General features: G+C 35.8%; 7 protein-coding genes and 2 long non-coding RNA genes across 9 annotated transcripts; 5 read left to right on the forward strand and 4 right to left on the reverse strand.

Annotated features, from left to right (window-relative positions):
* Positions 1-19573: 19573 nt before the first annotated feature.
* Positions 19574-20858, reverse strand: LOC137001514 (uncharacterized). Its single transcript, XM_067360527.1, has 3 exons — positions 20816-20858; positions 20386-20732; positions 19574-19912 (listed from the first exon to the last, which is right to left on the reverse strand). The coding sequence occupies exons 1-3, from the start codon at positions 20856-20858 to the stop codon at positions 19574-19576; spliced, it is 729 nt and encodes a 242-aa protein (XP_067216628.1).
* A 6435-nt stretch (positions 20859-27293) lies between these two features.
* Positions 27294-29347, forward strand: LOC137001462 (uncharacterized). Its single transcript, XM_067360336.1, has one exon. The coding sequence runs from the start codon at positions 28394-28396 to the stop codon at positions 29195-29197; it is 804 nt and encodes a 267-aa protein (XP_067216437.1). The 5' UTR covers positions 27294-28393; the 3' UTR covers positions 29198-29347.
* A 21683-nt stretch (positions 29348-51030) lies between these two features.
* Positions 51031-54214, reverse strand: LOC137001515 (uncharacterized). The gene has a single exon (XM_067360538.1). The coding sequence runs from the start codon at positions 54212-54214 to the stop codon at positions 52199-52201; it is 2016 nt and encodes a 671-aa protein (XP_067216639.1). The 3' UTR covers positions 51031-52198.
* Positions 54215-67410: 13196 nt separating this feature from the next.
* On the forward strand, positions 67411-69231 carry LOC137001370 (uncharacterized). The gene is made up of 3 exons (XR_010891404.1): positions 67411-67567; positions 67655-67827; positions 68504-69231. It is a non-coding gene; the product is annotated as an uncharacterized lncRNA (long non-coding RNA).
* Positions 69232-71243: 2012 nt separating this feature from the next.
* Positions 71244-73383, reverse strand: LOC137001369 (uncharacterized). The gene is made up of 4 exons (XR_010891403.1): positions 73130-73383; positions 72783-72981; positions 72567-72701; positions 71244-72494 (listed from the first exon to the last, which is right to left on the reverse strand). It is a non-coding gene; the product is annotated as an uncharacterized lncRNA (long non-coding RNA).
* A 7529-nt stretch (positions 73384-80912) lies between these two features.
* On the forward strand, positions 80913-84419 carry LOC137001368 (uncharacterized). The gene is made up of 2 exons (XM_067360073.1): positions 80913-83199; positions 83692-84419. The coding sequence occupies exons 1-2, from the start codon at positions 83100-83102 to the stop codon at positions 84240-84242; spliced, it is 651 nt and encodes a 216-aa protein (XP_067216174.1). The 5' UTR covers positions 80913-83099; the 3' UTR covers positions 84243-84419.
* A 292-nt stretch (positions 84420-84711) lies between these two features.
* Positions 84712-86307, reverse strand: LOC137001516 (putative nuclease HARBI1). The gene is made up of 2 exons (XM_067360539.1): positions 86302-86307; positions 84712-85469 (listed from the first exon to the last, which is right to left on the reverse strand). Exons 1-2 carry the CDS (start codon positions 86305-86307, stop codon positions 84825-84827), a joined length of 651 nt encoding a protein of 216 aa, XP_067216640.1. The 3' UTR covers positions 84712-84824.
* Positions 86308-87443: 1136 nt separating this feature from the next.
* On the forward strand, positions 87444-99532 carry LOC137001438 (uncharacterized). Its single transcript, XM_067360277.1, has 6 exons — positions 87444-88367; positions 92735-92941; positions 93036-93357; positions 93433-93577; positions 94370-94446; positions 94678-99532. Exons 1-6 carry the CDS (start codon positions 88203-88205, stop codon positions 94965-94967), a joined length of 1206 nt encoding a protein of 401 aa, XP_067216378.1. The 5' UTR covers positions 87444-88202; the 3' UTR covers positions 94968-99532.
* Positions 99533-111454: 11922 nt separating this feature from the next.
* LOC105675654 (uncharacterized) lies at positions 111455-112190 on the forward strand. The gene has a single exon (XM_067360540.1). It carries the CDS (start codon positions 111459-111461, stop codon positions 112188-112190), a length of 732 nt encoding a protein of 243 aa, XP_067216641.1. The 5' UTR covers positions 111455-111458.
* The last annotated feature ends 9363 nt before the right edge of the window (positions 112191-121553 follow it).

Here is a 121553-nt window from a genome sequence, read left to right on the forward strand (position 1 = left end):
TGTGAAACATAATTCTTCTCCCGAGTAACCGTATATCGGTCGATAGGTGTTTGATAGATCTAGTATAAACTACTGCGGGATAAACAATTCTCATAACAGACATCATAGCGATTCCTTCGTAAATACTCGAGGGTATCTTACACTCATTTACAAACTACTGTGGGATAAACAAATCTCATAAGAGATATCATAGCGACTCTATATAATGAGTTTGGCACCCGTGAATATTCCTCTTACGAGGTTGTTTTACTCTTATTCATAAACTACTGCGGCATAAACAATTCTCGTAACAGATATCATAAGATACGTATGACACACGTGAATACTTCTCTCACAAGAATGCCTTAATAATAATAATAATAATATTATAACGGGGGGGCGTTCCTCTTTCGAAGCACCGCCCGCGGCACCCAGACATTGTCCATTGTGCCTCCCCTCATAAGCTTACTCATGAGAGACCTGTTTTTCTCCAAAAGAGAATCAGATCCCTCACCGACAGCTTCCTGATCTGCTCGGGCCCAAGTAGTGCTGGCCCAGCATCTTGTGTCTCAACCCTGCCTGTGCAGGACAGTCGCTGAGCACATGAAGGCTTGTTTCCTCGTCGTCTCCACATGCCCTGCACTTGGATGTATCGCTACGCCCAAGCTTGTACATGTGGTAGTTTAAGGTGCCATGACCCGTCAGTATGTGTACCGCTGTCCTGGCATCTCTCCTACTCAGAGCCCTTACGCTCCAAGCCAGTTCCCTATTAGGAGTATCTCCCATCAGAGCTCTAGCCTGTCTGCATTTGGACTCAGATTCCACTCTCCAGTGTCTTAGATGTTCTCTGCGGAGCCATTCTTTGATCCTCCCCGTTCCTAGACAAAAGGGGATTCCCAGAGCCGGTCCCGGTCCTACCATCGTTATTTTTGAACCCGCTTTTGCCAGCTGGTCCGCACATTCATTACCCTGGATGCCCGAGTGACCCGGCACCCAGGTAACGGTGACTTCTCTCTCTCCCTCACCAGTTCGTTCAGAACGCCTCTGCACTCCTGAACCAATCGCGACGTTATTGTCGGAGCCCTCAGCGCCTTGATGGCTGCCTGGCTGTCCGTACAAATTCTGATGTGCTCTCCCGCTTCTACCCTACTCCGCACGGTCTGAGCACAGCTTAGGATAGCCACAATCTCCGCTTGGAATACCGTGGCATAACTGTCGAGAGAAATGCTCTCCTTCCATCCCTCTCGATTGCCAAAAAAGCCGGCCCCGGAGCCCGTGTCCGTCTTGGAGCCGTCCGTATACCAGACATCCCCTCCACGCACTTAAGCCCCTAAGTTTCCACCTTCCTTTTCCCACTCCTCTGGCCTCGGTATATGCACTTTGAAGCGCTTATTAGAAACCTGAATAATAGGTATTCTGTCCTGTCACATTTCGAATATCGGATCCAACAGAACGTCTTCCGGCAGCCTCGTATGCCGGGCTCCCTTCTTCCATTTTAGTTTGCATCTTAGACGGTATGTCGCCACTGCTGCCGCAGCCACCACCACCTGGTGAAACGGTTCGATGCCGAACATTACGCCCATTTTTTTTTTTTTTTTTTTTTTTTTGGTGAGGCGGGAGAAATTCTTTATGGATACCCACGAGTCTCGGGGGAGAGCCCGTGGGTTATGTGGGAGTCCCCCAGGGAAGGTGTCCCTGAGGTATACCCACTGAAACCCCCGCCGGTAGCCTTCCTAACCCAAAATGAGAGGGGGTAAGGCATCGCCAGCGGCATTTATCTCACCCCCACTCGAGTTTGGCCATTTGGTTTAGCCTCATTTTAGGGGGGGAAAGGTTTTCTCCCCCCTCATAATCCTTTCTTTTTTTTTTTTTTTTTTTTTTTACTGGGGGAACCGGGCTACCTCGTTCTCCCCTGCCTTTCCTGGTTTATATATAAAGGGGCCGGGACTACCGTGAGCCCCCGCTCACGATTGGCCCCCGCTGAAAAAAGAGGGATAATTTCCTCTCCGCCCAGCCTCTCTCTTAAGTGGAGGGTATCCCCGAAGAGGGGGGATACCGTCCCAGGGGTCTCTCAGATCAGATGGTGGCGGCGGTGGATGTTTGTTCACCGTCGCTGTCTAAGAGACCCCTACTCCCGTCACGCCCTACGGTAGGCTGGTGTACGGCGACGAGGGATGATTCTCCTACGCCGCATTGCGGTCGGGGGAATTCCCCCGCCGCCGTTGCCTCCCGTTCTTCTTCTCTGGGAAGGGGGGAGAGGTGGGGAGGGTGTTGGAGTACTATCCACCTCCTCCGCCTCCCCTCTCCTGATACGTTCCGCCTCTTCTTTCCGCGACATTACAATGCCGCAGAAATCGGAAGCGGCCTTCCATTTTTCCTCTCCTTCCAGCATTGATTTGACCAATGCCGGAAGGGAGAGGTCCTGTCCAACCACTGCGGTCAGAGCCCGGCGCTCCTCCGTCCACGCCTCACATTCCATGAGGGTGTGCTGCGCCGAGTCCCGACCGGCCGCACAATGGTAGCACCCCGTCGTATGCTCCCTACCAATCTTGCACAGGTAGTCGGTAAACAACCGTGCCCGGTGAGCACCTGTGTTAGGTGGAACTCAAGTCCTCGTCCTCTCCTGTCTACCCATTCCGGTAGACAAGGCTGGATGGCGTGGGTAGTCCATCTGCCCGTCGCAGAATCCGCAATGGCTTCCTGCCACTGGGAGACGGCTCTGCGACGGGCTTCCCTCTTTATTCTTTACACGGCCCCTGGTCTTAAACGGACACTCCCGGTGCGATCGGGGTCCCTCGTACGCCGATAAACCTCGGTGTACGAGTTCGCTAGGAACTCGACCGGGAGGAGGCCCGCCAGGGCCGTGGCCGCCACGAACGACGTCGTGCAGTAGGACCGAATGATCCTGATGGCCAGCCGGCGTTGTTGGCGATGAATCATCGCCTTGATTCGCCGACTGACCGAGACTTTTTCGGCCCATACCGGTGCCCCGTAAACGAACACCGACTGCACGACGTTCGCGTACAGATGCCGAACCTTCACGTTCGGCCCACCCACGTTGGGCAGGAGACGGCCTAACGCGGCCGCCATCCTGTCCGCTTTGGGGATGATTTGAGCAAAATGTTGCTCGAATCCTCAAAGCCCATCCAGGGTAAGGCCCAGATATTTCATCTTGGTTCCCACCAGGACTCGGACTTCCTCCACCTACATTTGGATGGGGGGAGGACGCCCCATGGCCCTGCTGTAAAAATACAGGGCCTCCGTCTTGTGCGGGGCGACCTCAAGTCCCATGGCTCTGATGGAGCACACGACCGCTCGGGTTGCAAAATTTGCCGCGTTCCGAGCCTCTTTCCAGTTCTCCCCCCGGGCCACTATCAGTGTATTGTCTGCGTAGCACAACAGACAACAGTCCAGGGGGAACGCCGTGCGGAGCACTCTATCATACGCGAGGTTCCACAGCAGGGGCCCAGAACCGACCTCTGCGGAATCCCGCAGTGCACTTGCCTTCTGCTTACCCGCTCCAGCTGATCTCGGTGCTGGAGCGTCCTGCCGCGGAAGTAGTCCCAGACCACATCCCGTAAGTATTGGGGGAGACCATGGTGTTCTATGGCCACCCCCACCCAGTCCCAGGGGAGGGAGTTAAACGCGTTGACGATGTCTAATGACACCGCCAACGCCACCTCTCCCTCCCCTACAATTTGGCCTGAGAGGGCCTTCAGGTGCAAAATTGCATCTGTTGTTGATCGGCTCTCCCGGAACCCAAACTGTTTTTTGTTTAGGTCGGGACCGTTCCGCGACAGGTGCTGGACGATTCGGCCAGCAATTATTCTCTCGAACAGCTTGCTGACCTCGTCCAGCAGGCAAATCGACCTGTAAGCAGAAGGCTGCTCCGCCGGCTTCCCCTCTTTGTGGATCAAAACCAAGTTGGCTTTTTTCCACTCCGAGGGGAAGGTGCCCGTCCTGAGGCAGGTGTTGTATAACCTTCTCAGGCGGGCTTCCACTCCGCCAAAGGCCAAGGCCCAGTCTCGACCGGGAATCCCATCAGGACCGGGGGCTTTGCCAGCCGCCCCCAGTCTCTTTGCTGCCTCGGAAAGCTCCCTTCTCGAGATTTTCAGGTCCTCGGACCAGGGGGAAGGGTTTCTCCTCACGGGGATGTTCACATTTTTTATGGGGAAGAGGGTCTCCACCACCTGACCAAGGAATTCTGGATCGAGCGTCTCCGAGATGAGGGGCGCCGCCGGTCTTAACCTGTTTAAGACTATTCGGTAAGGATGCCCCCACGGGTCCTGGTCGAGTTCCGCTATCAATTCCTCCCAGGCCTTGGCCTTGGCCCTGCTGATGGCAGACCGCAGTGAGTACCTTGCGGCTGGTTACACACCGCGCGCCATAGCAGTGCTGTCGTCGTTTCCACCCGCCCTTCGTCGGGCCCTGAGGAGATCGCGTCGAGCCGAGTTGGCTGTTCTGCGGAGTTCCGCGATCACCTCGCTCCACCAGTAGGCCGCCCGACGAGGGGCGGGTCTCGATCGGGGCATGGCCACGTCACATGCCCGTGTCACCATGCCCACAATCGCGGCGGCCTCCTCTTCGGCTTCGACGTGGTCGGGCGGATCCGACTACGTCTCCACCAAGACCGCCGCCTCCAATTTGTCCTGGTCTAGTTTGGCCAGGACCCACCTGCATGGGGATCTGTTTCCCCTCCGCAGGCGACGGAGCAGCACTTCCCGGGGGGTGGCTGTCAGGACCATCTCTATGATCTGGAGGTCCGACAGGGACTCTCTGTCCGTCACCCGCCAGGACGTCACCAACCGCGCAGCCCGCGGGGAGGCCCACGTCAGATCGACTATGGACTCCCCACGGGGATGCACGTACGTGCTTTTGGACCCCTAGTTTAACAGCTGGAGGTCCAGCTCCGCCGCCCAATCCATCACGTTTTCACCCCTTCTACCGGTGCGCCGGGAACCCCACGCCATGTTCCAGGCGTTGAAGTCCCTGGCCACCAGCACGGGGTGGGGGAGGCATCGGCGAATGTCTGCTCCCATCTCCCGCAAGAGCTGTAAAAACTCGGGGTGAGACATGCTGGGAGGGGCATAGACCCCCACTACCCTTAGGGCACCCTACCGCGCGATGACGAATCCCTTCCGCTTCTCCAATAAGGATATAGGGGGGAGCGCGGGGATTGCCTTCAAATGATGACGGCGGAGCCATCAGCGGCCGCGACCCAATTGGGATTTGAGCTGGGCATGCCGTATGGCTCCGCCACCACGCCTAACCCTGCATCACGCCCGCACAGGTTTGCGAGGAAAAGATCCTGGGCCTGTCGGGCGTGATTCAAATTGGCCTGCAGGAGTCTCGTGGACATTGTCAAGTCCGCGGAACCTGTTACTCCTGCAGGCCAACCTCCATCGTGTCGTCTATCGCGACACTCGGCGACGGCTCGCACTCCATATCAGGGGAGGGACAAGGTTCCTCCCGATTAGGCTGAATCGCAGCTGCCTTCCTCTTTTTTGGTTGGGGGAGAGGTGCCTGGGCAGTCCCCCCCTTAACTTTTTTCCCCTCGTTTTTCGGGGCCTTGCACGCCGGGCCTCTTAACCGGTGGGAGGCCAGGCGACTGGCTGCACTGCATATAGCGCAGTGGGCCGGTGCCGTGCACGCTCTCGCCTTGTGCCCCTCGGTGCCACAGCGGTAGCAGCATTTGCTGCGGTCTATGTTGCCCGAGGGGTATTTGGCTTGCACATGCTCCTTCTCCAGGCATCTGTGGCACTGGAGGGGGCGTGCATCCAGTGGTTCCACTTTGAAGTGGAACCACCTTATCTGGAGACGGCCGACTTTCCCAATTTTTGTAGCCGCTTCCAGGGGGCAACGGACCCACGCGGTCCTAATGCCCCTTACCGTAGTTTTGATATCCTCCACCTTTATTTCGGTGAGGGGACATCCTCCCTGCTCTGCCACCGCCCGGGCAAAGTCATCGGGTGTGGCTGAGGGATCCGCGCTGCTGACCCTGATCTCCCCCATCTTCTGGGGGCGGGCGACTCGAATTTCCGGCCTGTCGGCGAACAGGTCGGTCATTATCTTGGCCAACCTGTCCGCCTGTTCCTTCCTCTCGGGGCTGGACACCTCCACCAACATGGCCCCGGTTTGGGCCAAGCGGGACTTGGGTGGCTCCGTGATCCCCAGGTCTTTGAGGAGGATTTCCTCCTGTGCCCTCCTCATCACCGCGGCGTATTCACCTACTGGGCAGGTGTTCATGACCGCCGCTGTGCGGGGAGCCTTCCTCTTCTTTCCTCCTTTCTTCCCCGCTTCCTGAGAGGGGGTTGGAGGAGAGGGTTTGGGAGCCGGGCTGCTTCCTTTCTGATTTGGGAGGGGTCTTCTTACCCCTCCTCTTGACCACCTCGGAGAAGAGTGGCTCCTCTCGTCGGGGTACGACGGCAGAGGAGGCCACGGGAGTGGTCTCATCACCTCCAGGGGGGGTTAAGGGACTCGGCTTCTTGCCAGAGTCCCTTTTCTTCCCTGCAGGGGGAGGGGAAGGGCCGGCAGTGGGCTGTTTCTGAGCGACGGACTGCGCCGGCACCTTCTTCTTCCCCTTCTTTCCCTTTCCCTTCTTGGAGTCCCCGGCGGGAGGAGTCACCCTTTTAACGGAGGGTGGACCCGATTCGCTAGGGGGCTTGGGAGAGGGGGGGTTAGGCGAGGAGGGAAGCCTCCTATTCACCATCTCCTCAATTACATTGAGGAGGGGCCCCATCATCCTCTTTTGGACTTCGTTGGCAATATTACCAACAAAGTCTTCGTCCCCTGGAATCCGGTGATCGCTCGTGATCACCGGTTTCTGTGGACGGTCCTCCAATACTTTACGGATCCCCAGTATCGGGGGCCTTACGGCGGGGTGACGCTCCAGTTCTTCTCTGGAGAGGGGGGGGGACAATTTCGGGAGAGGGTACCGGGGGGGGGCTCCCCTCCAGTTTTTTCATGTCCTCGTCCTCCTCCATTTTCTCCTCCTCTTCCATAAGCCCAGATCTGGCTTTGGTGACAATGGGAGATGGAGGGGGAGAAGTTCTCCGCATCTCCGCGATTTCGTTGCGGAGGTCGCGTAGTTCCTCCTCAAGGCGGAGGTTTGCCTCCAGAAGGGCCTCCACTTGTACGCCAACAGGGGAGGAGGTTCTCCCGGCCGTGGAGTCGTAATGGCCCTTCTGGGTACGGGACGCCAACACCATGGCTCCCGCCTCTACCGTAGAGGCAGCGGTGTACAGGAGTTTCTGTAGTGTACTCTGTAACCCGCTGCCTCTACTTGCCACACACATTATAGACTTCACCTGTTTATTGAGGATATGTAAGACCTCTTAAACAGGTGAGTCCGCAAATTGCTCCGCCCGGAGCTTCATCTCCGCCTTGTGTATGCGGAGTCTTCTCGTCGTCTGATCGACGTTAACCCTTTTCATAATGGAAAGGGCCAGTTCCTTGTTCTGCTCCTTTTTTTTTAGTAGAGCCCTCTCCCGCATTTTCTGGTGTGCTGCCCCTCCTGTTCGGCCGATTTTGCCGGGCGACCCTGCTTCCTTTTGATCGGGGGCAAGGATCCGGAACGTCCATCTCCTCGTCCCCTGAGGAGAGTTGGTGGCGCATCTCCACCGTCCTCTTCCTCACCCTTCTCCCGACAAGGGAATCACTTCCCCCTCGGTTGGGGCCGGAGTGGGTCGAGACCACCGAAATGTCGGACGTTTCCGCATCATCTCCGGACTCTCGCCCACTTCCGGACTCAATCAAGGTGTCCTCCGTATTGGAGGAGTCCCTGACCCGCGGAGGCCCCCGGAAGGGGAGTTCAGGGACGCAATTCCGCCTCCGAACTCCGCCCGAGGAACTCCCGGGAAGGGGTGAATTCCCGGTTCCCTCCCTGTCGGCTCCGCTTCTCAGCCTCAAAAAAGGAGGAGAGGGGGTAGCCTCCATTCCCTCCAAATGCCCAGGCTAGGCGATTCCGGTTTGCGCCGTGGCGCGTGTGCGCTGCGAATCCTCGCAGCTCTTCCCCGACTCGAAAAATGTAAAACAATGTATTTTTGGTTTGAAATCCACAACCCATCACGGCTCCGCCGACCGGGCATGCCCCGTTACCCCCGAGTTTCCCCGGAGAGTCGGCATATGGCGCTAGCATCGGGATAGGCATCCGGTGCACGGGCCTCCGGCCCTTTACTCCTCCCTGGCAGATATGATTCCAACCAGGGGCTTTCAGGGGTCCCACACCTCCGACTGTGTGAACACCGTGATGGGCGCCGCCCCACGGACGGATGGGGCGGAGGGTTGTAGCAACCCAACCAACCGCCTTGCCTGCCGTGGCAACCAGCGTCGATACTCCTCGTCCGCGTACTCTGGGACCGGTAGAGCCACCGGGACGCGCTCCGAGAGTGCACGGACCTCGCTACTCGACCCCGACCTCAGAATACGTCTGAGCGGCTCGACCAGCTACCAAGCCAGGCCGGAAACCGCGAGCTATGCTCCCGGAAACCGCCCTAGCCTCCACCGCCGTCCGACTCGGCCTTGGATAACTTCCGAGCGGCTCGGTACGGCCCGGCCGTACGAGCCCGGTGAATTCCGAGACATCGACGGCCCGTCGCTCTTCTTTACGCTCGCGTACGCAGGGACCACGTCCCCGTGCCATTTGAGCGGAGAGAAAGAGCCACCCTTGTTGACGCCGCTTCCTCCTATGCCAGACCGCATCCGTTTCTCACCCAAGACCGGGAGAGAAAGGATCGGCCCCAGACACAAGAGGACCGGCACCCACATCCCTTCCCTTTAGTCGGGGCCACCGAAGTGATCCCACCAGAGACCCGTCTCGCCGGAGCAGCAGCCCCGGCCAGGACAGGCCTCAACCATGGGGGGAGCATCCCCCTGGCCAGCCGCCCCACTGGGCTAACGAGCCTGGCCGCCCGTGCACGGAGGGGAGATAAAAATCTCCCACTAAATTCCCCCATAGGAGGAACTGTGCACTCTTGGCACCGCAGAAACACCTTTTCAGGTATTCCCCTGGTGAGCCCTCTCACCACGACAAGGTGGCGCACAACGAGAGGGTGATATCCCCCTCCACTGTAATCCGATACCTTCCCCTCTCCCCCGCACTTTCTTCGTTACCCTTTCCACCGATACCCCCTCCCCTTGTTACCCCCTCCACTGTAACCTGATACCCCTCTTTCCCTCTTTACCCGTACACCCCTTCAGATCCCATGGGCCAGAACCCGTGTTGTATAATTACTTATAATAAAAAATTATGCACTTTGGAATATGTAAACAGTAAAAAGTAACATTTTTATCCAATTTTAATAAAAAAGTCCTGCGCGCAGAGAAAATATTAGGATATAATTAGAAATAAGAATAAAGATTTAATATTAGGAACAATATATACGATAAAATAAAAATAAAATTTTTTAAACTGTTTTAATATATATAGCCAATAGAGCAAGAGCTGGATCGATTTGCTCAAAAATTCCTTTTATTTATAAATTTCTACAGACGTTTCGGCCAAGGTACGTGGCCATCTTCAGTGTAATACAAATTATAAAATTTAGTACATGATTAGAGAAGCGTTGGTACTATTTTTTGACTAAGGAAACGCATCTTCTGATAAACGTGTAGTACAATGTGGTTAGTAAAGTTATATACGTGTGAAGCCACGGACCGTCTAACTTAATGGTTCGTCACTACTGTGTAAAAGCAATTAAATCGATCCAGCTCTTGCTCTATTGGCTATATATATTAAAACAATTTTTAATTTAATTAAGGAAGAGCAATAACCAATTATTATTTGTATTATTAAAACTGTTGTTTAGTAAATATTTGAACAATTTCGTCCAGAGACAAATATAAAATACTTAGTATATAAAGTCGGAATAATAACATAATAAATAAAAGACAAAATCAGCTGAGTAATAAAAATTAATATTTCATGAAGTGAAAAAATCAATAACGTTTATCAGATTAGTACGTATGCATGTATGGGTACGTGCTCTCTTTACCGCTCATGCATACCCATACATGCATACGTACTAATCTGTTAAACGTTATTGATTTTTTTACTTCATGTGTTTGCGCTTTCGCTCTCTCATTACACGTTAACAAAATTTCGGAATACTCCGAAGCCTTCCCGTGCCTTTGCGGGACCTGCGCGAAGCATTTGAGAGGCCTCTTCTTCCGGCCCGATACTCGCGCTCCGGTGGATTGAGCAGCTGGGCGACGAGGATCAGGGCCGGGGGAGAAAGCTCCTGTTCGCGCGAGTGCAGGCGCTCGCTCTCTCGTTCTCGAGCTTTCGAGCAATACACGCGTTGTGTACATGGGGTTCTGCATTTCGTCAGTTTGTTTGATCATTGATTAAAATTGTGTTTCTTTACAAAGAGAGCATCTTTATTTCCCAAAGTTTCCAAACGGTAATGATAGCCTATACCGCACTCTGTCTAACTCTTGCGAATGGACTTCAAGTCGAGAAAAAATCCGTGACCGAGTCGGATAGCGAATATTTTGGTCCTTCGAGACGGATATATTGCTGTTGATTGGGCATTGCGGCTTACGCCCACGGAAAATTCGGGACTTTTACTAACCCTCGCGTGGAATCTTGCCACGTGGTGTGCCGTGCCACGGCACTTCCAGCGAGATCACGCGCTTGCTCTCAAGTTTACGCGCTTAGTGATTAGTGAGTAAGTGCAGTGGACTTTGTAACAGGATCTTTTCAATCTCGGAACGACCTAGTGAAGAACCACTCCCAAAAGGGGTAATTACGCAGGTGCGTAAAGAGTAAAAACCATGAGTGAGTAGTGCTCTCTCACGCACCTGTTGTTCAATAGACGGCACATACCGGCGCGCGCCGCTTGCCTGCTGCGACACGGCCGTGTACTCGCGCTCTATCGCTCGCTCTGCATCTGTGCTTTCGGTCTTGCTTGCGCACGCACGCTCGGACACGCGCTCTCTGCTACGTGAACGCGCCGTGTCACTCACTCCATAGCCGATATTTCGCCTTCTCTCGTGCTTTGCTCGCGCAACCGCGTGCTCCTTGCTACGTGTTTGCCAGCCATTCTGTGCCTTTCAAGCAATATACGCTCAAGCCGTCTCTTCGCTCCCTTTTTCTGCCTCTATTTTTCTCGCTCCATAAATGTCCGCTTCAGCTGTGCTGCTTTAACTTTGCCTTATATCTCGTGTCGAGACATTTAACTAAATTAAGTTTCAACCATCAAGTGTTATGCCCCTTTTTGAGGGTACGTGTTCGGGATCTGCCGCTAAGGAGTTAGGCCGGGGATTCGGAATTTATTAGACTGTTTTTTTGTTGAATAAATAACGTAGTTTCCATATATTTCTTGGTTGCTTGATTTTTTTTCCTTTTTAACAATTAAACTAAGTTTCGTTCCAGGAATCTTTATCTTAGTTTAGTTTTTACGGAGCCTCAGATTACACTTATTTGTTAGCTATTTGTTACAATCCGCGATCTTTTTGATTCATGTCCCGACGGACATCCGTCCGTCCCGTTTGGTTGTTAATTTTTGACTCGCCGCACAGTGTAATATTTTCGCAATCTAGATGGACAAAATTCAAAAGTCATAAAATCATAAAACTATGAAAAAAATCACATTTTTAAGGTGAATATATTATATTTGAAGTCTTCATAATTACTTTTTCATGAAAATTAGAAAAACATAATAACTCAATTTGAAACTTCCGTTCCTCGGATTGCAAAAAAAAAACACTTATGGATATGCGTCATTTATCTTAATTTTATTAATCGGTAGCATTGTTATATGGTATTATAAGCAACGCGGTACAGCGCCGCCGATTGAGCGACACTGCGTTCCCTTCCAGCGGTCCTCGTGACCATGCGCAAGTTATCTAATGCGCTGCGTCTAGCGTCCTAGGCGTAGGAATATCTTTGATTAGGGCCAATCAGGATGAGCTGATGCAATGGGCGATACTTGAGTGTGTCAGGGCATGCGTATCGATCATTGCCGTCTGAGTAGTCCTTGTGACAACACGTGCGATTGATTGTGAGAACTTTGCGCCACGTCCGTCGTGTTTTCGGCAACCAATCATGCCTCGCTATATGTATGCGAGTGTTATCGATATTAATAAATATCGTTATATTGTTATTGTGTTTGCCCTTTCCATATCGTTCTGCCTTTTGATCCTGACAGATCCTCGATAAATATCTTTGAGTGGACGTTTACGTAATTACCGGTATCACCGTTGCTATTTGATAATAGTGTCAGCCGTGGATGTACGTGCCGTACCCATCGGTGGTGCATCGTACGTATCGCGTGATTACTTAAAGTACGCTTACAGTATTATTGTGTTCTTATATTTGTCAAGATACACTTTCTTTATTTATTAACCTTCCATGGCCTTTAAAAATTATAAACTAACTAACTTATAGTTTCAACCTCTATTTTTTTATTATAAATAAACTTATAACATATCACTCCGCGTTATTCCGTGACGCAACAAATTTTATATTGAACCTAGTCCCTCAAACTGTACAAAACGCCAAAAATATCTTGCGCAAATTTGCGAGTTCAAGTAATATAAATTATTATAGCACAAATAATAATGTATTGGATTCAGTACAAGAACCATTCCAATGCTACGAAATATTCATTACAAACATTTTATTGATTTGTGCAACAAATTTTACGTGTTTGCAACAAAAAAACAGAAACAAAAAACAAAAAACAAAAAAAAATACAAAAAGCAAAAATAACAAAAAACGGAATATACTTCTCTCGTGCGGCAGGTTGTGATATTTGCCGCTAGGAGTCGAACTTTCTCGTTTACGGAAGGTAGTACTTCTGTAATAAATACGTGTTGCTTCGTTTGGAGCTTTTTAAGCTCTCATTCTTCACAGAGTTCTATACTGTCGGTTCGCAATGTCTTTTCAAATTTCTCGTAAGGAGATTTTTGACGTATGGTTCAACAATTCGGGAAATAATAGACCTAATACTGTATTAGCGTTTGTTTTGCAAAAATTTGATAATTTTTCATTGCTAGATGAAGCTTTAAAGGACGTAAAAACATCTATTAAAAACTTTTGTCAAAAAATTGACCAGAGGTGGTCAAAATTGAGCAGACATCGAGAACGATTGCTTAAAGCGAATTTTTACTGGCTCAAAAAAAAATTTTACTTTTCGTGATATTGTCACTCAAGTGCAACCTAGTACTTTGCAATGTAGTTTAGACAATAAACGTGGTAGGCCTAAAACAAGTTTTTCTGATTATACTTCAAAAGCTAAGAAACAAAAGGTAAAAGGCTTATTGGAATCAAGTTGCGAAAAATTAGCTGTGGCTACAGCAATTAAACTACGAAAAGAGGGTAAAAAAGATTCTGCTTTGATTGTGACCAAACTCTGCACTGGTTCCTCAATAACAGGAACTGAAATATAATTTAAAAAAGCACGTCAGTCTGCTCATTACAATGCGAAAAAATTGTCTCCGAGTCAAGCGCTAGGCGCTAATAGCTGATGTCAATTTCTCTACAAATCAGTACAATATTATATGACAATAAGCCCAAGTTATCGGTAGTAAATTATATCCAGTGTATTATAAAGTAAAAACAGCTAAAAAAGCATGCTATCCATCTAATATTGTCAATACAGAAATTTCAGCAAAAATACCACTTCAGTTTCTTATCAATCATACAATCTCACAATTGTGTGAAGTTTTAGAAGAAGTTCTGGAGACTGTATCTTTATCGCAAAGAAGTAATCTCCACATAATTATAAAGTGGGGTTGTGATGGAGCTCAGCAAAATAGGTACAGACAAAAATTTTCGCAAGAAGATTACATGGATGAAAGTATGTTTAGTATTAGTATGGTACCTTTGCAAATATACACTGTTTATAGCGAGAATAAAAAATTATTTGGCATAATCCGTCACCGTCTTCAACAAGGTATTGTCGTCCCATCAAATTCGTTTTTGCCAAAGAATCAATAAATCTGATAAATGCGGAAATTACAAACATCAAAAGGCAAATAGAAAATCTTTTGCCAACAAAAGTATGCGTAAAGGATACGAAATTGCATATGAAGCCTATATTAATATTTTGTATGATAGGCGGCAAAGTGTGCAATGCTGTGTCATTGTGCATGTCAACACAAACGTGTTACTTGTGTAGGGCAAAACCAAGTGAGATTAACAATTTGAGTATAATAAAAAAGGAAATAGTAAATAAAGATTTTCTTTTATTTGGACTATCACCTCTTCATGCATGGATACGCTTTATGGAATGCATATTGCTTATTTCTTACAGGCTTGATATAAAATTAGGGCAAGCTCGTGGCACAGCAAACAAAAATTAAGTTGCTGAAAAAAAAAAAATTATACAGGATTCAAAACGCAGTTAGGCCTTTTGGTAGATGTGCTGAATCAGCATTCGGGAAACGCAAATGATGGTAATACGGCTCGAAAATTTTTTTGAAATGCAGAAGTATCAGCCGAAATAACAGAAATTAACGTAGAGCTGATAAAACATTTTTACGTTATATTACAATGCTTAAGTTCCGGATTTCAAATTAATCTAAACAAATTTAGCAAATACGCGAATAATACGCGAAAATTGTACGTAAAAGATTATAATTGGTACCCAATGTCCATTACTATCCACAAAATTCTCGACCATGGAAGGAATATTATTGCAACGTGCATTCTTCCCATTGAAAATTTTTCCAAAGAAGCGCAAGAGGCACGAAATAAACATCATAGACAATACAGAAAATTTTTCACAAGAAAAACATGAAGAATAGACACAAATAGGGACTTATTGAACAGACTGCTCGTTACCTCTGATCCGCTTATTACGAGTTTATGTGCTTCCTTAAAAACAAAACGCGAAAATATTAGTTTAAAAGTACTGAATTTATTATCTGAACCACAACATGATATACACATATCAGAAAATGATGAAAACAGCAGTGATTCTGAATAGTCACACCCACACACACACACACGCACGCGCGCGCGCACGCACGCACGCACGCACGCACCCACAGCAGAAAAGGTTTGGAGCAGTGCTGCAAGATCGAGCATCCTGCAACAGAGCAACATGAGGGGAACGGCCCCCACCATGCGGGCACTATACAAGCGAGAATCGCACGTCACGCGTCCGTGTGCGCACGCGTCAGCGTAGCATGCTATATTTTGTCACTTCCCCAGCCCGCGAAAAATGCTAAGAAGCCAAGCGTTTTTAATCGAGTAAGGCGAATCGCTTGAATAATAAAGATTCCGTCTTCTAGACCTGTATCTTGCAACTTGTTTTTTTTTCTTTTTTCGCATTTCTTTCTAACGCACAATCTAATGCACAATCGAGTAAATAATTAAATAAATTTTTTTTCTAAACAGTATTATTTTATATTCATTAAAAATATACGCATAAGTTAAATTATTAACTGTTGAAAAAGATATTGATTTGCTATGACTTGTCAATAGAAAAATAAAATATAATTTTACAAATTTTCAACAAAATGCAACTTTAACATATGCCAAGATTATTAATAAATATAAAATAATACTTTTTTGTCGAAAACATTATTTAATAATTTGATTGATTACTGTGAGAAACTCATGTGCAAAAAAAGTTGCGAAAAGCAATTTTCAAACACAATATCTTCAACATTTTAACTAATCGCTTTACCCATTTAGCCACGCTTACTACTTGACATTTTCCTCTTTAAACTTAAAAGAAAGATATATTAATAATTTATTAGTAGTTAATAGTTGCCTTCCACGCCACCCATGAGGTGCCACTAATAGCGCGCTAGATTTTTTTAAAGTGGATCTTTGCCTGTAGCCCTATTATACCACATATTATTGCAAAATACCACAAAAAATATATTACTATATAAATATTATGTATATTACAATATAAAAACTATATGTATATTATAAACATATACATATATATTAGTATCATATATTAATATCATATTCACGTATAAATAATAGATGTGTATGGTACGCACGCGCGCGCGCGCACGCACATATCTATTACTTATACTTGTGGTCTGACATTATAATGCCAGACATGAGGTTTAAATGTTTAAAATATCATGTCTGTAATAGACATGATTTCCTAAACATTCAAAAGTGTGGTCTGACATATAGAAATGCCAGACATGATTTTGTAAACATTTAAAAGTGTAGTCTGATATACATGATACCAGACATGATGTTTAAATGTTTAAAATATCATGTCTGTAACAGACATGATTTCCTAAACATTTATAAGTGTGGCCTGATATACATGATACCAGACATGATGTTTAAATGTTTAAAATATCATGTCTGTAACAGACATGATTTCCTAAAAGTGCGGTCTGATATACATGATACCAGACATGATGTTTAAAATATCATGTCTGTAATAAACATGATTTCCTAAACATTTAAAAGTGTGGTCTGACATATAGAAATGCCAGACATGATGTTTAAATGTTTAAAATATCATGTCTATAATAGACATGATTTCCTAAACATTTAAAAGTGTGGTCTGATATACATGATACCAGACATGATGTTCAAATGTATAAGATATTATGCCTGATGTCACAGGCATGATATTCTATACATCTGAAAGTGAACAAAGCAAATATTAGCAATGAGCAATGCAATAATAAATTTTATTTTAAACATTATTATTGCATATCATTAGACGAAGAGGGACCAGCAATTTCATTAATATCTGCAGCATATAGTGTTAGACGACTTTTATCTTTTTTAGGATATGCAGAATACAATTTGTCCGCGGACATTAGAGACAAATGCTTTTCTTTAATTTCTATGTCTACAGCTGTTTCCCCTCTCGCTTTCAATGCTGACTTAAGCACGCATGTAGCATTGACACTGACAGATGAAAGTGGATTTCGTTTTTTCGTTTTTATATCTGGCAGCAAGGAAAAGATTCTTTCTGAATCGGCATTAGAATTTGGTAGCGATCTTATAGCATTCAAAAGACATATTAAATTTGGATATTGATGAGTGCGTTGGAAAATTTGTTTCCACATGTCATCAAAATTCAACATTGATAGAATATTTTTTTCTGCTTCTGTAAAGCTTTGATGTAAAGCAAACCATTCTTTTCTTAAGGGGATCCTAAAGTCGTCCTGTATTATCGACCGAATTTGTAATATTTCCTGCACACTAATCTTTTTTTTGGTTCTATAGAATTAGATATCCTTTTCCAGGATTAAAGTATACACATTAATACAATCTGCAAGGTATACCTTATAAGCAAAGAAAGAAAAAAAATTTATAATGTATATTTCGATTTACTAAATTCTTAATTTAATATAAAATTATGCAGTTTGTACATACAAAACAGGGCTTGCAGATACTAGATGATACAGAAGAATCACATAAAACCTTCAGAATTGAGTTTAGGAATGTAATATAAAAGATTAGTGTGCACGAAAATTTATAGATAGTTGTGGAGGTTAGATGGATGCAAATGAAGATAATAGGATAAAACAGAGCAAAAAATCAGTTCAGGGATATAACTATAGAGGCGTCATACTATATTTTTTTCTGTTTTATCTCGTTTTTACTGATTCCTGATTTCTTTTATAATTAATTTTTTTTCTTTTTTCGCTTAAAATTTATACTTTGCAGATTGTATTAATATATATACTTTATTCTTGGAAAAGGATATATAATTTTGTATTACCAAAAAAAAGATTACTGTGTTAGAAGTTTTGTTGATGACACAGTCGGAGTACACTTATTCTTTCGCATTTTTTCCATTTTTTCGCTCTCCCTTACTTACTTTTTTTCCATCTCAATAATATTTTAAAATTATAAAAAACAATACAGGCAGTAATAAATTGTCAATACGTGTGCAAAAATAATATAATGATATATCTTATGATCTCGAAAGATAAAAAGAGAAGAAAGAAAGAAAGGAGGACGAAAGAGAAAAAGAGAGAGAGAGAGAGAGAGAGAGAAGGAGAAAGAAAAAGAGAGAGAGAGAGAATAAAAAAATTGTTACAACTCTTGCTATTACAAAGGATGGTAATAGAAAGGATAGGAATAAAATTTATTTTTTGGTAGTACGATTGTTTTTATTCTTTTTATAACCATAATTTTTATAAATTCACTTATTCTAATAATAAAATTAATTGTGATATTTATTTAGATAATTTATTAATATAAGTCCAAATTTATAAATTACAAAATCATAAGTATCGTACATGTATTATGTATTAGAATACAGCAATATACATCATATATACATCATATGCGACTTACAATATCAAATTATAAAACAAAACCAGAAAATAAAATCGCGACTGAAAACTAAAACTATAATGAATCGTACTTATATAATAAAATACACCAGTAATATAAGTCATATCAATATCATATGAAATATACCATCGACAAAAGCAGGCAAATGTGAAAAAAATACCGGAAATAAAATTGTTATCACAAAAACTACAAAAGAATTTGCACTAAAGTGTAGAAAATGAAACTGCTAAAAACTATAACTATAATACATAATAAAAATCGTACTTATAAACTAAAGCTAGAATTTTATTGAGGCAACATGTAGCATGCGACTCTCACTCTCTAACTCGTGCAGAGAATAGATGACTTAAAAAATAGACAACAGTAAACGATATGCTACATGTTGTCTAGTGTTGTCTCTATGGAATTTTAACTGAAATACACCAGAAATAATCAAACCAGAAAAATGTGAAAAGATAGATAAGCGCAAATTAAATTATTGTTTTGAAAATTAAAACTACTAAATAAACTGCGCTTATAAACTAAGTAAAAAACACAAATCACTGTTTTTACTGCGAATACAAAAACCTTTATAAAAATAAATTATACTTATTACACTGCACTATTATGTATATCACATTTTACAAAAAAAAAATCTTGGACACAGTAAATTGTGGAAAAAGCACAATGTGAAAAGCAAATTAAAAACCAAAAAGAAAAGTATTACAAAATTTTTAACAAGACTGCGGCAAATTGAAGAAAAAAAAGCAGATCTATTTTAAACTAACATAAATGCACATAAACCGTGCAAAAACCGCAATTGTGAAAACCAAACTGAAAACCAAAAATTTAAATAAAAGTATTTCACATTTTTTTACAAGATTGCAGCAAATTAAAAGAAAACGCTACTTTACTTTACAATAACATGAATGCACATGAATTATGCAAAAACCGCAATTGTGAAAACCAAACTAAAAACCAAAAATTTAAATAAAAGTATTTCACATTTCTTTACAAGATTGCAGCAAATTAAAAGAAAACGCTACTTTACTTTACAATAACACAAATGCACATGAATTATGCAAAAACCGCTAATTAAATTGTGAAAACCAAACTAAGAACCAAAAATTTAAATAAGAATATTTCACATTTCTTTACAAGACTGCAACAAATTGAAAGAAAACGCTACCCTACTTTACAATAACATGCACATGAATTGTGCAAAAACCGCAAGATTAGTTGTGAAAAATTGTGAAAAATAAAGAAACACATAGCAAAATACCAACATCTGGATATGTTGGTATCAATCTATATGCCACCACTCATATATCATTTTGCAGCAAAGTCATACCTTTTTTCATAATACTTTTATCTATAATACGGATATGGAGAATAAGAGGGATATGAATTTGGAATATAAGATGACTGATTGTGAGTCGATGGTGATATATATATAGGTGGTGGCATATAGATTGGTACCGGACATATCACTTGTGGCGATGGTGCGTAGGGTTGCGGCGTAGGTGCGTAGGGTTGCGGCGCAGGTGCGTAGGATAGCGGCGTCGGTGCGTACGTCTGCGGTGACGGTACGTAGGTCTTCGGCGATGGTGCGTTGGATTGCGGCGAGGGTGCGATGGATTGCGGCCTTGATTTCTTCCACAGCTTCCTCCACTCTCTATTTACGGCACGCAGCACTGCACCATTAATCTGCTAAAAAAAAATATTTTTATTACATCCAAAATACAGATAGAGAAGTTGTTTTGAATGAAAAGAAAAAAGAAGAGAATGATAGAAAGCACGAGATAAAGAAAGCGACTGAGTATGACAGTGAATGAGACAAAGAAAGAAAAAGCAGAGGGTGAGAGGAAACATGATAAAGAAAGCGACCGAATGTGAGAGTGTATGAGAAAAAGAAAGAAAAAGCAGAGGATGAGAGAAAGCGCGATAGAGAAAGCGACCGAGTCTGAGAATGAGAGAGAGAGAGAGAGAGAGAGAGAGAGAGAGAGAGAGAGAGAGAGAGAGAGAGAGAGAGAGAGAGAGAGAGAGAGAGAGAGAGAGAGAGAGAGAGAGAGAGAGAGAGAGAGAGAGAGAGAGAGAAATCATACATTCCATACATGTTTGAATAACAAAAATACTTACTTTTTCAATATCTGTCTCCCTCCTCCATCTTCTTGTTGGACCCGGTGCTGCACCAGGTCTGGATCTAGTGCGGCGACGTGTGCAGGAACTACCGCAGCGGATGGTAGACCTGGTGCGGCGGCGACGGCAGGCTGTGTACCTGGTGCGGCGGCGACGGGCGCTAGACCTGGTGCGGCGGCGACGGCGGGCTGTGCACTTGGTGCGGCGGCGACGGGCGCTACACCTGGTGCGGCGGCGACGGCGGGCTGTGCACCTGGTGCGGCGGCGACGGGCGGTAGACCTGCTGCGGCGGAAATGAGCGGTGGACCTGCCGCAGCAGCGGCGCCACGGACTGAACGTGATGCTGCAGGTCCTGCCGCAGCACCATTTCTAGACGGCTCGCTTCTTCCTATAAAAAAATAATAGAGATAAATAATGCTATAATTCCGTTATTTTATTGTTTAATTATTAGTACATAATGAAATCACTTACGTCTTCTACCTCGCGCCGTTGCTTGTGCCCACGAGCCTTCCATTATCGCACTGCACCGTCACTGACCGTCACGCGACTGCGACCAACGTGCCACTACCGACTGCCGACTACCCATTGTTGCAAACAAGCAACGATCAATTTACGCGGCTTCACACGTGATCGTCATGTGCACGCATACATTTGACAACACCGTACGCTCGGCATTCGACTTTGCTTGGCTATGAGAATTCTTGATAGGCTATAGAATATATATATATATCTTCTGTCTTGCTTCCACTCCGTTGACAACAGTATATTATATTTATATATGCATCACAAATTACACGTAGCAAGCGTGGCTAAGCGAACAAGGCTAATGACCAGAATATTAGAGGTCCCATGTACGAAACCATGCTTTTTTCATTTTTTTTATCTTTTTCCATATTTCTTTCCAACAGTGCACAATGAAATTAATTATTGCACAATGTTTTTGTATCAAAAAATGAAATATACTTTATTATTAAAAATATTTGCACTTATAAAACTAATAATTGTAAAAAGAAAGTTAATTCGAAAAAGAAGTTTTACTTTAATATTGTTATTTTCAATATTAAACAAAAAATTATTTTACAATAATGCATTATTCATCTTTGGATGATATCAAATTATTATGATATATTACTGCAATTTTATTAATCATTGCTTGTAGAATCTTTTTCTAAATGAGAATCTTTATACACATTTGGATGTTTATCGTTATAGCATCGAAACTCAATCGTAATTTGATTCCAATAATAAATATCAGCAACATATACGTGCAAAGATTCACTTCGAAAAAGAATCGGAAAGCGATAATTAATATAATTGTAGTAATGTGTCATTGTAATTTAATGTTATCAAAGATAAACTAGCATTTTTTTATAATTTTTTATTTTTATATTGAGAATAGCAATATAAAAGTAAAACTATCTTTTTAGAATTACTGGTTATATAAATGCAAATAGTTTTAATAATGTAGTATATTTCATTTTTGCCACAAAACCATTGTCTAATAATTAATTTAATTGTACACTGCTGCAAAGAAATATGAAGAAAGAAAAAAAATATGTAAAGCATAGTACGTGAGACCTCTAATATTGTAATCATTAGCTTTGTTTGCTTGCTACAACATATTTGTGCATATATACACATGCTCTTGTTATTCATATAACATCGTTGCGGATCTAACATCTATAACATATCGGATAACAATCTAAGGATCACACGATTGTCCGCGATTTCATGTCTTGTCTAATATCACTTTTGCTTACTAACACTTGAAAGCAACGCTCTCAACGCACAATTTAGCTACCGCAAAATTTCTGCATGTAACCGCGAAATATAATATGTAGAATGATCTCGCATTGATGACAGTTCTTATTAGAGAATAATATGTCTTCTTGTTAAATAGATGAAATAAATGTATCATATTATAAATATATTTTATTTTCTCTCCAATGTTATTATCGTTTTTACATCATTTCTTTGACTTTGCATATATGTACATATAATAGAGCACGTAGAATAAAAATAAGCATAATTTGAATATAAATAATCGATCGAGCCTGTCGTTATTGATATTAGATAATCTCGGCTCTTCTCAGCTTGCGATGTCGCTTATAAACATCTGATCGCACTTTTGTGCCTTGCACGTAATTTGATGCGAAACACATCCATGTCTCCTGATACGGAATGATCTTGTATTGAGAACACTTATTGTTAGACAATTTTACATTGATAGTATATGCATATGTAATATATTTTACAAGAGGCATCTCCTTTTTCGCATCTTATAAGTATTTGTACAGATGCCGCAAATTGATAGTACGAAGCATTTACATTAATTATATATAAATGTATATATATATATATATATATATATATATATATATATATATATATATATATATGTATATATGTATAATTAATGAATACATTATTAATGTGAATGCTTCGTATTATTAATTTGCGGCATCTGTAAAAATATTTAGAAGATGCAAAACCCAGGGAGAAACACAAGATCAAGAGACACGGTAGTGTCTCGCGCCAAGTTCACGCGCAGCGCAAGACCGACCGTGTATCTTTACGCGAGCCCGAAAGTTGAGACGAGCCGAGATTATCGGATCTCAATAACGGCTGGGCCGATTGAGTTGGTAATAGGCTCAATCGAAAGCGCATACCCAAATTACATAAGAAAAATATGCTTGTTTTTGCTCTGTGTGCTTTATAAATCAAGATATATGCATCCAAAGTCGAGAAATCTAAAAAATCATCATTTTTCTCGGATGTCACGCTAAAATGTAACGCATGTCTTATTGGTCAGCGTCGTCAGCACGCAACCAATCAGAACGCACTCAACTCAGATTTCTAATATGGCGGCGCTCAGACCTGTCAGCTCGCAGCTTTGATGATATTAATTAACGTTGATATAATTAATATCGGTCGTAAAATGTATATATAACGTGTTGTGGAGACGAATAAAGATAGTGTATATAAAAATAATAGTATTATTTATGAAAAAAATTTTTTTCGATCTTAAAGTGCAGAAGTGTAGCAAGACATGTTGACAACACTCTCAGTATTCTGTGATTAGTGGACAGAACAGAACAGAAAGTGTACTTTGTGCACATGGTGAAATCTGCAGGTAAGTAAGCAGGTATGAATATTTCACAACTGTAAAACTAATAATATATTTGTCTGTGTAAGCGCTGTCACAAGTATCTCTGCCCTTACTGGTTTTGCCAGAGCAGTGTCATCATCAGTGTCATCAGTGTCATCAGTGTCATCAGTGGCTATTATTTTTTTTCGATATGCCAAATCTAAGCACTGTCACGAATATCTTAGCCCTTGCTGGTTTTGCGAGAGTACGCCAAATTTTCAATCAAGATCTTATCTAGCTAGCTGGAGATTAATTGCAAATAATGTGTTATATATGTTGGTGCTTTACATCTGATGTGGACTAATAATAATGCGAAGGAACGTGAATTTATTTAAGCGACAATATGTTGCGCATGCAATAATAAATAAACAATGGTGCTTTACATCTGACGTGGATTTGGTACTTTACATCTGACGTGGACTAATAATAATGCGAAGGAACGTGAATTTAAGCGACAATATGTTGCACATGCAATAATAAATATAAATATAAACAAGCTACGATAAATTTTGTAGATCTGCAAATAGCAGTCATCAAGTACAACAGTAAGTTATATAATATATAAAATTTATATATATAATTTTGATGTATAATATTTCTTATTTCTTATGATTATGTAGAGAGTTCTCCAGCACATTTACGCGTCTGTCATTATTTAGTGGATGAAGCAACATCTGAAATGGACACTGAACTTAAAATATTTACATCTGACGTGGACTAATAATAATAATGCGAAGGTTTAAGCGACAATATGTTGCGCATGCAATAATAAATAATGGTGCTTTATTGGTGCTTTACATCTGACGTGGACTAATAATAATGCGAAGGAACGTGAATTTAAGCGACAATATGTTGCGCATGCAATAATAAATAAACCATATCATAAATATAAACAAGCTACGATAAATTTTGTAGATCTGCAAATAGCAATCATCAAGTACAACAGTAAGTTATATAATATATAAAATTTATATATATAATTTTGATGTATAATATTTCTTATTTCTTATGATTATGTAGAGAGTTCTCCAGCACATTTACGCGTCTGTCATTATTTAGTGGATGAAGCAACATCTGAAATGGACACTGAACTTAAAATATTTACATCTGACGTGGACTAATAATAATAATGCGAAGGTTTAAGCGACAATATGTTGCGCATGCAATAATAAATAATGGTGCTTTATTGGTGCTTTACATCTGACGTGGACTAATAATAATGCGAAGGAACGTGAATTTAAGCGACAATATGTTGCGCATGCAATAATAAATAAACCATATCATAAATATAAACAAGCTACGATAAATTTTGTAGATCTGCAAATAGCAATCATCAAGTACAACAGTAAGTTATATAATATATAAAATTTATATATATAATTTTGATGTATAATATTTCTTATTTCTTATGATTATGTAGAGAGTTCTCCAGCACATTTACGCGTCTGTCATCATTTAGTGGATGAAGCAACATCTGAAATGGACACTAAACTTAAAATATTTATACATCTGACGTGGACTAATAAATAATAATAATGCGAAGGTTTAAGCGACAATATGTTGCGCATGCAATAATAAATAAACAATATCATAAATATAAACAAGCTACGATAAATTTTGTAGATCTGCAAATAGCAGTCATCAAGTACAACAGTAAGTTATATAATATATAAAATTTATATATATAATTTTGATGTATAATATTTCTTATTTCTTATGATTATGTAGAGAGTTCTCCAGCACATTTACGCGTCTGTCATCATTTAGTGGATGAAGCAACATCTGAAATGGACACTGAACTTAAAATATTTACATCTGACGTGGACTAATAATAATAATGCGAAGGTTTAAGCGACAATATGTTGCGCATGCAATAATAAATAATGGTGCTTTATTGGTGCTTTACATCTGACGTGGACTAATAATAATGCGAAGGAACGTGAATTTAGGCGACAATATGTTGCGCATGCAATAATAAATAAACAATACCATAAATATAAACAAGCTGCGATAAATTTTGTAGATCTGCAAATAGCAGTTATCAAGTATAACAGTAAGTTATAATTTAATAAACGAAGTTGGAACATTCGACGCAGCTTATATGAAACTAATTATTATTTTAAGTAAAAAATGTAATAACAGATATAAATAATTTTATTAAGTAAACAATGTAATAACAAACGCGAGACACTACCGTGTCTCTTGATATCATATAGTAATAAGAACCTTGTGTACATAGAAAATTTATTATAATTTTATTAAGTAAACAATGTAATAACAGACGCGAGACACTACCGTGTCTCTTGATATCATATAGTAATAAGAACCTTATGTACATAGAAAAAAAATTTATTAAATAGATTCTTTGAGATAAAGTTGTTGTTAGCTCTTTCCATGCTTTTTCTACTTGTTCCAGTGTATTTTTATATTATATATATTATGAGTCCACAAAGTGCATATGACAACATTAGCTTCTTTATCCGTTCTGTATTACTCGGTTGTATTGAAGACAATTTTGTTGTAAACATTCTGTCCAAATTTCTAATTATTCGGATAAAAATTGGCCGAGATATGAGAGCGCCCAGTTACGAAAACGTGGTTTCGAGAAAAACGCGTTTAAAGTTTTACAACTAATTGGTTCATATAAAACAATAAAATTTTGTAACGAACCAAAGTGCGTCCAATCTGGGTGCATATAAAGTGCCTTCTGAAGCAATAGAACTCAAGCACGTAGACAACAAAAGAATACCGGTAAAACTCCCTACAGACAGATCAAGGGGACTGCCGAATCTTTTCAGGTAGCGCGCGGCCGGTTCTACTAGCGGCATCTGACCAAGTTCTACTCTATGACATATTTACTATAGTTCCGTTACGAATTTCACCATAATATTATAGGGACATATTTTTAAGACTCCAAACATCACAAAAATACAAAAAAAAAAATCGATTTTTTGAAACCGTCACCGTGGTGTTCCCCCTTAAACTGTATGACACAACATTACGGACCTGCAACATGGTTTCTAACATTAAGTCCCGCTGAATGGTTATGGGAAGAGTTAGGTGAATATATTCGTGAAGTAAATGGATGGTGCGATTCTTCGGCATGCACCAGTGTACTTGTTGCTAGAGATCCTGTGTCAACATCGAGATTTCTCGATAATACGTTTCGTGCGATGCTTGACTTTATTTGTTCCAAAGATCATCCGATCGGAGAAGTCACTCATTATTTTTAGCGACGAGAATACCAAGGTAGAGGCATACAACATTTTCATTTATTAATTTGGATAAAAAATGCTCCAATTCTTGGTGAATCTTCTATTGAAGAAGTTTCCAAATTTATTTTACAATATATAAGCTGTAAAATGCCAGATAAAAATATTTCACCATTATTGTACAGACGTGTTAATACGCATCAACGACACAAACATAATGATTACTGTCTCCGTTCTAAAAAAGTTGGACGTAAAGTTGTTCGGAGATGTCGTTTTGGATTTCCTCGTCCTGTTACTGAGACGTTAAGTATAAGAGATGTCACAACTGCCATAGCAGGTAGAAAGCAATTAAAACATAGAAGCAGGCTTTATGATCTTCCGCGAACTGAAGATGAAAGTAATATAAATGATTATAATCCTGTTCTTCTTACTGCATGGGAAGGAAATATGGATATACAATTTATTGGCGAAAAGTCGTCACTGCTTACCTGGTACATTACTAAATATATGAATAAAGCGGGAAAATGTGAGTTTTCTGATACTATTATTAATACTAAAAATAATACGAATAAATCATTGATGAGCTATCTTTGGAGTATTGCCTTGTGATTCACGAGTAATAGAGAATGTGGAGCTCTTGAAGCTGCTGATACATTACTGGGTATTGCTTTATATGGAACTAATCTAAATACAACTATTAGATGGTTAGATGTTAATCGAATAAGATGTAGAAAATTGAAAACTCGTAAAGAGATTGAAGTACTTGATGATCAATCGACAGATATATTTTGTGAATCTTTGATAGATAACCACTATCCACAGAGACCAAAAGAATTAGAATGTATGTCTCTTTATGAGTTTGCAAAATGGTATGATATTACAAAAATCAAACCACAAAATAAGTTTGTTGAATTCTATAAATTTAAAAATAGATATCTTAGACGACGACAGCGTGGATATCTTATTAATCATTATAGATATAATGTTAATACACAACCGGAAAAGTATTTCTTTGCGTTATTACTTCTGTTCGAACCGTGGAGAGAATTAGAAGAGCTTAGAAATGGATGTGATACTTATGCAGAATCATTTCACAAGGTAAAACTACATTTAACAGAAGCATTACAATATCACGAAAAACTAGAAGAATTGCAAAAAGCATTTGAAAATGCTAAAGAGTTAGTGCAGCAACATTTAGATGAAGTACAAAAACATGAGTCGCAAGATGATCCTGACAATCCAATAGGTGTTCAAAATATAGAAGCTGGTGAAGCGATGCAAGATTTTAAGGATCTCGGTGATAAAAATATTAAAGATATTGATGTATCAGAAATGATTGCGAAATTAAATATAGATCAAAAAAGAGTATTCGATAGAGTTATTACTATTATAGGGTCAGATAAATCAATATTGCGATTATATGTTAGTGGAGAAGGTGGTACTGGAAAAAGTTATTTAATTAAAACTGTTAAGTGCTGAATAAAACAAAATCTCAAAAAAGATACTGCTGTAGCAGCACCTACTGGCATAGCAGCGTTTAATATAGACGGTTTGACAGTTCATAGATTGCTTCAATTACCTGTTGAACATGGTAATACTCCTAAATATAAACGATTGTCTGATCATGTGTTAAAACTTTTACGAGCGGAACTTAAAGATGTTATTCTTTTTATAATCGATGAAGTATCAATGATATTTAATTTGACTTTAATGTACATACATCTTCGATTGTCTGAAATATTTGATTCAAGTGATTGTGATGATGGCTGGTTTGGTAAAAGGCATATTCTTTTGTTTGGAGATTTGCTTCAATTGCCTCCTGTACATGAAGATTCTGTCTTTAAAGATTTGTCAAATGAAAAAGTTAACAAATATATCGGTTGCCTACAGACTGTAAATTTGTGGACTACATTATTTGATTACGATGAGTTGACAATTAATATGCGCCAGCAAGAAGATGAGTCTTATCGTGAATTATTGTCAAGAATTCGTATTGGTTTATTAACAAAGTCTGATTATGAAATTTTGGAAAATAGGAAAATATCTTTTACAGAAGATTCCTTCAAATCTAGATTAAATGAATTATGTGATTTTATTAACAATTTGCCATCAGATACCGTTTGTTTATTGCCCACTTGTCACATGTGTGACGTTTTGAATGCTGCAATGTTAAGTCGTATTGCTTCGAAAGAAATATTATTAATTGCTGAAGATACAATCAAATGTATTCCATATATAAAAAAGAAAATATTAAAAGTGTTGGAAAATAATGATGATGATAATTCTAAAACAGCTGGGCTTTCGAAACAAATTGTTATAAAAATTGGGGCAAAAGTTATGATAAGGCGTAATATTGATGCTAGTTTCGGTCTTGTTAATGGTACAATTGCTAAAGTCATTTCAGTTGTACAAGATATTTCTAACGGTTATATAGAAAAAATTAAGCTTCTTTTGCCATCAGGTTTAGAATATTTAATTGAAAGAGTAAATTAAACGTCAAAGTAAATTAAATGTCAAATTTGCGGTGATGGAGAAAGCATATGTTATTCGAAAACAATTTCCATTGTGTCTAAGTTACGGAATTACTGTTCATAAAAGCCAAGGCCTGAGTTTGCAGAATGCTATTATGGACATAGGTAATTCTGTATTTAGTCACGGCCAAGTTTATGTTGCATTGTCACGAGTAACATCTTCAGATGGATTGCATTTGATCAATTTTGACCTTTCATCTATAGAAGCTAGTGAAGAAGCTATTGTTGAATATAATCGATTAAAACGAATACACAAATCCAAAACAGATATAATTTCTGTTTCAAAAGAAAAGTATCATAAAATAAAAGATATTTTATGGATACAACCCAAAATAATTAGTTCTGTTCAAGAATCACATACAAAAGTTCGAAAAAATATTACTTGGGTCACGCATGGTTTTCAAAATATAGATAAGGGTTCGTGTTATGCAAATGCAGTATTGCAATGCTTTTTACATTTAAATATTATTAGAAAACTAATATTTGAGTATGATAAATTAAGTATTTTAGGTATTTTAATAAATCAATATGAAAACAAACTGCCTAACTTGAATACATATGTAATACGACAAAGTTTAGGAGAATTTTTCTCCAAAAATGTTAAACGAGATGCATGTGAATTTCTTATAGCTCTTTGCACGAAATACGATTATATAAAAAATTTAGTTGAGCATCAAGTCACTTCCATTAAACAATGTAAAAATTGTCATAATACGACGACTATTGTTAATAAAAATATCCTTCTTTCAATTCCTGTTAATAAACGGAAGAAAAAAAGTTTTGATCTTAATGAATTATTAAATGTTACATTTTCTCATTGGTGTCAATTACACAACGAATCATGTGAAAATTGTACAGGAAATGACATATTATGTAAAAGTGAATTAATATTAACCGGAGATATAATTGTCATGCATTTAATAGCAATTCAAGACGGTATATCAACAAAAACAGATAAGTTTACTTTACGTGCTGTCCCAACAACTAAAATAAATATTGCTGGACAATTCTACAAAGTTATGAGTGCTATATTCCATCATGGATCATGTATCGAAAATGGTCATTACACAAGTATATGTAGAGAAGAAATGTCTAATACTTGGATTGAAGCTGACGATGCGCAAATTAGAAAAAGACAATGGCCTAGAGGCGCTAAAGATATCTGTATCATTTTCTTACAGAAAATTGATAAGTAATTGGTGGTATTATTTGATCATATCTTTTGATAATAAATAGTAAAAAGAATTGTCATATATAATCAAATATTTTATTAAAATATGTTCACTAATGACGAAAATCTTTATAGATAATCAAATATATGTAAAAAATAAGAAAATAAAGAAAGTTAAGCCAATGACGCTTAAATTATACAAATACAATGGCCTAGAAACGATTTGTTTGATATTTACATAATTATATATAACTTTGTATTATTACAACATTAATCAAAGAGGACCGTTTTATATGACGGGGGTGGTGGTGGGACTCTTTAGCAAAATCTAATTAATTATTTCACAATTGTTATTTCACTCTGAAATATCAATATAAAGTTTATATATTTAGTAATATTTTTACTGAAAAAAAGAAATGATATCCATCAATCAACAAATTACCTTTTTAAAAAAAGGTAAAAAAAAGGCGCCAAGTACACGCAAACCTTCCAAAAAAAAGTTATTGTATACACGCAAACCTTCCAAAAAAAGTTGTTGTATATATAAACACGCAAACCTTACAAAAAAGTTGTATATTTTATATCAACAAATTACCTTTTTAAAAAAAGGTAAAGAAAAGGCGCCAAGTACACGCAAATCTTCCAAAAAAAAATTGTATACACGCAAACATCCCAAAAAAAGTTGTTGTATATTTAAACCTTCCAAAAAAAGTTGTTGTATATATAAACCTCCCAAAAAAAGTTGTTGTATATATAAACACGCAAACCTTACAAAAAAGTTGTTGTATATTTTAACCTTCCAAAAAAAGTTGTTGTATATATAAACCTTTCAAAAAAAAACTGTCGTATATATTATTTTAACCTTCCAAAAAAAGTTGTTGTATATATAAACCTTTCAAAAAAAAACTGTCGTATATATTAATCTTCCAAAAATAAATGTCGTATATATATTAACAAACCTTCCAAAAAAAAGTTGTTTATATAAACACGCAAATCTTCCAAAAAAAGTTGTTGTATATATAACCTTTCAAAAAAAGCTGTCGTATATATTAACCTTCCAAAAAATTTATCTTCCACAAAAAAATGTATATATATTATTAACAAATAACAAACCTTTCAAAAAAAGTTGTTGTATATATAACCAAATAAAAATTTGCTACATATTCTGCCTATAAAAGAGGTGATATCAGAAAATGACGCCAAGTTTAAATAAAAAACCTTTCAAAAAAACTTGTATGTATATATTTAAAAAAAAGTTGTATATACCAAATAAAAATTCGCTATATATTCTGCCTATAAAAGAGGTGATATCAGAAAATGACGCCAAGTTTAAATAAAAAACCTTTCAAAAAAACTTGTATGTATATATATTACGAAAAAGGATTATATTTATTGCGCTTATTGCGTTTACAGCTTTTTAACCAATAAGCATCGATAAGATTGTATTTAGTTATTTTTGCATCTTTATCTAGTTATTTATTTAAAAATTATAATCATATCTACAATTAGTTAATTTTTTTTCAAGTATACATTTTAAAATAATTGCATCTGTATCTAGTTACTTTTGCTTCTATATCTAATTATTTAAATTTAAAAATGATATTTGTGTTTATATCTATCTAGTTAATTTTTCTTAAGTATACTTTTTAAAATAATTGCATCTGTATCTAGTTATTTTTTTTATATCTGTATCTAGTTAAATAAAATAAATTTTTAAATAAAAGTATTTAATTCAAAAATAAAAAAATTTTTCAAATTTAATTAAAATAAAAAAATATTACAAAATTTCGCAAAAAACTTGGCGCTGCTGTACTGAACTACATGTTAAATACATCTTAAAATATTATAGAGAATGAAAATGAGCAATAATTTTACAATTTACATGATTAAGTGTTATAATGACTCAAACTGACCAGAGCGGCAAACGGCGACGCGATAGCCAATTAAACTCTTGTTCTTACGGTATTCTTACGGTAAAATTGTAAGTTGATTGACTATAGCATCGCCACTTGCCGCTTCGTCGCTCTAGTCTGTTTGAGCCGAAATTTGTTTGCATCGCTTGCTCTAACATGCTCCTACTCGCTCTAATACTCCAAACTAAACTATAGTATTACGTCACATATACTATAGATTAAAGTATGTTGGAATGATAAGGAGCATGTTAAAGGGCTTGTTCGTTTTAGCTGCACTGGGGCAGCTCTGGGTCTGCTCTAAACAAGATAATACAGGACAAACTATTTATCTGTCCTGTATTTTCCTGTGTAGAGCAGACCCTAAGCAGCCCCAGTGTAGCTAAAACAAACAAGCCCAAAGTATTGCGATGCGAATCTTATGTAAGTTAATAGTTCAGTACAGCAGCGCCAAGTTTTTTGCGAAATTTTGTAATATTTTTTTATTTTGATTAAATTTGAAAAATTTTTTTATTTTTGAATTAAATACTTTTATTTAAAAAATTATTTTATTTAACTAGATACAGATATAAAAAAAATAACTAGATACAGAAGCAATTATTTTAAAAAGTATACTTAAGAAAAATTAACTAGATAGATATAAACACAAATATCATTTTTAAATTTAAATAATTAGATATAGAAGCAAAAGTAACTAGATACAGATGCAATTATTTTAAAATGTATACTTGAAAAAAAATTAACTAATTGTAGATATGATTATAATTTTTAAATAAATAACTAGATAAAGATGCAAAAATAACTAAATACAATCTTATCGATGCTTATTGGTTAAAAAGCTGTAAACGCAATAAGCGCAATAAATATAATCCTTTTTCATAATATATATACATACAAGTTTTTTTGAAAGGTTTTTTATTTAAACTTGGCGTCATTTTCTGATATCACCTCTTTTATAGGCAGAATATATAGCGAATTTTTATTTGGTATATACAACTTTTTTTAAAATATATACATACAAGTTTTTTTGAAAGGTTTTTTATTTAAACTTGGCGTCATTTTCTGATATCACCTCTTTTATAGGCAGAATATGTAGCAAATTTTTATTTGGTTATATATACAACAACTTTTTTTGAAAGGTTTGTTATTTGTTAATAATATATATACATTTTTTTGTGGAAGATAAATTTTTTGGAAGATTAATATATACGACAGCTTTTTTTGAAAGGTTATATATACAACAACTTTTTTTGGAAGATTTGCGTGTTTATATAAACAACTTTTTTTTGGAAGGTTTGTTAATATATATACGACATTTATTTTTGGAAGATTAATTTTTTTGGAAGGTTAATATATACGACAGTTTTTTTTTGAAAGTTGGATATACGTCTATTAGATGTCGGAGCCATCTAGTCTAAAATAATGTCTAGAAATATCTAAATTAGATGCCATGTAATTTTGTGTCATTTATTTCCTTATACAAAATTAAAACTTAATATTTACACAATAGCAATGTATTGTTTATAAAACACTGTTTGAATTATAAATTATCTTTCGACATCTAATAGATGTCTAATAGACTTCTAACAATAAGTAAATATATTAATGTGTAGGCTTTATTTGGAAACGATGTACACTTTATAAGAGTTTCAAGACGACTACTGCTAGCTCTCGCTGAGTTCGCCCTTTTATACGTTTGTTACAAAGGCTCATATCGTTAAAGAAATGCCGCTGCTGTTTTCGGTCGGCGGCGCGACTTTGATTCGGCGCAGCTTTGATTCCAATATCAATGAACGCCGAACTATAACATTACGCAGTTATATAAAAACATTAGTGTGATCGGTATGATCTGAGAGGTCGGATACTTTAGATCCTACAACTCGTCCATCCTGACAGATTGACTGTCTCAGTCAATAATACGGCGCATATATTAGTTACGCTAACTTAACGTTCTTAATTATAAAAATAATAATAAAAATAAAATCCAATACATAGTCATATACATATACATACTGAAATCAAACAATATAAAAATAATACGTTTACGCTTTTATTCGTGTATCCAAGGTTTCATGCGGTCGGCGGACACTACACCGTCATAGGGTATTTGAGTAATTTGAAATCCGGGGATATCACGTACAATATAGCGATCGGACCCCAAACTTTTATGTATCATATACGGCCCTTTATATTTCGGGATAAGTTTCTTATTTACTCCTGCTGTAGTATCTACGTTCGCAATTACGACGTAATCGCCTTCGCTATAAGTTGTTGCTTTTTTGTGAGCGCGATCGAATAACTTTTCATTCGCAATTTGACTCGCTACTATTTTTTGTGTAGCTTCTTCTCGTAACGCCGATAAATCTCGATTATAGTCACATAAAATTGAGCGTAAAGGATCATTGACTTCTCCTAATTGTTCTATACCAAATAATAACTGACTGGGAGTGTTTCCAGTTGATCTACATATAGTGTTATTAAAGGAAAATTCTGCCAAATGAATCGCGTGATCCCATTTGTTAGGATTGTCGCTCAATTTAGCAAGCATCGGCGTTAGAAATCTGTTCATTCTTTCTGCTTGCCCATTGGCTCGAGGTGTACCGACGGCTATCAAAACGTGTTCTACATATTGTTCTTTTAAAAAATCTTTGAATTCGCTAGACGTAAATGCACTGCCGCGATCGCTTACAATACGTCGCGGTTTGCTATAAGATCGGAAATAGTCTTTTAAATGTTTTATAGATTCACTAGTTGTAGTTGATTTGCATGGATAAAGACGTATGAATTTCGTAAACGCGTCTATGATTAAAAATATATGTTTATAGCCTTTGCCTGTTTTTTCGAGAGGCCCGTAATGATCAATGTGATAAGTTTGAAAAGGTATGTTACCTTTCGGAATGCTATGTAGGTATCCTTCTGGCTTTCCGCTAGGCGGAGAGAATTCAATACATTTTAAGCAGTTTTCTAAATACTTTTTTACTTTCTCCCGCATATTTGGGAACCAATATACTTTGTTGATATTAGCAATTACTTTACTGAATCCGACATGACCGAGGTCATCGTGACATGTGCGTATAACATTGTTCTCCATCGTTTGCGGTACGTAAAATAATAACTTTCGTTTATTGACTTTCCGATATACGAGGCCGTCTCGAAGTTCGTACGTCTTATCCTCGCTTTTTTCTAGTTTATTTCTGATTTTGCATATTTCAGTATCTTGGTCCTGTTTAATAGAAAGAACGCGTTCAAATGTGTTGCCTTCTAAAATTAGAATATTATTACAGCGGCTGAGTGCATCTACATGCGCCATGCGTTTATTAGATCGATGTACTATCTCGTAATCATACTGTTGCAAAAACATTGCCCATCGTGCAATTCGCGGATTAACAGTTTGTTTGCTTTACGTGAGACGAAAGCTATCACAATCGGTGATTATTTTAAATTTAATTCCCGATAGGTATACATGAAAACGTCTTATTGCATATACGGCAGCCAGACATTCCAGCTCAAAGCTGTGATATTTAGATTCTGCCAGTGATGTTTTATGACTGAAGTACGACACTGGTTTAAATTGTCCTTCGGTTTGTTTTTGCAACAATACTGCGCCAAAACCGTTTATACTCGCGTCACAATGTAATTCCGTGTCTGCTTTAGGACTATAAATCGCTAAAATCGGTGGGTTAGCTAAATAGACCTTTAATGTATCGAACGCATTGTTTTCCTCGATTCCAAATTTAAAATCGACACCCTTTTTTAACAAATCATACAACGGTTTCGCAGTAATGGAAAATTTTGCTATAAATCTCCGGAAGTAGCTTGCTAAACCTATGAATCGCTGTACGTCTTTCGTACTCCGGGGTATTGGGTAATTAATAATTGAGTCGACATTCGCAGAGCTCGGCTGAATACCATTCTCGTCGATTGAGTATCCAAGGTATGTTATTTTACTGTATAAGAAATAACACTTATCTAATCGGAATCTGAGATTATGGTGTTGAGCTTTTTCGAATACTTCGCGCAAAATAATGAGATGTTCGTCAATCTTTTCTGTGGCAATCATTATATCGTCCATATAAATCAGTACTTTATTTTGTGTAATCATCGATCGAAATATATTATAAATATACCTTTGGAATACTCTTGGAGCATTCGTGAGACCAAAGGGCATTTTTAAGTATTCATACTGCCCCATAGGTGTTATAAACGAAGTATATTTAACCGAAGATTCGGCTATCTTAACGTGATGAAATCCGTTTTTCAAATCAAGGCAACTATAAACTTTTTTTCCTTTTAACTGATCTAAATGATCCTCTATTATTGGCGTTGGAAAATTATCCTTGATTGTAATCTTGTTTATTTCGCGATAATCGACACATAACCTCAGATTGCCGTCTTTCTTACGGACTAATACGATAGGACTCGCGTACGGGGAAGTACTTTCTCGAATTATTTTTTCTTTAATTAAGTCCTCTAAAATAATATTTAGTTTTACTTTGTCTGCATACGCCAGTCGTCGAGCACGGAAGCTAATAGGTTGCTCGTGTTTTAGACAAATAACCATTTCCGGTTCGACGGATAATACTACTGGTTTTTCTTTCGATAAATATACAGTGTTATACATATTTTTTAGAGTTTTAGTTGTATTATGCGAAACATTCGGATTAATATTCAAGTCCGGTTCATCAGGTGATTGCCTGTCGTAATCTATATGTATTATTTGCTTATCGAAATTATTTTCTTCCTGTGTAGCGTCAGATACTTTTCGCGAAACTTTAATTGTTTTCCCAAATTCTATATTTATCGTGGGGTCTGCAATAAAATCTCTCCCCAACAACGCTATACTACTCATTGTTTTACTTGGTACTACAAAAAATTTAATACCGATATCAATATTGTCAATTTTCACACGCTTTTCGAAAATACCAAGAATTTCTATCTGCGAGCCATTAATACCGGTAAATTGATAATCACTTTTTTCAACGGGAATACGATAAGCAATTGGCGCGTAATCGGACTTGATTAGGCTAATAGGTGATCCGGTATCGATCATTGCCTCAAAAGAATATTGGTGCTTATTACCTTCGTCGTCAGGAATCGTATAATATACAGATACCGTATAAGGTTCTATTCCAGCAATCGGTTGGATTAAATTCGCCTCGGTCAGCTGTGCGCTCTGCTTCTCCACCGAACGGCCAGATCGTTGATCCGTTGATTTTTCGGCTGTCGCTCGTGGTTTTTTGCAGTCCGATGCACGATGTCCTGGCTCCTTGCAGTTGAAACACTTAATAATCTTCTTCTGCGTAGGACTCGTTACAGCTTGCTCGGTTGTGGCCGTCTTATCTTCCTTTGCGCTCTTCTGCTGATTTTTATCATAGGTATTCCGTTCGAACTTCAAGGTGCTTCGGAGAGTGATACTCTCGAATGCTTTCAGCATGTCTGACACGTTTACAAACTGTTGTAAGCGCGCTTGATCTCTCAATCGCGGATCAGGTACACCGTCGACAATATAATCAATAACTTCGTCGTTATCAATGGGAACCTGATTTGCCAAAATTATCTTTTCATGACAATAATCACTGAAGGATTCGCTGGATTGCCATACTCGTTTCTCGAAATTCCTTCTCAAAGTCAACTTGTTCGGTCGCTGATCGAACATTTGTTTCATTTTCTCGAGCAGATCTGTCACGGCTAATGTTATATGCTCGGGTTTCGAGTGAAACCAATTCAGCGCTCTGCCCTTTAACTTCGAACTTATTAATATTTTAATGTCTTTATCACCGAGATCGTAAGTGTCCCGCAACAGTTCGACCTGCTGACGCCATTTGAAGTACTCGTTTCCAGAACCATTAAATTCACTTAGCAAGTCTTTCAGTCCTCTGATATTGCTGCTGGTATTTTCACTTACGGTTGGGCTTCTAGCGACGGTCGCCGATGTACGATCTCTTATTTCGGCTTCACGTCTCATCAGATCTAGTTCACGTTGAAGAAGATCTCTCTCTCGCCGGACGAGTTCGAGTTCACGACTTGCTGCGTCGTTTGTTACCTGCAGTGTGTTCTGGAATTCTCCACCCACTGCGTCTTCTTCTTCCTCATTAATTGCGTTAGTCTCTTGATTTTGTATTTGTTCCCACACGTCAGGAGCCTTCTCTTGAAGTCGCAGAATCAAATCTGCTTTATTGCCTGATGAAGGAAGGTTTTTTGCTCGAAGAAGCTCCTTCAACTGTGCAACGTTATATCCGGACGAACTTCCTGTGCTCGCCATACTTAACGAATTTTCTCCCGTACAACTACGGAAATCGACGGTATCAACAGTCACCTCCTTTCGTACACTACGAAAAATTGCTACCACGCACGGCACATATTTTACGCAAGTACTCGTGACACGACTCGTTTCGTATCACGCACCACGGTGGACTGTATCGTAACGCGTCGAATCGATTATTCGTAACTCACGGTTTCGGATCACGACTTCTAACACGGCTTCGAATCACGGCTAATCCCACTTCTGAAGTTTGTAGGCTTTATTTGGAAACGATGTACACTTTATAAGAGTTTCAAGACGACTACTGCTAGCTCTCGCTGAGTTCGCCTTTTTATACGTTTGTTACAAAGGCTCATATCGTTAAAGAAATGCCGCTGCTGTTTTCGGTCGGCGGCGCGACTTTGATTCGGCGCAGCTTTGATTCCAATATCAATGAACGCCGAACTATAACATTACGCAGTTATATAAAAACATTAGTGTGATCGGTATGATCTGAGAGGTCGGATACTTTAGATCCTACAAATGCAATATAGCCTCATCAGGATAAAAACACAAAAATTTTGTGGTTAAAAAAATAATCTCATAAAATGTATTTTTAGTCTAATATTAATATTTACTTTGTATTTGCGCGAATCAATTTCTGTCGGTCATGATTTTGGAGATTATAAAATTAATAATGATGTCTACATATATGGTCGATAGCTATACCTGCAAAAAGAAAGAGATAGCATTATGTCTGTCCTCTTTTACCCGAGGCTGTCAGCAGCATATATAACTATAATCGATTATAAATTGTTCTTTAATATTATATTATATTAATATTATATATATATATATATATATATATATATATATATAATATTTTTACGGAAAAATTGTTTTAGTAATTTTGATTTTTGCGGGTGCTATATTGACCAATCAATATCGATCATTTATATGATTGGTTACGTTGCCTTTCATACCGCTCAGGCTCAACAAGAATGAAGAGCTTGGTTTCCGCGAAGCGCACATGCACGCATATATTTATAGTATACATATAATATATATATGTAATATGCTTTTTAAAACTTAATTAAGGAAAAAGGAAGGAAGAAAAACAGAAGAACAAGAGAAAAAGAGAGATCTAGCTCAATATTTATTTACATTATCACTTGTTTTTGTTTATAAGTTTTTTATTGTATAATTTTTAAACTTTGTTAATTTTTTTCCTTATTCCTATTTTTTTTATTTTGTGAATGATATTTTTTAATTCGTACGTGTGTTAATTTTTTCAGGTACACTTTTGTTGAAATTTGAGGAAAGTGATCTAAGTGAAGCATTGAAATCCCTCAGGTCATGGTTGCGAAATGCCAATGTAGAAGAGGTTAAACAAAAACAAATTTTATGATTGTTTTTAACTGATTTAAAATCTTTATTAATAACATATTTTTTTATTAGTTTATTAATAATATAGTTTATTAATAATATAGTTTTTTATTTGTTTATTTTAATAATATATTTGCTTTATTAATAACTATTTTTGTTTTATTTGTATTCTTTAAACCAGTAAAGTTTTTATATTTTTAAATACTTTGTCGACAAATTAGATAAAAATTTTTAACTAAGATTATCAAAAATGTATATTATTTTTTTAAGAATATACTTATATACTATGTACAAATTATATAAAAAATGTATATTATTTTTTTAAAAATGTACTTATGTACTACATATAAATAAATCTGACATTACATTACACGAGGCTATAATTTTGACAGTTCATTAACATATATTAACAATCCGTTGGGTTAAGCCCATATCAGACTACGTATTAAAGATTGAAGATTGGAATTTAATTAATCAGGACAGAAAACTAAAATTTCTTAGTTCTGTTTAGTCAAATTTCAATTTTAATTGTTAATGCATGGTTTGATACGAGCTTTATATAAGCTTTATATAAGGCGTCTAATCAACATTTATAAGACATCTACAAGACGTCTAGTAGATGTGTCTAATAGAAACCATTTCGACGTCTACCGAGATGCAAAAATCAACTTATTTTAGATCTATCGAATAGACGTCAACTAGACATCTATTCAACTTTACGTTTCTCCCTGGGAAATAAGATGCCTCTTGTACAATATATTACATATGCATATACTATCAATGGAAAACCGTCTAACAATAAGTGTTGTCAATGCAAGATCATTCCGTATTTTACATTACGCGGCTGTATGCGGAAATTTTGCGTTGTGTAAGTAGTGCAGTGTGAGCGTCGTTGCAAATGTCAATTATATGTAATTATACATGTCTCTTGACACACACACACACACGCGCGCGCGCGCGACGCGTGTGTGTGTATGTATGTATGTATATGTATATCAGAAGACACGGTTGTGTTTCGCGTCAAATCACGCGCAACGCACAAAAGTGCGATCATATGTTCACACGCGACATCGCGAGCTGAAAAAAGCCGAGATTATCCGATATGAATAACGACAGGCTCGATCGATTGTTTATATTCAAATTATTATTTATTACTTATTTTTATTCTACGTGCTCTATTATATGTACATATATGCAAAGTCAAATTAATGATCTAAAAACGATAATAAAATGATTCAAGAAAAGAAGATATATTTATAATATGATACATTTATTTCATATATTTCACAAGGCATATTATTTTTGACTTCTTGTTTACTCTTATTGAAACATAGAAAATTTTTAGCTAAACATAGCGTCTCAGTAATGGGGAACCTTGTGGAGCTAGGCACATACCTGAATTAAAAAACAGCTGATAACAGAGTGTAAAGAACTGTTGTGATTCTTATACTGTTTGACAGTGAATATAACCTTTTATACTCAGTGAGTTTAAATATTAAATAAAAGTGTTATATAATAAAAGAATTATGTAATACTATATTATTATATTATTATAATAATATTATTATATAAAAAAATTAATACAATTTTAAATAATTTAAAATTAATTAAAATATGTGTGTATATATAGTGAGTGTTTATATGATCTGTGTTCACACACAATCATATATTTCTTACTAATAATAAAACGTTGCTTGTTGTATTGTATTATTACTGTTTCTGTGATCTGTGAAACATGGGAAAGAAGTACAGCAGCAAGCAATTGCCTCTTACTCGCAGAAGATTTTCAATGAAAGGTGGATGGATAAAAAGGTTTGTTCTATTCTTTATCATTCTTTTACATTGCATGATCTTATTCCTAACATTGATTATAAAGTGATATAATAGTATTAATAATTTGATATGTACATGTAGCATTTTGTCATGATATACGTCAAATAATAAATATTGTGTTAAAGTTAACACTTTCTTATTTTATGTTATTGCACGCAGAATAATAAAAAAAAATTGAAAAAATGTTAGTTTTAAAATATGTTGAAGAATGAAGCACATTTAAAGATAAGAAATCTACTAACTTGATAATGTTTTTACATCAGCTATAAGATCATGCAGAGTGCATAATAAGTTGTTTATATTTTAAAAATTTAATATAAAATAATGTAACATTATAGTAATAGTGACATATGAGCCACGTTTTTCAAAATGGTATGTTTCTTTACAAAATGACATGAAGGTAAGGAAACATAAATATTCTCCTGTTATTATTATATTAAAAAATCATTACACAATCTTTATTAAAGTACTCAATGAAAAGAAAACAGCAATTAAATGAAATTGCCGTTTTTTTGAAAAGTGATTACTGCATTTATCAACAAACAATTTTTTTACTAAGAAACTAACAATAATGTAATAAAATTAAAGTACAACTTTTTCAATAATATAAAATACATTTCTTACCATGTCTACATGTTTTAAAACAATAAATGTGCAAAACATTGAATCTCTTGTAACAACATATGTACTGATACTATTTTTAAAAAATGGCTTATATGTACAACTTATATTTTCAGGATGTATATTTTACGTTGCTATTACAAGCTAAACATACCAAAAAAAACTGTAAAAGTACGTTTTTCATATTCTTGTGTATTATCTACCATTATAATTAACACCGTTTTGAATTTGAATTAGACATCGTCAATTTTTATAAGAATTGCAATTTGTAATACATTTTTTTGCAAATAATATTTTCTGAAATAACAAGTCTTATAATAGCAATGCAATATAATAATTTAATAATGTAAAACAAGCAGCCTAGCTGGATTGTAGTGCTATAAATGTATGAATAAAAAAATGAGTTTATAGTTAACTCTCCACTAATATTTTGGCAATATTTTTTTTGTGCATAACTTGATAATTACTCAAACTGTTTTTCAAAAGTAACCCTTTTTAAATGGGAAGAAATTTATTTCCACAACACATCATTTGTAAGTGTACTTCAAGATATTTTATAAATTAACACATTTTTTTTAAAAACATAAAGAACGATTCTGATAATTTTAACATTGGAACCATCACAAACTAATTGAGAGATATTTTTATTCACGAACAAATTATTGCATTGTTAGATTTGTGTTACAATAAATAAAGAATTTGTGTTGTATTTTTAATATTGATGCATTTAATTTCATTCTTTTCATTATTGAGTATCAAGTAATACAAAGGGCTGAAGAGAGCCAAGAATATGATCAAAATATCAGTGGAAAGAAAAATTAATTAATATTTTTATAACAATTTAACACATATAAAGGAATGGCTCAAATGATAACAATCAATTAATATAATAGAAAGGCATAGAGAGCCGTCGCGGGATGTTAGTGCAAAATTATAATTTTTCTTAAAGAAATTAATTTGTTAGTCTACGTGAGACAGTTAAATTTGTACACCGATCTCTGGTTCGAGATACTTAAAGTGTACGAAAATTTTAGTACATTGTTCTCACATATGGAGAATCAGTATATACTGATAGGAATTATTAGAAAGAAGGGAATAGAGAAAAAATATCAGGGCGCGAGTGGCTAAGCCGGGAATTGAACCCGGGTCTTCCGCTTGCCGGGCGAATGTTCTACCACTAAACTACTCAGACCCCACGCTTCTAACATTTATTTCTCTTAGTTTAGGAAATCAACAAATCTGTAGGACATAAACGCGTCATAATGCCCGCGTGATTTAAAACAATTTAACACATATAAAGGAATGGCTCAAATGATAACAATCAATTAATATAATAGAAAGGCATAGAGAGCCGTCGCGGGATGTTAGTGCGAAATTATAATTTTTCTTAAAGAAGAAATTAAAATTTTTCTTAAATTTTTCTTAATATTTTTATATTTATAAATTCGGAGCACTACAATGTAACTTTCACTTTATTAGCTTTGTATTTTTGAATTATTATTCTAATTATAGAAGAGTCAAAAATCAAAATAGTGTTAAAGTTATTCAATGCAATACAATTTCTTTTCTTATTTCTTATTTTTTTAACATGTAAAAGATTTAAAAAGTTTTTTTAGATATATTTCATTAAGAAGCAATATAAATAATACAATAAAAGAAATGAAATATGAGAGATTAAAGCAATCCTTTGTTTATTTGTATTAGATATTAGAGTATAATATATTAATAGTATTAGAATGACATTGTAGCATTAGAAAAGCCAGAGGCGGTCTATTGTGGGCTGGCATTGTAGCATTAGAAAAGCCAGAGGCGGTCTGTCGTGGGCTGGCATTGTAGCATTAGAAAAGCCAGAGGCGATCTATCGTAGGCTGGCATTGTAGCATTAGAAAAGCCAGAGGCGGTCTATCGTGGGCTGGCATTGTAGCATTAGAAAAGCCAGAGGCAATCTATCGTGGGCTGGCAATTTTCAAGAAAATAAGCCAGAGGCGAACTATCGTGGGCTGGCAATTTTCAAGAAAATAAGCCAGAGGCGGAATATCGTGGGCTGGCAATTTTCAAGAAAATAAGGCAGAGGCGGAATATCGTGGGCTGGCAATTTTCAAGAAAATAAGCCAGAGGCGGAATATCGTGGGCTGGCAATTTTCAAGAAAATAAGTCAGAGGCGAACTATCGTGAACTATCAAGTGAAAACAATACTTTAACAACGTTTTATAGATTGTGTGCCTATCCACGAAAGTATATGTATAAATAGTTTATTATACGTAAGAAGCTAATAAGCAAAGGATTGTTATATTTATTTCATGCAGTAAAACAAATAGAGTTAATAAATTATATATAAGATATACAAATAATTAATAGTTAGATGTAATAAATAAGAAGAAAGAAATTGTAATATTTTGTACACATTTTTGTATTTCTTTATTACAGTAGTGAATATTTCAAAGTTATTAATGTTATAAATATTTAAAAATGTAATTAATATTAATATAATGAATTAAATTAAAACTTATATCTTTTTTTACAGGCGTTTGTTGCAGAGGATGCAGGAGCAAACATCACTATTAGTGAATCAGGTAACGAAAAGTAATGATATTGATAACGAATCGTCATGTCGACAATATGACATGAAAAATTCACAAATCAATACCAAAGTAAAGCAGTGTCTCGAACAGCAAAAAGATATGTACAAAGAGGCAATTACAAATGGTATTGATAATGAATCGTCATGTAGACTGCATGATATGCATTTAGATAAAGATTCAGAAATCAGTACCAATGTAATGCAATGCCTCAAACAGCTGCAAAAAGCTATGTACAATGAAATAATTACAAATGGTATTGATCAGGAATCTTCATGTCGACAGCACGAAATGAAAGATTCAGAAATCAGTACCAATGTTATGCAGTGCCTCGAACAGTTGCAAAAAGCTATATATGAAGAGGTAATTGCTAATGGTATTGATAACGAATCTTCATGTAGACTGCACGATATGAAAGATTCAGAAATCAGTACCACTGTAATGCAATGCCTGGAACAACAGCAAAAAGCTATGTGCAATGAAAATGAATTATGTGAAGATAATGATAGTTTTGTTATCGAAACCATTGACAAGGACCTTTTAGATACAGATAGTATCCAAGAAAGTTTGCCGAAGGTCGTTGCATCGTCGATATTTCTTTCATGTGGAATGAGATACACAGAACGTTTGATAATCATCACCGAGGAGTACAGTGCCTATTTAAAGATTGGAAAATCATAAATTCTCGTCGCCGTGGATTATTGACACAGTTGTTCTTCAAATGCCAAATGTGCAAATATGAAGACAATATCTGGTCAGAACCCACTGAACTCAAAACCTTGGACATTAATACAGCTGCTGTAGCAGGAACTGTTACAACGGGAATTGGTTATGCCCAGTTCGAAGAATTGTATGCAGCCATGAATGTTGCTTGTATGTCCGAGCCAACTTATATCAAATATAGAGAAAATTTAGTTGATGATTTTCAAAAAACAGCCATGGAAAATATGAAAATGGCTGGCGAAGTTGAAAAGCAACTTGCTGTTGAAAGAAACGATGTTATAAACGGTATTCCGTACATCACTGTTGTAGCAGATGGTAGCTGGATGAAGAGATCGTACGGCACTGCTTATAACTCTCTTTCAGGTATTGGAGCCATAATTGGTTACCATACCAAAAAAGTTCTCTTTGTTGGTATTCGCAATAAATTTTGCGCAATATGTGATATGGCAGAAAGAAAAGGTGTCAAACCGAAAGTTCACAAATGCTATAAAAACTTTGATCGCAACGCAAGCTCCACAAGGATGGAAAGTGATGCTATCGTAGAAGGTTTTAAATGCAGCCTCGAAATGCATGGTTTGATTTACAAAACAGTTATCGCCGATGGTGACAGTAGTGTATATCAGACCATTCGTGATAATAATCCATACAGTGAACAGATGGTAACTGTAAAAAAAATAGAATGCAGCAATCATTTGCTTCGAAATTTGTGCAAAAAGCTGAAAAGTGTGGCAGAGATGACTCAGTTAAAAACACAAAAACAACGTGGCTTTGTACAGTTGCGAAATATTGTAAAAAATAACATTTTGAATATTCGAAAAGAGGTAGAAAAGATAGCCGAGCTACGAAGAAAAGAGCAAGAAACACCTCAACATTATAAGGCTGTAGAATTACAACAAGATATATTGAATATTCCTAGCCATATTTTTGGCGAACATAAGCGATGTGAAACACGCGGTCATATATGCAAAGAGAACGAAAATAAAACGACAAAAAATTATGTACCATATCTGAAAGCACACGGTCTGTATCACGGAATAGAAAAAGCTTTCTCATATCTAAGCTGTTATTCCGACAGCTTGTTACTGAATTTTACCAATAATCCTGCAGAATCGTTTAACTCGATAATCTGCAAAGAAATTGGTGGAAAACGCATTCATTTTGGTAAGCGAGGCTCTTATAATGCTAGAGTTGCGGGAGCAATAGTGCAATACAATACGCAACAAGTCCTAACGCAATTGCAAAGTATGAGCAAGATTGTTGCACCTATTGTCGAGAATCTTGAAAAGCAACGACAAATTAAAGTTGCAAAAACTAGAGAATCTCGAGAGGCACAGGGAAGACAAAAGAAATGCAAAGGAGAGTCAGGAACAGATTGTCATTACGGTCCGCAGTCGCAAAAACCGGATCTTCCGTCCCACGTATATGAACAACTTCGACAAAACCACTTAGAAAAGTTATTAGAAAATGCGAAAAACTGGCAGAACATCAAAATAGATACAAGAAACCAAAGTGAATCCGAATTATGGTTTTCATTGAGACGAGAAATGTTGACGGCATCTAATTTTGGAACTATATGTCGCATGAGACCGACAATGTCTTGCGCAGCAACGGTAAAAGCTATTTTATATCCACCATTCATTGATAACGCAGCCATAAAATATGGTCGCGAAAATGAAGAAGTAGCAAAGAAAGAATTGGCTTTGAAATTAAACAAAGAAGTGAAATCTTGTGGATTATTCATCGATACTGATAATCCATGCTTGGGTGCTTCTCCAGACGGACTTATTGATGAAGATGGTTTAGTAGAAATCAAATGTCCTCTATCTGCTGAAAATTTAGCAGCTGAAAAAGCCATAGAGACATTGCCTTCCTTAAAAGGCATCTTTGATAAAAAAGATCAGAACAAAATGAATCAGAATCACCGATATTATTATCAAATTCAAGGTCAGTTAAATATAACACGGCGAGAATATTGTATCTTTGCTATTTGGACTCCAAAAAGCATGAAAATATTGCGCATTGATGCAGATAAAATGTTTTGGACAAATCAAATGCTGCCCTTCTTGACACGCTTCTATAACGAATGTATGCTTCCAGAAATCTTGGACAGTCGTCATAATAGACATATGCCTATCAGAAATCCAAACTATATTATAGAAGCTAAAGAAGAAGCAGCGAAAAAAAATACTCTGTCGAACAAGTAGACGAAGAGTAATGGAAAATGAAAATGATATAGAAGAAAGCAAACGATTCAAACTGAACGTTTCACCAATGGAAGCAGCAAAAACCGATGCAACTGTTCTTGTTCTGCAAGATAAGCAGGAGCAAAATGATGACTGTATGATCGTAAGTTACTCACAGAAACGATATATAAGTGAGGATGATATGGTAAGACATAAAAAACTATTGGATGAAACCTTTATTCCTATCACTTTGATAAAAGAGAATGTCTTGCATGTAAAAAGTCAACTAAATAGTGAATCGTTGGATCAATTTTTGCGCATTATAAAAAATACGTCTTCTTTCGAAACACAAAGTGTACTGTATTTACAATACCCTCACATAATTGAAGCTAGTCATAGTGACAAAAGCTTACAAATAATTGGAGGGAATTGTAGTAATCATTGGAGATGTATTTTCTTTGACGGCACTAAACTTCGGATGTACGATAGTCTACCTGGCTGTACATACGATAAATTGGTAGCTGAAGAAAAAAATTATATACATCTTCGTTATCCTACAGTAAGCTCAAGTAACATAATTTTTGAAAAGGTTCAAAAACAACCTGATGGAATAAGTTGTGGACTTTATGCTGCAGCTTTTGCTACAACTATAGCTTTAGGAGGCAATCCTTGTGAATTAAAATATTCCAAGGATGTAAAATGCATGAGAGAGCATTTTTATAAAATTATAAAAAACAATAAGCTGTTGCCTTTTCCAACATTATAAAATAATTACACACACACATATGTAATATATTTATTATATATATATATATGTATATAGATATATAAGAAAGTTATATATATATATGTATATAATATTCAATAAACTGTTACTTACTGCATTGTAACTTATAGAAAATTACAATTCAAAGAATATATGTATCATATACACACATATGTTTCTATTTATTTTTCTTATATATTATGCATATACATATATACATAAATAATAAAATATTATTTTTTTTGAAAGATGTATAAAAAGTATATTTCATAATGTGAGCAGTGCTGAAATTGTGTTCAAACTGTGCAATAAAGACAGACATACTTTTTATTGCCATCGACACGCATTACATACGCTTAGATACACGTGCGAGACGATAGAGCAATAAAAATACGCAAAAGTGTCTGATTTCAATATATTGAACACAATGCTTTCTCTGAAATATACATTTAGATTCCTGTCGATAATGGCAAAACTAGAAATTATCGACATTATCGATATTTGTAGTTACTCGTGTCACGTCCCGGCGCGGTGGCGGTAACACGTAGTGTTCGCACCTTTACGCGAGACTCAATCGGTAAGATTCACGAACCAATGAAAAAGTAAAAGATCAGAAAAAGAACGTGAAACACAAATGTTGTGTTTAATATAAAAAATCGTAACCAAAATCCCTTTCTAATGGATAGCGAAATTAAATGAGAGATCGTAAGGGAAGCAGTATCGCATTGATATTTTGTTGCTCCTTACGCGAACAACGTGTATGACCAATAATTAGGACCGTATTCTAATGAATAATAAATTTAAATAATAAATCGTAAAGGAAAACAGTATCGCATTGATATTTTGTTGCTCCTTACGCAAACAACGTGTATAGTAATAATTAGGACCGTATTTTAATGAATAATAAATTCAAATAATAAATCTTAAGGAAAGCAGTATCGCATCGATATTTTGTTGCGACTCTGCAAAACAACGTGTATAGTAATAATTAGGACCGTATTTTAATGAATAGTTAATTTAAATAGAGGCAAATAATGAATCCGAGTAAGACCACAAGAAAATGAATATGATAATAATGCAGCAACGTAGTAAGAAATAGTAATCAACCATTGTGACTGACATGTAATTATTTAAGTTTTATTATCATGCATTTGAAATGAAAGAATCGCTTAATACCATTAGAATGCATCAAGTATATGTTGACCGAAAATTTAAGAGAGTAACATTGGGTTTCGCTGATCATAAAAACTTTCTCCGTTTTCAGCGAGATTTTGCATATAATTAAGGTACCTGTCTTCGCATTCGTGACACTCGGAAATCGGTTGAATCAACGCGAGGTAGCGATGGCAAATAATGCAATGTAATCTTGGGCGGCGACGCCCGACGGATGCGTAATGCCTATCATTTAAAACTACGAATAAACTTTTATATTCAATCGGTTCGCTAGCGATGCATTCTTTGCAAAGACGCTCTTTTGCCGTAGGATTCACGAAGCTGGTTTCACGAACGCAACTAGCTAAGGAGTACCTATAAAGATATTCCAATCGAGGCGACCGACAAGCGTAACGTTTCCCCACACACATATCAATTATTTAAAATTCGATTAATCAGACGGTTGATTTAATAAGCTGGTTATAACTAACGTACGTATTCCCGGGCCTCCGCCAAGTAGAACGCTGGTAGGATCGGGAAGATTAGCAACACTTCGTCCTTCTCGAGTTAATTGATTTGTTAGGCTTATAAAATGATTGAGACACGCGAGACAGTGACGCACTGGAAAAGGTTGAGATACGTTCTGGCCACAAACACGACACTTTGCTAATGGAACTATAGAACCGATATTCAAATGATGTCCGAGGACGTGTTCGAAATCATTTCGCGTTGGTTCTGATAAATCGTGATAGCAATTGAGGCACAATATCGTGCCAGTATTTCTATTCAAGCACGCGTTATCCAAGATACAGTACACGAAACGACAATTACAATTTGAGTCTGGGCGCGAAGATGTTACTTCGGTATCTGGCATTTTCTCTTGCTCAGATTTTAACTTTAAACCTTCCCATGCAAATAAATTTGGAACGGACTCACCGGTGTCGACTTGTATGGTACCTGAAGCCAGTGATAACTCAATCTAATTGTAAGGCGCCCGATCGGTTCCAGGATCGATCTTCCAATAGCAGGCTGATAGTCGTATGGAGATGAATCTTCAGATGCGTCATTGTTGCTGGTTATCTTGCGGTCGAGGAATCACTGCACTAGAGTTATTTCGCGACACGTCTTTACCTTTTATTATTCGTTGGAATTTAAGGATCGCACGCTAAATTGGAATAATGTTTAAGGATTTGAAATTAAAGATAAAATTCTCAAAACAACCAAATAAATGTAATTATAAATGAAAATAAGAGTACATTGGTTTATAAATGAAATTACACTCAAACGAACTTATAAGATAAGAATTCTTACAAACATATTAGCACTTATGTTCTAGAAATGGAACGCGCAGTTTGCGAATTAAGTAATTGAACATATAAAATTGATAAACCGAACTTAAATTAACCGTACCGAACTAGGACGAAACTAGAACTGGAATTAGAATTAGACCAAGACTGAGTCAGAATTGAAATTGCGAATGCGAAGACTAACGATTTGACCGAAACTGACTCTCTGACTGAGTATTGACGGCTTACTGAAAAATTGAATACTGACTCGGCGGCATCGCAGGGCCCGTATTTATACTCTTCTGGATCTTCAGAGACAAAGGTTTGTCCTATGCAATAGGACCGCACATGGATGTAATCTCGCTTTAGAATATCGAATGTTCGAGGCATGGTTTATATAAAACTGCAGGCGATACTCGAACCTAAGTTTTGAGAGTGGTATGGTTAACATAAAACCGTAGGTGATATCCGGACCTAAGTTTTGAGAGCGACGACAGATAATTTACAGTCGTACGCTTTGAAACGCAACAAGGGGTTTACGTTACGCGAAAGGTTTCGTGTTGCGCCTTTCTGGCGACATGTGTCGAGCGCTATTGATACAGCGAGCGATAATTCCAAGAGGCGATAAACTAGAAAGTTTAAAACAAAAATTTACGAGTGGAAATCTACTTGCTAAAATATGGGGACGTTACACCTCCCTCCCTAAAATAAAATATTGGACCATGCGCCAATATTTGAACATATACTAATTATAGCTATGAACCAAAGCATAATACAAAATAATAAAACATAGGTTTTGACAAAATTGATCCAATATTTGGACGTATACGAATTATAACCATAAACCGCGCAATACAAAAATAAAACATAAATTTTGACAAAATTGATCCAATATTTGGACGTATACCAATTATAACCATGAAGCACACAATACAAAAATAGCGAAACATAAATTTGGACAAGAAATAGTGCAATATTTGCAACCATATATAAAATTACCGAAGCATAATGGAATATACTTAACCATAAAATTATCAAGATAATATGATGAAGGAGAGATTATGAAATATACGCAACCATATATATATGAGAGTACAAGATAGTTCAAAATATTATTTCGTTACCTTAACCTGGGGTACGATGTCGCGTGGACAGTCGTCTAACAATTGTCTTAATTCTTTATAAGTGTATTTATGTTCACTCACATTACAATTTTCACCAGAGGACGATTCCTGAGATTGTTCGCAGATCGGCACAGGTGATGGGGCGGATGGTTCCACGTTTTCACCCTGGTTTGGAGTCTTCTTCTCTTTGATTGGTGCCGTTTGACCCAGATGTAGTAATAAATGGGTGATGGAAGTCCAGATGGCTCCCAAAAGATGTAAGCTCCATCCATAAACAGAATGTAGAGCGTAACCGTGGATGATCGTATCGATGACAAGTTTCGTTACTCGAATAACGATAAAAATTCCGAGCACTCCTGCACTCGCGGATCCAAAACTGATAAAGCCCCTCCAAATTCTTTTACCGGTGCTTTCAGCCAGCTGATCCAAAGATTTCTCGTCCAGAAGACCCAAAATTGAAATGCTCCCGGATGGAACGGTTTGTCCCATCACTCCTCGGGCCAAATTATGTAAAGTTGACGGCTTTTCGACTGGAAACATTATATGGTCCCGCAATCGTTCCAGATCATCGTTTGTGTAAATTCCGCTTGTGGCAAGCGATGAAGGGTTGACGTATTTCCATTTTGGATTGGTGAGAGGTTGAATGGTTTGTGGAGGCAGTGACTCCGTTGGACGTTGTCCCGTCCGAAACCAAATTCCATGTAACTTGTACATCGTAGGCAAAAGTTCGTTGCAGTCTCGCCGAGTTCCCGCTTTGGAAAGAATTCTTGATCTTGGTAGCAGAAACATGGAAATATTCCGATGATAAACTGGAAGCTCGTTGTAGCAGTCTTCTGTGTGTCTAATTTTGCACTCGGTAGGCTCGCATTTGATGATGTGAATAACATCACCGGCGATTACTGCTGTGTAACCAACGTTTTTCATAATTCGAGAGGCCATCTCGTCCGGGGCGATGCTGGCCAGTGAGAGTGCATTCTTCAGGATTTGTTTTTCTAGAGCACATTTCTGTTCCATGATGTCTTGGTATAGTGTTGAGAGTTGGCTTTGGACATGCTTCTCGATGTAGACAAATTTAGAATTCACGTAAGCAAATATATCTAAATTGTCTACAGGCGTTTTAGAACGTGTTCTGAATGCTTTCCCTTGCTGGGTTTCGAAGATGAAGAGCTTCGGATGTTCCGTGTGGTAGATTCTGTATCCACAAAGATTAACTTCTGTAGTTTTTGCCAGTGCGAAAGTCGTTCCATGTGTTGTAACTGCATATACTACAGGCGTGGATTGATTATCTCGCGGTGTAAGCTTGGTAGCATACCCCTCGTATAAAGTATCATACTGGTCGAAATGGCAATTGTCGATTGATGTTACAGACCAATAAGATTCACCTCCTTCTGAATCTATGCAGTATCCTGTGAAGGCATCACATGTTGTTCCCGATGGCAGCATCACGAGATTTGAAACTCTTTTTACTGGAGCTTCAAATGAGTGTAATTCCACCTTGACGGTGGCTTGGACAACAACGCTATCCCATGATCCCTGTCCGTCGGTATATTGTGCACCAGAACAGCGCCCATCCGTAGCAACCGATCCGGCCAGAGTAATACTGTGTCGGCTAGTACGGTTTTGCGGAACACGATCAATTATTGCATTTCCGATCACGACAGTTCCGGTTTCGTGAAGACGAGAGCAGCCAATTGATCCAATTTCTTGAACATAATTTCTCTGTCCATTGTGCACTATTGAAATGTGAGAATGCATTCCGCAATGATATACAATGCGGTTTATTTCCACTTTACATTGTATGACCTTAATACGATGAAAGTCGGACAGTTGTAGCAGTTGGATGTATGTTTCCTCTCGATTGGGTTCGATACTATCCAAATTGCAATCACCAATATCAATGAGCGAGAGTGTCGTTATATTTAATCCGTTTCCTGTGCAATCGTACCCAGTGAGTCCCAGTGAAAGGGGTACGAGCAGTAGGAGTATGATTAGAGTAGCTTTCATGATGATGTCGTCCGATTCCTTCTTGATGAACTGGCTGTTGATTGTTCCGATGGCCAGTTATATAAGTCTTCATTGACGACTGGTGGGGGATCCGTAGAGTGGGGTGCACCCTTTGCGATACGTAACTTATCGGCATGCACAATTCGAGTCTTGTGTAAACTTATCGCTAATTTGACATTATTATTGTTCATCACCTGAATAACATCGTAAGGGCCGATATATTGATCACACAGTTTGTTTTTGTTCGGCTCTTTTAACAAATAAACTTTATCACCCACTTTAAACTCGTATGGCTTAATTCGTCTATCGTAATAAGTCTTTGATCTCTCCTTTGACCTGATTAAATTATTTCGAGCATTATCTTGTACCTCATTTAAACGAAGAAACAATTGAGTCAAGTAATTAGCATAACTTTCGTTACGAATATCATCCAAAGATGGATCGCTACTTGGAACTCTAGCAATTTTACCGAAAACCAATTCATAAGGCGTATATCTCGTACCTTCATGCACGCTTGTATTATAAGAAAAACATGCAAATTTTAGATATTCGTCCCAATCTTTACGGGTAACAAATTGTTTCAAATACTCCCACAAAACGTGGTGTGAGCGTTCTACCGAACCGTTCGACTGAGGCCTGTAGGCAGTAGTTTTATATTGCCTAATTCTAAATTTATGCGCAACAGTACGCATCAAAATATTAACAAAATTTGTACCTTGATCAGTCAAAAGAGCTTTCGGGGCTCCGAATGTACAAATAAAATCTTGGATAAATGCATCGGCTACATGGGTAGCAGTGGTATGTTTGAGAGGAATCGCAAGGCAGTATTTAGTAAGGAGGTCTTGGATCGTCAATATATGAGTGTTGCCTGATCTTGAGGCGGGTAACGGTCCCATTATGTCCATAGAGATTTTGTCGAATGCCGTATCGGGTGTATCAGTCAGAGTCATTGGTTGTTTAGTCTTTACGCGTACCAGTTTTTTAAGCTGACAATTTTTACATTTTTGTATAAAATTTTGTATAGTTCGTTTCATATAGGGCCAAAAATATTTTTGCCTAATCCGATCGTACGTTTTGGTTACACCTTTGTGTCCTCCGATAATGGACGAATGGTTTTCCGTTATTATTTTAAAACGGTCTTCCTCGGGTGGTAAAATTATTTCGTTATTGCAAATCAGTATTTTTGTTTCGCTTTCGGAGAATATCCGTCGAAGGAGTGAAGCAATCACATTCCAACCGATACTAGCTACATCACCTTTGCAAATTGAAATAGTTTTAAGATCAAGTTCAGTTACCACATCTAATAACGAGTGCAAAGATTCTTCAATAAATTCAATTTCTGTCAAACTTGATACCCGTTCTTTTATCACTAAAGCAATTATATTTTTATTTTCGTGATTTATTACCCTGGCTCGGGCAAGAGCACTCTCAGAAATAGGCGGGAGTTTGCCAACGTCAGCGAGCATTCGCGCTCCCTTGTCACAAGGTTCACCCTTCTGTGTGACGAATATCACTAAATCATCACTTCGCGATAAAAAATTGTCGCGAATTTCGTGAAGTCCAAAATCGTGAATTATATTAAAATTTTCGCTTACTGCGTTATCATTATTTGTTTCGTTTTTGGAAAAATCATCATCTGACAAATCGTCATCAGAAAAATCCGTCAGATCATGTATATCTGCCGTCTCTCGATTGTTATTCATATTTTGAATCACAGATGATTCAATTTCCTCTATGTCATCGTCATCGTCTTGGTAGTTCGTATCGTCTTGTACAATGCTAGGATTGGGAGAAAGATTAACAGATTCGCTATCTGTGAATAGTGGTAAGATTTGGAGCGATTTTGGCATGTTGGAGGGGAAGGTAGGATCACTTATTGGGTTTCTAGACAGAGCGTCTGCATTTACGTTAATTTTACCGGCCTTATAAATGACCTCGTATTCGTATTCCGCCAATTTAAGTCTCCAACGAACAAGCCTCGAAGTCGGATCTTTAACCGAATGTAACCAAACTAACGGCTTGTGGTCCGTCACAAGTAAAAATTTATGTCCGTAAAGATAGGGTCTAAAATAATTAACGCAATATACTATCGCTAACAATTCCTTTTCAATGGTCGAATAGTTTGATTCCGCGTTATTCAATAAACGCGAGGTATACGCTATCGGCAAATCTTTACCTATCGCGCCTTGACTTAAAATACCTCCGATCGCGTAACCTGAAGCATCGGTCGTTACAATAAACGGTTTAGTAAAGTCCGGATATTGTAAAAGAGGTTCCGAGCATAAAGAATTTCTCAAATAAACAAACGCATCTTCCTGCTTACTCGTCCAAATAAACTTTACATCTTTCTTCAATAATTCAGTTAGTGGCTTGGCAATTTTAGAGAAATCAGGAATAAATTTGCGATAATAACCAGCCAAACCAAGAAATTGCTTTATATTTTTAGCATTTTTGGGTCTCGGAAACTCCTGTACAGCGAGTATCTTTTTTGGATCGGGTTTGACACCCATTTCGCTTATGACATGCCCGAGATAATTTACTTCTCTACGCAAGAATTCACATTTATCGGGCTGCAACCGAAGATTCGCTTGTCGTAATCTACCCGCTAATTTATTAAATTTTATTTTATGTTCTTCCAATGAACTTGCATAAATCACGATGTCGTCGAGATAAACAAATAATTCTATGCCTTGGAGGCCTGATAAAATTTGATCCATTAACCGCTGGAAAGTAGCGGGCGCGTTTTTGAGCCCGAAAGGCATGCGATTGAAATGATAATGACCATACGGCGTCGAGAATGCTGTTTTCGGTGCATCCGCCGTGTCCATAGGAATTTGATGAAAACCGGACGCAAGATCAAATACGCTAAAGTATTTCGCGCTCCCTAATTGATCTAGGATATCGGTAATATTCGGAAGGGGGTAAGCGTCGCCTACCGTTTTTTCGTTAAGCATGCGATAATCTATGACCATTCTCCATTTTTTATTTCCCTTGGAGTCTGGTTTTTTGGGCACTATCCACAAGGGAGAATTGTATGGTGAATCAGATGATCTAATTATTTTATTATCTAAAAGTTCTTTGACTTGTTTGTTAATCTCTTCCTTGTGAATAGGCGGGAATCTATACTGTTTAGTGTTAATAGGTAGATTGTCGGTCGTCGTAATTTTATGGCTCATCTCGGTTGTACACGTAAGTTTATCATCCGGTAATCGAAAGAGATCGCTATGCTTCTGAATAAGCATGTCGATGTGTTCCGATTCTTCTTTATTTAAATGATCTAGCCGAAGGAGTTCCCGGATGATTTGAACTCTCTCGTTTCCTTTCGTATGAACTGTAGCGCAACGCGTCGATCTACCTTTTGAATTTATCTCATTTTTGCCATGAAAATTAGGATTACGCCCGTTGGTTGAAAAATCAAAATTTTTACCATTCGAAATAGTCTTGTTTTTACTACAAGAAATAGAGTCAGATCCGTCACCAACATTATTAGAATCTTTATTACTCGAAATTGTTTTATCTTTATTGCAAGAGATTGAATTAAGTTTGTCACTAATGCAATCAATGCTCGAAATTATTTCGTCTTTACCACAAGAAATTGAATTGACTTTGTCACTAGGACAGTCGATATTTATATCACTTGCTTTTGCCTCATCTTTGTTGCAAGAAATAGAATTGAATTTGTCACTAAGACAATCGATATTTATATCGCTTGATTTTACTTTATCTTTATCGCAAGAAATAGAATTGAATTTGTCACTAGGACGATTAGAAATTTTCTCGATTTCCTGTAATTCTATACTAGGAATTTCGAGTCGAATATCAGAATTATTCGTATTAGTTATTCGAGTGTATACCTTTCCGTTTCGATTCGTCACGACCGCATCACCGAAGTAGATTCCTTGTCCGACGCTAAGTCGCGGAATGTAACCTTCGGAGATTTCAGAATTAGTAACCCTAAGGCAAAGTGTCGTGCTTGATCTACCAGGTACTACGATAGTTTCTCGTAGCGCGAAGGGGATGATCACCCCTTGCCAATGTATACATTTTCCATGAAAATCGATTTTAGTAGCATCGCGAAGAAAGTCAAATCCTAGGATGCCCTCTTGCGCGATGGGAAAATTATCAGGAACGATATGGAAAGTGACAGGATAACCCATAAAATTTACTTCAATAGACCCGAGAGTTTTAATTCTACCATTAGTTATTCCGCTAAGGAATAATATTTCCTGTGTATGGACAGGAGTCTCGGGATGTACGCTCCGTTTTTTCACTAAATTTGGCGCGGCGCCAGTATCTAACATAAAATCTATTCGTTGAAGAAGGCCAATTGCGGATATAGAGACAGTAGGAGCATGCGAAAATTCAGTCGGGTTTAGGGTTGCGACTCCGATGATGTGCTCGGGGTGGCTTCGATTACGTTTATTGGACGCGAATTCTTTACGAAGTCCACTCGGGGTGCGCCCGTTTGTCCCGAGGGATTTTGCGCGTTTCCCGACTGCAATTTCTGTGAGTTATTATATTCTCGTTTGCGACATTCTTCGATTTCGTGCCCGCGGTTCTTACAGTAGCGGCACCATTTTTCCACAGTATTGTTATTATTATTATGGTTATTTGGGCGTAAATTACGCGCGTTTTCTACCCGAGTCGGATTTTGATATTCGTTCCGCAGATTTTGATTTCGTGAAATTGATTGATTGTGATCGGGTGCATTCTCTTTATTTGCAAAACCGTGGCGCGGTGCCGCGGGTCCACGCGAATCACGATAAATCGGCTCGTTTCGAGAGTTGATGTTATTATTGTACCGGTGATTGGGTGTCGATTGCGCGAGGGGACGTCCGATAGAAGTAACCGGGTATCTTTCGGGGATACGCTCGTTTTTCGGTCGCGTATCATATCTTTGCCTATCTAATTCATGCCTTTTCGCGAGGGCTTTGGCGACACCGAAAGCTTTAAACGGATCGAATTCTTCATCTAACGGCATTTGCAACCTGTATTCTAACGGTAACCCGTCGCGGAATGATTTCGCGGTTAATTTATCGATTTCTTTGACTAACAAATGGGTTACTGACCCCTTTTCGCGTCGTTCGGTGTCTAAAATAGCGGCGCGAAGCTCTTTGATACGACTGATGTAATCGAGCATGTGTTCGTTTGGTTTTATATACACAGTGCTCAATTCACCACGATATTGGTCTACTGTTTTTGGTGAACCGAATGCGGTAGTTAGAAGATCAATCAACTGTGTTATCGTTTCGCACGGTTCATCTTCGACGGCGTAGTAGGCTCTACCGCGGAGTTTGTTAATTAATAGTTTCGTGAGATTTCGCTCGGAAAATGAAGGCACTAGTTCTCTAGCGCGACGGCAAGCGCGTACGAACTGTGATAATGGAACATTGTATCCGTCGAATGTAGGTACGGATTCGGTAGCTTCGCGAAAAGATACCTTCGGAATTGGCGACATTTCCGCTTGTTCCTCCTGTTGATTATACCCCCGCTCCCTATTTGTTAATCGCGTACTATCTACTTCCTGTCGTAACTGACTCAACTCCCGCAAAATCTCATTTTTAAACGCGTCTTCGCTCTCTTGTAACTGTCGGGATTCTAATTCTTTTTGTCGGATTTGTTGTCGTTCTCCGGCCAACAATTGTAAAGATTCGTCTCTTTCGCGTTCGAATTGTTCGCGCTGAATCCTAAGAGCTTGATCTTGTTTTTGCAATTCTGCGTGTTGCATTTGTAATTGCGATTGTTGCTGGGCGAGTTTCGCGCTCATAATTTCAATTTCTGATTCACTAAAACCCCCTTCTGGTTTAGGCCCCTTTTTATTTCGCGTATCCATTTTAATAGACGTAGCAATTCACCAAAATTTTACCGTAGGGCGCGCGTGCCTATGCGACACCTTTTTAATTAATTATTCGAACAATCCCACCGCTGTCACCAAATTTAATGTCACGTCCCGGCGCGGTGGCGGTAACACGTAGTGTTCGCACCTTTACGCGAGACTCAATCGGTAAGATTCACGAACCAATGAAAAAGTAAAAGATCAGAAAAAGAACGTGAAACACAAATGTTGTGTTTAATATAAAAAATCGTAACCAAAATCCCTTTCTAATGGATAGCGAAATTAAATGAGAGATCGTAAGGGAAGCAGTATCGCATTGATATTTTGTTGCTCCTTACGCGAACAACGTGTATGACCAATAATTAGGACCGTATTCTAATGAATAATAAATTTAAATAATAAATCGTAAAGGAAAACAGTATCGCATTGATATTTTGTTGCTCCTTACGCAAACAACGTGTATAGTAATAATTAGGACCGTATTTTAATGAATAATAAATTCAAATAATAAATCTTAAGGAAAGCAGTATCGCATCGATATTTTGTTGCGACTCTGCAAAACAACGTGTATAGTAATAATTAGGACCGTATTTTAATGAATAGTTAATTTAAATAGAGGCAAATAATGAATCCGAGTAAGACCACAAGAAAATGAATATGATAATAATGCAGCAACGTAGTAAGAAATAGTAATCAACCATTGTGACTGACATGTAATTATTTAAGTTTTATTATCATGCATTTGAAATGAAAGAATCGCTTAATACCATTAGAATGCATCAAGTATATGTTGACCGAAAATTTAAGAGAGTAACATTGGGTTTCGCTGATCATAAAAACTTTCTCCGTTTTCAGCGAGATTTTGCATATAATTAAGGTACCTGTCTTCGCATTCGTGACACTCGGAAATCGGTTGAATCAACGCGAGGTAGCGATGGCAAATAATGCAATGTAATCTTGGGCGGCGACGCCCGACGGATGCGTAATGCCTATCATTTAAAACTACGAATAAACTTTTATATTCAATCGGTTCGCTAGCGATGCATTCTTTGCAAAGACGCTCTTTTGCCGTAGGATTCACGAAGCTGGTTTCACGAACGCAACTAGCTAAGGAGTACCTATAAAGATATTCCAATCGAGGCGACCGACAAGCGTAACGTTTCCCCACACACATATCAATTATTTAAAATTCGATTAATCAGACGGTTGATTTAATAAGCTGGTTATAACTAACGTACGTATTCCCGGGCCTCCGCCAAGTAGAACGCTGGTAGGATCGGGAAGATTAGCAACACTTCGTCCTTCTCCGAGTTAATTGATTTGTTAGGCTTATAAAATGATTGAGACACGCGAGACAGTGACGCACTGGAAAAGGTTGAGATACGTTCTGGCCACAAACACGACACTTTGCTAATGGAACTATAGAACCGATATTCAAATGATGTCCGAGGACGTGTTCGAAATCATTTCGCGTTGGTTCTGATAAATCGTGATAGCAATTGAGGCACAATATCGTGCCAGTATTTCTATTCAAGCACGCGTTATCCAAGATACAGTACACGAAACGACAATTACAATTTGAGTCTGGGCGCGAAGATGTTACTTCGGTATCTGGCATTTTCTCTTGCTCAGATTTTAACTTTAAACCTTCCCATGCAAATAAATTTGGAACGGACTCACCGGTGTCGACTTGTATGGTACCTGAAGCCAGTGATAACTCAATCTAATTGTAAGGCGCCCGATCGGTTCCAGGATCGATCTTCCAATAGCAGGCTGATAGTCGTATGGAGATGAATCTTCAGATGCGTCATTGTTGCTGGTTATCTTGCGGTCGAGGAATCACTGCACTAGAGTTATTTCGCGACACGTCTTTACCTTTTATTATTCGTTGGAATTTAAGGATCGCACGCTAAATTGGAATAATGTTTAAGGATTTGAAATTAAAGATAAAATTCTCAAAACAACCAAATAAATGTAATTATAAATGAAAATAAGAGTACATTGGTTTATAAATGAAATTACACTCAAACGAACTTATAAGATAAGAATTCTTACAAACATATTAGCACTTATGTTCTAGAAATGGAACGCGCAGTTTGCGAATTAAGTAATTGAACATATAAAATTGATAAACCGAACTTAAATTAACCGTACCGAACTAGGACGAAACTAGAACTGGAATTAGAATTAGACCAAGACTGAGTCAGAATTGAAATTGCGAATGCGAAGACTAACGATTTGACCGAAACTGACTCTCTGACTGAGTATTGACGGCTTACTGAAAAATTGAATACTGACTCGGCGGCATCGCAGGGCCCGTATTTATACTCTTCTGGATCTTCAGAGACAAAGGTTTGTCCTATGCAATAGGACCGCACATGGATGTAATCTCGCTTTAGAATATCGAATGTTCGAGGCATGGTTTATATAAAACTGCAGGCGATACTCGAACCTAAGTTTTGAGAGTGGTATGGTTAACATAAAACCGTAGGTGATATCCGGACCTAAGTTTTGAGAGCGACGACAGATAATTTACAGTCGTACGCTTTGAAACGCAACAAGGGGTTTACGTTACGCGAAAGGTTTCGTGTTGCGCCTTTCTGGCGACATGTGTCGAGCGCTATTGATACAGCGAGCGATAATTCCAAGAGGCGATAAACTAGAAAGTTTAAAACAAAAATTTACGAGTGGAAATCTACTTGCTAAAATATGGGGACGTTACACTCGATAGAAATTATCGACATTATCGACATTCATAAATAAATGTTATCGACATTTTTAGTTCCATCTAGATGAGGGCGCAAACCCGTCGGAGTTCGATCTCCGCTTTAGGATCCCCTTAAGGACTTTAAGAAAAAGCCATAAAAAATGGAGCTTTCAGTGAAAAATGTTGCTTGATCTTTCATTATATGAATAACTTTATATTTAACTTTTTAGAAAAGATCTTTTTATAGATAATACAATTTTAAATGTATAGATACAACACTTTTATAAGTAATTTTGTTAAAAAAGAAAACATGTTGAAATCTATTTAAAATAATCAGCTTATATGTCTCAACTTTATTATACATAATTTGAGTTACAAATTTCATATTAGAAAACCTTACTATGCTGTGCATGATCTTACAGCTGATACAAAAATATTTAGAAAATTATATCATACAAAATGTTTTTTTATTCTTCTTTCTTGAAAACATTTCATAACGTTCTATAATATATTATTGGACTTTCCAAAAATTCTGTCTATGAATTATTATACATGTAATAGTGAGGTGTAGCAATTAATATAAAGAAAGTAAAGAATTATGTTTCTCATAGTAAGTGCATTATATATTTGGTCAAGTCGGAAGAACTGTAATAATCAAAATTCTTTTCATCATGTCATGTAGGAAAATGTTGAAAAAAGTGCTAACTTTATGAAATATTTAGTATTTAACATATAATATCATAATATCATATTACATATATATAAGGACGTTTTTTAGAATGTAATACCAAATCATATAATTTTCTAAACATTTCATATCAGAAATAAGAACATGCAATACAAAAATAATGATTATAACTAACCTTTTAATCCATCCTCCTTTCGTGGACAATCTTCTGCGAGTGAGTTTCAATCGTTGGCTGCTGTACTTTTTTCCCATCTTGTGTAACACGTTATTCACGTTTAAAAACGTTAAAGAAAACGGAAAATTCAATGCTTTTCTGCTCTTTTATGCAACACAAAATGTCTAAAACCGTAAAGCACTCACAACAATGTTTTTAATATTTTAACACACTAGCAGTGTACGGATATCACACTACTAGTACAACTACAAGTATATAAACTTATAATTGTGTATAGTCACAGTATATAGATATCACACTAGATTTCTATACACTAAAAAAACTTCACTGAAACTTTAATGACAAGTAGGGTTATATTATAACTACAAATCACAAGGTTTCTACTATCAGCTGTTACTCAGATCCGCGGATCCAGTGCATAGCATCGCGGGGCCCCGCAAGGCGCAACGTAAATGCTACTTACTATAAATTTTAAATGCCTGTAAAAATATATACAAGGGGTAAAAAATAAGATGCCGTTTGTAAAATTGAATATGTGTTAATCATATTATCTGTATAATAATGTTTGATGAAAAAATATTGCATTAATTTTTTTTAGCAATAGCATCAAATGCAATAAAAGCGAGCAAACATAATCATATGTGTGTATACGTACACTTATTGATTTCATTTGTACATGACATTTTTTCCATTTTACATAGTCATACATACTGCATGTCCGGTAATTAGTGGACCAATGTTTATAAGCGGGTAGAGCAGAATAAAGTGAACAGAAATGTTCTTTTGCATTTATTTATTCGCGCAATAATTATATTAATTAAAAGATAAACAAATAAGCGAACATTTTATGCGATTAAAATAACATCACAGCACAGTGGGCCAGGAGGTACGATTCCGTGGTCAAAAGTTAACTTTCACATTTGGATAACAGAATTAAATCATTATTACAAATATTCGGTGTATTCATAGATCATTCATTAATTTAGAAATGGTGTTTCTTTTTTTTCTTAATCATCCTTAGATATATAAGGATAGAATATTTAATAATATTAATACTTATTATTAATACTTATATACTTATATTATTAATAATATTAATACTAGTAATATTTAAAACTAATAATCGCATGTTAATACTTGTAAACAAAATACAGATTTGTTATTAGAATCGAATATGTTTCCATTCTTCATATATCTTCTGTCTCACTTCCACTAACAACAGATGATTTATCCATATATGCATCATAAATGCTAAATAACAGGCATGGCTAGTGAACAAGCCTAATGATTACAATATTAGAGATCTCATGTACGAGACCATGCCTTTTACAATTTTTTTTTCTTTTTCCGTATTTTTTTCTTAAAAATGTAATAAAGTTTATTATTAGATAGTTATTGTGGCTAAAAATATTATGTAATATTTATAAAAAATATTCGCATAGATATATATATATATATGAAACTGATATATAACTGTTAATACTGATTTGCTATTGTTAATATAAAAATAAAAAATTCTTTTATATATATACAATAAGGAAGCAAAAAGTTTATTTCTATTTTACATAAAAGTACAACATATTACTACAATTATTTATATTAATTTTTGTTTTCAGAATCTTTTTCGAAATGAGTACTTTTATAAACATTTAGATAATTTAGATATTTATCGTAAGAATATATAAATCCAATCGTATACTTCATTTTCAATATCTTCATAATAAATATCAACATGTGTGCGCAGATCTCATTTCGAAAAAAATTCTGAATGCAATTTTTAATATAATTATCATTGTCAGGCATTTTACTTTTATGTAAAATAAAAATAAACTTTTCCTTATTGTATATAAAAGAATTTTTTATTTTTATATTGACAATAGCAAATCAGTATTATAACTTATTAGTTTCATATATATATATATTGCGACGTGAACTAGCCTCGGAATCACGCCAGATCCAAGGGAGCACGCCCAATGGAAATCGGTACTCGAGGCATCGGCAATAACTGCTCGACTCGGTAACTTACGGTATCAGAAACAGATGCTTAATTCGGTAACTCGCGGTACTCCACGCTCGTCGGGAGCAAGGTAACTCGCGAAATCGGCAATGACTGCACGATTCGGTAACTCGCGGTACTCCACACAATTCGGGAGCAAGGTAACTCACGCGATAACGGTAACCGGAAATGGGCGCCAGGTGCGAATAATCGCACCGCGGTATCGGTAACTTTAATAGTTCTCAAAATTTGCTCGGCCGCTCCCCGCTCAGTATGGCAGAGGGGCGCAGTTCTTTTACTTAACGTAGATATCTGGAGTGAGAGGTGAACACAAGGACAACTCAATCATTAATATTTAACAATAATGTATTTCCATGATTCGGTTACAAGGGTAAAGATGCGTAGATCGTTCGGCCTGAGCCGATACGGCGGAAATAGTCTAGTACGGTAGTAAGGTAATTCGCTCAATCAATCGATAACGAGAACCAATTTCGGTAACCATATGAAATCTCGGAAACGCGATCACGATAATTCGCAGCTGATCCGACGATATTTGACGAAACAAATGACTTGTATTACGACCATCCGATACGGTCGGTGAAGGCCAAATAAATATACTTTGAACGACGGTAGCCTAACGGCCAGAAATGCGATGTCGCGGAACGGCTATTTTCGCGGGCTTTCACGTTTCTCGCCGAGACGCTAACGTGGCGGTAACAACGGTCTCGCGGAGAACGCTCCCGAGCAAAATCCGTCCGCGGACATCCGCCCACGGTACTTTCGGTACGGTGATAACGCGACAAAAACGGTAACAAAACGATATCGTAAGGAAGACTGTAGCAATTAATCAGTATCCTACAAAAAGAAACGGTAACGGAAAAACGGTAGCAATTAGTCAGTATTCTACAAAAAGAAACGGTAACGGGAAGACGGTACGGTAACGAAACGAACGGCAAACGAAACGGCAACGAGAAAGAGACTGTCGGCGCTTAACTCACGCAAGACGGAGAGACTTTTACGCGATATCCGGAGCCGGCTGGACGCCGGCTACACGCGGTAATTGAGCGTCAATACGCGCTCACGGTATCAAAAATCTCGGTTAGTTGTGTGAGAGACACTAAATACAAAACAGACTCACGCTACCAGCCATAACCGGACGGAACTCTACGGCTTCCCTGGCGATGCTGTCTTCGCCCTGAGGCACAAAACACGCAACGCCGCCCGCACGGGGTCTCGCCTTACAACTCAAAAACGGTATTACGGTACAAAAACAGGAATTACAATACAAACGACGCGCAAAAATGGTGGAGTCTCGCGGGTTGCTCTCTCCACGCGAGGAGCAACACCAGGGCTCCTTGCTCCCTCGGCCGGGCTATCGCCCTTGTGACGGCGCTCGAAAAGCGTCACGTCACAATATATATATGCGAATACTTTTTATAAGTATATTACATAATATTTTTTACCACAATAACTATCTAATAATAAACATTATTATACATTTTTAAGAAAGAAATACGGAAAAAGAAAAAAAAATTTAAAAGGCATAGTCTCGTACATGGGATCTCTGGTATTATAATTATTAGGTTTATTCACTTAGCCACGCTTGCTATTTAACATTTATGATGCATATGTATATATATATATCATCTATTGTCAAGTCAGTGGAAGTGAGACAAAAGATATATCCAGAATCGAAATATTCTATTAGCCAAGCAAATCGCCGAGCGTACGCTGTTGTCAAGTTGGTATGTGCACGTGAGGATTTCGTGCGGAGCCTCGTCATTGAATTGGCATCACTGCGTTGATCGTCACTTGTTTGTAGCCTGTGGCGTGCAGTGGCACGTAGGCACGTTGGCGCGCAGTGGCACGTAGGCACGTTGGCGCGCAAACAGTGAACGGTGCCGAGAGAATATGAGTACGTGAGCGCAAGCAACAGCACGAGGTAGAAGACGTAAGTATTTCCGTTATGTGCTATTAATATTTCATTTAAACAATAAAGAATTTATTGTTTTCAATAAAAATAAATTTTTTTTTACAGGAAGAAGCGAGCCGAATCAAAATGGTGTCGCGCCAGTTCGTGGCGCGGCATCAGGTCAACCGCTCGTCGTCGCCGTCGCACCAGCTCCACCGCCTGCCGCGGCAGCTTATGCACCCGTCGCTGCACCACATTCAGGGTCAACAAGATGGAGAAAGGAAACGGAGATAGAAAAAGTAAGTACGCAATTTATTTTTGAAACATGCATGAAAGGTGTGATCTCATTCGCTCCTCTCTCTTTCTCTCACATACACACACGCTCTCTCTCTCTCTCTCTCTCTCTCTCTCTCTCTCTCTCTCTCTCTCTCTCTCTCTTTCTTTCACACACACACACGCTCGCTCGCTCGCTCTCTCTCTTTCTTTCACACACACACACGCTCGCTTGCTCTCTCTCTCTCTCTCTCTCTCTCTCTCTCTCTCTCTCTCTCTCTCTCTCTCTCTCTCTCTCTCTCTCTCTCTCTCTCTCTCTCTCTCTCTCTCTCTCTCTTTCTCTCTCACACACACACGCTCTCTCTGTCTCTCTTTCTTTCACACACACACACGCTCTCTCTCTCTCTCTCTCTCTCTCACTCACTCACTCACTCACTCACTCTCGCTATTTTCTTTCACTCACTCTCCTACTCCATTGTTTTCCTTTTTATGCTTTCTCTAACCCTCGGTCTTTTCTTATTTCTCTCACTTTCCTACTTGTTGTTTTCCTTCTCGTGCTTTCTCTCACGTGTCTTTTTTTTATTTCTCTTACTCACTTACTCATCCTCCTGTCCTGTTTTTTATATTTAATTTCGTTGAGTAATTTGTCAGTATCTGTAATTTGTATATAATGTAATAAAAGTAAAAAATTTTTTTTAACAGATTAATGATGCAGTGCGGCGTGCAGTCAACAAGGAACGGAAGAAATTATGGAAAAAAAATAAAACAAATTCGACATTGCAGTCAAGGGCGCCGCAATCTATCGTACCGTCAGCGTCGCCGCAGTCTTACGCACCCGCACCGCCGCCGCAATCCTACGCACCACCGACACAAGTAATATGTCCAATACCTATGTATATGCCATCACCTATGTATGTACCACCACCCACTCAGCCATCGTACCCATATATGCAACCTTCTTATTCTCCGTATCCGTTTTTCAGATAGGTGATGGCATATACATATGGATATATTGGACATATTACTTGTGTATTTGCTTGTATATTTGTTCATTTCGTTGATCCAAGTTTTGTGCGAAACTTTTCCAAATATTTTTTGAGATTACATTAGTGGATTTTATTTTCTTTTTAATTTTTTTTTTTTTTTGCACGAACGCATCTTTTGTCCTCGGAGGAGAAATTATTAGAATTTTTTATTTTATTATGTAAGCGTGTCTTAATTCATACAGTAATTCATACAGTTTGTCATACAATTATTTGCCTATAATTTGTTGCCTATAATTTGTTCTACGTTTATCGCGATCTAATTATCGTCTGTATTCTAAGCCTGTCAAAAATTTATAATGTATAAATTTATAATGTATTTATAATTTATAATGTATAAATTTGACAAACAATTTATTATAATAAATTTTTTAATAATCCTGTATATATGTATCGGTGTCTTTATTATAATCCGGTTCATTAGCACTTATCCTATCCTGCTCTCTATGATTTTCATGTAGATTGTAAAAGCAATTTTTTTATTTCCGGATAAATATCGCAATTTATAAATTTTTTATTGATTAGATCTCTATAGTGTAAATTCTCTTCTAAACTCCGTATTTTGATTTTACACTCCGTCTCGTACATCTTCGCGCTTGTGACTTGCTTCATTACAGAGTCATATTGTTTCGCTATCGTGTCGTATTTGACTTGTAATTGAACGCTGTCGATCTGATCTTTCGTTTGTTGTTGCAATTTATTCACGACGTCCATAGCTGTTTTCAATTGCATTCTCAACTCGTGAGAAATTGTACTCTTTTTCCAACTCTAATTCTGTACTGTATAAAGCGAGACGAGTCTCCACGAGTTTTTTTTGCATCACTTGCACAGTATCCTGCACCAAAGCAATAATTTATGCATAGCCATATTTTAATCTTTTAGTCATTTTTTAATCTTTTTTTTATTATATGGAATAATATATCCTCCAACACATTTACAATATACATATTTATCTCAATTATAACAGAATAAAATATATATATATATACAAATAAATATAGATAAATATGTACATTGTAAATGTGTAACGGTGCAGCTTCCCGTATGGGAGCGGTTAGCGCGGTTAAGCTCGCCGGTGCCAGGATTCGGAATGCGGAACGGGTGAGACTCCAAATAAGTAGGCGCGGTTAAGTCGTAAACTATGATATATTTTAGCTTTCTTATGTACAATATATACAGGGTGTTCTGCCGTCGGACTTGGTTCGGCCAAGCTAGGCGAAAGAATAGCGGTAAACGCAAGATACCGTAAAGAATACAAGGAATAGCGGTAAACGCAAGATACCGTAAAGAATATAAGGAATAGCGGTACGCGTAAGATACCAAGAATAGTGGTAAGCGCAAAGTAACGAATACAAAGAATAGCGGTAAACGCAAGATACCGTAAAGAAAATAAGGAATAGCGGTAAGCGTAAGATACCAAGAATAGTGGTAAGCGCAAAGTAACGAATACAAAGAATAGCGGTAAACGCAAGATACCGTAAAGAAAATAAGGAATAGCGGTAAGCGTAAGATGCCAAGAATAGCGGTAAGCGCACGCGGTCGGAGGCCGGGAGCACCCGGCTGAGTCAGGGAGCGCCCTGGCTCGGATACGGAAATCGGTCGGGAACCGGGAGCACCCGGTAGAGTCAGGGAGCGCCCTGGCTCGTATACGGAGATCGGTCGGGAACCGGGAGCACCCGGTAGAGTCAGGGAGCGCCCTGGCTCGTATAGGATTGGCTTCGAGGTGTCACGCTCGAAGCCGGACGGGACTCTCCCGGTCTCGGCCGAGACCGGCCTTTTATACCCGTCACGGTGATCCCCACCCGTGACGGGCTCCCACCTAGCCGCCGTTCGGACCGGGTTCGGTCTCCGAACTGGCGGTCCGTAGGGATGACGCCTTAAGGCGTCGTCACAAATGTGTGGAAGGGTATATTATTCTATATAATAAAAAAAAAATATTACTGTGCAGTATCATTTTGTGTGTAATATACAGTTGAACTTTTATTATTTCATTCATTCTTTCACTTTTCTTTCTCTTATCTCCCTTCTCTGTTTTACTTTTTCTATCTTTTTTTTTCTATTGCAGTAGTGTTTATTAACAAAATGTAGGAACAATAATAACATTTTCATAGGCACTAGCCTATATAAATTCGACAGTTTGACAGTTTATATATATATATATATAAAACTGTCGAATTTTTATATAAGCTAGTGCCTATGAAAATGTTATTATTGTTCCTACATTTTGTTAATAAACATTACTATGTACACACACACACACACACACTAATACTAATAAATGTAAAAAATATAAATTTTAAGTAAAGAAAGAATTATATTGAACAGAAATTAAAAATTGATGGAGACGAGATTGTAATTGTTTGGGCACAGTAATCTTTTTTTTGGTTATACAGAATAATATATCCTTGTCCAGGATTTAAGTATATACACTAGTACAGTGTGTAAGGTATAAATTTTAAGTAAAAAAAGAAAAAAAATTATTTTTTACAGGAACCAGAAATTGATGAGGACGAGATATAAATGTAGAAAAATCTAGTGGCGCCTCTATTGCTATATCCATGAACTAATGTATTGCTCTGTTTTATCTCATTATCTTGATTAGCATGCACATATTTCTATTAATTTTCAGGAACACTAATCTTTTATATTACATTCCTAAATTCAATTCTAATGGTCTCATGTCATTCGTCTGTATAATGTAGTATGTGTAACCTCTTATTCTGTATGTACAAACTGCATAATTTTTTATTTAACCAAAAGTTTATAAACACAAACACACTTTTTTAATTTTTTTTCTTTCTTTGCTTACAATTTATACCTTACACATTGTATTACTGTATATCCTTCAATCCTGCAAAAGGATATATCGTTCTGTGTAACCAAAAAAAAGATTAGTGAGCCTAAAAAATCTAAAATTTTAGTCGGTAAAACAGACGACTTTAGGATCCCCTTAATTCAACAAAACTAACTTATAAAAAATTAAAATTAAAATTTATTAAAATTGTTGCATTTTGTGTATACATATAAATGTATGCACAAAGTACAAAAGGTATATACAAAATGTACAGTAGGTATATAAAAATGTATATACATTTGTATATATACAAATATATATACAAAAATTGTAGTAATTTATACACATATGTCAATTAAAATTAAAATACAGAATTATTATATTTTTAGTTAATATAAAGATATACAATTAAAATTTCAATAACCTTTGCAGAATTTCTTTTCTTATTGAGTGATTCATATTTATATTTTACACAATTACATTAGTTTGGAAAATATTTATATTATATATATATAAATTAATTATATATATATATATATATATAATATAATTATATATATATATAAATATTTATATTATATATATACACATATTAATATTTCAACTTACTTCCATAGTAACAGCAGCTTCGCTAGAGATCAATTTTTTATTTTTCAAATAACTTATTAAATCTTCAAATTTTTTAATTTTTTTATTTCTACGTCTAATTATTCCTTGAAAAATGTTTAATTTTTGTGATGTTTTTTCGTAATATTTGCGAAATATTTTCCAATTACGATCAGATGTAAAATCATCACGATTAAAATCTCCAACGTATCTCGTAATATGACAGCGTTTTTCCTTATTTTCAGAATTTCTACAACAAAATTATTATTGATATAAAAAATTACTAAAAGATGATATTATGTTCTTTTCCTAATAATCTTACCTTTTTTCAGCATTAACATTTTCAGCTATATTTTCAATTTCTTGTAATTCACTTGTATGATTAGGATATATATGATTTTCATGTTGATTCTTTTTATCTGCACAGGCTTGTTTCACAAAATCTATGTTTGTTTTACTGAAACAACTTTTTCTTAATGATCCTTATACACGTGTGTAAAATTAGAATTAAAAAAAACAGAAATAAAATAAAACTCACTCATATTCAATCTCCTTTTCATTCGTTAGATGCAAAGTAGGAACAGCTTCAGAGTGCAAGCGTCTTCGTATATTTCCATTTATTATACCAGTAAACATGATATCATTATTATTAAAATGTTGATTGCACACACAAGCATATTTGGAAACTTCTTTTCCAATAGCATCGATCCATTTTAATTTTAACTCTTGTAGGTATACTAGAACAAGAAATAGATACCGTTTATCAAATTAATGTAATAATGTTTCTTAATAAAAAGTGATAATATTTCTAAATGAATTTGTGTGTGTGCAATTTTTCGAGCATTCATTCTTCTAACCTATAAAAAATATACATTAAATATTTACCTATGAAAAGTAACACCTTCTGCTCCGTAGAGCTTATGGCAAATGCAGCAGGAACGTACCATATTATTTAATCGTATACGCAGCATATACGAAGTAACCGAATAAAATTGGCGATGTCACGTTGCTTTCTCCTCATCTCGTATACGCATGCTCGCTTTGTTTCCATCTTATCCCTTCAGTTCCAACCACGAGACGAAAGAGAAGGACAGAGAGTCCCGGAATCATCTCTCTATCCTTTAGATCTTTCAACGCTACTTCTTACGGTAGGGGCCAGTCTATTCTATAAGTCTATGGATGGTGCACAGACTATACCTTATACAGACAGCCGCTGTTCACACCATACCTAGATGGACCTCTATGGTGTCCCATGGAGCCACCACTCATAGTGAATCTAGAGTTCCTATAAGTAGAGTTAAGACACCGGGCTATCAATTGCTGATTGGTTGTTCCAAGCCGCCATATGCAATAGCCAAACTAGCGGAAAATGTAAATTTATAAAGTCGGAAATTTATAGATACGTGCTTTTATTAACAAATATTTTTTTCAAAACAAAAGATATTAATTTTATTTTAAATAATTAATGTCTATATAAACTATTTTTATACAAATAAAGAGTGATCTAAAGAAAATTGTAATTTATACCGATGTAAACATATACTATATTCTCCTTGCTACGTTAGCAGTCATAGGTCGTAGACAGCCACTTCTGAAATGTTTCGTAGTCAAGCCTAGCAATGCAATATAAAATTAGTTTGTGTTACTGTTTATAGTGTATTTATAATGAACAAAATTTGCGTTAATATTACTTGGAACAGATATTATAGAAAAACATTTCAATAAAAAGTAAGTTTATTTAATTATTTTCATTGAATTGTGAAATAAAAGAAAGTAAGAACATAACCTTAAAATTAAGTGTGCAATTAAGTAGTCAATGTAATATTTTTTAGGTTCATAATGACGGGTTGTGTAGCTCCAAAATGTTTTAATTCATCTTCCAAAGGGTTTAAGATGTGTTATTTTCCCAAAGACTCTAAAAGATGTGCTGAATGGATCCAAAATATGGGGCGAACTAATTGGACACCAACTCAGCATTCAGCATTATGTCAAGTACTTTAATGAAAAATATACGCAAAATATCATATTGAATTATTCTATTCATACTTAACATCACAGACTCAGTACATATAGTTTTTAATATTAGAGTTACAAACAACATACACGTACATGCATAAATACATTATAGAAAATTAGTATTATAAATTTTGTTATATTTTTGATAATAACTAAATTAATTTTATGAAATTCGTAACATTATTGAATCTCACAGAACAGCAAAAAGCGTCACTAATTTTCAATTATTATGATTTCTTAATGTAATATTTTTTTCTTACGTTATTTTGATTTCCAAAACAATATAATGAAATCTTTATTTGTTGGTATAATTTTGTTATAAATCCCTAAAAAATATATACTTTTATATTTGTATATTTATTAATTATAAATTATATTATTAAAAAAGGTTCATTTTGCGTCAACGGCTTGGGAACAGCGAGTTGATGGTTTATTGAAATTGAAAAGGAATGCTGTGCCTACACAATTTCATCAGCCAGGTAAAAATACATATTTTTAATCTATCCTGTGGAAAAGCATTCATTAAAAACAGTTGGAAAGACATCGAACAAACGACTTTTTAACTGGAAAGTTATTGAAAATAATTCAATTCGATTCTAGTTATTTTCAATATTATGGATAATTTTTCACTGGAGATGTTTTATTGACATTACATTTTATGTACTTAATTATATGAATATGTTTTATATCAAATTTTACTTTATTCATATAACTACTATCTTCTTCTAAAAGTAAAATTTGTAATTTTTTATTTGAAGGCTCAGCACAAGGTTATCTGTCACAATTATCTATCACTGAAGCTCATGAAATTCCAACAACAAGTAATGAGATACAAACGGAAATTGTGACACAGAATGAATCGGAAGATTGCAATATTAATATTAGCAGCGAAGCATCATCTGATGACGAGAACGCATTCATCATGCAACAACAGCATTTTATTAATAAAAAAGATGCTGATCACACTGAGTGTTCTCAGCAAATACAAACTATGTTGAAACGTTACAACAAATCGGAACAACTTCGACGAAAAACTAAAATTAAACTCATTCAGGCAAAGATGAAAATAAAACGTCTCAAACAAGAAGTAAGAAGAAGAAATAATCTTTGTGATAATATAAAAAAGCGTCTTGGTGATGATCAAATTAAGCTTTTATGCGGTGAATATAAAAAAGTTCCAATTTGGTGTAGTGACACAGTTAAAAAAGCTTTAAAATATAAATTTGTTTGCGGAAATGCTGGATACGAAGAAATAGCTCGCGATTGGCCACTACCATCATTACGAACTTTAAGTAGGCGACTCGATGAATTGAAATTTCAGAGCGGTATATTAGATGAAGTTTTTGATTTTTTAAGTATTAAAATAGCTACATTCCAAAACGAATTAGATAAACATTGTGCCATTGTTTTGGATGAAATGACAATTGCTAAAGGTTTAATATACGATACGTCGACGCATTCTTATTTAGGAAAAGCGACCCTTGCAAATATGTCCGGAGAATTTGCTGATGCAACGCATGCTTTGGTTATTATGTTGGCGGGTATCGGTAGTAGATGGAAACAAGTAGTCGCTTATTATTACACATCAAATTCTGTCGATGGTTCACTCTTAAAACCAATAATCTATGATATACTTAAAAGAGCAGAGGAGATTGGATTATCAGTACATAGCGTTACGTCAGACATGGGAGCCGCAAATTTAGCTTTATGGAAAGCTTGTAATATTGGTGCTTTCAAATATTCAAAAACATTCAATTCGTGTTCACATCCATGCAACGCTAATAGAAAACTCTATTTCTTCCATGACACTGCACATGCTTTCAAAAATTTAAAACAAGGTTTATTGAATAATAAATATTTTACTGTTGATAATAAGTTCGTTGAGAAATACCAATTACCTACCAATAAAGTTTTAGCTTCTCATTTGCGTGATTTATGTTCGATTCAGGAAAATTCATTGGAGTTTGGTTTCGCACTAGCCCCAAAACTCAAATTAAAATTACTCGATTTACGTAATCATTTCACTAATATGAAAGTAAGCAGTGCCACTAATGTTATTAACCACGGAGTAAGTTCAGCTTTAAAAGTAATAGCAAAAGAAACTAATAATTCAGATTTCATAACAACAGCTTGGTTTATCGGTTATGCTTCTGCATGTTTCAAACTTATGAGTTCCCGAAACACCAAATCAGCATTAAGCAAATTAAAGATGGAAAAATTTGAAAATGCAATTACTTTTTTAGAAGAGTTTATAGAATTGATAACGACAATGACGGTTGGCAAGTCGTGCGCATGGAAACCTTTTCAGACGGGTATTGTGATATCTACTACTTCAATGATAGAAATAACAAAGTATTTGCTAGAACATGAAAATTTTAAATTTATATTTGGCTCACGTTTTATGCAAGATTGCATTGAAAATTTGTTTTCGCAAATACGATCGAAACATGTTTCACCAGATGCAGTTCAATTTAAAAATGATTTAAAGTTAATTACTATTTCTTTTTACATGAAAAATGTATCGCACAGTTCCCAACAACATTACGTTGAATTGTTTATTTTATTTAGGAGGCTATATTATATCGAAAATTCTAAACAAAAATTCAACCTGTGATAAATGCATTAATGCAGTAGGATCTAAGAAACCGACAGTTCATTCGTTCACTGAATTGACGCGTGCTAAATGTTTTAATGATAATAATGAATCGTTATTTTTTATAAACGAAGAACTTCTTCTATTTATTATTGAAATGGAAAAAATATTTCGTGCATATTTTAACGTAGTACGTTCGTTACCGTTAAATTTACAAAGTTTTTTTGTTGATAAATTTGAAAGTATTTATTATGTTTTGCCGACTTGTCACAAGTTAAAAGAAAATATTATAAATAGGTTCGTTAACTTTAGACTGAAAAAAATGTCAATGACATATACAATAGATCGGCAATCTTCATATGCCAGCAAAAGTGTATGCATGCATGCTTTAATTAAATAAAATTATATATTTTTTATGCATGTTTTAATTAAATAATATTATATAAATGTTTTTAATGCATGTTTTAAATAAATAACATTATATAAATGTTTTTAATGCATGTTTTAAATAAATAACATTATATAAACATTTTTGAATTTATTTTTATTTTCTATGCTATGTAGATTATTAATAATCAATATTTTTTTTTCCTTCTACTTTTATTTTTATTTTCTAAAAAATGCTTAGGTGTGGTACAAAAATGTTTCTATTTTCTATATATTTAATAATACTTTTGATAAAATATTTATTTATATATATATATATATATATAAATCTGATTTTTTTCTTTTTTTTCAGATTGAAACTGTATCATCACGGTTACCAATCGATATGTATTCCTGCAGTTTACTCATTTCGAACTGCAAATGAAAATATTCGGTCATCAATTATAAAAATCATCAATTTTTGTAAAGACTAATATTTTTCAATTTTTAAATTGTACATACAAATCTTTTAAAAATAAAAATTAACTTTTTAAAGAAAATTATTTTTTTATATTTAATTCTAGATAATATATGGTTATTATATATATTGTTCTAAACATTTTTAGAAATACAATTGTCAGATAATTATTATATAGATTTTCATCCATCGCGTGTATGTACAATACATGTACACGTGCTTGAAAATCTATAATATATGTCACATGAACTATAGATTTCCGCCATATGTAATAGCCAAAGAAACAACCAATCATAGCCCGATTTGCCCGGTGTCTTAACCACAGACTTCTATATATTACTAGACTGCTAACTCCTTATGTATAAGGCGTCTTCATTTCTTATGTACGAAACGATACATAAAGTATTCCTTTCTGCGCATGCGCTTTGTGATGTATGTCCCTACATGCTACACATTCACATATAAACACACATACATAATACAATTAACTAATATCTCGTCCAAAAAACAGAAATCTATTAAAAAAATAATAATATTATTAAATAATATTATTAAGCTAAGTTAATTTAAATGAATCAAGCTTTATAAAATGTGTAGTATGCAAAACATTTTATATAAAAATACTAATGTATAACACTAAAATTGTATATAAGAAATATTATTTTTAATGTTTAATGTTTTTGTATATAAAATATATTATTTTTAATATTTTTATTAAATGATATTATAAAATGATTGATATATGTATATAAAATATTTTAAGGATAAATAAAAAATACACACATTTTACATTTATATTTTATTTTTATATTATTTTAATTAATTACATATAAAAATATAAAATTATTACAAAATAAATCAAAATAAAATTCATATATTAAATAATTTTCTGATTTTTATATAATATATATTATAATTTATTATTTTTGTACCTAGCTGTATCGTATTGTATGTTGTATCAGCAGTATCATATTGTGCAGTAATATCTGTTTCACTTAAAGTTTGGACATCCAAATTCTCGCTATTACATTCATTTGAATCTAGATAAATCAAAATAAAATTCATATATTAAATAATTTTCTGATTTTTATATGTGCAATTGTTGATATACTTACTTGAATCTTTATCAGAACTTTGATCATATAAATTTTGAGTGGGTATAATATCTGCTTTTAATCTTCTCACTTTTGATGTATTTGCAAAATCACTATCAGTAAAATGAAATTGGCAAATACGGCTTGATGATGTTGGTATCCAATTTGTTCTATTAATTGCTATTATCCATTGTTCCAATAAATAAGGTATACTTATAGGAAATCTAAATTATTTAACAATTTATTAACATTGATACTAAATATATTTAGAATTTCTTTTAATGATCAAAAAACAGCAGTGTCACGACAATATAATTCTACCACATATTTTTATTAAATAATACTTACTTAAAGAAAGAGATTTTGTCATTTTTCTTTCTGTATGCTGCTGTGCTTTTGCAATTTAAAACAGCACATTTAAATGGCATTGTTGACTTCTTTTTATGACGTTTTTATCACGTATCGCGGATCACTTTTCTCATGTAAAAAGATTAGAATTATAGGTTAGAAGAACCGTATTATGGAGAATATATTGACTATATATATCTTTTTGCTTCTGCGCATGTGCACAATGAGACACTTTAACACATGCTTTTTGGGGCCATAGCACATAAGCGAAATTTGGGAAGTTAGCAGTCTAGTAATATATAGAAGTCTGTGGTCTTAACTCTACTTATAGGAACTCTAGTAACGGGTTGAATCCGTGTGTACTTTAATCTGATGAAATCCGTCTTTCAAATTTAATAACATGAACACGGCTTTATCCGACAAATGTGATAAACAATCTTCAATACCCGGAAACGGATACTTTTGTTTTTCGACTCTACTGTTCAGTGGTCTTAAATCGATGCATAATTTAATCTGACCATTTTTCTTTCTCACAGGTATTATCCACGCGCAATACGGTGAGACGCTCGGACGGATAATTCCCCTATTTAAGAGATCATCGGTGATCTCTCTTATCTGAAGGCGCTCCGCGAATGCAAAGCGTCGCGGCGCAAACGTCTTATCTGAAGGCGCTCCGCGAATGCAAAGCGTCGCGGCGCAAACGCATAAATGGAAGAATCACGTAAGTGCACTTTCACTTAGTAACCATCCTCTATCGGCTCAATTGTCTTCTCTTTTAAATTTACGATTAAATCGATTAATTTTCCCTTATTTTCTACATCTAAATCATTAGCGTTTTCTTTAATTATTTGTTGCAGGTTATCTGCCTGATTATCGCCAATACAGAGCGGTAATTGCTCGAACAAGCTGACTCGGTTTGTCGAGCTTACTTCCGACGCTTCGCTGTATCTATAGATTAACGTAAGTTTGTTTGTATCTATAAAGTCGCGACCTAATATGAAATCGCCTGCAAACGACTTGTTCAAAATATATAATGAAATCTCACATATTTTGTTTCCTAGGTCCTTCAATGTCAATTTGGTCGGGACGATTCCTACGACCTTCAACGGTTTCGCGCTTAAATTCGTTAAGTCCTTATCCGACGGTAATATTTTATGATCTCTCGGCTTAATTAATTTAACGAAAACTTTAAAATTTATAAACAATACCGGGCTGCCGGTATCTATTAATGCTTCTAAATCGCAACTTTCTCCGCAGACGCTCGTGACCCTCGCTATCGGCTGGGACAGCTCAAGTTTGCCTCCGGTTGGTTCCGCGACGATCGCCACGTCATCGTTAGATGCCCCTAATGAAACAGCTGCCGCTGTATAGGCTGTCGCCGGACGAGTCTGTGTCGTCGGCTTCCCGTCGCCCTTGCTCTTGAGCACGGGGCAATCGAATTGACGGTGACCCTTCGCCTTACAATAGAAGCAGGTAGTGTCTCCTCTGCATTCTTTATGCGAATGGCCCTTTTTTCCGCAATTCCTACAGATATTGATATTTGATTGTCTAGGTGCGCTCGTAGATGAGCTGGGCTTCCGCTCCACATCTACGCCACCTTCTAGATGCGGCGCATTTTCGCCAAGAAATCGTCTATTGAATCGCCTGCTAACGAGAGAGCTATGGCCCTCAACGAGCTCTGCGTTATTCCGCCGATCAGCAGATGAATTGCGTCGTTAACCGGTAAGTTCAAATTATTGATCAATGCAAGCTTGGCGATCGCGTATTGGTCAAAAGTCTCTTTGTGGGGCTCCACTTTCGCGTTTCGACCTTCTGCATCGCCTTGTAAAACGGCACTTTTTTAACGAACATTTTATTTAACTCGTTTTTCAGAACCTGCCAAGATCCGATCACTTCGCCCGTCTGGATCTCGTACCACTGGCGGGCGAATTTCGTTAACTTACTGGACGCGGCCAGTAAAGTGATCCCGTCGGTCGCACCGTGTATAACGGCAACTTGGTCGACCCGTCTCGACCACACAGAAACGTTCTCGTCCTCACCGCCACTAAACTCCGGAATCTGGGAGGCCAGCCAGCTAACCGCGTTACCCGTCGGTAATGAATTCGCACTTATCTGCGTAAGTCCGTTTATAGCTGAATTTAAATTTGTCGTCACATTACCTTCGGTCCTGGTTACAGATTCTGGGCCACCTGGGCCTGCCTCTCCCTCGACCTGGACAACCTGGACGTTTCCTGCCCTAGGCGCCAGCTGCTGCAGGACTTGCAACATGAACTGCTGCTGTTGTTACTGAAGCTCCTGCTGCTGCTTCATCATCGTCGTGGAGATGTCCGATATCGCCTAACAGAACATCTCCGACGTCAACGGCTCTCCTCCGACGGTTCGCCTAGAGGACGATACTGCCGGGACGTGGACTTCGCCCACCGCCTGCTCGTCCAACGTTCTCTCCAACCGATCCTCTCAAGGGTCAAAATTTGTTCGATAAGAAGGTCTCGGTCGTTTATCACCGGTATTTGATACCGCCGAGCCTCCCTTTGAATTGCTTCTAACGAAGCCTGCTCCAGCTCCTCTCGATCTAGCATTGATCGAGTTTTCGGCATGGTGATTGCTCGACACGACACGACAACGTCTTTTAATACTTTTCTTTATTCTCACAGACTCGAAGAGCCCGTTTTCTGCTCCGACACGACACGGCAACGATTTTTTAAGTCTTTCCGACACGATGCGGACTTAATGATACCGTAATCCCACTTCTGAGCTGTAAGATTTTTATCGACTGATTTAATTTCAACTTGAATCTGTAATATTTTTTAAATAAAGAATAAATCTGAATGTTCGGCAACCGACTAATTTTTGAACGATAGGACGGTTACGTCCTATCTCTGACCTTATTTATTATATATTGAATTACTCCGGTAAAAGTTATTGGATGTCAGGAACGACAGTTTTAAACAAAAGGAATCGATACTGTTTCTAATTTGAACAATTTAACTTTTAATTCTAAGATGTTATAAGCAATGTACGACAGTACGACTTCGCCAAAATTCTAACTTCTAATTCCACGACAAATTCACCGACTGTCTCTCTATTTTATTTCTTTTGCGACTAGTTCTTTTGACCCGACGTTAGAGAGTGATTTACCATTTACAATTCTCTATAAAGTCACCTCTTTCAAACATTCTGGAAAAGAGGAACGAATTCTATGTTTTCTTAAAATATGGGGCGGGAGCGCGCCCGCGCAGAATCGATATATTTATGCGCGGCGCTGATCGAGACTTTGGCTGCCGTCAGCTGGCGCCGTCTATCGATTGATTCCTTCGTCATCTTTCAATATACATACATGTCTGATTTTGGTTTTTGAGGTTATTCCAGTGTAGATGTTTGAAAAAAATGTTGATGAGAATTTTATTTCACGAAAACAATGCAGAGTAAAGAACGTTTTAATTTCTTTTCTTTGTACAGTTTGAAGATATATAACAATAATTTTATTTACTTTATTCTGTATGTGACATAAAATGTACTAGAGTATAAACAATATTTCGAGTACCTGGAACGATCTATAGTGTTTTTTTATGATTAATTCTTGTGTATTCTCTTGAATTACAGCTTGTGAAATACATCTCATTTCAAAATGTACATAAAAGAAAATTAATAGATTTCTCTAGTATCATTTTCAGATGATGATACCTACAGCACTCAGTACATAAAGCTCCTTATCCGTAATGGATTATTCGTTATAAATAGCAAAGATCAGGAAATTCGAGAAATATACAGACTGATTGGAGAAAATAAGTAATAAAAAGTAGAATACATAATATATGTATGTGCTGTTAGAATTGCATAATTGGGAAATAAGAATGAATGCGAGTGATAAAAATTTTCCCTAAGAAAAGAGTTAGTGAGATAATATAAGTATATCTGTATATTTTGTATTACAGAGAAGAATTAATATACCATGCAAATATGCACAACTTGGAACCGATGGATGAACAAGCAGAGTGTAATAAAGAAAATGATATCAATCACTTATCCGAATCACAGGCTTGCAGTCAAAAGAATATCGGTAAATACAATTAAATATTGCATTTTTAGTACTACATATCGTAATACTATGACAATACTGTAACAACACATGAAACAAAATATGCGTTAAATTAAAAATTCAAATTGAAAATTTTTATCTTATTGTTAGTTTTAATGAAAGGTAGAAAATACATTAAAAATGTAGTACGTTCAATATATAATTATAAAATGTTTATTTTCGATTTTTATTACACTTCAGAACGTTTGTTACAGTATTACATAAAACGCGATATATTAGTAAGGGCCTATCCAGACAAACTTGCATAGTCACATAAACGTATGTATAAAGAAATTAATTGGTTCATTTCCTTATGCATTTGCTTATGGACCAATCAATTTCTTTATGCATACGTTTATGCGATTATGCAAGTTTGTCTGGGTACGCCCTAAGACTGTATGTAATTGATATTCAACGAATAAGTTTTGTGATCTATAATATACATTACTAATATGCAAATTTTATGATATCCAGATCACTGGAGCGATTCAGCCACTTCATTTATGCTCGACAAATATGAAACGTACTTGTCTGATATTGGTCCAATGAAAAAGTTCAAAACAAAAAAACTGATGTGGTCACCAATATCTGCAGATATGATGAAAATGTTAAATATTTCCAAAACTTCGTTACAAATTGAGAATCGGTTCAAAACAGTCTTGAAAAGAAAGAAAAAAACAGTAGAGAATAATTGTAAATCAGGTAGTTCTAGAGAAGAGGTACCTTTTGAAGAAGAATTGCGGAAGATTGCACATTCAGATGACAGCATTGAACCGGAGGTATTACGAAGTGCTAGAAGTGTGAAATATCCAAAATTAAATGCACCTGAAATTCCGGAAAAAATCTGCAACACTGATTTTGCAAAGCATGCTATCGATGGCTCGCCGAAGGCAAAAAAATCTAAACGAACTAATGAAGAGATAAGGATAGAATTGTTTGAAAAAAAAGAAGCCGCAAAGAAAAGGCAACATAAAGAGAAATTGAACCTGATTCGTGAGTTGTTCGCCAAAGAGAATACAGAGTAATAAAGTAACGAATTATTGCCAAAGAAAAAAACCAAAATAGCAGTAAATATAATATTATAACTGTTAACTATATATATAACTACTGAAAGTTTCTATGTGTTAATGTAAGATGTTGGACGTTTTCATTAATAATTAATAATTTTATATGTTTGTTTTTTACATTATACGTTTGAATATATTTATATATTTGTTTTCCAGTTTAAACGTTATAATTCGTTATACTGCAATACTAAAGTGTATTATTATAATGATAATTACATTTCTTAACGTATAATTACTTAATGTATTAAGATATTTTTGACTACTGCATTTTTTAATACACGCAATTAACCATATATTTATTAAAAAAGACAAATAAAAATATTAAAAAATTACATATTTAAAATAAATAAGAAGATAATATATATTATGTAAAAGTAAACATTAATTTATAATCTATTATATGTATATGTATTTATAATCAAGTTATAACTTGAATGTTTAGAAAGTATTATTTTTGGTTTACATTATGATACAAAAAGTATTTTTGTTTACAGACGATAAATAAACATGCTATATGTCAATTGTTATATCGAGTTTCTTTCATGGAAAAAGTACATTTATTAATTGATTTCTTTTCATTTCTCTTAATCTACGCAGTAGAGCCTCTTGCTCTCCACCACCTTCATAATGAGGTTCTTCATTGTCTAATACAATATCAATATCAAAAGTAAAGGCGTCATCATTGTCAATGCATAAGTTGTGCAAGACGCAACAAGAAATTATGAATTTAGATATCTTATCAATGCTATGAAAATCTAATTCCATAAGTTGCCGAAAACGACCTTTTAAAAGTCCAAATGCATTCTCGATCAATACTCGAGTTGCACAAAACATTTTATTAAATTTTCTCTGTTTATCGGACAGATTTCCATAATCCCTATAGGGAATCATTAGCCATTCCCTTATGGGGTATGCTGCATCTCCCAATATATGAAATTTTCCCTCACAAATTTTTTGTAAATTATCATTGATGTCCGATAACTTTAAAACTCGTGAATCATGGATCTTTCCTAGAATTTCAGTGAAGACATCGATAAATCTTTTTCGAGCATCACATATACCCTGTAATGTAATTGCAGGAATATCGTGCCTATTTACGTAGGTTGACTTAATTTTATGCGCTGGTGTTCGCACTTTAATCGACGTCCCATCGATACAACCAATCACGTTAGGAAAATCAGCAATCTAAAAATTTATATACACTATATATATTTTAAATTTATATACACTTTAATCATACTAATTGTTATATTACTTTCTTGCATTAATAATTATCGACATACATGTAATATATATACAGGGTATCTCTAAAGTCTGTTACCACCTTTATATTTTGGAAACGGTTCAAAATTTTGAAAAATCGCAAAATACGTATTCACACAAAATATAAAGGGTGGTAACAGACTTTAGAGATACCTTGTGTGTGTGTGTGTATATATATATATATATATATATATATATATATATATATTACTGTACATTTAAAAAATGTACAGTAATTGCCATTTTTGGCAATATAACATTTTATTGCTCATATTTCTCGTATTGCCTGTTTTATTACAATTATTACTATACTGCCGCAATATATTTATAAAGAAATGTACAATGATTGCTACAGTGGTTGACTCCTCGTTTCAATCACAGGACTAAAAATTTTTTATTGATCTATTTACGTTGTTTGACTTTTTACTACAAGTATCTCCCTTGCATTTCCTATCATTCATTTTTAATCCTGAAAATCCACTTGTGTAATGATATTTTTTTCTTTTAATTTATTAATATCTTCAATTTTATATGTACTCTAAATATTTTTTTTTTGGAGTTTTTTTCATGTTTGATTACATTTTTCTTTTTCTAAGTTAAAGATTATAGTAATATTGTATAAGTATACAATCTATATGTCAATCTGGTGTATTACATATTCTTTTAGATAATTTTAAATTTGTTCCCCAATTTTCTTTGACTGGTTTTTCTTTTTTAATTTCTGTTGTTTTTTCTGCATTTTCCTATTCATTACCTTCATCTTCAACTTCTTAAAAGAAATTTATTTATTGTACTTTTTTTTAACAAGTTTTTAAGCTTTTTTAAATGTATCTAAATTTTACATTTCTGCTATTATTTAATGCTTTTCTTTGTTCCACAATGTATGCCCTATTAATATCCTATAAAGAAATAACTCTTACTTCTCTTATTATATTGTGTGTGTGTGTGTGTGTGTGTGTGTGTGTGTGTGTGTGTGTGTGTGTGTGTAAAGGTCTTATTGTTTTTTTAAATTAAACCACCAATTTTTTTTATAAATTAATTTTTTTTATATAAATCCATTCATCACATTCTGTGTAAAAAATTATAAGGATGCGGATGTAATGAACAAAAAATGAATAATTTACGAGATATTTTATATCTTAGTTTGACATATTTTTTATAAAATATAAAATATCTCAAAAAATATTTAATTTTCGGTAATCTTATCTTAATACCTTAATGCACAGAATAATGAGGAATAAATTAATTGTGTAAAAAAAAACAGTTGTTTTTAAAAAAAGTATGCAACTGCATGTTGCAAATTACATATTTTTTTTAAAGCAACTGTATTTTTTGCACCAATTGATTTGTCTCATTATTTAGTGCATAAAAGTATTAAGCTTCTCAAAAATTAAATGTTTTTTTTAGGTATTTTGTATTTTATGACAAAATAGATCAAACTAAGATATAAAATATCTTGTAAACTATTTTTTTTTTTTTTTCTATTATACCCTTATAACTTTTTATACAGAATGTGATAAGAAATCGATTTATATAAGAAAATTATGATGATTCAACTTAAAAAAACAATGGTGACCTTTAAAACTCAAAAAGGTCACAAGTTAAAAAAAATTTTATGTACATTTTATTGGGGACTAAAAACCATATTTCCTTTATTTTCGTTACTTCAATCAGTTATGAGATATTTGTCCGAATAATTAGACGAACACCCTATGTATGGTTACTTTCATTCAATTCATGTTTTAACAAACCTAAGTTTTTTTTTTCAAATGCTCAACATATTTTTATGAGCTTAAAGTTTTAAATACAGTATATCTATTTTATATTGGCTTCTTACAATTTAAAAAATTTTTATAAAATATATAGTATAAATAATTTATTTGTTGATTTGTAATGTAAGTTTTTTAATTTTATTAACATTAATATTATAAATACTACAAAGATGATTATAATATTCATTTTTTATTATTTTATTTGAATAGTCATGAAGATTGACAATTTTTATTTACATATTAAAGTAGGAAACAGAAGTTTTTAAGAATTGATTAATATAATGATTTTATTGATTGTTATTTGTGCAATGTTTTCTGCTATTGTTTCTTTTTTTGATAAATTTAGTACAAATAAATAATGACATTTTATGTCTTATATAAATATATGTGTATATTCTACAAAGAAGTTAAACAAAATTAAATAAAATTAAGGATCAAATATACGAATTTTTTGCAGAAAAACGAATAATTTGTTTACAAATAATTTTGCTCTAAATAAGATCATTTCTCACAAATACTAGTTAATGAGAACAAATTAGAGAACATTTGAAGAAATATTGTACATATCATATAATGTCTATACTACCTACTTGTTCAATTTATTTCTGAATTTTGTACGCTTTTATTTGACTTTAAATATGAATCATAGATTTGTTAAAACATGAATCATAGATATTACATACACTCTTTCTTGAGATATCAATTTTAATTCTGTAATTAATATAAGAATTTATTATTGTTGCTTGTAACTTATATTTGTTGTAATACAGATATTTGTTTGTAATATAGATATCCTGAAGCAGCCACAGCATTATCATATGCAACATTAAAAACTACATTGTACCGTGAAAGAATCAAACTTCGCCAAACTTTACCAAAAGATATGGAGACTCTTGCTACAAATTTATCAACTTACCAACCTCTTGAAAAATTTTACAAAGGAAATGTAACTTGCAGCGATGGAAAAAAAGCATTAATATTTACAAGTAATGAGCTATTGCAAGAATTACAAAAATCAACAGAACTTTATGTCGATGGCACATTTAATGTAAGTTTGTATATCTTATAATACACACACAGTATATTGTTTCTATATATGTATATGTATATGTATATGTATATGTATACAATAAAAATAATATATAACGATACTCGGTGTAAACTGTGAGGATGACGAGCCAGAATTGGATGTTCTTTTGTAATAATTAATTTGTTAAAACTCTTAATGTTCATTTATTAAATTTTTGATGTTAAAAACTGTAGATGTTTCGGTCAAGTACGCAACCATTATCAATGCAATAAAATTAGTTGTATATAAAAGTCATGTATGGATGAGTAATCATAAAGTTTTAACAAATTAATTATTATAAAAGAATATCCAACTACTGACTCGTCATCCTCACAGTTTATACCGAGTATCATTATTAATACACACGAGTCTACTATTTAAGAGGTTAAAAGTAATACATTTAAATAATGTTAACTTTGCAGATTGTTCCACGTGTACCATTAATGAATCAAATGTATACACTACATACTCGATATATGAATGTAGTAAGTAATAAAAATATATTATAACATGAATTATCACTAGATAAAATATTGCATATATATAATATTAAATAAATTATAAAAGAAAAGTCAAACATGGGCCATCATAATAAAAAATTATTAAAAAATAAATTGGCTATATTGACCCAGAGCCGGGTGTTAGATGCTCAAAAAATAATAAGTAACTAAATTGTCAATTCAAACGTTTCGGCACATTTATTTCGGCCATCTTCAGTGATAATATCAAAATAAGTAAACAAACGTTACAGAAGAAACATGCAATAATAAAACAAGTATGTTCCGCAAGGCTAACGCATATCGGTTGAAAAAATTTTAAAAGTTCGTTGTAAAATAAAATATACAAAGTAAATTAAAATAATAATGAATTAGTATCGCAAACGCAAAGTCATAGTATAATAAATGCAGGTTAGAAGATCTTACTTGAGTGTCCATGATATAATAAAATGTAGAAGTAAATGTGTCTTCAAAATTCGAACCAATTATAAGTCAATGTGTTCTAATATGCGACATGCAACAGCAACGCTCTGAAGACATTTTTCTTTTTGCCACCCTTTCCTTATGCTTAACGGATTGCAAGAAAATAAGAAGTCGACGAGTGATCGGTCAATCTATGAAAATTATGAATAAAAGAAATAAAATAGAGACTATTATAAAAATGTGAAACGAATTTAACCCAACACATGAATGGAAAGACGTTAGTCACATAATTTGCAAGAAAAACAGAGCAACATTTACCTTTGATCATAATATCAGTTGAATATAAGAAGGTCCAAAGATTATAAAGTTTGATAAAATGTTTTGGTGTCCCATTAGAAAGTTGAAGTCCTTAAGGATAGAATGAAACTTTGATATGTCCACTCGGATATATGTCAGATGAATGAATGATGAAATTGAAATGAGCAAAGATTTTGGTAGAAGGACTAGGGGCCGATCTATTAGAGGAATAGGGGGAAGGGAAGTAAGGAATATGGAAGAGGGGAGAAAAGGAGGGGGATCTAAAAAGAGTCTAAAAGGAGGGAAATTTGCGAAGGATGGGTAAGTAAGAGTTAGGAAGGAAATCCGTGTCACTTTGTTTATTAAGGCTATTCTGTTGTTTTTTTATGTGTAACATTTCCGAAATTAACCTTTTGCTATAAGATGGTTCTCTATCTAAAACCTCGATTTGATCCCATTCAAAATCATGATTGTGTTCTAATCTGTGGCTCGAAATGGTAGAAGGAGAACCAGATCTTTTATTAATGTCATTGCGATGCTCTTTGATTCTAGTTCGAAGTTGTCTCTTTGTTTGGCCTACATAAGAGGCATCACAATCATGACACGAAATTTTATAAACCACTCCGCTTTGTTGCATAGGATCAAGAAAATCTTTGCCAGTTTTTATAAATTTGTCTAATCGGTTATTACAATAGTAGGCAGTATTAAAATTGTATTTTTTAGAAATGGACGTAAGTTTTTCGGAAATATTGTTGACATATGGGATTATAAAAAATTTGGTTCCTCTCTCTTTAAATTGAGATGTATTATTTTTATTATTATATAGTAAGAATTGAATCCTTTTATTAATAGTAGAAAAAATAAATTCTAAAGGGTAGCAGTTATTTAGCAAAATCGAAATTGTGTGTTTTAAATTTTTTTGTTGAAATTTAGGATGTGATAGTCGAAAAATTTTATCTACTAGATTTATAATGACACCCTGCTTATGTATCAAAGGATGTTGGGAATGGAAATTTAGGTATCTTCCAAAGAAAGTAGGTTTATGGTATATATCAAAAATAAGTCTGTTGTTATCGTTAATAATTAAAATATTTAAAAAGCTAATCTGGTTGTCCGTACTAGTTTCCAAAGTAAAGTTTAGTTTCTCGTGTATTGAGTTAAAAACGTTAAGAATATTCTCAAATTCATCCCCATCCGCTGACAATAAAATGTCGTCTACATATCTATAGTAAAACCTCAAATTACAAGTTAACCGGCCAATCGCCTCCCCCTCCAAGTCCTGCATAACAATGTCGGCTAAGACGGGTGACAAAGGGGAGCCCATGGGTGTGCCAAAAATTTGTCTATAAATAGTTTGATTAAACGTAAAAAACGTGGAGTTCAAAACCAAATTCACCGCAGCCATAAAATCATTTTTGTTTAGATGAGTATACTTTTTTATAAGGTCCCATCTCTTGGTCAAACTAATGTTAACAGCCTCGGAAGGGATATTAGTAAAAAGAGAAACAACGTCCAGAGAGGCAAGAATGCAACCCGGATCGAGTGTTACATCTTTCAATTTATTCACCAGATCGAAGCTATTAGTAATGTTGCTCTCAGGACACGGTAAACTTTTATATATTATGTTGTGTAAATAAACCGCGAGAGAATGCAGGGGGCTGTTAACAGAAGAGACAATTAATCTTAAAGGACAGCCAGATTTATGAATCTTTGGCAACCCATAAACTCTAGGTAAAATGCCATCGGTGGTCATGATTTTTTTATATGTATACTCATCGATAAGTTTTCTTTTTTTCCAACCGGACAAGAGAGTACGTAACCCGTCAGTAATCTTTCTGGTAGGATCTTTTTTCACAATATCATATGTAGAACTGTCAGAAAGTAGAGAGAGTACTTTGTTATTATAATCAACTATGTTTAATGCAACTGTGGAATTGCCCTTATCGGCTCTGGTAAATAAAATGTTTTTGTTTTCCCTAATAAACTTTTTTGTGTGAAAGAGCCAGTTGAATAGCATTTTTTGAATATGGTTATTGTTGTTGTTAACTTTATCTAAATTGTTGATAATCTGGATGGATTCGTTTCTAACGGCAACTTGTAAGTCTTTATCGCATCTCTCTAGATTTCTTTCAATGCTTTTAATGAATTCGAAAGATGTAATTTCTCTATTGGTCATTGGCAGATTAAAACGATGTCCTAGTTGTAAAAGTAATATTGTTTCAGTAGGAATCGAATATCCAGAGAGGTTGTAAAACCATTTGTCCTGTGTTTTGTTTAATGTGGTTACTAATGTAAAGGAGTCAGGTGGGATAAAAACATTAGTAATATTATGTTGGTCCTCGGATGTGTGGAGGGAGTAGTTGATAGGTTTAATTTGGATCTTCCGATTCCTATTGTGTTTCTGTACTAACCAACGTAATTTATTGTTAAGTTTTTTGTTTTCCATAAATCTAATTCTTTCGGCACGTCCCTCCTGTCCGTTGAAGAAATTACAAACTATGTTTAAAGGTAAAAGATTAGAAAGGCGCTTATGAGTGTCATACATTCTCTTTCTTAGAGTTCTTAGATATGAATAAGAGTCGTTGAGTTCTAATCTTAATATTTTGTTCGCATACACCAAACCAAATTGTGTATATCTTTTTTGTTGCCTAATATTATAAAATACTAAATGTTTCGATTGCGCATAAAAAAGATGAGGTGGTATGATCTTGTGATAAATGCAGTTTTTAAGAAACCTTTTTTATGATTTATTGAGTAATATATAATATTACTCAATAAATCATAAAAAAGATAGTATAAAAAAGTTGTAATATAAGTTAATTTATTTTATTAATAAATACTAATTTTATTCTTTTATAATATAGACATAGAAAATGTCAAATTTAAAAAAAGTAGTTTTAAAAAAATATAATTTAATATTTATTTTATATGTATATTATGAAGTTATAAATTATATAAAAGTATATGATTTCTCTTATTCTTTATAATAAATCTATGAGCCTTTTAAATATGTTTTTTCTTTAAAAAACAATAAAATCATGATTTGAACAATATCAATTGATGCTTTATCCCATACTCTTATTCATTGTTTAATTATAATAGGAATACTGTAATTTGTTTATTTTGCAGGGTATTGCTATGATCTTTATCCTGTGTGAAAGTCGTTCTAGTAATATGTACAGAGCTATTTGGAACAAAATTCTAGAGTTAGTGCCAATGCTTCAACATAATGTAAAATTTATAATGAGCGACTATGAGACAGCAGCCATGAAAGTGATAAATGAACAATTTCCAGCAGCAGCAGCAGCACATGGGTGTTGGTTTCACTATAATCAAGTGTGCATTATACTTTTACATAATTTATTTTTTATGTTTATTCTATATTATTTACATAAACCAGTTATTATAATACATAAATATTCACTTACAGGCACTTTTGCGTCATTGGCGGCGATTAGGCTTAATGGATGCACCAAGAAACATTTTATCAATGACTATGAGTATGGCATTGGTTCCTTCTGATTGTTTTGAGGAAGCACTTTCCTTTATACAATTTGAAGTCGATCAAATTTCTCATGAATATCCTGCTGTTAATGATTTTTTAACATATGTACGCAAAACTTGGTTACCACTAGCATCAAAAGTCAGCGTTTATGATTGTCCTGTAAGGACAAATAATATAACAGAAACTTTCCATAACATAGCAGGAAGAAAATTCAGTAAATCTCATGAAAACGTCTGGAGTTTCTTAGGTAATGTTCTCATTAATATTTTTTTCCATTTTATATATAAAGTAAACAAACTTTGAAAAAATAATATGCTTACAGATAATCTGCGAATATTAATAACTGACGAAGAATTAAAACTGAAACGTTTAAAAACAACCCAAACTACTGGGCATTATACAACTATTAAAAACAGAAACCGAGATAATAAAATATTAAAAATGCAAAACTATTTTGCAACAGGCAGGTTAGTTTATATAAAATTCTATAACACATAATTTTTCATCGACGTTTTCTTTCGCAATTTTTAATCTTTGCATAACACATTAATAGCGAATTGATTATACATTATATAATGTATTATGCAAAGACTAAAACAGACTTTAATTTTAACAATTCATGAATTGACGCGATAATCAAGAGCTGTCAGATATAAAATTGACTTGACAGCGAGAAATAATCCGCATCGAGATTCGAGACTTTTGAGAATCGATATAATATAAATTTTTTAAATGAGAAGAAAGTCGACTTATAAAAGCACACAGAATAGCTTTATTTATAAAAAATTTAATATATTGTAGTTTTTTCAATTACTTTTTTGTATATAAGCAGTATATTTTTGAAAACCTATTGTGTACTATTTATATCTATTGATTCCTATCATTTTTTAAATAAAAACTTTGAAAAAAACAGCTATTTAAAAAATAACAATTTACGTAATCTTACATTTTTTTACATCAGATAATTACAAGAAAAATTGATGTATCTAAAAAAACAGATAAATGTGTGATTCTATTTATAAGATTACTTTAGATTGATTTTTCGTAAAGATTAATTAAAAATGAATATCAATATTTTCAATTTTGTGTTAAATAATTTTCATTAAAAACGACTAAATTTGCGACTGAACATGAAATAAAGATATTAATTTCCATTTTTGGCATCCTGCATTTATATTGTAAATTTAATATTTTTATATGTTTCTTTTTTATTTCTACATATGTAATACATAGTAAAAGTATTTTTTTATTCTTTTTAGGTTGGATCTCAACAATTTCTTACGTTTTTTCAACGACAAATATGAAAATATGATAAAGGATAAATTACTTTCTAATGGTATGTCTATTATTAGCAATAAATAAAATTTGATATTTGAAGCTTTCACAAAGTGGAAAAATACTACCCTCTGATTTAAATTCATCTAAATAAATATATACAAAAAAAACTTTATCTTGTAAAGATATTATATTCTTAAAATATTTAATATATATGAAATAAAAATGTTAAATATCTTGATTGTATGGATATATATTTAAATTTAATATAAAAATTATATTTTTACAAAAGATAACATACCTAATTCAACATTTGATGAAGAATATGATCATGTGTATTTAGAAACAAAATCAAATACACTGCATAATATAGAAGATGATACAAAAATTAATACAAAAAGGAAAACACGATTACAAACATTAAATTATGAGGAAATGAATCATTCACGTACAAAATATCACAAAAGAAGACAAAATGTGTTAAACACTGATAAAGGTAAACATGTAAATTTTAATATTACATTTGCAAGCATCATACTTTTAAAAAAAGTGAAATACAGTGGTTTGAATAAAATGAAATAATATACTCCATTAAATTAATTTTTATTACTTTTACAACTAAATAACATAACATATATTATATAAATTTATAACAATTCTACTAAATAACAATTTTGTTTTTTTTTTGGATTTAGTATTTGACTGTTATTGATCTTATAAAATTAATGTTTTTATACATCAAAATTAATAACGGATATATAATAAGTTATTGTATATATATTCATATTAAACATATCATTATTTATATTCCCTTACAAACATAAATTATAATACAATCTTTTTTGTACATCTAAGATGTATATATTTGTTTATATTAAAAATAAATTTTGCAATTACAGTAACACAAATTTCAGATCCTACATAAAAAAATTTGGACATATATAACCAAATTTTTCTATGAGGGATTTTATGTTTAAAAAAATATATATCGCTATCATATTATTATAATAAATATATTACTATTGTATCATATTTGTTAACAGAAAACTTTAATAGAGGACACGAAAACACACAAAAACAAGATATCTTAAAATTACTGGAGTTAAAGGTGATTTTACAAAGGATAGATAAAGTATCAAAGGAAGAAATAAAAATATCATCAAAAGAATCATCAAAGAAACGTCGCAGAATAAGAATTTAATTTAATTGCAGCAAGGTAATTATTTCACAGCATTCTACTGATGCAGAATTAAAATAAAATAAGATTTGTTAACTTCGACAAATATTCATATACTTAATATTAACATTTTCTTTTTCTAATAAAAATAAAATATATAGAAAGTACTGGAACATGAACATTTATATTTAAATTAAGTAAATCATATTTATTCTTTGAATTAGAAACTGAAGGATGATATTAAACTGCATCAGAAGAAGAATGTACGAAAAACATATGTACTGTGTGTCTTGTAAACGAGCGTACACATGCTTTTATACCTTGCGGTCATTTGACTTGTTGCTTTTTATGCATCGAACATTTAGAAATTGATTGATGTCCGATATGTAACGTAACATATGATAATTACGTAAGAATTAGAAAACCATAAAACATTCATATCTATCCACATAAAACATTTATATCTATCAACGTAAAAAATTTAAATTTCAAAATTGCTGATATTAATATTACTTGATGAGTTTCGAGAATTTAAGTTTCAAAAACACTGATATCAATATTACTTGAATGATATCAATATTGATGACAAAAAGGTTATTCTGTGATAGAGATAGAGTGATGTTTGTGTAATTTTACTTTGGAAAGATATATATATATATATGTATATATATATGTATATATATACACATCTATAGATTGATTATACATTGTTGCAAGCGGAGTTAATAACTTACTTTAATAAGATAGATAAAAGTTCGATTCTTTTCTCCGATAATAAGTGCTAAACACGTTACACTTTTTTCTATTTGTCTACAGAGTGGTTCTACAGTGCATTGAAAATTTCGGTTTTTATCGCGAAGAATGACAACTTAATAATGGTTTTAACTGAAAAATACTTTGTATTAACTGACAATCAGGCGACAATTTGCGTTGTAGGATCACCCTCAGAATAATAGTTTGTATATTTTGAAAGATATATAGATTATAGAAATTTCAGCTTCTTTCAGATTTATTTTAAGTCAAAATATAGGTATAATTTATAATCAGATACAGACATTCAATTTCTGTAAATGTATGTTTCTTGCGTCAAAGATATATGAATGTTTTTATTCTTTTTTTGTTACATATAGTATGAAACTGTGATTTTATTTTATACTATTATACAGCCTTAACCAAATAAGGCAAAGTACCTGACTTATTGTATGTATTTTATATATAATACCAGAGATTTGTTATATTACCTAAATATAAGTTGAGTTGAGAAGTTGATATCAATTAAATGTACCGGAATGTCTTTGCTATAATGGTACGTACAATTTATTTTATCCAATCGCATTGAACATTTAGCTACAAATTGATGGATAACGTCAAATTTTTTTTTTCCTGTTTATAACTATGAGTAAGAATGACTATGAGTTATATCTTTCGAAAGACGTATCATTATAGAAATGGCAGCATTTTATATTCTAAGAAAAATGTATTCTTCGCATATAACGTAATTAGAGATTCCAATTTGTGCAAAGCTATAAGATGCCAAAGATACTTTTACTTTTTTCTGTAATACTGTTACGAATATGTACTAAGTGCTGTGATAGTTTTATACTTCTAAGTAATATAGGTCATTTATATGAAGATACAGATTTAATTTCTGCAAATGTATGTTTCTTGAGCCAAAGATATTTCAATTCTTATTTTTCACTTTAAACTATTGTTTAAATAAATATTTAAAATATAGTGTGCCGCATTTTATATATTTAGTATCAGTGCTTCGTTTTCATTTAAATATAAGTAGAGAACGTTTGGTATCTCACACATTTGCACAAATTAATTCATATGTAATCGATGAAATGTACCGTTATATTTGACTGTCATAGCTGGGATGATTACTATTTATTATATCCGATCGTTGCGAATATTTAGCTACAAGTTGATTGACAACACACAATTTCGCATTCATTTCTTCATTACGTCTTATACTCTAATAAGAGAAAACCGTTCATATTTTCTCAGAAACGTACTGTTATAAAAATTCGCTCATATAATTACTCTAAGTAATTACGATTGACATACAAGTTAACATATAGAGATTTTACATTATACAAATGTACAAAATGTCGAGATACTTTTATTACTTTTTTTAATAATGTAAATTGCTCTGTAATTTCGTGCTGTATTTTTTTTCAAAAGTATAAATATTGTAAAACATTTATTTCTTGTAACATGTAAATAAATATTTTATATGAATACTGCTTATGCCTAACGCAGTTATAAGCTAAAAAGTTCAGAAATTGTTAAAAATAAAACATTTTTCTACTTAAATGATACATTTTTTTTTCATGTCTCGATAAATTTTTCTTACATTTTACATTGACAAATTTTTTTTTTTTTTTTTTTTTTTTTTATTTGGGGGGGTCTTTAAAGGCCCCCTAGGGGGTGGAAAATCTTCAAAAGACACCCCAGCACGTGCAATGGGACAGTCCGACTGTCCCCGCGCCGGGGTAGTGTTGGATTCACCGGTCTCTTTGCTGTTTAGCTTTTTGAGACCGGTGCCTACCAACTAAAACCCACCCCCCTGACAAAAAGCTCACCAGCCTTGTGATGGCCGGGGCGGAATCACCTATGTATACTTCACCCCGACCACCAGGCGAGTCCCCTAAGGGAACATCTCCTTCTCGGAGACCCTAAGGTCTCCCATCTAACCTTGGAGGGGGGGATATGTCCCCCTCCTCCTCTTCCACCTTCATCTTTCTCAGGGGCCCTAGGGCCCCCTAGTCGGAGAGATCCTCCTCTTCCCGACGCTGAGACAGCGTCAGGGGGGATCTGTCCCGGCTACGGGACATGGTGCGGGACCTGGGCCCTGGCTTGCGGCCCGCCCCAGTCTCGCGCCTTCCGGCTCTCTTCTTGGCCGGCAGTGGTTGGGCCGGATCAGAGTCTGACCCCTCCGCCGGTCGAGGGCGCTTCTCCCCGGCCTCGGTGTGTGTCGAGAGACCCGACATCACCGAGGCCGTTTCCGTTGGCGACCCCGGCCTACTTGGTCGGGGCGCCCCTCGGACTCTTGCCGAGGACTCCGGGGCCGTCCGGGGGGCCCGGCTTGCCGGGGCCCGGAAGGGCGCCGAGGAGCCCGCGGCCACTTTGGCCGTCGAGGCGACCGGGGGTACTCGGGGGCACTCTTGTGCCCCCGCCCGGTGCCCGGACTCTTTCCCACGGTCGGCACATATGGGGCACCTCGGCGGGGCTTTGCAAGTGCCCGCTTCGTGGTTACATTGACAGATCTAACCTAACCTAACCTAACCTTTCAATGTCATTTTTCTTTGATTTTGCGCACTTTACGTATATTAACCGGTATAACACTAAATGAACACACTTAGTTATATTTTTTACAAATTGTTCTTTATTTCTCACTATATATTACATATCAAAACGAATGGTACATATATCGCATGCGTCTTATTTCACTTTCTGGCAAGTAACCTTTAATAATCTTTAATGTCACATGTATATTTACAATTTCACACTTCACGTTTATTTACCGGTATAAAATTCAATAAAAACATTGTATAATTATATTTTTCACAAATTATTCTTAATTTATTTCCATATATTACATATCAAAACGAATGGTATATGTATCTTTCCGTGTCCAAGCGAACGCACAATTGAGCGATGCACAACTGAACAGTGCGCAAATAAACGGTGTCCAGACGAACGGTGTCCAAACGAACGGTGCGCAACATTCTGTGTCCAAACGAACGGTGCGCAACTTTCTGTGTCCAAACGAACGGTGCGCAACTTTCTGTGTCCAAACGAACAGTGCGCAAATAAACGGTGTCCAAACGATTGGTGTCCAAACGAACGGTGTCCAAACGAACGGTGTCCAAACGAACGGTGTCCAAATGAACGGTGCGCAACTTTCTGTGTCCAAATGAACAGTGCACAAGTAAACGGTGCGCAATTGTACTGTGTCCAATTAAACCGTGCGCAACTTTCTGTGTCCAAATGCAACGTGTCCAATTGAACTGTGTCCAAGTGAAGGCCACTCATGACGACAATTACAAAATGCTTGGTCTTTCATAGAACGAGATACAATAAATAAATTAGTAAAAAGGATGCCTCGACTTGTGGAAGCAGTTATCAAAAAGAAAGGTGGTTTTTTTGATGAAAAAGCAGTTTAAAAGTTTTGTCTCAGAAATTTTTTAAATTTAACTTATTTGTTTTTTTTTTAATTATTTATAGTTTTTGTATTATTATTTGATTATTTAAGCAAAAATTATATTAATAAAAGTTTTTGTTTCAATAATATCTGAAACGGTACGTTGATTTACGCGGAATAACTCGCCGGAGTCAAGAGTTCGGTCGGTTGGGGGCACGTAAAAGAATGCTCGGATGAAATGAGTAAAACGAAAGAATAAAATAAAATAAGATTTATTTCTCAACTGATGAAGTCTATTATATACAAATCCGTGTGGATACGGAGCGTTTAATATGTTTGTTTAAACGCGGGTTATAATTTATCTCGGCGGTGATGAACAATGTGTAACGGTGGTCGTACTGTGACGAGAAAGTGTCAGCGCAAGCGCGGGTGCCGCAGTTGTCTATAGACGACTGCGAGCGCGTGGATCAATACATTCGATGATCGATTGACTGATCGATATGCTCGGGCGCGTGCGCGGTGATTTCGATGTTCGCTGTTGATTCGATTAGTTCGCGATTGCCTGCCGGATTTGAGGACTTAATTTTAAAAGGATGAAGACGGGAGCGAGGACGCGCGTATTGCCCGCGTCCTGCAATGACCGGTGATCTGACGTGGAGCCGAGTATTCCCGGCGGTATACGGGTATGCCCGTATGTAAGAACGAAGCCGAGTGCGCTCGGTAATATACGAGTATGCTCGTATTTAGGTGACAAAACCGAGTATGCTCGGTTATTATACGAGTGCGCTCGTATGCGAGGAAACAAAACCGAGTATGCTCGGTAATATACGAGTGCGCTCGTATGCGAGGATCGAAGCCGAGTATTCTCGGTAACGTGCGAGTATGCTCGCACGGAGGAACGGAGGACGGTTCCTGGTGGCCGAGTATGCTCGGCAGGAATACGAGTATTCTCATATCGCGATCTAGAGCCAAATATGCTCGGCGAGGATACGGGTGTGCCCGTAACGTATGGAAGCGGTTCCTGGAGCCGAGTATGCTCGGTCGGTGCACGTGTATGCTCGTGCTCGTGGGGCTGCTGGTCATAGATTTCGAGTATTCTCGAGGATCACGAGTGCTCTCGCGATAGGATGTTCACTGGCGAGCAACGAACAGGATCTGGTAAGAAAGCGTACAGCCGGGCCTCTTTTATACCCGGCTGCCGCCCGACTGGCGAAGGATCGGCAAGCATCGGCGGTTTAGCCGGCGGACCCCCACCTGGTAAATTTCGAAAACGGTCGGGTGTGGGGGGCCGTCCGGCGATTGACCGTCGTGTTTATGATACTTTTATCGGCGCTCGATGCGCCCTTTTTGGCTACGGACGATGTTCGGTCCGTAGCCGTGACGATGCATGCTGCATCGTTACATATCTGGTTTTTCAATGGTGTATCCAAACTTTTGGCCGGCGGTGTATATGTTGTCGATCGTTCCCATCCGTTTCCTGAACCCCGTTTGACTCGGTGGTAGAATTCCCTTCCCCTCTACCTCCTCCCTTAATCTTTCCATAAGCACCATCATATATACCTTGTATAGCGTTGGCATCAATGTTATCCCTCTGTAGTCTTCCACCACCTTTCCTGCTCCTTTTTTTTATTATCGGCACCACTATTCCTTCCTTCCATCCTTCTGGCCATCCCTCCCCTTTCCATATCCTATTACAATATCCCCATATCCATTCCTCCATTTCCTTCCCGCCATTTTCCACGCCTCCCCTGTAATCCCATCTATCCCTGCCGCCTTTCCATCCTTTAAATTTCTTATTGCCTCCTTTATTTTCCCCTTGCTTATTCCTTCCTCCTCTTCCCCCTTTCCCCTCCCTTTTCCTTCATTCCCTTTCACCACCCTTACCTCTACTCCCCCCATTATTCTCATGAAGTACTCCTTCCACTGTATTCCCCTTCTTTTTTTTCTTTCTCTATTCACTATTTCCCATACTTCCTTCTCTCTTCTAGCTCCGCTGTCTTTTCCCACCTGTCATTCTCTTCTTTCTTTTTCCACCTACATAATTCCTTATACTCCAATTTACTTTTCTTATATCTCTCCTCCTCCCCTGTTCCATTTCTCCTCTCACTTCCCTCTTTTTCTCTTCACACTCTTTATCCCACCACCCTTCTTTTCCTTCTTCTTTCCTATCTTATTCTTTCTCCGTTTCCTTTATTGCCAATTTCAATCTCTATTCCAGTTCCTTCCATTCCTTCTCCATATCCTCTTTTCCTAATTTTATCTTTCCCAGTTTCCGCCTAAATATTCTTCTCCCTTCCTCATCTTCCCTATCTTCCCCCATCTTCCCCTCCCACCTTTCCTTTCCTTTTTAGCTCCACCCTTTTTTCCTCCCTCTCCTTTTATTCTCACTTTCACCGGTTGATGATCAGAGTCTATTTCATCCCTTATTTCCATTTTCTCTATCCTCTCCCTTACTTCCTCATTCCCCATTACATAGTCTATAACCGTGTTGCCTTTCCCTTCTGTAAATGTATATTCCCCCTTATCATTCCCCTCCATATTTCCATTAAACAGCCTCCATCCCCTTTCTTCTACAAATTCTATTAACATCTTTCCTTCCTTATTTACTTTCCCGTCCTTTGATTTCCTCTTTCCTCTTTCTCTCTCCTTATATCTTTTATATTATCTCCTCCTCCTCTATTTCCACACATCCCCCCTCCTTAACCTGTTCTTGCATTGAAATCTCTCCCTATAATCGTTTTTATACCTTCTCCTGCTTCCTCTACCCACCTCCCCAATCCCTGTAATCTTTCCTCCATATTTTTGTTTACATACACCCCCATTACCCTCCATCTTTCCTCCCCTTGCTTTACTCTGCCCACTATTATCCCACTATTATTCCTTTTCTTTCTGTCTCTATCTCCGTCCCTTTTTCTATCATCTCTTTTCTTATCCCCATTATCATTCCCCCATTGCCCTTCCTTTCCTTCTCCTTGCAAATTGCGCTTCCCACATATATCCCCCTGGTAACCTTCTTCTTATTTTCTGCCACCCTTTTTGGTCCATCCATGTCTCCAATAATGCTATAATATCCCACTTCCCCAATCCCCTCCAAAAATCTTTATCCTTATTCTCTATACCTGCCACGTTCCAGAATACTATACTCCATCCTCCTCCTCTATCTCTTTCTCCTTTACCCTCTGCACTCCCCCCCACCTTTACTTTATTCTCTCTATTCTCTCTCCTCTCCTTTCCCCCTGCTCCTCCCCTCTTATATTCCCCCTCCCGTCCCTTAATATCTCTTCCTCCTCATCCCAACTCCACCACTGTTCATCTATTTTTATCCTCCCATATCCTACCCATACTCTTCTTCCCTTCCTTTCTTCCTTCCTTGCTATTTCCTCTATCTTCCACTTCATCTTCCTTTCTTTCCATGTTTTGTCCTCTATTATTCTTTCTCTCCTACCTTTCAGACTTCTCTTCTTTTCCAGAACTTCTCTCCTTTGTCCTTCGTTTCCCAATTTAACTATTATCATCTCTCCCCCTTCTCCCATACCCTCCCCTACTTTTTTTATTTCCTTTATCTCTACTTTCGCTCTAATCTCCATCAGAATCTCCTCCACTGCTTTCCTCCTCTTTTCCTCTTTATTCCCCTCTTTCACTCCTACTCCTTTTATTATTATATTCTTTCTTCTCTCCTTCCTTTCTTTCCCCTCCAACCTCTTTTCTATCTCTCTTCTTTTCCTTTCTACTCCCCCCTTTTTTCCCTCTTTTTTTTTCTTCTCCCTTTCCTTTCTCTCCTTTACTCCTTCCTATCTCTTCTACTTTTTTCTCCAATTTTTGTATACTCCTAACCATCTCCTCCCTCTCTATCTGCCATCTCTCTTCTCGCTCTTCCCATTCCCTTTTTATTTCTCTTATTTCCTCTCATAATCCTCTCTTGTTCCTTTACCCCCTCTCTTACCTCCTCCCTCATCTGTCTTATCTCTTCTTTCCATCCTTTCATCCCTCTTATTTCCTTCTAAATTTCCTTCATTTCCCCTCTCCAACTTCTTATTATCTCCCCCATGCCTCCTTCCTCCTCTGCTTTCCCCTTTATTGGTGATCTTGGTGTCTTTTTGCTTTTATTAAACATAGTCCCCTCTTCCTCTCCTTCTTTCTCACCCCCTTCCCCCCTTTTCCTTGTTAACATCTCTGTTCCCAAAACTTCCACCTCTCTCTCTTACTTTTCTTCCCTCCTTTGGTCCCATCTTCCAATTCCCATCCATCTCGCTTCAGCGCTGCCGTCCCCTTTTCTCCTAGACCCTACCTCTGTCTCTCTATACTCTCTATACTTCGTGCTCGTTCCTTCTTTCTATTTTCCTTGTCCTTTCTCCCTTTCACCCTTTCCTATTCCATACCCTCCACACTTCCATTCACTCTCTCACTCTCTCTCACCTCACCCACCTTGCTCTCTTCCACTCTTTTTGCTCACAATACTTTCACTCTCTCACCACGTGTCAACGTCTAACGCACCGGAAACGGAAGTCCCAACTTTTTTTGTATACACATTTTGTATACATATATACACTATTTTGTATACACATAATTACACGGAAAATCAACAAGCAAAGACTCTGAAGTCCAATAATAAAAAAAAAACAAATTAAAAATAACTTGAGGTTGAAATGTTCGTATGAAAAACTAATGATTAGAAATTTTTATATAGATCATTTTCCATAATATTAAGAATTAAAATTTTTTATAAAGAATTCCTTAAAATAATATATTATTAAATTACTAACAATATTAATATTAATTTTATATGTTCGTATTGTTACGTCCTGAGTTGGAGAGATCAGGAGGATAGTAACAGGCGCGTATCGCCGGTCAGATTTCAAGGGTCTGACCCAGTGCTCCGAACAGTTTGTTTATTTGGATCTGAAAACGGGTCAACAACTGAAGGTCGCCCTTACTCTGTTATTCAGTATTGCCGTTCGGATGGTTCCCTTTTTGGTTTGAGATAGAGATCTCAATTACCAGGGATGGAACCAGAGAAAACCCTTAAAGGAGGGATGAAAACGAGGTATTTGTAGTAATTAAAATAAAAATCCAAATATAAGTTTAAATTTTATTTAATTGGAAAAGAACATAATTTTGAGTTAATTAGTACATAAAGATATAAGGCTATGAATATGTAGGCTTATCATATTTATTAATTTTTATTAATTAATTTTTATTTACTAATTTTAACTTATAAAAATAGAAACTTATATCGATTACAATTTAATAAAAAAAAAAGATTACAGCTACAAGTGTAGGTGTTGTGTGCGCCCGCGCGCGCGCGCGCGCGTGTGTGTGTGTGTGTGTGTGTGTGTGTGTGTGATTGTGATTGTGTTACTCCTCGTGGGGACTAAAAAAATTTATGTGATATTGGTGGAGTGGAATATCTTATAGGAGAATTTCGGGTGGATAACAAATAGAAGTCTGGAGGGAGGAGTTTATCCGGAAAAAGATTTATTATTTGATCGATATCATCGGGGAAGGGTTGATTAGGTGATGGAGCTCTAGGCTCAGAAGAGGCAGGTACGGGGATTATCTCTTCCAAGAAATTCTACAGAAGAAGCTGGAGAGATGAAGAGGAGTCGAGCTGCGGGAGACGGAAAAGACTGTATGTCATCGCTGTTTGTGAGTTGTCTCGGTAGTGTGCGTGTGTGTGGGCTTAGTGTAGTAGAGTAACGCGCGGCACGACGGAGGCGATTAACTCTAAATCTAAGATGCGGTGACGCAAGCGACGTTATGCATAATAAACTTCTTATTATTTGGACCACTCGAGATCGACTTTGGCGTGAACGGCGGATGACATTAGAATTAGAACTCGAATTGTTCACTATAAATATAAGAAAGAAAACCAACTTGAATCTGGTTGTTTAACTCGAGGGGAAAGCGGGGGGATGTAATCAATAAAAAAAAAGAATTTAAATAGAGAGACTTACTGCTTGGAGTGGTTGCAAGTCTTACAATTAGTGCAAGTCTCGGAGTGGTTGCAAGGTCGGAAGTTCGAATAGTAGAGCTGGTTTAGGCTGAGAGGGGAATCTCTGGCTCCGGAAGCTAGATCGGCGGCTTCTCTCACTTGTTATTGTTGATGATCGTTGCACGTTAACTGGCACAGTTTTGTTCACTTTAAATACTTTGTGATTTTCCCGAACTGAGTTTTGATTGCAGACTCTGAGACTTCCTGATATATGATTCCGGAATATTTTCTGTCGGAAAGGGCTGTCACGAGTTTTTATAATTGTTACCCCTCTCTTTTACGTCCCTACTTAATAATTTCGGACGTTGGTCTCATGAAAAAATTAATTGGTTCTTCTGATCTTGGTGGGGCATAGGATGTTTACATTTAGAAGAATCTATGGTGGTACGTGGGTATAGTAGGTATGGGTGATTTCTTAGTCTTTATGCAGTGTAATTTGATTGACAAATTTATAATCGCCCACGCATTCGCAGTGCGAAATATCCGATCTGACAAACACTCAACCGGTGTCGACTTTATTCAAACAGTTTAATATTTATTACTTTCCGTGTTTGCCAGACACGGTTTCGTTTCTAATAAAATATAAACTCGCGAGAAAGTAAAGAATCGTGGAGTCCTATCAGAACGTAACAGTATATAGAAGAATTTTTTATATATTTTTGTTTCCAGATTAATCTTTCTGTTTTATATAGTCGTTTTCTAGATAGAAAATTCTAATTTGGTTCAGTACACTAATGTATACCGTATAAAAATTTAGAATATAAGTACAGTGCACATTAATGCATGGAACGGAATTCGAAATATATCATTTTCTGTGTTATCTGCTCAGTTATGCGTATAGACTAATGACTTCTGATTTTTGTTCTCGCAATTTAAAGTAAAAGTACAAATTCTATGTATAAAACTTGGTAATGCTGTATGTCTGTAATGTCATATTTTTGTGATTTGTTTTGTGCGGTATTAACATGTAAGTCATAAATACTATTTAAAAATAGAATTTTTATTTACTGTAATGTTTTTATATTAATATAAGCATTTGTAAGCAGTTTTCTATATCTATGGAGTTATTATTCTTGTTCAAAATAAAGGATTTAGAAAATGAAAAATATTTATTTTTTACATTACATTGTAAAATAACACATCCTTTATATAATAATGTTTTTTTTATAAATTTGCAAAGTTGCGGTGTTTTATTTAAAAATTTATTACCTTTAATTTATTATTATTATTATTATTTAAAAACAATTTGAAAAATTTTGTTTTTTGGAGAAACAATTATTTTTCTATAAAAACTTCAAAGAAATTTTATCGCTAATACGATATTTTTTTACATCAACTTATGTCCAATATGTCCAAAATTTTGAATGTTTGGCAAAAGGACAAATATTGAAGAAAATGTAAAATTATTAAGTAATTTTTATTGTTAGTGTAGGATGTAAAATGATAATATAATGTTTATTGAATAAAAAGTTAGAAATATAAAGATAAAGTGCGCTTTGGTACTTCTTTTCTATCTGACTACTACGTGGCTAATGCCGTGCCGCGCCGCTCTCGGCAAAAACAAAACGCGTATACAATTTGCTACTCAAAGCGGACACGCATAACATATTTATCTTAAGTCTAGGGAATCGCTACTACACATTCGGCCATTCAACTAATCAACTGACCTCAGTTGTACGGTACTTAGTAGTTATTCTTCTTCGTCAGAGCTACAACTATATTGATTTAATTCTATATCAATCCACGGTTTCAAATGATCAACTGAAGTATGGGTACTGCGTGGGCCTTCATGCTCACCGATTTCTTCCACAACGTAACGATCATTCCTCAAAACCTTACTAATACGATAAGAGCCTAAATATTTTGGATACAATTTTAAACCTGGCCCAAACTGTGTTCTTTTTATAGCAACAATATCATTTTCTCGATAACATTTCGTTTTTTTACGCTTACGATTAAAACATTTTCGATTTTCTTCTTGTAACTTATGAATATTTTCTTTCGCTCTATTTCTTAAATTATCACGATCATCTTGAAAGTTTTGTACTTTCGCTTCGTCTAATAATATTACTTCGGGCAGCGGATTTCGACTTAAACTATCGACGTATTGCATGCTCGTACCTGAACGATGCTCAATCGTATAATCGTATTCCTTCAATAGCAGAGCCCATCTGGCTATGCGCACACTCAAATCTTTCTTACGCATCGTCATCTGAAGAGCCTGACAATCAGTTAATATTTTAAACGGTATCCCAAGTAAATAAATCCTAAATCTTTTCAATGACTTTATAATGGCTAAGACCTCTAACTCGTAACTACTGTATTTCTCTTTAGCGGGTGTGGTTTTGCCAATGGCGTAATAAATGGAATGTAACTTGCGATCTTGATTATCTCGTTGTAGTAAAATAGTTCCATAACCAAATTTTAATACGTCAGTATGTAACTCGGTTTCCGCTCCCGGACGATACAATCTTAGGCCCGTATTCATAGTCAAGGCTTATTTTCAAGACCGTCTCAAGTACAGTCTTAAGATGGCGCTTTGATGCATAGTCATGAAACAAGTCTATACTTGAGGAAAATCTCAAGGCGTAGCTTGTCGAAGGCAATCATTTTTCAAAGTACCTTAATATGATTCACAAACTTATCTAATTTGTTATAAGTATGGACTAAAGATTATCTTATTTGTTATTAATTCATAGTCGTTTAAGATTATCTCATTTCACATATATATCGTTAAATAAGACAATCTTCATCAAGTCGAGGTCAAAGAGGACTTAAGCAAAATTGCGTATTATTATCTCGTGTGTATAAATAAAATATTTACGCGTTTTAAGGATTTTCCTTTATCAATAACTTTGAGAAATATGACTTGAAATGTTTATGGCTAAAGAGCGACTGCTAATACACGCGGAGATTGCTAATTTTTAAAATCAGTGAACTCAAGTGCTTGTATTTGTACCTCATAACCTCAGCAATAGGTTGCAAAAATGTTGACTGCCTAATATTTGATTAATTCTCTTGCACAACGTGATACGGAAGATCGAAACTCTTTGGGATTTACTATCGCTGATTTTGATGACGTTTGAGTTTTATTAATATCCAGGATTGACACCTGCCACGTTGTTGACGTAAGTCGAGTGGGTGAGTCGGTGGGGGCGGGTTAATTTTTACACAGGCAGACGTCCCCCTTGATAATATTAAAAGTTTATTTGGGACATTTTTTCGTACAATGGTTATTTTTCGAAATATTTAGTTGTCTCAAGTTAAATGGGACACCCTGTATATAAAATTTTAAGACATGTATAATTTTTAACTTACATTAATAACAGCAGGTAAGTATTAATCCTATTGTAAATATCTTCTTCTGGATTAAATGTGACGGTTTGTTGGGAACCTTATCAAGTCGGCCAAAACTCTTGTGAATATCAATACAAAACCCAGTGTACTTTTAATAAATATACGATGATACGAAAGATAGGATACAACAAAATATTAGGGACTTCATTTTTTATCTTCTCTTTGCTCAATGTAGCAGTGTTTCCATTGGTGGAACTAATAGAAATATCACGGAAATAGCTGATTCAGAAATAAGCATGATTTTAAGCACATTTTCACGAAGACGATCTTAAATCAATTAAGTATTACTTAAGCAAGAATTTCTTCGCAAAGACCATCTTATTTCGTCACTATGAAATATACCCTTGGTGAGATGATCTTAATTGAATAAGATAGTCTTTGCCAAGGCAGTCTTAAGTGCTGATTTGAGATTCAACTATGAATACCGCCCTTAGTACTGGTTGATTACACAGGAAGGCCTTCAATCGCTTGAACGCAATTTCTTGTTTCTCTTCAAACTTGAATTTCACATTGTTTCGCAGAAGGTCTGATAAACGCCTCGCAATCGTCGCATAATTCGGTACAAACTTCCTAAAGAAACCGGTTGTGGCGGCATACCGCCACGCCGCTGCACCGAAGCGGTGTAATACACCGCGACGCCGCTACGCGCCGCAGGCCCTCAGCCAAGCTCCACGCTTACGGCTACACCGCCAGATAGCGCAGGCGGTGTAAAGCTATCTCGCGATTTAGAATCGATCAACTCACTATAAAATAGCGTCGATTCGATTCTTTCTTCACTCACTCGCTTTAAAGCGAGCTCTCTACAAGGGCCCTTGACTTGAGTAGTAGTTCTGTTTCAAAAGAGCGTAACCAGCGATTAGTTTGCTACAAGTTTTCTCGACTTTCTTACAGTGCCTAAAAAGGCACAAAGGCAGAAAACTCGATCCCAGCTCCGGCCGCACACTTCACCGAGGAATATTCCTATGCGGCCCGCTGACGCACCAGCTTCGCCGTCGCCGCCGCAGACTTTGCAGTGGAGACTTATTCCGCTTGATTTCTGCGTACGGTTGACTCGGCCTCCACGGGACACTCTCGCACTAGGGGACATCCGTATACGGAGACTTCTCTCTTTTCGGCTCGCAGAACGAATTGCATCGCCTAGAAACGAGACCACCACAGTGCAAGTCGGATCGGAGACACGCTCCATCGCTACTCAAACCTTGCCGCCTAGAGCTTGCTCGGAGAGCAGTTGCCATACCGAGGATCACTTCCCGAATGGGATACCTCCGACGCCTGGGAAAGAGTTGCAACGTGCACCCTCGCTAGAGCCGTCCTTTTTAGACCGGTGCTGTATACCAAGTCGCGGCCGGTAACCACCTACCGGTCCCGCCAATGTTTATTCTAACTCACGGCCTTACACTTTGCCGTGAGCGTGCCATTGGCGCACTTAAACCACAAACACAACTGTACATAGATCTCTGACAAAGAAATAAATGCATTTCTCAGAACAAAGGTTTTATCTTTTCTCGCCAGCACAAACACACGCTATAAATTGGTGACCCCAACGACTGGTCGAGAAAGATGAGCCAATCAGAGAAAATCGGCGAGACGTCAGGCGCTGACGCAGCACAGATCGGCAGAGTTTCGGTACGTGTACCGCCATTCTGGCCGGAGAAATCAGAACTACGATTCGCCCAATTGGAGAGCCAGTTCCTGCTGAGCGCGGTCACGTCAGACTCGACAAAATACGCATACGCAATCTCGCAAATCGAAACCAAATACATAAAGGAGATAAAAGACGTGATAACCAATCCGTCGGCGTACGGAAAGTACGAGGCTGTCAAGAAAGTCTTAATCCAACCACTAAGCGACTCGCAGGAACACCGCATAAAATAATGAGACGAATCAATTGATATAAAGAAAACACATAGTTGCTTTCAAGAATAAATATGTAATTTGCAACATGCAACTGCATACTTTTTTTTTAAACCAATGTGTTTTCTTTATACCAATTGATTCGTTTCATTATTTTATGCATAAAAGTATTAAGGTAAGATTCCCAAAAATTGAATGTTTTACAAGATATTTTGTATTTTATGTCAAAATACTGTAATTTACAAGCCTCATAACTCGAAAAGTACTTAATAAAAAATAACTTCATTATAGTGTTTTGAAAAGCTCTTGACACCAGCTATTAGATTTTGGAATCAAAAATAGGGGTTTCCATTTAAAAAAATAACTCTGACTTTCAAATGACCTTAAAAATCAACTGCGAAGTCAAAGTCAAGGTCACCCTCAGTTGGCCCCCTTTTAATCCTACAACGTTTGTTAAGGTCATTTTTTGCTATCACCCTTATCTTCGGAGTAATTTGCGTGGATGTTTTATAATGGAACATCCTGTATATATTGTTATGATTTATGGCTAATACGGAGCCGCTGAGAACAATATCGGATTGCTTCAACGTTTCTATTTTGTCTGTTTTCCGAATTATACGTCGCTTAATTGCTTGGTTATTAACTAAAACAGATGAAATTATTACATGGCCGCAACATGAAAAGGTTTTAGCAGTGTGCAAAGGGTTTTTTTCAAAAAGGATTCCACAATTGTTAAGAGCAATTGATTGTACACACATTCGCATTGAAAAGCCTTCGACAAGTGAACAATTATATTGTAATCGCAAAAAATTTTTCTCTATTCATCTACAAGCGATTGTTGATTCAAATATGCGATTTACAAACGTCTACATTGGTGAACCAGGTTCATTGCATGATGCTCGAATATTGAAGATGTCACTTATATACGAAAGAGCAAACGAAGAGAAAGAAACGGTTTTTCCTAATGATACTTTTTTACTTGGCGATTCTGCATACCCGTCACTACCGTGGCTTGTTCCACCATTTCACGATAATGGCCATTTAACGCCACAACAAATCGAATTCAATTTTATACATTCATCTACCCCAGTGATGCGATCTTTCCCACAGCGGTCCCGGCTCCGTTGCCTCACACAACCTTACAGAAGCGCTACGTCACGTATCCGTGTGAGCTCGGCCGTTCAATCAATGGAAGAGAGCGAACGTCTCCCTTCCACCGAGACACAACAGACAATAAATGCATGCTACTTGCATGTTAAAAGCAAGCGTTTCTGATTCAGAAAAGAAATTCTGAGGCGAGTGGCTGGAATATTAGAGATCACCTGCTCGAGACCTGCTTCGTGCAACTTTTTTTTTTTTTTTCCACATTTGTTTCTAACATAGTAAATTATTAGATAATATTTTTTTGCCCAAAAAAATATTTTTTATTTATTATTAATATTGGCATATATTAAACTAACAATTTCAGAAATAATACAGATCTGCTATTGTTAATAGAAAAATGAAGTTATTTTACAATGTTGCAACAAAGTGCTACTTTAACATATGCGAATATTTTTAATAAAGATAAAATAATTTCTTTTAGCCAAAAACATTATCCAATAATTTACTTAAAATAAATATCGAAAAAGGAAAAAAAGTTACAAAATCACAGTTTTCAAACACGAGATTTTTAATATTCTTGCCATTCGCCTTACTCGTTTAGCCATGCTTGCTATTTTACATTTATCAACATGAAAGATTACACACCTGTAAAGCTTTTAATTATTTATTTTAAACTACTGCATATTAGCAAGAGTTACTGCAGTAACTACATATACATGTACTGTGGAGATTAGTGGAGGAACACAGTAACATATTAAAAATGCAGTCAAATAGATGTAAGATTACCCTCATAGCACATCAACATTCCTAAAAGGTTACAATAATCTTAAATTGTAACATGGTAACATTCCACGGAGATTAATAAAGCTGCCATTAACCTCCCAGCGACATAAAAATGTTCGTTTTAATATACTCCATTAACATTCTAGAAATCTTGTAAAGCACGTTGTATTAATATTTATATAACATGCTAGGGACTTTCTAATATTATTTTTAATACTCTTATAAAAAGAAATATTATAATGATTTATTCAACTATTAGCAAAAAATTGATTAAATATTATACTTTCTAATCATTTTTTGTTAATAGTTGAATAAATTAATATAATATTGTAACGATGCAGCCCGCTGCATCGTTACGGCTACGGACCGTCCATCGTCCGTAGCCCACCAAGGGCGCATCGCGCGCCGATAAATTTCCAATCAAAAACAGCGGCGGTCAACCGCCGAAAATCCCCCACACCCGACCGTTCCGAAATTCCGTATTGTGGGGGACTCGCCGCCGAAACCGCCGATGCTTGCCGATTCGAAATCATTCGGCCGTCAGCCGGGTATAAAAGAGGCCCGGCTGAACGTCTTCTCACCAGACTCCGTTCGCTGATCGACAGCGAACAACCCTGCTACGAGCGTCCTCGTAGTCCCGACCGAGCATACTCGGACTCTATACCTGTGCCAGCACACGAGTATCCTCGTGTACCGCCGAGTGTCCTCGGTATTCTTTGATTCCAGGATACGAATATATTCGTATACCCGCCAAGCGTACTTGGTTCCTCTAGGCCACCGAACTCTGTATTGCGGGCATTTCCGCATACCTAGCCAGGTCGCTATTCTAAATTCCGTCTTCGTACGAGCATCCTCGTACTCCCGCCGAACGTAATCGGCAGCCTAAGTCCGCATACCGCGTTTATTCGCCGGGATTTCATAATTGTAATCCGTCCGGCAAGCAACACCGCGTCGACCAATCCGCGCCGCCGAATAGTCCGCATCGATCTACGATCGAACAGACTCGCGATACTACGAACGTACTCACCGACAAGCGCTCCGTCTTGTACCAACCGTTGCGACACGATCGCCCGCGCTTGCGCTCTCGCCGACCGCACCAGGACGCCTCACGTCATACTAAATAATTATTCCACCGTTGCCTCAAATAATTATTTCATTATTACGATACTTCGCATTGATTTTCACGTATACTTCGCATTTATTTTACGCCGCCTTAAATAATTATTTCACCGCCGCTCGAATAATTATTTCATTTTGCCGATATCTTGCATTTATTTTCACGTTGCTTTCGCTTCTCTTTTGCGCCGCTTTAAAATAATTATTTCACCATTGCTTAAATAATTATTTCGCCTTTGCCGATATCTTGCATTTATTTTCACGTTACTCTGTATTCATTTCACGCCGCTTTAAAGAACTATTTCGCTATCACTTGTTAATTACTTCACCGATATTTGGCTAATTTGTATGCTATTTCAAATTCATCTTGCACACGCTTCGCATGTATGCACGAGCATTGTAGCAGATCATTCGAGGCAAATCGTATCAACATCTTTCTCAATAAACGCTGTTTCATTATTTTGTTATAAACGAGCATTTGGTTTATTTGACATACCCCCAACCGACCGAACCTGGATTCCGGCGAGCTAATCCGCGTCCGCCGAAGCTCACACGGTTTCAATATTTCTTTTTCCTTTTTTTTATTTTTTAAGAAGAAATCTCGCAAAGAATATATAAGTAAATAATTTGCAAAAAATCTATAAAAATTGAATAAAACATTTTATTATTGGATATTTCTTATACTCTATTGTATTTATTTATATTATGTTTATAAAAAATTATACAAATATTTTTAATAAATCAAATAAACAAAAATACTTTATGTCTTAATAAAATATTTATCACAGAGAGTTCTCCGGTAACAACAGAAATGAAAAAAATGGTATTACTATTTTTGTTCTGTGTCTATAGACGGCTAATATACTACATATTTTCTTCGTTGCCATCATCAGTTTCGCGCTGCTGTTGCTTTCTTATTTTTATCCTAAAAAATATCGATAACTAACATAAAATTTATAACATGCATTCTTAGAACAAATCTTTAAATTTTTTTACAAATATTTTTATTATATGTGTATTATATATTTCTTATTATTAATGAATATACATACTCTGCTCTTTGCTGTCGCCACTTAGCATGCACTAGCCAGCTCGATATGATTTCGGCAATCTGTGTATCATTTGTTTCCGGTTTATGAATTCGTACCACTCCTGTTAGATGTTAAATAAAAATAAAAATCAATATTACAACATAACGATATAAAATAAACATTTAATTATACAAATTATTTAATTTAAAATATTGTTTTTTCTGTGTAATACTTACTCTTAAGAATTGAACACAGTTTGAGAGCACTAAAATTTCTTTTGTTTCGATGTCCCAAATAACTAAAATTCTCTGCAAGTTGATCGCTCAATAACTTTTTTAATATATTTGTGATTATGTTGGATAAATTTGTTCCGCTTACTTGTTTCAACGTATTTACCTATAGGACAACAATTTTTTATATTATTTAAAAATATTACAAAAAATGTGTTTGTTAAAATTACATATATATTGTGTATACCACAACATTTTTACCATTTTGTTTGCAAACGAGCTATCTTTTAATACTTCTTCTAATCGTTTTAATGCATTCATATTTATCAATGGCAGATCATATTCTGTAAACTCTATAAAATCATATGTTTCTTGATTATTATGCCGCATAATGCTTGATGCTTCCAATAAAACCATTCTATTTTCTAGAGCAGTCATTTTGTTAAGTAACAACTGTAATTTCCTTATAACCTCTTTTTGAAACTCTGTAAAAATAAAAATACATTAAAATGTAGTGGTGTAATATTTATGTAATGTAATATATATATATACAGGGTGTCCCAAAAATTTTGACACAGCGCTTGTATGCCGGTAGAGAAGAGTAAACTGAATCGAAAAGTTCTCTACCACTTTGCAATTTTCGCAAGGGTTAATGAGATATTAATTATTAAAAATCTCATTAACCCTTGCGAAAATTGCAAAGTGGTAGAAGACTTTTCGATTCAGTTTACTCTTCTCTACCGGCATACAAGCGCTGTGTCAAAATTTTTGGGACACCCTGTATAAGTTTCAGGTCTGTTGAAACTTTGCAACATAGAAGATTGGCATAGAAAATTGATACATATTTGTCTCTGATTATGATCTGGTGCAATAAACTAATAATTTATGCTATATATAAATAAATATTTTTTAAAATTACAAACCATTTTCCGCAGTTAAAAAGTTGTTGTTTTCAATATACTTATTTGTATGCTTTTCAATATTTTGCAAATTGCCATTTTCATCTGGTGAATTATCATGATAGTCCCGTCCTATGCATTCATTTATTGTTACTTCTTTATCTGAATTTTTAGTATGTATAACAGAGCTCATTAAGCATTTAAATTTCGATTGTTCTACACTAGGCGACAGTGGAACTATTGTCTGATTTGCTTTAGTTCTTTTCTTGTTTGTGTTATATAATTTGTCTGAAACGAATATTCGGAATCGGTAATAATTTAGTTTGTTCTTCACTTTTGTCAGAGTCGAATTCATATTTCGATGACGAATAATTTATTCTAGCTCGCTTATGTCTCGATTTTCTTTCTTTATCGCATCTTTTGGTTTCATTTTCTGTACCTTCATTTTCTGTACCGTCAGCCGTTAAATCTGATACATTTTCAGCAAGGTGTAGTTTCTCTTTCGCTCTTACGTATGAATCTAAAAATATACACAGACGTTATAAGGCAAATCGACATATTTACTAATAATGAACATAATAATTAAAATTTTGAAAAATAAATCTTACTTGTTCTATAAAAGATCTTTACAACGTCATATATTTTTCAATTCGAGTTATCTTCAAAAGGCAATTTTGATTCAACAGCTTTCATTATTTTTGCTGGATTCCGAAAAGTAGGATAAGCGCATTTTGTTTCATCCTTGTTCAACCAAACTGAAGACACTATTGCCAGACCATCATGAAATTCTACGATACTGTAGGCCTTAGATGTGGTCATGTTTCTGTTTAAATTATAGATTGGATCATTTAAATAATATAACATTTATTTGTAAATATTATATATACATAAATAATATTATATAACATAAATAATGACATTTATTTGTAAATATTATATATAATAATTCAAGTGTAGTTATTGATTTATGATACATTAAAGGAGTCAAGACTACAAGAATCAATAAAAAAATTTTATTTTAAAGAAATTTACAAATCTTTCTATAATAAATTAAATTAAATACATCAATAACCTATACAATGGCTCATAAAATATAGAAATTATTAAATTAAATAAACTGGAAGAAATCATAAGAAAACTAACAAATCAAAATTAATTAATACAATAAAATAATAAATAATCCATATGTAATTGTAATATTTGAAATCCAGTTCTTTTTGTCCCGTGTTGTCAAATTAGTCAATATAATAAGATAATAAATAAATAATCATATTTTTTCTCTCTCGCCTTTCTAGCAGCGCTTTTCTCGATGTTACATATTAATGTATATATATATTTATATTATTAATTTTTATACGTATGTATTTTAAGGGGCACACGACAAACTGTTCGCCATATGGAATTTTCCAAGCTTTTGCTGCCACATTATTGATGGTCCATGCATTTAAAGTTTGATCTTCATAATTTTCATTCACAATATTTATTTGTAAAAATGAAGACTTTACAGGTAAGTCATATAAATGTTGTACGTTTAATAACTTTTTCCCAATTACTAATATTACTTCATCTTCGCATTGGATAATGTTTTCCACTTTTATATATTCTCCATTCTCTAATATGCAACAATTATTTCTTTTATCACCACAGTGGATTGTATATAATGAGTTGCGTAATATTTTGTATTGACCTTTAATATTACAGTTTTGGTGCAAAGGACCATCAAAGTGTTTCTTTTCTTAACATAATTCAGAGCTTTTTGCTTTTTTAATTTTGTTATTCACACTTTTTATTTCGTCAAGTCTTCTTGAAAGTTGTTGCAACGGTTCGTCTCCTTTTCTTAATAGTTTTTTAATTGTCGACATATAATTTTCAAATCTGAAACAACTAAAATTGTCTAATATTCCAAATTTTCTTACGTCTGCGACAAGATGTAATAGATTATGTATATTGTGAGATGCATGTGCTTCACCATATAGTTTTACAAAATGTAACGGTGCAGCCCGCAAGCTGCATCGTTACGGCTACGGACCGTCCATCGTCCGTAGCCCACCAAGGGCGCATCGAGCGCCGATAAGCTTTTTGTCAAAAACAGCGGCGGTCAACCGCCGAAAATCCTCCACACCCGACCGTTCCAAAATTCCGTTTTGTGGGGGACTCGCCGCCGAAACCGCCGATGCTTGCCGATTCAAAGCCGTTCGGCTGCCAGCCGGGTATAAAAGAGGCCCGGCTGAACGTCTTCTCACCAGACTCCGTTCGCTGATCGACAGCGAACAACCCTGCTACGAGCGTCCTCGTAGTCCCGACCGAGCATACTCGGACTCTATACCTGTGCCAGCACACGAGTATCCTCGTGTACCGCCGAGTGTCCTCGGTATTCTTTGATTCCAGGATACGAATATATTCGTATACCCGCCAAGCGTACTTGGTTCCTCTAGGCCACCGAACTCTGTATTGCGGGCATTTCCGCATACCTAGCCAGGTCGCTATTCTAAATTCCGTCTTCGTACGAGCATCCTCGTACTCCCGCCGAACGTAATCGGCAGCCTAAGTCCGCATACCGCGTTTATTCGCCGGGATTTCATAATTGTAATCCGTCCGGCAAGCAACACCGCGTCGACCAATCCGCGCCGCCGAATAGTCCGCATCGATCTACGATCGAACAGACTCGCGATACTACGAACGTACTCACCGACAAGCGCTCCGTCTTGTACCAACCGTTGCGACACGATCGCCCGCGCTTGCGCTCTCGCCGACCGCACCAGGACGCCTCACGTCATTACTAAATAATTATTCCACCGTTGCCTCAAATAATTATTTCATTATTACGATACTTCGCATTGATTTTCACGTATACTTCGCATTTATTTTACGCCGCCTTAAATAATTATTTCACCGCCGCTCGAATAATTATTTCATTTTGCCGATATCTTGCATTTATTTTCACGTTGCTTTCGCTTCTCTTTTGCGCCGCTTTAAAATAATTATTTCACCATTGCTTAAATAATTATTTCGCCTTTGCCGATATCTTGCATTTATTTTCACGTTACTCTGTATTCATTTCACGCCGCTTTAAAGAACTATTTCGCTATCACTTGTTAATTACTTCACCGATATTTGGCTAATTTGTATGCTATTTCAAATTCATCTTGCACACGCTTCGCATGTATGCACGAGCATTGTAGCAGATCATTCGAGGCAAATCGTATCAACATCTTTCTCAATAAACGCTGTTTCATTATTTTGTTATAAACGAGCATTTGGTTTATTTGACATACCCCCAACCGACCGAACCTGGATTCCGGCGAGCTAATCCGCGTCCGCCGAAGCTCACACGGTTTCAATATTTCTTTTTCCTTTTTTTTATTTTTTAAGAAGAAATCTCGCAAAGAATATATAAGTAAATAATTTGCAAAAAATCTATAAAAATTGAATAAAACATTTTATTATTGGATATTTCTTATACTCTATTGTATTTATTTATATTATGTTTATAAAAAATTATACAAATATTTTTAATAAATCAAATAAACAAAAATACTTTATGTCTTAATAAAATATTTATCACAGAGAGTTCTCCGGTAACAACAGAAATGAAAAAAATGGTATTACTATTTTTGTTCTGTGTCTATAGACGGCTAATATACTACATATTTTCTTCGTTGCCATCATCAGTTTCGCGCTGCTGTTGCTTTCTTATTTTTATCCTAAAAAATATCGATAACTAACATAAAATTTATAACATGCATTCTTAGAACAAATCTTTAAATTTTTTTACAAATATTTTTATTATATGTGTATTATATATTTCTTATTATTAATGAATATACATACTCTGCTCTTTGCTGTCGCCACTTAGCATGCACTAGCCAGCTCGATATGATTTCGGCAATCTGTGTATCATTTGTTTCCGGTTTATGAATTCGTACCACTCCTGTTAGATGTTAAATAAAAATAAAAATCAATATTACAACATAACGATATAAAATAAACATTTAATTATACAAATTATTTAATTTAAAATATTGTTTTTTCTGTGTAATACTTACTCTTAAGAATTGAACACAGTTTGAGAGCACTAAAATTTCTTTTGTTTCGATGTCCCAAATAACTAAAATTCTCTGCAAGTTGATCGCTCAATAACTTTTTTAATATATTTGTGATTATGTTGGATAAATTTGTTCCGCTTACTTGTTTCAACGTATTTACCTATAGGACAACAATTTTTTATATTATTTAAAAATATTACAAAAAATGTGTTTGTTAAAATTACATATATATTGTGTATACCACAACATTTTTACCATTTTGTTTGCAAACGAGCTATCTTTTAATACTTCTTCTAATCGTTTTAATGCATTCATATTTATCAATGGCAGATCATATTCTGTAAACTCTATAAAATCATATGTTTCTTGATTATTATGCCGCATAATGCTTGATGCTTCCAATAAAACCATTCTATTTTCTAGAGCAGTCATTTTGTTAAGTAACAACTGTAATTTCCTTATAACCTCTTTTTGAAACTCTGTAAAAATAAAAATACATTAAAATGTAGTGGTGTAATATTTATGTAATGTAATATATATATATACAGGGTGTCCCAAAAATTTTGACACAGCGCTTGTATGCCGGTAGAGAAGAGTAAACTGAATCGAAAAGTTCTCTACCACTTTGCAATTTTCGCAAGGGTTAATGAGATATTAATTATTAAAAATCTCATTAACCCTTGCGAAAATTGCAAAGTGGTAGAAGACTTTTCGATTCAGTTTACTCTTCTCTACCGGCATACAAGCGCTGTGTCAAAATTTTTGGGACACCCTGTATAAGTTTCAGGTCTGTTGAAACTTTGCAACATAGAAGATTGGCATAGAAAATTGATACATATTTGTCTCTGATTATGATCTGGTGCAATAAACTAATAATTTATGCTATATATAAATAAATATTTTTTAAAATTACAAACCATTTTCCGCAGTTAAAAAGTTGTTGTTTTCAATATACTTATTTGTATGCTTTTCAATATTTTGCAAATTGCCATTTTCATCTGGTGAATTATCATGATAGTCCCGTCCTATGCATTCATTTATTGTTACTTCTTTATCTGAATTTTTAGTATGTATAACAGAGCTCATTAAGCATTTAAATTTCGATTGTTCTACACTAGGCGACAGTGGAACTATTGTCTGATTTGCTTTAGTTCTTTTCTTGTTTGTGTTATATAATTTGTCTGAAACGAATATTCGGAATCGGTAATAATTTAGTTTGTTCTTCACTTTTGTCAGAGTCGAATTCATATTTCGATGACGAATAATTTATTCTAGCTCGCTTATGTCTCGATTTTCTTTCTTTATCGCATCTTTTGGTTTCATTTTCTGTACCTTCATTTTCTGTACCGTCAGCCGTTAAATCTGATACATTTTCAGCAAGGTGTAGTTTCTCTTTCGCTCTTACGTATGAATCTAAAAATATACACAG

The sequence above is a fragment of the Linepithema humile genome, chromosome 8 (assembly GCF_040581485.1).
Source record: "Linepithema humile isolate Giens D197 chromosome 8, Lhum_UNIL_v1.0, whole genome shotgun sequence".
Lineage (NCBI taxonomy): Eukaryota > Metazoa > Arthropoda > Insecta > Hymenoptera > Formicidae > Linepithema > Linepithema humile.

Bases quoted from the DNA above. Each gene is read 5' to 3' on its own strand.
- LOC137001514 (XM_067360527.1), bottom strand. From the start codon at position 20,858: ATGGAAGGCTCGTGGGCACAAGCAACGGCGCGAGGTAGAAGAC. The intron at 20,733-20,815 runs GTAAGTGATTTC...ATTTTTTTATAG, and splicing joins AACGGCGCGAGGTAGAAGAC to GAAGAAGCGAGCCGTCTAGA. The intron at 19,913-20,385 runs GTCCAACAAGAA...TTTTTTTAGCAG, and splicing joins CAGACCTGGTGCAGCACCGG to ATTAATGGTGCAGTGCTGCG.
- LOC137001462 (XM_067360336.1), top strand. From the start codon at position 28,394: ATGATATTTAATTTGACTTTAATGTACATACATCTTCGATTGTCTGAA.
- LOC137001515 (XM_067360538.1), bottom strand. From the start codon at position 54,214: ATGAAAGCTACTCTAATCATACTCCTACTGCTCGTACCCCTTTCACTG.
- LOC137001368 (XM_067360073.1), top strand. From the start codon at position 83,100: ATGCACAACTTGGAACCGATGGATGAACAAGCAGAGTGTAATAAAGAA. The intron at 83,200-83,691 runs GTAAATACAATT...TATGATATCCAG, and splicing joins TTGCAGTCAAAAGAATATCG to ATCACTGGAGCGATTCAGCC.
- LOC137001438 (XM_067360277.1), top strand. From the start codon at position 88,203: ATGGAGACTCTTGCTACAAATTTATCAACTTACCAACCTCTTGAAAAA. The intron at 88,368-92,734 runs GTAAGTTTGTAT...TTTATTTTGCAG, and splicing joins ATGTCGATGGCACATTTAAT to GGTATTGCTATGATCTTTAT. The intron at 93,578-94,369 runs GTTAGTTTATAT...TATTCTTTTTAG, and splicing joins AACTATTTTGCAACAGGCAG to GTTGGATCTCAACAATTTCT.
- LOC105675654 (XM_067360540.1), top strand. From the start codon at position 111,459: ATGGCTAATACGGAGCCGCTGAGAACAATATCGGATTGCTTCAACGTT.